General features: G+C 39.3%; 3 protein-coding genes across 15 annotated transcripts; 2 read left to right on the top strand and 1 right to left on the bottom strand.

The window, feature by feature from the left end:
- The first annotated feature begins 13009 nt into the window (after window positions 1-13009).
- On the top strand, window positions 13010-58099 carry tead1b (TEA domain family member 1b). Of its 11 annotated transcripts, none has more exons than XR_007112439.1 (15): window positions 13010-13248; window positions 13697-13826; window positions 25971-26223; window positions 41945-42009; window positions 43794-44009; window positions 46020-46031; window positions 46914-47045; window positions 47334-47380; window positions 47494-47555; window positions 47757-47881; window positions 49142-49315; window positions 50716-50856; window positions 50956-51108; window positions 51941-52158; window positions 57539-58099. XR_007112439.1 is itself a non-coding variant. In XM_047580501.1 (15 exons), the coding sequence occupies exons 3-15, from the start codon at window positions 26067-26069 to the stop codon at window positions 52052-52054; spliced, it is 1308 nt and encodes a 435-aa protein (XP_047436457.1). In that variant the 5' UTR covers window positions 13012-13248; window positions 13697-13826; window positions 25971-26066; the 3' UTR covers window positions 52055-56228. The 11 variants fall into 11 exon arrangements, 10 of the variants coding, with proteins under 10 accessions (XP_047436455.1, XP_047436457.1, XP_047436458.1 ...); XM_047580501.1 differs by lacking the exon at window positions 57539-58099 and having other exon boundaries at window positions 13012-13248; window positions 43794-43856; window positions 43947-44009; window positions 51941-56228; XM_047580499.1 differs by lacking the exon at window positions 57539-58099 and having other exon boundaries at window positions 51941-56228.
- Window positions 58100-58244: 145 nt separating this feature from the next.
- rassf10b (Ras association domain family member 10b) lies at window positions 58245-60254 on the top strand. Its single transcript, XM_047580510.1, has one exon. It carries the CDS (start codon window positions 58486-58488, stop codon window positions 59830-59832), a length of 1347 nt encoding a protein of 448 aa, XP_047436466.1. The 5' UTR covers window positions 58245-58485; the 3' UTR covers window positions 59833-60254.
- Window positions 60255-81180: 20926 nt separating this feature from the next.
- Window positions 81181-88652, bottom strand: btbd10b (BTB (POZ) domain containing 10b). Of its 3 annotated transcripts, none has more exons than XM_047581076.1 (9): window positions 88539-88652; window positions 87996-88143; window positions 86513-86706; window positions 85829-86144; window positions 85635-85737; window positions 84579-84699; window positions 83140-83337; window positions 82939-83049; window positions 81181-82261 (listed from the first exon to the last, which is right to left on the bottom strand). In XM_047581076.1, the coding sequence occupies exons 2-9, from the start codon at window positions 88094-88096 to the stop codon at window positions 81930-81932; spliced, it is 1476 nt and encodes a 491-aa protein (XP_047437032.1). In that variant the 5' UTR covers window positions 88097-88143; window positions 88539-88652; the 3' UTR covers window positions 81181-81929. The 3 variants fall into 3 exon arrangements, with proteins under 3 accessions (XP_047437032.1, XP_047437031.1, XP_047437033.1); XM_047581075.1 differs by having other exon boundaries at window positions 86513-86709; XM_047581077.1 differs by lacking the exon at window positions 87996-88143 and having other exon boundaries at window positions 88539-88626.
- Between the last annotated feature and the right edge of the window lie 32879 nt (window positions 88653-121531).

Consider the following 121531-nt stretch of genomic DNA (forward strand, 5'->3'; position numbering starts at 1 on the left):
TATACTCTCTGTAATGCTTCATACAATATTACAGTATTCCACTTGCATTTTACAATATACAGTAAGTATACTTTGTATGTGACATCTTATCATACTGAGTTTTGCGTCTGCATTACTATATTTTTTCCACATATGACTGCCATATGCACATGTGTGATGACATCACAGCAGATGTCTGCAGAGGCTGGATAAGACTCTAAAAGATCCTTTCCATGCTGTGGGACCTCTACGCTGATGTGGATGTGGATTTGTGGCCCAACAGACAGGAACGTCAGGTGGTGTAGGAAGACTGGCCACCACTTCCTACAGCACAGTTATCCCTAAGGAGATTGTTCACATTTCTACTTTTTTTTGTTTTGTTTTTTTGTTGTTGTTTATTTTTTGTCTTTGTGCTATGCAGTGCTGTCTTTTCCTTTCTGTATCATAATGTCTTGGTGTCTGTCAACAGATTACAGTACAAACAGTGAAAGTGTGAATGTGAATCTCGACCAGTCTCACACATACACTAAGGTGTAACTTCCAATTTACAGTAACTGCCATCAAACCTTTAGTTTACATCAGAACATCCCTCCAGAGTACACTGTTATACTGACAACACGTCAGAGCCATTTGACTGTCTTATCCATACACAGTGACACAAGGACTTGTAATTTTGACGACAGATCATTGACACAGATATTTACTTTTGAGAGATGAACTAAGGATTTTGAGCAAGAGACAGGTTTGTGCTGGTAAGCCGTTGTGTTTTGCTATTTGCACAAATTGTTTAGAGAAATGCACTTACTGTTTTGCAAATGGCGCGGATGATTCAAGACACGTACGAAAGCGACTGAGAAATACTGGAATTGAATTTTGCAATTTCAAAATTCTAACTGTTGATACATTTGTGTACACATGATTGGAAGTTAACAGACAGAAGCCCATAACCAAACAGCGTTCACTAATTAAGGTCATCAATTGACCCTTACAAACTCTCTTTTATTTGCTGCTCTGTCATCCCTCGGGTTAAATAAAGTATCTATCTATTTACCATTCTTTTTCATTGGCAGGCAGTATTTAAAAATTTCATCCCTCTTGATTTTGCAAATATTCCACAAAGTATTCAGTAATCTCCTCTTAAATCGGGACCGTACATTTTATTAACCGAACATATTAACTGAAGAAAAAAAAGCCGTTGAAGATCCTTGAACAATTCGTATGCCGCCCCATTCTGAGCCTTTACAGGTGCTCGGAGCGTAACACAAACATTTGTAATTGCATTTTTTTAAAAAACCAAATCAGGAAGTACAAACATGACAGCCTTCAGCACGACCAAAAACCTTCACATTTTTCGCTTTTATCTGAACCAAAAAATCCTATCAACCTGCTCGAATCGAACCTCTGCAGTTCATTCCTCTATGTGAAACATGCTGCTGAGTTGGATGTGAGGTCGGGGGATTTTGGGATTGCCTCCGTTTGCCTGTTGCAGATTTTAAATAACCTTTGGAACAATTAGTTTTCTGCTAGATAGACACAGACAGACGGACAGACAGACGGACAAATAGATAGATAGATAGATAGATAGATAGATAGATAGATAGATAGATAGATAGATAGATAGATAGATAGATAGATAGATAGATAGATAGATAGATAGATAGATAGATAGATAGATAGATAGATAGATAGATATGACCTGGGAATGGAATAACAGAAATCCATTTAGATAAAAAATGTCTCTTTTTTTTCTTTAATAGCATTCCACATACATGCACTACATGAGTTTAGAAAGGGAAGTACATTTCTTTTCTTCACATAAGACTTCAAATATCTGTACTGTATTTAGTATACAGCATTCTGGAGATGCTTTCATCAACTAATTGGAACATGCTTTAGATGTTCTCCAGTCCCTTTCCTACAGTGAGTGTGCGTGCGTGTGTGGTGAATTTATAACATTATGAATTTGGAGTGTAGTGTGCAGTGAATAACTAATATAATCTGTGCGCACAATAGATTGCAACGTAGGATTTCATCAAAACGACTATAAAGTAATTTGTTTACCCATGTACACTTTCCATTAGGATAATTTTTTAAATTGTTGTTGGTATTGTTGGACTTGAGAGGCTGCAGCTGCACAAGCATGACTGTCCCTCTGCCGGGGAAGGAGCAGGCAAGCACATGGTCAGCCTTGAAATAAATCTACCTCTCCAAACCTCTAAGTTTATGCCCTGCCTCTCCAGTTAGTCAATGAAAATGTTTTGTTGTTTTTTTTCCTAAATCTCTCTACATGTGTATTACGTTTGCCTGAAAAACTAGAAAGTATCACCCATAATAAATGTTTCAGGACAGATGCAATAGTTGGGGAAAAAATTCCATTTTTAACTGAACAATAATAATTCCTGTGGGTGAACAGAGTGCATGTAGAGAATAGACGTTTTCTTTTATTGTGTTTACACATGAACTTCATTGTTCATTGATGAGTTTTGAACAAATGAAGAGTTCTGTGTGAACACAGCTGATGATCAGAAGAATACTGATAGGGGTTATATTACAAATCTGGGAATGGCTGTTTTAATCCAGTTTTAGCAAGAGAGACAGTTAGTTAGCAGGTTGTTAGGTGTACGTAATGCTAAAATGTTACCACCAGGGAAACTATTGGGTGAGGTGAGCCCCGCCTGTTTTGCATTTTCCTGATTACTCCCCAGTTACCTCTCATGGCTCAGTAGTTTATAAGCTTTGTTTGGCAAGTTCCCTTGTCGTCAAGCGAATCTCCCCCCTGATTTCCCGCCTGTTAATCCTCTTACCTGCCTGTTAGTGATGTGCCAGCATCCTGCCGCAGGACACCGGTTTGCTGCGGACGCTCATCAGCCTCCTGTCGCTCTTCTCCTGTGGCCTCACACTGGCCACGTCCACCAGTCTTCAGCCCTGCTCATCAGGTACCGGGTTCCCTCAGTCTTCCCCAGCATTCAGCTTTCCTGCCCAGCATTCTTTGTTTTCCACTGCTGCAGCTTGATTTTACCTGACCAAATGTATCCAGAGTGTTCATATCGACTGCAAACCAACCTCCTCCTAGTTGCATCATTCCTACGAAATCTTTACTGCAAGAGAATTCCAGAAAGCTTCTTATTTTATTCAAAAATCCTCCGATGCCGTGTGAGTAACAGCCAGGTTAGAGCCAATCACACCAAATCACATCCGGAATGGGATCAGTCCCGATACATGACTGACATTTCTCAGTCTTATTGTAAAAAATACTCTTTTATATACAGTTTATGGATCAAATGTCTGCAAACTACGAAAATTAATACATCGTACGATGAACTCATACTTTCCTGTCAGAGCAGAGACTGTAAATTATAGACTCACAACATAGCAGATTCCTGAGTTACCAACATCTAAAATGTGAATCTGTTGTAACACTGCCTTCTTGAATTTTCTAAGATACTTTTGCTTTGTGTGTTTTAATAGTCTCACCGTGATGAGTTATACAAAAGAAAGGACAGGCATTCATCCCGTCTACCATTCTGTAATTAATTAGATTTTTCTTACCCCGGTGAGTGTTAGAATATCTTCTATCCTGTAATATCTTTGTTGTCCTGCAACAGCTTTATAAACTCTCTCAGTTTCAAGCCTGTACTTATGCACTTTGCTTTCAACTCCTGACCTTTAAGAAACATTACAATGTGATGATTCTCCGCACGTCTACCATTTACATTTTGCAGAAAGGCGGCGTCCTCCTGTTGTTTCCTGCTACACTGATCCTAGGCTGCAGCTTGGCTCAATTTTCAGTGTGTTTTGCCTCAAATTGAAAAAACACTGAGGTAAATCAAATCACAGCTCTCTCTGGAGCCACAGAAGGCTTTATAAAGCTATTTTCTGCGTGTACAGTATCGCAATATACCCCAACACGTGTATAGTGATGCAGCGACAGTACAGTGCAACGACAGTACCGATAGTGTTGCAGCGACTATCTTGTCGTGTCTGCTGTCAGCCGTGGTGAAATATGACTTCCCTGAAGTATTATAAACATGAAGTACTTCATACCAATTTTCTACTTTGACTCCACTATAATTTACTGGAAAATGTTCTTGTATTCCACCAAATTTAACAACTCTAGTTTCTAGTTGTGTAGTTTCTATAGTAACTACTTGAAGCATGAACACCCTGACAGTGTGGGCATCTCTCTCCCTCTTCCTCCTGTGTTCTCCTCACATGTGCTTGCTCTTAACTCTGTCTACTCTGTGCTGCAGGTCCTGGGACCTCTATGTTTGTCCCTTGATCGCTGATGTCTCAGTCTCTTTCTCCCACCGTTCGTTTGTTTCATTTCTAATGTATGTCTCAACGGTGTTTTGCCTTTTCCAGGTTTGAGTGGTCTGTCCTTTTTCTAGGTTCAAACACATTGAACAGTTTCCTGCTGGAAGGAACATGGTGTGTGCCATCCAGACTCTATGCCCCGTATGTGTCAAATTTGTGATTTGCGGCAGTGTATTAGTGTAAGCTTCCATGAACATATTGTCTCAGACTTATGTAGTCTACTATATCTTGTGAAAACCGTTCATTATGGCGTCACTGTGAAGCTGACCTTTGACCTTTGAACTACCATAATGTACAATACAACAATATTACAAGGGCAGTTTTCTGCACTTTTAGCACATAGTACATTTTGGCTGGAAGTACTTGCTCAGTTTACTTAAATACAATTTTTAATGTGCTGACTTGGTAACTTTAACTTTAGTATCATTACATTATGGCGTTGCTCCTTTTCCCCGAGTAAATAATCTGAGTACATCTTCCTTCACCGATCTCAGACAGGATATACTCTCTATTTTCCTTAATTTACTGCTCCCAGGTTATACATCTTCACTCTCTTTCCTAGCCTCCTAGCCTCACCACCTGCAACGTGAGCGGAGGAGAGGAGGAAGCCATGTCAATAACATGCTGCACAGCTGCATCATCTGTCCACTGTTTTTTCAAGGCCCAGCGCTGTTGTTTATGATCTCCATCCTATAAGTATAACCGTGTTCATGACATCATATGTATATAAATTCACTTTTAAACATTAACAGTGCTGAAAACATTGTCCTCTCTTCAAGATGTATCAGAATCAGAATGACTTTATTTTCCTTGCACACAATACATTGAGAGTTTATGCAACAAAATATAAATGACAGAAGTCTTTTCTTTCTTTTTCAGTGTAACATCATTTTTTGTCATTTTCAGGAAAATTTCATGTTTGACAGTTCCATTTTAAAACATCATAATTAGGACTTTAGTGACCATAAAGTGATTCTTGCATGTGAAATGCACCTTGTTCTTACAGTGCATGTGTATTTTGTGTTTGACTGATTAATAAACTGCTGCTCAAGGTTTATTCCAGTTCATAGCATCATATCAACTGCTCTTAGTTTTGGTTGAGGGTGCTGCTATAAACTGAGCCGTGGATTTCTAGCCAGACTTATCCGCTGACATTTGAGCTGGGATAGTGACAATGCATTTCAATGGCCCATTGTTCTGAACCACTATCGTCAGTAAATCCCAAGACCTGGATGTGGTGCCTTTTCACCAAAAAGCAGAAAATGATCACCCATAATCAGACATCATACGCCAAGATGTCTTGAACAGGAGCATTTCCAGCCATTAGATGTAATTACACTCCTGCCTTTATATACCACTGTATTCATACCAAATAAGCCTCTCTGGACATACTAAGACCATAGTCCTCCCTGTCTTTATGTAGAACAACAGCAGTTAAAAAAAAGCACGTTCAGAAAGGTACGCTTGGCAAGATTGTTACTGGGGATGAGTAGTTTATGTCTATTGGAGATTTTGGAACTTGTTGTTTATTGATCTGTGCTAAGACCACAGAACAGGAGAATCTATCAAATATGACCTGTTCTCCCCTATCAACACCACTCTTTCCGCATTTCAACATGCACATTTGTTGCTAGTGATGTTTTTTTTTTTTTTTTTAAGTCCATTTCACTATCGAGGTTGTGCACCAGCAATGGTATCATAAAATCTTTGAAAGCCACAATATGCTTTTAACTACGAGCACCTTCATAAGTAGCAGCTACAGGAATCAGTTATATCATACTTTAGGTCCAACTACTGCATTTTTACCAGATGGCAAAAATTCAATGATGCACTGATTCCTTTTAAGAGGCAGGACATAAAGCCCTGCTCTAAAAACATGCATCCATGTGATATCACAAAATCCTCTGCCTCAGATACAATCTGAGTGCACATCTGGTCATAATCACATTTTAAACATTGGTTATGCAACAATCCGTCTTTAATGTGTGTGTCCTACTGGCAGAACCTTTGAAATGAGCTGCCATAGCGATAAAGAGATTTGTAGGCAACGAGCAGGTATGCAAACTGTTTAACAGCGATAAAAAACTCCCCCAAACAGCTGCAGCAGCATATCAGAGTGGAATTGGCATTAGTGAGGATTTTGTGAGAACTTAATTACATCGAATGACACATTTTTCTCCCTTGCAATCTGTTGTGCCTGCACATACTACATACATTCATATGGTGTGTAATCTGTGTTTTTGTGGAAGCATTTGTGTTGTTGCATACACTTTATACACTACACTACATACTGTATATATATACTGTATGTATATATGCAAGTGAGTGTAATAACGTATATGTCCTGTATGCACTCATGTGCCAGTTCATTAGGTACACTAATACATTCTAATATAACAGTTCTGCTCTAAATCCACCTTCATCACGTTCAGCTTATGTTGAAACATAAACAAAATATGATTGAGTACAAAATATTCTAATTTGATAATTTTTTAAGGTGCTGTTAAACTATACTAAATTAAGCTCAAACATGTTTGAGTGTTATTTAGCTGACTGACTAAAATGGGATTATGTGTCTGTACAACACAATGCAATTCAATAACACTACAATCCGCACCCTCCAAATTGAAAACATAGTAGTAGTTCAAGACTGTTACATTAGACTGCAGTTGTTTTCATTCATATATCCCCTGAACTGATGAGTGGTTGAATTTATTTCATTACAGTTTCTAATGCTTGTTGCAATAAGTTAAAAAGATCAAGCAAAGTTGTGACAGCTTAAATAGACCATCTTACACTAGCTGCCAGGTATATTCTGTATCTTGTTACAGAGTTATGTGAGTGTGAGGCAGAAACAAGAGCGGCTCACACTTGACTTTACAACTATTTTCCCAATAGGGATGTTGTTTATCATGCAATGTTCAGTTTTATATCAAATACTAAAACTAGAATTTATCAAATTGCATGTAATATCAAACAATGTTGTTAAGGTAAGTATGTGCTTATGTAGTTTTTCACTGTACATCGAGAAAGAAAATGGATGCCATTATTGCCATTAGCAGTAATAATAAAAAAAAAAAGGCTGCAAGGACTTACATTTCTGCACAACAGTAATTTTCTCTTATCAGAATGATTTGATGGTCAACTGTAGACCAACACACCAGCTGTGTAATAGAGTCATGTTTAATGACTGGGAGGACAACTGGTTGTGCGTCAGACATGTTTCGTTAAAAAGATAATCCTTTATTCATCCCTCAGTCAGGAAATTAGCAGTGTAGCAGCAGCATGCATTTGTAAGGATGGTGCACATAGGAGATGAAAAAGTAAACATTAAATAAATACAAAAAGTAGGAAATTAAACATACAGCAGTAATGTGGTCTACTGGGAGCAGGCTTGGTTGTACAGTAACAGTTTAGTTGCGGCCATTTGACCTTTGATTTGTAGCCAGGGATTTTTCCCATGTTCGACTGTCGGGGACTGGAATGGCCAGCTGACATGTGTGAAGGTGGAGCATTTTGTTTTGATCCCATCCCTTTAATCCCAGCAGGATAAATGATTGGTTACCATGGTGACCAAAGTGAAGCGACATTATGCCAGAAAACGTCTGTGCTTTCTACGATCTCTAAAGAAGTTCAATTAATGACATTTCATAGGCTCAGCAACCTAAACTGCTTGACAACTGAAGTCTTTGAATTTAAAAAAATTACTAAACTTTGGATTGATGCAAACAACAGAGGTCCATATGATAGGTTTAAATTCAGACTTTAACACTCTTCAAATACACTGCAAGTTGGGTGATGTTGTAATGTTATTGCTTTATCAAAGTAAGTTTCAAGAGTACTACTGCTCTTAAGGGCACATTCAGGGATTTACAATGACCCAAAAAAGACCCTAACATGAAAAAATACAGACAAGAAACGAGATGTTTTGTGACCATGGAAACCCTTTGTCCCATTTATTGTAAATGCATATCGTGATAACTCTTTGCATATTGGTTAGGTCTTATGAAAAATAAATTTAAAACCATGGACAAATATTCACAGCAAATTCTAAAATAAATTAATGTGGTATCTGCGTCATTGTCAAGCTCGGGTCCTCTACCAGAGGCCTGGGAGTTTGAGGGTTCTGTGCAGTATCTTAGCTGTTCATACGACTGCGCTCTTCTGGACTGAGGCTTCAAGTGTCGTTCCCGGGTTCTGTTGGAGCCACTCTAGCCTTAACCTCCCACATGTTTTCCAGCTGCTCTTTTAACCCTTGGTACTTCTTAACCTTTATCCGTTCCTTCTTTCTGATGTTGGTGTTGGCTGCTATCGCCACATCTGTCACCACCACCCTCTTCTGCTCTTGGTCCACCACCACTACATCTGGTTGGTTAGCCAAGACTTCAGTCTGGAAGCTGGTGTCCCACAGAACCTTGGCCCAGTAGTTCTCAACCACCTTCTGTGGTGTGGCCCATTGGGGTTGGGGTACTTCTATACATATATATATATATATAATATATATATATATATAATATATATATATATATATATATATATATATGTATATATATATATATATATATATATATATATATGACTTGACTATGTAATATTTGATCGTGTGAAAACCATGTGGCAATAAGTTCTTCAGATGATTTACATTATAACATCTATGAAATAATTAGATGCTATGTTGGTAGAGATGTGGGCTCCTCCACTCCTATTCATTTAACCAGTAAGTGCCCCTCACTAGTCCTTCTCTTATCTCTGAATGAAGTGAATCATGTATGGCTGGCTGAGCAGTCAAAGCTGAGAGCCAGGAAAGCACCTGGCCTTCCACTGCTATCTGATTAGAGGGGGTTGCAGGCCAAGCTGAACCAGACCAGGCCAGGCAGTAACAGAGGGCGCACAGATCTGGACTGAAATGAACTAAACCAGGTTAATTCTATTGCACCATGGCCTCGCTAAGAGGGAGCAGGTTCAAATCAAAGCAATGCCATAGCACAGACAAACCTTATCAAGCCAGGAGACATGAATGAGGGTGGCAGTGAAGAAACTATAGCTTCACTGGTTTAGAACAGCTGATTGGTGTTCTTTGAACCATGCATTTAATGATTAAGCTGTTATTATCTACCATGTCCCCAAGCTCCCAAATTGGCTTACCAATAAGGGTACTCTGACAAATTTTATCTCAGCTGAAAACAGCATGAATGCAGAGACTTATACAGCAGAGTGGAGGCATTAGTGAGGCAGTTTAGCAGACACATAAATAAAGATTATTTTGCTTTTATCAGATTTTTTTTTTAGAAAGATTTGTGTAGCAATGGCAAAATCCATACAGTATTTGGTACATAAAACGTAGAGGTCTTTTATTCCTCTATGACAAATGTATGAAATGATTTAAAAAGTTTTTGTTGGTAAGACCAATGAAATTGGTCAAGAATTTGATTTAAAATCAGAGCAGTCAACCCACAGCATGCAGCTTTCTTACATCAATATTTGTTGAATACACATGGCTCACAATGCATGAGCATCTCCTCTTTCCGTAGGTCCATATATTTGTATTCAAAAAAACCATCAGCTGAACAGAAATGATATGTTTTCATTTTAGAGAATGTAACCTAGTTCACCAGTTCAGCTATGAATAGAAAAAACATAAGGAGACATATACCACAGACAGAAAGAAAACACCCTATTAAGTCATGATCTGGTGTTGGGCTCATCACACTTCTTAGTTATTAATAGTGAGGCACTCTGTGCCTTTACTGGCAAACAAATCAGTGCAAAAAGACCTAAAAACAGAAGCCTGCTGTGCAGACTGAATGTATTTGTTATTACAGTGTAATTCCTGAAGGGTTGTGAGGCTGTTTCATGACATGTTCAGTCCCATTTTAAATTTAAATTTAACATTTGTAGGCTAAGTAGGTATGTGTAAGTGTTGACTGCGTTACTTGGTTTAACTTAATAGCAGAAAGTACATTATGATTGTAAATGGAAGACCTGACACAGCTGTCTGAAACATACAGGGGCTGGGCCCCCACTCTGCGTGGACAGGCCCCCTTAAAGGTAGCGTCCTCCTTTCAGTGTGTATATGGGTGTGAGTATGTGTATGTGTGTGTGTGTGTGTGTGTGTGTGTGTGTGTGTGTGTGTGTGTGTGTGTGTTTCAACACACTTTGAGTGTTTTGTTTTTATTTGTGAAGCACTTTGTGCATTTTCTTTTTTGCGTGAAAAGTGCTATATAAATAAAGTGTGATTTGATACATTGAATATGTGACTCTTCCACATAATTCATTCATTCATTCATTCATTCACTCATTCATTCATTCTTTCCCTGATGACATATTTATCTGTCCTGTCTCATCTGCCACCTGTACAGTGTGCTCATGTGGCCACACCCTGTTACACAACAGCCGGGTGGTGTTACAAGAGCAGCTTTGGTGCATTCTGGGCTTGTGGACTGGCTGTATGTTTTTAATTTGTATATCCACAATTTAGTTCTGGCTCAGTCACCTACAAAATGCCATCCTTGCTAGGCACACTGTGAGTCTGAAGAGTTCCTGCATGAGAGCCTTTTCTGAATTCTGACACACGTAAAGAGGAGCTTTTAGGATACAGCTAGATTAAAATTAAAAAGTACCTGTCAGCTGATGAATTACCAGTGTTCTACCTGAGCTCCTGGAGGTACACACTCTTCTGTTTATCTTTGGAAAAAGGGAAGGATGTCCTATGAAAGACATCCAGCTGCCTGCTTGTGATTAATAATTTGCCTGAGGTCCTTAGTTTAGGTGATAACAGCTGCTTGACAGCGAGGACTCATTCCAATTGTGATGTGAGAAGTGCAACAGATTATGAAATAAAAAAGACGATGCTGTATCAAGTCCTTTTTAAATCATACATCTTCATGTGTGTCTCCCTCTCTGCTAACCGTGCACAGACAGATGTAAAAAGGTGTTGATGGATGTCCTGAGAGGAGCAGTCGTTCATCCTCATAGATCCCTTTCTTTTGAAGGACTGGTATCAAAACATTGGTTCCTAATGGATGGCTTGTTCAAACAGGACCATGGTTGTGTCTTTGGCTGCATTCTCTATCTATAACCATCTGGTCAACTTAATGATAATACAAATGTGATAAATGTGTCTATATTTTGAGCATCCAGAAGGTTTGTAAATAGAAATAAGGCCATGGCCTGTTGCAAACACATTGCATATACAGTATGGTTGGTTATTATGATGTGGAGTGTGTAAAGGTAAAAACCTTTGTTTAAAAAATATAGATTTAAAAAACTTCAAGCCGACATATAAGCTCAGACTGTTCCATTAACTCATGCTGATGTGTCAGACTCAGCCAGTATATTTGTCATGTATCATGTCATGTTTTTCTTTTTAGTCTACTTTTTATATACCTCTGTCCTCACCGTGCACAGAGGGTTTCACCCCAAGAGTCTGAGACTATACACTAAGCGGAAAGAGGCAGGCCGAGGACTAGTGAGCATCAAGGCCACAGTCCAGGATGAAACTTCAAAAATCCAAATCCACATCAAGACAATGGCCCCAAATGAACTGCTATGAGAATGTCTCAGACAACAGAAATCCGATGAGAGTGCAGAAGAAAAGGAGTAGACAACCTGGAGGGACAAGCCCCTACGTGGCAGGTACCACCGTCAAATTGAAGAAGTAGTTGATATCAAGAAAACCCACCAATGGCTGGAGAAAGCTGTACTGACACACGCACAGAGGCACTAATCATGGCAGCACAAGAACAGGCCCTCAGGACAAAAGCCATAAAGGCCAAGATCTACCAGAGTAGATCAGACCCAAGGTGTAGGCAGTGTAAAGATGCCCCTGAGACAGTCTAGCACATAGTAGCAGGGTGTAAGATGCTAGCCTGGTCAGCATACATGAAGAGGCACAAACAAATGGCCAGCACAGTGTACAGGAACACCTGTAACCAGTATGGAATAGAATTATCCAAGTCCCAGAAGGTGGATGAGAACAACAGGGCGAAGGTTCTGTGGGTCTTCATCTTCCAGACTGACAAACAAGTCCTGGCTTAACCAAAGAGCAGTGGTGGACAAAGAGCAGAAGAGGGTGATGGTGATAGATGTGGCGATGGCAGGTGACGGCAAGATCAGAAAGAAGGTACAAATTTGTGCATTGTGGGTGAACAGCAATACCACATGGATGAAAGTGAAATCTGAAGTCGCAACAATTGAAGTATGTAAAATCTGAGTGGTGAGTGACTTTATCTGTCAGAATTGATCTGATGTTATTTTTAGTTTAAATTTCACACACACACACACACACACACACACACACACACACACACACACACACACACACACACACATATATATTGAAATTTGCAATTAAATAATAGGTATGGGAAGAGGCGACTACGTGTCTGTTTAAGTGTATGATTTACATGCACTTTAGTTTGGGCAATTTACAGGAAATTTCAAAGATTTTATGTTAATGAGATGGCATTTGGTAAAATATCGGATAAAAAGTCGGGACAGGCGGTTTATATCATTAAAATAAGAAAGGAAACTGGTAGTAGTAGGGTTGTGCTTGGATTCTTTTCATTGACGAGAGGGGTTCGAAGCTGCAAAGTCGGAGTTTCGTCGTGTCCCTGAAGGCGTCAGCTCCCGGGATGTTTAGTGCCCTCCTCCTCCTCCTCCTCCTCGCCGTCCCCGTCCCCGCTGCTGCCTGCTGCCCAGGCTGCCTGCTGGCTGCTGGGCTCGGGATGACGCCACCTCTCGCTCCGCCCCGGCGCAAACTCGCTCCCTGCGTTCATTTCATTCCTCTTCTCATTCCGAGCATTCTTCGCATCTCTGTCAGTTCGCGAAGCGATTCACCTACACCTTCCTGGCTGGCCCAGAAACACCAGAATAACTTGACATAGTATTCAAAATACCCAGTAACATCACATTACCTAAAGAAAGGGGCATTTTATATGAGATATCAATAACGAGGTAAGTTTCAATGGTAGTTGCAGGCATTCAAACTGGTTGTAGACTTCTGCTCACGGGGGTTTAGTTTACGTCTTTTTGGAAATACTGCACATTGTATTAAAATGTAGTGTTATTTGGGGTTGTTTAGTGTTTATTTGTGGCAACGTTAGGTCGTTTGTTTCCTTCGCGGAGATAGATGGCCGCTGTTGCAACAGGGTGCTCACTTTGAACACTCTGTTGTAGCCTATGGCTTTGACACAGCGGCGAAAATCTTTGACATTTTTCACATTTTTTTGAAAAGAAGCCTGCTCGTACGCCCCTATAAAAGCCTCGGGAGCCGTTTGCCACCCACTGTCAGACTCCTAGAAAGTCGCAGTGGGATCCGGGATGAAGTAAAAACAACACGGCACGAATTACAGTTTTTTGGACAAGATGACGGTTGAAAACGTTGCTGTTTTCCTCTCCGTAGTTGGCTCAGCCGGGAGTTGTTGGAGATTTCACCGCAGCGTTTTCGGACCACCTCGAAGAAAACACAGCCGGGAGACTTGTTGCTTCGGCACGTTTGACGGCGCCTTTTTAAATCGCCATCTAAGTTTTGTGTAAGTATTTTTTATTTTTTTATTTTGTGTGTGTAATGTGTGCGTGTGTGTGACTTGTCTCCCCTTGTCCTTGTGCTCCTCTCCATGTTGTTACTGTAACTAACGAGTGAACCGAAGAGAAAGGTTAGTAACTCCTTTATTGTTTCATGCTGGGAAACAAATTAAAACTCCTCTCTGCCGCTCCCACCTCAACTCATATCCACGATCTGCCAGTGTGACACAAAACCTGTAGTAAAATGCAGTTCCTGAGTGGCTTGTGTGGAGCATTAAAGGGGCCTAACGTGATCTTGTTTGCCTTGTGGATGAGAAAAAATTAGCTTAAAATGAGCTTAAACTAATGCATTATATTAGCATACAGTGGTATCTCATTATGAATGCATGTAGTGCAAACAGCACGAGGGTAGTATGTTGCTTTATATAAAATTAGAGCTGCTTAGTGGAGTTTGTGGAGCTTTTAGTTGGAGCTTCCCTCATTGTTGTCCTTTTCCTTCCTTTGGGAAATGCCTGCTCAGCTAAAACTGAACTCCCCCCAACTGCAGGCCAGCTGTGTGTCACAAAGTTTTACTCCTTACAGTGATTTCATCCGCATTACTTTTTGTGGACTCTGGTGGGGGGTGTGTGTATGTGTGGGGGGGGGCTGGTTATTATGTAAAGGGAGGGATGAGAAAAGGCCAATGCTTTCATTAGCTGGAGTAAAGTTAGTCTAAAAAGAAAAGTGGGTGTTAAATCCACGCACTTTGGCTTCTCTTTGCGTCTGCTCTTTAACTGAACAGTTGCAGCTCTAAATAGTCGCCTTTGCTTCGCACAAACTGGAGATGAGGCCACAGCTCTGAGGTGATCCAGTCAAGGTGTCTTTGTGCCTCGTTAATTTAGCTGCGAATGATAAAATAAATGTTGCTCCTGCCAGCGCTCCCGCTCCGTATCTCGGCCAGCCGTCCAGTCACACTGATCCTGACGGTTTCGGTAGGTTTAAGTCTCCCAGAGTGGCCTTTTTGTATGAAAAGTAGGCTTGGCAGATTGGGTGACACAGCTATACAAATGTAAAGTGAATTTCTTTTAAAAATAGGTGCTTCAACAGAATCCCCTCCGACAGTACGACTGCACTACTCCCTTCGCTTTTTGTGTTTTTATCGTGAAAGCAGCTGCTTATGGCAAGTGCAAAAGTTATGTGCTTTGATCATGTGAAAGGTGTTCGCACAGTTAACTACGGTTGAACATTTAATGCAACTTTATAGAAAACAAAGAGACAGAAAGACGCAGTGTTTTTTTTTTTTTTTTGTTTTTAATGGTTCAATGCTCTCATTTCCTGGAAACAGTTTGAATGCAGTTAGGCATAAACCCAGACATGTCACAGTGTAAATCTTTAGGCTCTGAAGAAGAAAAAAAAACGGGGTAGAAGTAGGTGCTTTGTTTTCAGCTTATGCAACCAGTGGACCTGTTGGACGGAAGCCTGCATTACATTTGTGCAAGAATAGGATGTTGTCTTTGTTTGACCAAATGAGAGTTCACCTTTGAAACTAGAAGTTTTCAAACTCTCTCTCCGTTACTACTTGTGAAGATTGTGAAAAACACTACACCAAAGCTGTGACAGTGAGTTTTTCTGCTGCATTACATTCAGTCTCCGTTTTCAGATGATTTTGAATTAGTCATGTGCAAAAGAAAAACTGGTTTAACGTGTTATTGTTAGAACTAATGTGTAGCTCAGATGGCATTATGCGCCACACTTCTGAGAATTAAGCAGATGCAGATCAACCTCAGAGAGAGAAAGGGCTGATCTGTACATTGCCTCATTGTTCAGGTTTTTGTTCCTTTACACTGCCTTGCTGAGGTCAGAGGGGAGGACTACAGAGAGTGTAGTCTATCTGTTGTGGAGTGTGGACAGAATAATGTGCTTTTGTGAAGCACACAGTGGATTGCATTACTTCTTGGAGGAGAGTGAAGCTCCTCTTTTCTCCTGTTAATCTTCAGAGAGCTGCATTTTGGCCAGTCATTTGTCAAATGTCTTGTGTTCATTTTGTAATTGACAACACAACATGACAAATATAGATTCTCACTGTTATTTTTTTTTTACTATGCAAAAAAAGCTGTTTCTCCTGTCAGTGACGGGGTCTTCACAGTCTAGTGTATACAAATGTCTGTCTCTTTTGAGAAAACTTTGCGTATATAATATGATCATATATACTTAATACACTTAAAATTTTATTTCAGATATAGCAATAGTTGCCTGTAATGACAAGGCAAAGGCAAAAAGACTCTTCATTAAATCCTCCTTGTTATCATCACAAGTACAATTTTTAGAATATCCTCAACTGGTTTCCTGGTTTCAGGCTGTTTTTAATAGTAACTTCTTAAGGGATACAGTCAGTCCTAACAATCTGCCAGTGATACGTTTCTGTGAATATTACTATGAAATAGATAATTTTTGAGTCTTTCCGGAGTTGTAACAGAAGAAGATCAAATTTGAACGTAGTGTTTATGCAATCATGTCAAAACTGAAATAGTGACAAATGCATTTGGGGTAAGAGCTATGGTCGAGTGCTCTGATCAAGGGTCATGTTCTCCATATTCAAAAGGGTTTTTGACTTGTTGTTAACATGATTTTAATTGTCAGATGTTATGTCTTGCTCAGATTTACAGTGTGTGTTAGTCAACAGGTAAAACCTTTGGTGGCCGGCTTCCACATTGTTTTTTGACAGTAATCTGCGCCATATGTATGAGCAGGAAATGAATGTGCAAATGTAGGTGCATCTTTTCTATTTGTTGGGAGGGCGGGTGTAATTACTCATGGGAATGTGAACACATTGTGTGTGCCACGTTTTTAATTGAAATGATAATACACAATATTATTTTTTGTTATGAAAATTCTGGGCTTGAAAAAAGATCTGTGATCTGTAATTGAATCTAGACGGAGAGTCATTAATTGTGTAATTAGTTGTGATGTGTGGCAGGGGTGGAATCACATGAAAACATCAGTGTTCTCTGTGGTCAAAGCGCGCTTTAAAAAGAGGACACTCCTGCAGGCTTCCAGACTGTGTGTGCCCTGAGGTAAACCCTGGTCTAGAAAGGGAATTTTAGAGTATGCGCTGCTGCTCAGCAGTTTGAGCAGGGCCCACTGAGGCCAGCCGAGAGTGCCACCAAAAAGGAAAAGCTGGCTCAAAGCCACTGACGTCATCTAAGTAAATCTGCTTCAGTACTGCAGCCATAAAATGACTGCCAGCTACCGAACGCACTTTGGCCCTGTCAACCACCTTAGTTAGTGCGACACAATTTTTTTTTTCCCTCTTTGTGCATACTTATGGAAGTCTGTGTTGAAGTCTATTTCATTTTGCTTAAGTAGTAGCAGACGTTGCATTTTCATTCAATAAAACAAATCATGTTTGAGGCTTTCTAGTTTTTAATAGAGCACCAAATGATTGAGCTTCTATGACCCTTTGAAGCCATACCAATTTAATATTACAGCCTTATAATGTTTACCACATGCTACTCCCCATCTTTTGTTCTGGAAAAAAGTAATTTAGACAGCGTAATGTCTCAACCTCTCATTATTAATGTGTAGTGCCTCAGAAGTTATTTAGATGCTGGCACATGTACTTTTCCCTCTAGTCCTGTTCGGTGGGGGGGGAATAAATGACTCGCCTCATGATTGCACACAGACAAAAACAATATATACTCCATGAATCAGTTGATGAGTCAGTTTCTGAAACCACTATAAACATTTTCAGCTCTTAACCACAATGAAAGCAGGAAATCTCGCCTTCAACAACTTCCTTTCTAACTGCTGACCACAGTAGTAGTGGTTCTGGTGTTCAGCTTCTCACTCGTGAAAGGAGAAAGCCATAGAGCAGAGGTGCACAATCACTTCATTTACTGAAACCATGTATAATTTGTGGCTTGTATTCAAATGCGGGCTATTTAGTCTCTCGGGCACCGTATTCCCCAGTCACTGCTTGTAATAAATTCCCACAAGACCTTTCACCAATGGTCACCGTATTGTTACTGTGACAGACACAGATCAGGCCGGCTCTCTCTGCCCCGAAGGTGCCCTGGATTCAGCCGAGGCACAGATAGAATAGAGGGTGAGCTCCCAACATTAATATGCAGTCTGTGCCTGGTAAATTAGTTTGGAATCCGAGCCAGGGCTCTGCAGTGGAGAGCTGTGTTGTCCAAACTTTTCCCCCCTTGTTTAGTCTGTTGAATAGGCCCAAATAGTGTGCGTTTTCAACAAGGAGTTGTTGGTTTTTAATTACATCACCAACACGGGTTGTTTTTTTTTGTTAACCAACAATACATCTTTCATCGCACCACGAGAGCATACGCAGCCTTAAAGGGATGAGGGTATCACTGTTATTAATTGCACATCTCACCTAATGCAGCGATGTAGCGGTCAGCACAGGCAAGTTTTTGCTGTTCCACGAAGTCCGTTTATGTAAACAAATTAGATGTCGACACCCACTGTGAGTTTTTGAATATGTTGGTCTTGAAAGAGTTTTCCGAAAGGTCTCTTTTCACTGAACTAAAACTGCATTTCTTTGTGGACTAAAGGGAAAAATGCATAAAATCACCCCCCATGTTCACATGAACAAAAGCATGGTCTAACATCTAACCTAACAGTTGTAGCTGCAGAAAGCGTTACAAGATAACTTTGCTTTCGACTTGGCTGTGATCAAGACTGAATGATAAAAATAGCAGAAGGAGCAGTGATTTAGCCTTAATAATAATAATAATAATAATGATAATGACAAGGAGAAATGTGGAAAAATGTTTTTTTTTTTTTACCACAGTAAACAAAATACTCACTCTCTTGTAGAAAAGTGTATGCCGTGACATTTTAATCAAAATGTTTGGGGAAATTTGAGGTATAAATACACAAACAAAAGCTTCCTAGGGCTAAACCCGGTCTCAGTATCACACTAAATAAAAAATACCTGTTTGTCTTTATGACTATGATGGTAACGGCAACATATTTTTTGTGTAAATACTGGTTACTCTCAAGGCACATATACAGGCCACACACAGTGTAGTAATGTAGTTGTGTCATACTTGAGTAGACACATTTGATTTTGATAACGTCACCTGGCGGCTAAATCGGATGTTGTGTTTTAGAGATAAGTCCAGTGTAGTGGAGTGAAGGAGTTAACAAGAGGAAGAAGAAATGCGAGAGAAAGATGACAGCAGAGGAACCAGAAACAAAGAAGTATACAGGACATAAACGATGGCTAGAGAGCAGAAGAAAAGAGATGAAAGTCACTGTGAATTGGCAGCGCCAAATGCAAATTGTGGCCTTCATGCTCATCACTGTGATTTGTTTTTTCATGCCCGTCCGCACGCGTCCAGGATGAGCCAGCAGCCAGCCCTCGGCCTGCTCTGCTCTCATAACTGTCAGGAGATCCTTTATCTGACGGACCTTTATTTACAGCTTTAATTTCCTGAGCTTTATGTGTTCCGCTCGCACTCCACACCACTGTGACATGGGCGTATGCCGTCTGGAATGCACTGCAAATTTTTGATAGGCAAACGTCCCCTGAGCTTTCATTACATTTCATGTTTGAATGGTAAATTGTGTTTTTTTTTTTATTTGTTTTGGTATTACTGACAGGACAGGGATTTATCCTCAGAAGAACAGATTTAGTCTCTTTCAGTCAATTTTGTGTCTGTTGACTATGCTTCTTTTCTGGCCAGACGACACCTCTGATGTTGTCCAGATCATATTGTTGCTACCTGTTTCTCAGTCTGAGGCAGGTATAGAGGGGCTGTCTTGACAGAACCTGTAAATCAATCTCAAACAAAGATTGATCCCACAGTGGCCTGATGGTTGCTGGGTAGTGGGATGTAGGCTTCACATTTGAGAGAGATGATATCAGACAGATTCACGGCACTTAAGCCTGCCAGTTCAAAGAGGCATGAAATAAACACCAGGCCATTGCCAATAACAGAGGCAGCATAAGTAAGCTTTCTAGACTCTCCAGGACCGTTGGAAATTGGCATTGCAAGACTTACTTATTTGTTTGTACTTTAAGCCTGTGGATTTATTCATGGATCTAAAGGAAAATTCAATACTCAAACAGTGGTTTGCCCTTAAATTCTTGTATCATTTAGTGACAGAATATAACAGTAATGTGAAATTCCTGCCATCCATTCCATTTTCTTTTTTTTCAACATTTCAGAAATTGCAATAGTTTATGTTTGCTTAAAAGACGTTTTTAATGTTTGGACTATTTGGTGTTAATTGCTTTACCTGCTCGTTTTAATTTTAATTTTAATTTTTTTAGTGGTGGCTGCATATCTCAACTTCAGTTTGAGTGTTAAAGTTTTCTAAAAGCGTTCCATAAATTTTTGGTTAATTTTACTTTGGTGTGTTGTGCATCTCAAGGTCCTCAGAGACCTGCTGTCAAAGTCTCAGTGCCATACAATATACACGCCTTCCTCAAGGTAATTAATTAGTTTTTAATGAGATAAAGTGGAATTTTAGTCATGTCTGTCATTGTAAATGTTCATAGTTTGTTTCTTCTTACGGCAAATAGAGTAATTCTGACATTGATGTTATAATTATGCAAAGGCCAGGATCTTTCCTAACAACACGCTAAAAATGTAGAGTTTTGAAATCACATGGTAATTATAGTTTTACACACTGTGGCCTTAGCTTCTGTGGGCCATTATGAGGCGCACAAAAGTCATTCACAGAATCATTATTGCACCCTCTGAGATAACAGCACAAAAGAACTCCACATGGAAAATTACATTTGAGACCTCTCATCTGCTATTTCATTACCTTGCTCTGTCTGATGGGTGAAATGGGTTCTCTTAATTTAAGGAGCTGGATTCCAGCTTGGTGAGTGGTTTATGTAATCTCACGGTGAGTGTAATTTCCCATAATTCCATGTCACACCTACTACCTTGCGTAGCTACCACATTCACTTACTGCAACGCGGCCCATCTTTACCCCGCATCTCACAAACAAGACCATTTCTATGGAGTACACCCTGCAAAGACAGAAGTATGCAATTATCCGTAAGCCACAAGTGTTTCTATGGGTGACATTCATACCTTGTTTTGACAGACGTAATTAGTCTGCACATTCTAAGGCACTAAGAGACCGTCGTCACTGATGGCTGCTAGGTTATTCACATGTTTCGCACATCAGAAGCATCCAGTTGGTGTAGTATTTTTTTTTTTTTTCACCCCGTGACCTTTACCCTTTATAATTTCAGTGTTCACAGTACAAATCAACAAACCCCTCCTTGTAGATAACAGGATCATCGAGTTAAGTGATCAATATGTATGTCGGTTTTCTGTTCACTCATTTTGGGATTTAATGCTGTGCACTACACAAGAATAATCCTACCCCACTTCCTTTTCCTCCTTCAGTGCATGCACTTATTTTCTCCTTCATTATTCTGCCACATCCCCTATTATGCTGTGTGTCAACAAGAGCTGACTGAGTCAAACGAAGGAACAGTTGAGTTTTCTCATAAATTCAATTTTAAAAGTGTAATAAAAATCATTAATTGCAATATATATCTTCAATGTTATTATGTATTATATTGAGGTAATATATGCTTACAGTCCAGGCTTCATTAGTTTATGGTAAATTCCTTTGTCGCCACTGATGTTAATAATATTATCTTGAATTATGTATTGTTAAATCTTCTGACGTAATAATAGTTTGAATATATGTTCAGCATATATGGTCCAGCTTAACATGAAATTTCCGTCATGTTGCTAATAATTTATCATTATATTCTTTGTTGGTTGTTACCAAGTCATGTCTGAACCCTTTAGTACATTATTTATGGGCCCTAAATTGTGACATTAGCCTGCACCCATGTTTTATTCATGTTCATATAAATTATTTGTTGGCACACTCTCAAATCAACCAGTCATTTGCAGTCGGCGAGCTAAATTTGAAGGAATCTATATTTCAGTTCAAAAAGCGGCTGGCATTGTTAACAAATAGTTATTTTCTCACAGTTTAAGAAAGGACCGGGATAAAGGTGCACTGCAGTTTGAATTGAATTGACAATTTCAATTCCAAATGTGACAAGACTGCGGGGATCAAAATCAAGCATGTCAAGGACAAAAAGCGAAAAAAATATTTGGATTTGGGCTCCTTGGATTTAAAGATAAGGACCCGATTTCATTATAGTTTTTTTAAAACATTTTAAAATTGCAGGAAATTTCTCTATTTGAAAATGTGCACAAAGCCCATGAAAGAACATCTCGGTGACCTCAAGGAATGTGTTTTGGCAGAACTGAATAGTTCTTATGCCAATACAACAGAAGTCATGTCAGAACCTCTGCGTGGCCTGCAGGTACAGCTTTTATTGCTTCGCTCGTGAGAGATTGGAACGGAAGTTGAACGGCAGTTAATCCATTGTTGCCAGGTCTGTTGTGTTATTGGTGTTGGTTCACTTGTTTCATTTTCCTCAGATAATGATCAACAGTTAGAAGACGCATTTGAACTGGTATTAGAGAAACACCCTCTCGAAAGAAAAAAAAAAACATGATTGATGGATACAATTCAGTAAAGTTTTAATGTTGGAGTGAAACGTGCTTCGCCGTTTTAGCATGATTCAAGATATCTGTTTCTAATTCATTTAAAAGTTATCTACAAGTATCTACAAGTAGGCATGGAGCAAATAATCGATATAGCTTTGCACAACATTCCATAAGGAAAGAAGTGGAGTTGTACAAGCAGAAAGGACTGCGCAATGGAAATATTCCAATTATTAAAAATATTGTTATTTATGGTTGTGATTAGTGTTGCATTATTAGATTAAACTCTTTTAGTAATTAAATTTATAGAATGTCTTGCTGATGCAGACTCTGATGACGACATAAAATGGAATGTTACAAAGACCCTGCAGCTTTTGTAAATGCATTCACAGGTCGTCTATAGTCATAGTCTACAGTAATTATTTTAACTTGTTCTTTGCAAGTGTATAAGTCCAGTGTAGTGTATGAGCAAAGGAAGAACACACCAGTGTGTGAGCGTAAATCTGAATCTACAATACCACAAAGTTACTAAAAACTGAGTTAAATTTCAATTTCTGAACCTTAACGTACTTAAACAGAGAACCAGTGTTTCTACATACTTGTTGATGAATGACATTGGATTAGCTTGGTGGTAACATCTTGTAATATTTTATTACTTGGACTAATTTGACGTTGGTGTGTGAATGAGTATGTGTGTAAATAAAAATGTAAAGATGTTCTTCTTAGACTACATTGTAAGGACAGGAATAAGAACTTTTTCAGTATGATATTTTTTTGCTATGAAAATGGAAGCTGGATGTGATTATGTGCACAGTTCATCATGGGTCAGGATAAGAGGAGCACATCTAGAAAGAGTCCCAGCCTTTTAGTGGTTGAAATGGGAATGTTTCCCCTCCCTCATCAGTTTGTGAGTAAGTTCTGCAGTGTCAGCAGTCAGCACACAAAAACGGAATTCAGTAAAAGCTCCCTCTCTGCTCCCTGGGAGCTTTTTTTCCCCCCGAACAGCTTGCTCCCATCCCCCCTTTCCCCCTCATGAACTGACATGCTGGAAGAAACATATGCTACTATTCCCACTTCCTGACAGCTTGTGCTGCTTGAATAGGATCTTGCACAGGGAGGAAGCTGTTGTCTGGATTGAGTGGAAAGATTAAGTATAGAAACTCAGTGAATTGTTAGTAAATGAAGTAAAACACCAAAGGGTTTTTAAATGTGAATTAAGGGTAAAGTTGACACAAACTCCGAGGTGTCTGTATATTAAAAGTCCATTCTCTCTAACATATGGTACTGAGTTCTAAAGTGACTTTGACTGCATGTAAACAAAATTGTTACTTAATACATCAAACATTGACCTCCATCAGTGTGGATAGTGTCTGTTAAGTTTCTCAGTTATCCAGGTCACGGTATATTTCAAAACAAAGGCAACTGGATTTCACCACTCCTCCAAGTGGCTTTTTTAGTGCTGAAGAAGTTCTGGAAAACCGAAGAAGTTGCATGGTCATCTTCAAGTTACTCTTGTATTGTCTGTGTTTGTAGATCAGTGTGGATGCTGGATTTGTTCAACTGCAGCACTGCAGCAATTTTTAGGGAGAAAAAATAGACATAATAGAACATTTCACTGTGTACGATGTGTCCAAAGTGGAAGCACTTGAATTCTAGAAGAAAAAAAAAAACAGCTGAAAGAAATCTGGTTTTTATAGCCTGTCAGAGTCAGATTAGAGCCATACCAACGCAGGGATCCTTTAGCAACTTGTTAACTCGAGTCATCTCTCCAGAATATTCAGTTTCCCTTCCAGACCATCATGTTCTTCTGTTCATTCGTGTTCAGGTGCTGTGTCTTGACAGTAAAAGTATTTGATGTTTAGTTCCATGCAAATACCCATTATATTAACCAGTTTTGTAATGCTTTCCATTAACCTGTTTGCTTGAGCTGTGTTCAGCTTATTTTAGTGTTAGTATTTAAATTGTTTAAGGCTACAGTGTAAAGATTTTGTCCTTTTTGTCTGATGGTGGATATGTGTGTATGACGTCAGCCTGCGTCTACAGTCCTTCTGTCCCTTTCTTCTTTCAGCTCTCTCTCGTGTTAGGAAAAACCATGCTAATGGTAATCTAGATATGTCCTTCCTCTTTTAGTTCAATTCTTCCTCCGAACTCAAAGTTTCTTTCTTTTAATCTGGGACATTGGATAAGGAGGAGTCCAACTACCACATGTATTGACCATTGTTATGTGATGTCTGTCACTACTTGTTATGCAACTGACAGCAATTGCACAGGTGCTAAATGAGGGTAGATAGTGGATTACACATACAGACGATAAAAACAGGCTAAATAAAGAGCTGACATAAACATAGAGCAGATCTCCTGGTTTTGATTAGATTCATCTTAATTGTCATTGTGTGGAGTCAATAAACAGTAGGTGACACTGCACACATTCCCGTGCAATAGCTTTAATACGTCTTGTGGCCAATAAGGTCCAAAAATAAGTGCATGCGTGTTTCCTGGTTTCGTCTGTTTTTTTATTTTCCACCTTTTAAGCCACTCAGTACATGATATATTTCTTCAACTTCTACAAGATAAAAAAAGTGATACTTTACTGAGTAGACTGAAATCAAGTTCAGCTCTGTCTGCTACACAGTTTATATCGAATGCAACACTTTTGAACAGCGTTTTAAAACATATGGTCCACTGTTGTTATGATTACTCACATCTTTACATTTATGATCTTGTTGTGTAGTAATAGTCATTTCCCATAATATGCGGGATAGTGTGGATTAGGGGTTTTATGTTACTTGATGCTGTCTGGGCATAATGATACAGTCCTGGCTTTATTAGCCCCATATTCCCCAGGAGCTTGATAGTCTTGTCAGTAGCCACTGGTGAAATGAGACTTTCTCCAGCTGTGTAAGCAGCTTGGCTCTGGCTTCTGCTTCGCTTGAGTGTCTAATTTTTCTATGCCATCATAGTGTGCGGTGGCTAACTGGTGACGTGGATGCTCCAGATTAGTTGCCTCAATCCTCTTTTTTTTCCAGTTATGAAGCACAGTCTTGCTGCACATGTGTTTTTAAAGAAATGCCTTCTTTCACACGACTTAACATGTTCGAATCCATCAAGCTTCCAGGTGTAAACTTCCATTTGGCCTCTAAAGACATTAGGGCTGAAGCCATGGTAACGAGGGAAGCCTTTTCTCAGCAGGAATCAAACTAGCTTTACCGAGGACTGTTAATGTGGTAGTTGGCACTTCTTATAACACAACTGAAAGCAATTGCAAGTGCTGAGTAAGGGTGGAAAATAAGGTTCACAACACAAATCTTAAAAGTAGGATAAATAGACATTTCACATGCAATTACAGTGGACCACCTGGTAATGGTGGTAACACTGTTTCCAGTGTGGAGTATCTGATTTTTAGTTTTAAACATATTATATTACATATTTACAATGTGTCACATCTTAACATGAAGTAAATCCATGAGAAAAAATGAATTGTTTTCACATCCATTTTAAAACAAGGTTGGCGATGTCCTGTGTTGTTTGGCTGCTTTCGCTCCGTATAGTGCTCTCTACTAACATTGTGTACCGTGTAGAATTCTTGGAAGCAGATCTCCGCTGTTCTGCTGTGGTAGTGATGGTTGGGCTGTGTTTGTTTGGGAATTCCAGGTCTCTCCCTAGTCTGCTCCAGGCTTCAGCTTGGAGAGCCCAACCGCCACGATTGATCCCAGCAGCTGGAGCGGCAGCGAGAGCCCTGCCGAGGACATGGAGAGGATGAGCGACTCGGCTGACAAGCCTGTAGACAATGATGCAGAGGGAGTGTGGAGCCCTGACATTGAACAGAGCTTTCAGGAGGCCCTGGCCATCTATCCTCCCTGCGGTCGAAGGAAGATCATCCTCTCCGATGAAGGAAAGATGTATGGTGAGTACACGTGTGTGCATATCTGTGAATCATCTTTGGAGTTGCTTGTGTTTGTAATAAGCGAAATGAGCTGAATGAGCTAAAGTGGACAGTTCAACATTTTGGGAAATATTCTATGCTTTCTTGAAAGCGAGTTGAGAGGATCAACACTGCTCCTGTGTGTCCTTAATTGCAAAGCCAGCAGCTGATTAGCTTAGCATGAAGACTGGAGGTTTGAGGAAACAACAATCCTTTCTCCTGAGGTAACAAAATCAATCCACCAGAACATCTGGAGCTTACTGGTGCATATGTTATTTCCCATTTGATATAAATGAGCTATTAGAAATCCAGCACGTAACCTTTCTTAAGACCACATTGTGGCAGGTGTTGATATGGATTCACTGTTGTCTAGAGTTGCCTGTTTACCTGCGAAACTAAGCTTGTGGTGGGCATGCATCGTTATATGTCTGTGCTGATTAATGTAATATCATAAGACTATGATGGTAACCATACAGCCTCCACTTCAGTTCACAGAAGTGCAAGTTTATAAGTAAAGCAGCATGAACTATTAGTCAGTAGCAGATGGTACTGCGGCTGCCACCAGCTGTGCCCCCTCTCCTCCCTCCATTTCCCTCCATCCCTGGCTGGGTGATGTCATGGAAGGAGGGAATATTTTCTCTCTGTGGTGTTGGACCGTCTCACAGCCTGTCAGTGTCAAGTGAAAGTAGAAAGCCCCTCAGAGCATTTGCTTGCAGCTGTCATGTGACCCCTCCGGCCAAACAAAATGTAAATTCTGGGAGTTGCAGTGGAACCCCTCACTACAAAGATGTGGGCTCAGACAACAGGACACTCCCCACTGTCCTCCAATTCCCCCGTCCCCATACAGCGCGAGTCAGCCAGAGAAGCTGCCCTTCTGCTGTGGATTAAAGCATGAAAATTAGTTTTTCTAGAATTAAAAATGAGCAGTGGTAAGTGCATGCCTCCCTCCCACTCAGCAACGTCCTCAGTATGAGACAAATGTTCATCTTTCTGGAAGCCCGGGGCTTTAAAAAATGTGGTTTTATTGAATTCTTTAAGAGCCAAATTAAATGTGACACAGTCGATGCCTCAAATACCAAACTGCAAGACAATATATGTTTTGAAAAGATGAACAGAACAAAAATGTGTGGAATAAACCGAGTAAAAGTCAACACACTGAAAGCTACCTCAGGACAATGGCTTTTTGGGTTTTTCCATAAAATCCTCTGGAAAGCCAAATGTAGAGTTCGGGCACAGGGGTTGAACATTCCAGATGTGCTCTGTGTCTGGTTACAGATGTCTCACCAAAAGCAGAATAGCACCAGTAGCTCAGTCCTACTCTTCTTCCTTGTGAGAATAAACTGAAAAGAAAATGTAATGCAGAGTTTGGTGGGGCTACGTTGAGTCTTATTTATAGGTGCTTTTTCTAGGGACAGTGATTGTTGTTTAACTGCTGCTGCATTTCAGTGCTTAAACCAGGAATGTGCTATAGGTTTTTATTTAGCACAAAAGGGAACCATGTTGAGTGAATTTTAGATCATATACACAGCCCTGTATTTACAGATTTTGTACTGTTGATTCTGGTGATTTTGTTGGTGTGTTATGTTGATGTCTATGTATGTTAGTGGATGAGCTACTTGAAACTCGAATTTCCTTCAGGGGATGAATTAAGTATTTTTCTATTCTATTCTATTCTATTCTATTCTATTCTATTCTATTCTATTCTATTCTATTCTATTCTACATGACAGTATTCTGTCATGTAGAGGCATTAGAACAATCTAACAGGACAGTGTTGTTGCTGATATCTGCATTCGCTCTGAAGTTAGAAATATTTTGTGGTCATACTTCATGATTCATAGCCAGTAAGACTGTACCTGTAGGGAGTGCCCAGTTTAATTATCTCCATGTTAACAATAACAAGCAACTCAGGGAATATTATGAGCTTGGAATTGTCTGTTGTCTGTTTTTGAGTTATATCTCTGACATATTTGTGAGCAAATATTGCAATGTTCTGAGCTCTACATGCCTGCTATCTGCACAATATTACCCTAAATGTTTTTTTCTCTCTTCCATACATTCTGTGTCCAAGCCCCAACATGTGCTGGCCATTTCAAGCATATTGAAATGCATGTGGCACATTTTTCATGCATCACAGTGAAGGCCAAAGTAACAACATATGCCACTATTGTGTGTGTGAATAAAGCAAATGCTTTAACTTAACTGCAGGCGAATTAAAGCTGATAGACCCAACAAAAACCCTGACCTGGAAACAAAAGCCTTTAAGTCATAATGCAACAAAATTATTACAAGAGGCTGAAAAATGTGTAATTGAAACTGCTGCCTCAGCACAACCAGAGTCAAAGTCAGAAGGAAACAGGGCTCAGGGATAATATGCAAACAAACTGAGATGACTGTCTGACTGATGCATAATTGAATCTGGTGAGCCCCAGAGCTGGCAGTCGGTCAGTTTGGTGTGCCTTGGCATAAGGACTGTGGTTCGTGCATGTAGTCATGTCAGCAGTGGCTTAATTGTACAAGTTTGTGTGTGTTTATAGTTGTGAACAGTTGCAGCAGCTGTAGTGTACACAGTGTTGGACGTGATTAAATGGCTTTTTCCTGTAGTATTTTTCACTCTAGTTATTTTTCTTTGAATGTGTTAAAATGTTGTAATTGTAAATGCATGCTTCAGTATTTAATTCCAAAAGAAATGTTGTTTCAGCAGTCATTTATTTACTCTTATTTATTTTAAGCTTTGTGTGAGCCACCACGCGCAAGTGTGGTTTTCTGTGTGGTAGGGACATGTTTTTGGACGAGCATTTTGTAGAACGTGTGTGTGTGTGTGTGTGTGTGTGTGTGTGTGTGTGTGTGTGTGTGTGTGTGTGTGTGTGCGCGTGTGTGTGTGTGTGTGTGTGTGTGTGTGTGTTTCAACACACTTTGAAAATGTTGATTTCTTTGGCTTTGTGTTTGTTTATACATTGTCCAAAATGCCATATATCATACATATTCACATATTACTAGAAAGAAAATCTGTGTGTGATGTGCTTTGAATGTGCTGTCCGCTCTGAATCATCTTTAGTCTTCGCCCAAGGTTTTGTAACTTAGTTATCTTTCAGGGCAAAAAAGTCAAACATTTTCTCTATTACATGGTCTTTTGACATTGGTAAAGAACATTGGTCGGCGCTGTCCACCAGCAGCTTGGCATGTCCATAGCCAGATTTTCACCTATGGGTGAACAAATACAAATGTCACACTTGTTCACCAAGCTGTACTTGGAGAAAATATTGAATATGACCCAACCTCCATAGATGTCATGTAAATGCGATTTGTGCGTAAAACGACTCAGATTTTCATTTTGCGGGGCGGCTTGATAAGTGCATGTCTTTGGAATTCTATCGTTAATGATAAGTGACCAATGAAGTGGTCAGAGATGGATTTGTCTCAAACATCCAGTGATTTGTCTTTTTAAGGAGGGAAGTGTTGAGCTAAATATGGTGCGACTGATGTGGAGCTGCTGCCCGAGTCCATAGGGTCTATAGCAGACACAGACAGACACCACACAAAACCTCTCATGGCATCTGAGATGAAAGCTGGCTACAAGGAGACAGGTATTTTGTAGTTGAGAGACCCTGGGGATGGCATAGTGTTCCATACACAGAGCTCATCACAAGAGGAGCCGCCCTGAGTGCCCTTAAGCCCTTTGTTATCCTGGGGTAGAGTGCAGTTAATTAGCAACAGTCTCTATAGCAACTGTGTTGCGGTACAAAACAATTTCTAATTTCTGCTTCTTAGCTTATTGTGGTGTTTACCTGAAGTGTTTCGGATGCGCTGAGACCTGTGTTGGCTGGCGCTGTGCCCGTTTCTCTGAGGCTAATTGTGGCTGCAATGGAAGACACAACATCTGCATAGACTGCATCACTGGCACTTGCCATCGCCCCAGAGTTTACTTAAGAGAATATTTTAAAAAGTAAAGGGAAATGGGGGGCACTGGCCCGAGCCAAAGGCCTAAGACTCTGCGCTTGCATAATTCACCTGCTGTGCTAGGCTGCATTCATTTATCCCAGAAATAGAGTTGATAAATGAAACAACACGCTTCACTCAAATTGTATGTTTATTCATTGAGTTATGTATTTGCACCACCCAGCGAGATAAATGGCATTGGTAAATTTTTCTCAGTTACTGTTTCAAAAAAAAAAAAAAAAAATGTAAGAACTGAATTTTATTCCATCCTCTTACTAAAAATATGCAAATGCACAATCTACATGTAAGCTTTAACACCCGTATGAGTTTGCTGCTGAGGAAGGATGCCACCAGTTGTGTATATGATACTTGAACTTGCATATGGTTTTGATGGAGACAAATTTTTTGTGTCTGTGCTGTTGCATCAAAGTAGCTCGGTTAAAGAATTGCAGTACTCATACCATTCATTTCAAATATTTGTTCTTAAATGATCAAATGACCAAGATCCATATACCTTATGTTGTAATATCACCATTGTAGGTAGACTGCTGGACACTGTCTCCATCTGCACGTGTCTTTTGATGTAAAGCTTTTCCCATTACCATTCTGCTGTTTGCTCTGCCATCTCGTCAGTGATCCAACCCAGACCCCTCCTGTGGGAACTAAGTGGCACTTGGTTTGCAGAGATGCCAAGGATGAGTTAGATATAATGAGCAGACCTGGCTTGCCCCCGATGGCCCAGCACTGTGCTCCTCTGGGGCTCGTCTCATCGGGCCGAGCATGCTCTGAGACAGAGCGAGCGGACCTGATCCTCCCTGCTGGGCGGATAATGAGGAATTCTGGGATCAGCTCAGGCTCCCTGAGTCACCTGCATTCACTCAGAATAGAGTGTGAGGAACTTCATCGTAGGAGAGGCATCACACACCTCCAGAATAATCCTTCATTTGTTACCCTGCCATTGTCAGCGTAAGACTACGGTGTTTTTACACACACGGTAGTGAAAGAAGTCCAATTATTTTATGTGTTCCTCAAAAGGAGTAACTTTTGAAAGTGTAAATAGTACAGATGCAGGTGCAATGAGGAAAGTAAGACGTCATTTTGAGTTTCAAGAAGCTTCAGGATTTGAAGGTTAGGTTGTGACAAACTGGTTATTTATTCACTGTGTGTCCCTATAGATTTGTATACTTTTTTTTGACCTGACACAGTAACAGGAAGCAAACATAGATCTACAGTACCTCTGACGCAAATGCTTCAACAAGCATGAATCTGCCTCATTTCTGAAGAGAAAACAATTGCTGGAACTGCCTTCCTTGCTATTGCTATTGATATTGTATTTGATATTGTGACACAATTTAAGACACAGGCCAGAGACGGGAGTTCGTATGATCGGTCTGTGTGGCTTCAAAATATTTCCAGAAGAGAACATTACACACACATGAAAGGTCCGTCACACTGACATCCTGTATCTCCAACAGTGTGAAATGCTCTTTAATTTGGACTTATGCATTATTCAGTGCTCGGGTGCATGCGACAGTTGACTTGTGTAATTCAGGTCTGTTTTTATCTGGTCTTATTGTGTCTCTTTCAACAAGCCATCTGCACATGTTGTTTTCAGAGTGGTACCTACATGGGTCTACTATGCCCAGTAGACACTACTGCAACTGTGTGGACCGCAGCCAACAGGAACACGGAGACAACAGATGAGTTTTAGATCCAGTATTTGTCGCTGTAGGCGTTTTTTGTTTTCCTACATATCTTTATCTTATCATCTGTGTGTGTTTTCCGTGGTTCTGAGAATGTACAATTAATGAGACTCCGTCCCAAAATGGAAATACATTTAGAGCTGCCCTGTTGCTGAGCAGCAGAATTGATTTTGAAGTGTATATTATTTTTGTGGCGGTCTGTTCCGGGTGCAGGTTTCAGCTCCGACTCGTGTCCATGTTGTGGTGACCAAGCATAACATGTTGTGACTCGTGTGAGATTCCAGTCCCCTGCCCACAGCCTCGTGTTGTCGAGGTTTCATGCCTCACAGGGCTGCTCACCACAGACGGCACAGATAGAGGAAATCGAGGTGTAAGGAACGCTGATGATGACCAGACTGTGAGGTGATGTTACTGGTGGGGAGTCTGACAGTTGAAAGATGGATGCTTTTTTCTTTTGGATGTATGTATGTTATGTGAAGAAATGCTTTATTTTTGAAAAAGCTATGCAAAGTGACTATTTAATAAACTGATGATAAAGAACCTTATAACAATACAGAGTATCTCTTAAAGTGCTGCTGAATTAATTTTGAATTATGATTCAGTGGTGTAGAAATTCTTAGCTTTACTTTCATTTCCATATCAGCACTTGAGAGAGAGGCTAAACAAACTGATCTATAAGACTGTGTGTTTTAGATTGTCTGCGTGGAAGTGTTTATACTATACGAATAGATAGCAGGCTGTGGCTCTGTGCCTGCATGAATCAGGAGTACATGGGGTGTGTCCCTGCTCTGAGGTCTGTGTGAGGCCCTCTGGTTTCAGGTTGCATGTTCCCAATTGGCTGCTTTTGTTTGACTAAAACACAGCGAGACTGCAGGCTTCTTAAAGATGCAGTGTCACTTTTTGTGCCCTCTCTAACAAAAATCATCTGTTTTGTGCTGATTACATCATATCCCGTTGATGAAACACTTTTATTCTGATAAGATCATCTCATACTGATGGGGACCATTTTGTGTAATCAACATTTGAATGGAATCTGAATGCCACTGTTATCCTCTCATCCAGAGCAGGACAACCACACTCCAGTGCTAACACAGACTGCCATCTCTTTCTTTCCAGAGAGGGGTCTGTCAGGACTGACAGCATCCTTGGAAACAAAGGAAGACTGTAGCTTTAGCCATACAATTACTTACTGCTGTTATGATCTGAGCCTAATAATATATAACCTACTTTTACATGTGACTGTACTTGCATGTTTATTATGTTGTGGATATCTGGTCTATTTTTGGACTGTTTGGTACCTGCTTTTCTCCAAGCCTTCAACTATAACTTTCAGCCAAGACTCACCCAGTTTGTGCTCATGATTACAAAAGAACAGATAAGAGCCCATCATGACCGCAAAGTTTGACTTTTCATTTATACATATTGGTCACGACCAACATGTCTTCCTTTGTGCTCAGATGCGGAATTGATCGTGAGAGATTGAAAATATTGATTTGACTCAGTGTCTTACTTTGTTGTGGAGAAGGGGGCCAGTGCACCTTCCTGACTGTTAGCGGCATGTTCACACATTGGACTTGCCACACAGCCAGTTCCTCAGGAGACTCATAATTGCAGCCGTCCTTTCAGATTAGTCCAGCAGTCTGTCCAACTGTGGCTTCGCTCCCTGGTCATTTATTTCATCCCTTTCCCTCTCCTGAGAGACAGACCTCAGCACATTGACCAAGCCGGCCTCTACAATAATGTATATGATGATAAACACAGTGGCTCCTAATTGATAGAGTGATTCAGACAAGGGCTGGCTGTGCAAATTGGTCCCCTGTGAGTATATTGCACAGAGTTGGGACTTGCAGGTTTCAGCTCTGGCCTTGTTTGAGAGGTGCAGAGCGAGGAGAGGGGAAATAGAATGGGTTGGACCCGCTGAGTGATAAAGAGCCTGTCTTTACGTCTGAATACAGCCACAGTTCAGCAGAGGTTGGCTGCTGTAATCCCCTCAGTGTCTCCAGGAAGGCTCAGGTTAGTGACCTGCTGCTTTGTGATGTCTTGTAAGATTTTGAGAGAACACCTCACCTTTAATCCCCCACTGCTCAGCTAACACATTAGCTCAACTGCTCCTGACCCAGCCCTTGCAATAAAGCCTTTTATCTAGCTCAATAAGGTCATTTGAAGTTAAGTATTGATTTCTTTTGGTGTGCAGAGAAAAATGGATTTTTAAAGAGCTGTTAATTACAGTTGCACACTGTATTACATAGAGAACTTCATTTTCGTGACTGGATTTTTAAATCCTGGGCAATATTTAGAATCAGTCTAAACATCTGTGGTGCCTGTTGGTGGAGCTTGAGTTTCTGCAGAAAACAACTGAATACCAATGCTGGGACGTTTTTGCACCACAGTTATGATATAGATGAACACTTAAGTGTTCACTGAAGCAACAAAAAATACTGCACGCGGTGATGATGGCGGTAACCATCTTGAAACAGATACATGGCACATTTGACACATCATTTATATCATTCCACCTGTTCTTCTGTGGTGGATGAACGGCACATTTGGGAGAATCTGCGCCAGTAGTTTAATTGCACAGTAACATGGGTAGAAACCATGTATTTTTTGTTTTTTTTTTCTTTACAGATTTTTGTGAACCTTTTGCTCTAAATTTGGAAGGGAATTTGCAGTGAAATAGGAGGACTCTGTAAATTAGATTTGAGCAATTGCATCTGATCCGAGTCAAGCTTTGCTGACTTGTTATGCATTTGAGATTCAAGCTAAACGACAAACCCTCTCTGTGCTTCCTCCATCTGTCTTCAGTTCAAAAACTCTCAGGCTTTGAAGTAAATACACTGGTCCTAATTGTAGGCTTTCTTGTTTTTACGTCTCAGCTTTTTTTTCTTTCTTTCTTTTTTTTTTTTTTGTCTAAATGAGGACTGAACAGAGTTGTTTCCTGTGGATATGGGAGGAACACCCAAGTACATGTGAGGCCAGAACTCAAAAAAAACAAGCCTGAGAGAGTTTTATGGGACATAAAACAACTACTATGTGTAAATTAGATTATGTTAAAAAAAGATTGCCATAATAATCACCTTCCACACAATTAAGAAAGCGTAAAATGACATCACACATAGTAAAACAATAAAAAGATAGATTTATTTGTGAACTATTTACTTCCTGGTTATTATGTTTACACAGTTATCAACTGAATCCAACGTGCAGAGCCAGTTTATAAGAAGATTTCCGTTCTAGCCCACAGGCATTGGGTTGGTTTGTCTGTGTGTCAGAGCGTATGAGTTTGTTGGAGGAGGGATTGCTATTGTGTATCTGAGAATAGGAGTAGTGTTTGTGATCATTGTGGCGTCACACATACAACGTCTGGCCTTGAAGTCTTTCTTATGGACCCACACTTCCAGTGCAAGGAAGCAACAATACAGTGAGTTAAAGCGCTTGCAACAAGCCATTATCTTTTGACTTCCACAACACATCGTTGAAGGAACTTCAATACTCTGGAAGTATAACCTGGATTGTTACCAAACGGACTGAAAAGTCTGGTAAATGTTGCAGCTACACTTTCTTCAGGAAACACCTGCAGGGTCATTTCATGTTTAGTTGTGATTGTTTACGCTTACACAACTGACATATTGTGTTCTCTCCATATCGGCGTGCTTTATTCTCACAAGATTATTGCTCACACAGGTCGCCATCAGAGCATTTGACCTCTTAGCCAGGGCTAACATAATGCTAAACTGATAGCATGCTGTTTCCCTCCAAAAAGGACACTGTCAATTTTTTCTTTGAAGCCGCAAGTCACAGGTTCCCCTTCACTTGGCAGGCAGTGGTTTCCCATTGATATTTCTAGTAAAAGGCTGCCCTGCCCCTGCCTCCTTTTCCCAAAACCTGGGACGGATGCCTTCATATTGTTGGTTTAGTCTATTGTGATGCTAATGTCTGCCTGAGACCCTTGAGTCATCTATCACGGATGACAGGAAAGCTGGGGCCATTGTGCTGGCCCGCCGCACACATGCACACACACACACAGAGAAACAAAAACCACTGGGTTGTGGTCTACATAACTAACTGACAAAAAAACAGAGTGAATCAAATGTTTGTTTAAATAAAAGAATATTACAAAGCCGACTATCAGTCAAAAGCCCCAAAATAGTCACTTTAGACCAGTGTTTTAATGTAAAAGTGGCAGTTTCTCCCTACCTGAAAAGATGGAGCCATCAAATCTATTAAAAAAAAATCGACATTTTAAGTTTATTTTGTGGAATGGCTTTGTAAAGTGAAACATGTTTTATTAATATTTTACAGTATTGACTGACTGTATTTAGTAATATTGTAATACTTGTTGATTAAAAAATGAAGAATTGAACATAATGACTTAAATTCGTAATGTGCTGAAGGGCAACAACTCTGTTCTCTGAAGCTGCCCCGTCAGGCTCCGCACAGAGAAACTCAAATGGTAGAAGCCACACACATGTAGGCAATCTGCCGACTGGTTCCCAGCCAGGCCCGGCGCTCACTCATGGCAGAGTGCTGGACCAGATGTGACTGTGGTTGTGCTGCATTAGAGGGAAAAAAAACGCTGTTCCAGGAAATGGATGCTTTTATAAAGAGGAAAGAGGAAAAAAAAAATCTGAAGCAGAGCAATGAACTATTGTTCTTGCTGCTGTAAGGATGCAACCAGCCAGTTAAACAGTTTAATATGCCATTGCTTAAATTAGCTCCAGTATTTATGCTACACAGGTTCATAAAGACCTTGGTAGTGAATTCACTGACAGGCCTTTGTGTTTCCGTGACAGTGGAGATTTAACATTGCTGTGCAATGGTTACCATTGTACATTTATCATGAAAATTCAGGTGAAATATGAAAAAGAAAGCAGTATAAGCAGTATGGAAATGACTGGTAATTATTTTTATCCTGTACTTATTTTATTAATCCCGTTTTCATGACCAAAGTGAAAAGTTAAACATTCACCCTCTTTGAAATGAAAGCTGAAGATCACAGGATTAAAGCTTGATTATGTTAATTATACTGGTACATGCATGTGGTAAATGTGAGATCATTGTAATAGAGATTATTCTTTAAGATGTCTCAATAGCCAAGATGTTTGAAACAAATACATATATACTTTAATGTCAGTAAAAGCATGAGCACTGCAATCACTATACTCCAAATGTGATTTTAAAGAGCTTTGCAAATGACTTTAATAGAAATGAAATGACATAATAACGTAGCATTAATTGGCTGTTTTTCCCCTTATATGATGGTAACTTGCATGAATCTATATGTCTACGAAGAAAACAAGACATGAAAATATTTTAACGAATTATAGAATTGATTAATTGATTGTTAAAACTGTTTGTTAGTGCTCAGTTGTTGGTATTTTAAGTATTTTATAACCTGACATACTTTTACACCACATGTTGTTAAAGCCTTGAAAAATCTGTCTTAAAATCTCAAGTATTTCTCTTTAACATCATGTTGCTTATTGGGTGTACAAAAGTATGTGACATACTGTTTTTATCAACTGCTGCCAGCCCTCATCCAATTGTTGAGATGAGCTGAGACAAAAAAAATATGTAAGAATGAAAGAATGTGTTCATCTGGGGCCTATAGTAAGAGTCTGGTGAAGTAAACAGGGTGCAAGGGCCTTAAAATATTTCCAGTCCAGCTACAATAGTTTGATAACAGAGCATTCTCAGCCATCTAATTCATCATCCGTAAAGGTCAGGTTTTGGTGTCCGTCCGTCTAACCGAAGACCGAAGGCTTCTGTCTAAACTCAACATTTTTAAACTGATATTCAACACTCACACAGCTTGTCATCCACCGTAGGAATGCCAGGGGGTACCAATTCCTTCATGGAGAGAAACCTCAATTAAATAGAAATGCACTGTAAACCTAAAACGTGTTTATAAACTTGTTGTTTCTTTACTGGGACATCTCAGCATATTTCTGTTCTATTATGAGGCTCTTAACATTAACAGAGTGATGGAGGGAATTGCGGTAAAAACGATGAAATAATGTAACAATGTAACGAGAAGCCCTGTAGTGGTTCCAATAGCTCTCACAGCTGAAGTGACTAATGCTCCAACACGGCTGTTCCACAGTTGGAGTGTATAAATGCATTTTATACATAACTACACTAAGGCACACATTTATAAGATAATTGTAATATTTTTTTCTCTGGTTTTGACCAGAGTGGGTAGTGAAACAGAAATAAAGTCAATTGGACAAACCTAATTTATCATGTTTTGGATGGCTTATATTCCTCGTGGGATAATTCCATAAACCTTGATTTTGGTTGTTTTGAATAACCCAGAATTGGGAATGAAAAATCAGCCCGAGCTCTAAAAATGTAGAAAGATGGTCGTCTGTCATGTGTGATAAGCAGTCACAGTGCATAGTTGGTTGGTGTATTTCACCGTTAGAGTTTCAATCTCAAACAGGATCTTAATCTTTTGCTGTTGCCATGATTCCCTGTTTCAAAATTGTTGATCACAGGACAATCAGATAATTATCAGTCTGCTTCCAATGGACATAAAGGAGGAGACAGATTTTAAGTTTGGACAGAAATAGATGCAAAAAGTAAATCAGCACAAGTCCTTATGACGTGTTGCATGTGAAGCTCAAGTCATCAGTTATTGATTTAGAACGTGTTGGTTTTATGGGAGTTATTATAGGGTGTGGGATCTCTGAGGTTGGTCCACAGTGGACTGTGACAACACACTCATTGTTATTCACAACAGAAGAAGTCTGTGGTAGGTTTTTTGGAGAGAGGATGCTGAAGCCCAAATTGGATTTCTGAATGAATGGGAAATCAGCTACTTGGGGACGGTCTAGAGAAAGTTCAGCCACCATCTCTTTGTGTGGCTGCCGCTGGAGTGCCATTCATATGTTGCAGATCCTCCAGAGTCATTGAGATTCAGAGAGAGCGTTCGCTGTGGCCAGGTGGAGAGCTCCTCCAGCTGCTGAACAGAAGAAATCTGCTCGGGGTAACACTAGAAACAGTTAATCCTTTTCCTGCTGCTTGAGTGACAGGATCAACCCACAAAGAGTTAATTTTCTCAGCCATCCCCAGGCTCTACTACGCAAACTCTGCTTAACCCTCCAGGATGGACTTTCAGAACTAATAGTGAGAAAACGTTTTGAACAGACAAGGGGCATTTTTGAAAAAGCCCTCAAAGCAAAACGCTAGCTCTTAGCTCTGATGTTTTCCAGTGAACTACAAACATATTATCACTGATGTACTGAAAATGCACCTATTTCGAATGTACTCATGTCTTTTGTATTATTACTCTTTCCATTTGACTGTCCGTTAAAACGTTTTCATATGGTAAATAATACAGAGCGCATTGTTTATTTGACGTTAAATAAATTCATTGAGTGCACATTTAAGTGCTGCCAGGAGTGTTCATCACAAGTGAAAGCTACATTACTTAGTGTTTAGTAAAGTATCTTTCACACTCCTCATGATGAACGCTACTGGTGCCACAGAATCAAGGAGGAACGTTGTAAAAATGACATACATAACATAAAAAGACTTCAGTCAAACACTTGGTTTAATTATAAGGTTTTTTTTTTAGTCTTGAATATGAGGTCAAATCAAAGTTGGTATTTAGGGTTAGTGTTGTAAATCATAAATCCACATATTCACAACCCTCAATAAGGCCAACTTTTCAGATTTCTAATATTTCCTCTTCATTGAAAGCTTCATGAAAGCTAATTTCTTTGTAAGTTCGTGGAAATGTTTTCACCACATGAATTTCTGGTGGAAAACGCCGAGCTGTGTCTAAAACATTTTTGTCCTTCATGTGGACAGTCACATTTTTTTTTTTTTTTTTTTTTTTCAACAATTGTTGTTCAGCAGCACAAACACAGGCTAGAAAAAAAAAAAATAAAAGAATGCAGGCTAGCCAGGACCCACTGAGCTTTTTTCCAGCCTGGTGAAAAGAATGAATTATTCAACAGTAAGCAAGCTTTCAGCTGGCCATTTGTGTGCTTTGATCTAGGAATCAGGAGTTTGCATGAATGCCTGTATTGTCATGTTGTGTTTCCACAGTGTGTGAATTATTGAAAATGGTGCAGGTCCCCGCTTCATCTGTTAAAGTTTACACTGCAGGCACACCGGACAGGCTGGAAGTGTAAATCCCCAGATGTTGTTTATTTGTAGTGTGAGGTCACATGACCGGGTTCACTGAGACTGGCCTTGCGTAAATGTTCAGTGTGAAAAAGGGCTTCAGGGTTAACCAGTGTACTACATGTTAACATCAAACCTCCGCCCTCCCCTCTCTGTTACACAACAAAATGTTTAGATGTGGCACTCAGGTGTTTTAAGCATCACAGATTTCAGATTGTATACAGTATTTTTACTATGGCTCCAAGAGCTTTAACACTAAGTCTTTACTTTTTACTGCAACGGTGCGAAGCATAAAAAATCGGTTGTCAGGAGACATTTTTTTCCCCCAGTAAAATAAATACAAAGGATATTTTTGAAAGTATTACCAGTGAGCGGAAATAATTCGATTCATTCATCAGTCTCCAAATATAACAGTGAAGATGGTCATATCAATTTGATAGTCACTCTTTGCTGTTACATTTTTAGGCATAGTTTTTTTTTCTGTGTAAAAAGAAAATAACTAAGACACATAATGTAAGATTTTCTGAGATCTCATGGAGCCAAAGGTTAATTGAGAAAATTATTTTTAGATTGACCATTAGTTGCAGCCCCTCTATATGGGTATCATGGATCTCGGGGGGTTTTAATTCAAGCTCCTAAACCCAGCTACTACTTTATGTTTATGTTGGACAAACAACGCACAAATAGAGGAGCATCCTTAACTAGACACTGGGCGCTGTGTTCTCCACATTTATGCATCTGAGGTTCACTCTCGCAGTGTCTCACATTCCGTGATGCCTGGTGTGTTGTCACTGATTGAAAATGCCTTTCCTCCCGATCCCCTAAGTTACGGCTTATTAGCACATGTGCGCTATTGTGCAGTTCCGTTGGGCCATTGCAAGAGTAGGGCATTTAATTAATAATGAAGTAAAGGTAGAAAAATGTTTCATTATATTGAGGGTTTGGTGAATTTCATAGAGGAGCAGAGCAGATCCATGGCATTGGTTGGCTACAGCTGGACACATAATTAGAGTGCCTCCTTACCTATAATTTGTGTAATAGTTTTGGTTGGCGGCATGTTATTACCATATGAAAGGGCTAAGCAGGGGTCATGTGCATTGCTACAGCAATTAGAGCAGAGCTGAGGGCAGAAGAATGTTTGGGGCTGTTGTTAATTGGAAATCTCTACAAAGCTATGCTTTAATTATAATTTAGTCAGAGCTGCACTGTTTTAAACTCAATATATTCAGTTGCCATTATTTTTTGTAATAGCTTGTACAGCCAGGTCCGTTTCCTTTCAAAGCATCAGGCTTTGAAGAGAATAAAATTGAATTAGATTCATTTTGAAAGGTTGTTCTGTTGTCATATGGAGAACTGGATCTGGTTTGTTTAGATGTTCATATCTTCTTATTTGCATGCAGTCAGTATCAAATTATGTCCCAGACAATTTGTAATTATCAGCTTTGAACAAAGCTATATATTTACATTTTTACTTTTCACAGTATATATGGTTATGTAAAAAAACAAAAGTAGAAAACAGTATAACATCACTAAATTTGACCCTATTGTATAAAGAATGCACAAGCATCCCCGTGGGCACGTTTTAAAATAAAAACACAGATTGCACTTGCAAACTCTAATGTCATGTTTTGTTTGTTTGTGGTGGATGTTGCAGGGTCTGGTTTGTTGTAAAACCTTAATTCAAATGCACTTCTTGTGTTTGTTGATTTTATAAATATATATATATATATAAAACAATAACTCCAGAAACAATAAGTCTGCAGAATACAGTGATCACACTGAAGATTCAGAGAGTGAAACTGCTGAACACTGAGCTTTCTGTGTTCTTCAAACACTTGACATTTTCTTACTTTGCCTCAAGACTATTTTTCATTGTTTTGTTTTTTGTTTTTTTTCATTGTTTTCTCTCCATTTTCATGTTTCATCCAGGTCGAAATGAGCTGATAGCCAGATACATCAAGCTTCGGACGGGGAAGACGAGGACCCGGAAGCAGGTGAGACAGGAGAGAAGACGTCCCCGTTGCATAAGTGTCGGAGGAGTGTCAAATCTGAATGTGTTGCCTTTGTACCTGCAAGAGGCACACAAAGCAAGACAGAGATAAGACAATGCTAAGCTGTCGAGGAGACTTCTGTTGGTGACAAGTCCCCTGTCACTGTTGCATGAACAGGTGTGCCTCGATTCGGATATTCCCAAATTTATCACTCCTCCTTGCACTAATAACCACATATAGAACTGTAGCTGTAGTAGGTTTGGATGGCACCAAAAAACAAGTCCTCCTTTTAAAAGCTTTGGTGCCAGCTTTGAAATTAAAATGCATTCTTCCACTGTCTACAACAAAGATGTTGTATACAGTGAATGCAAGAGTAATTACTGTGGAAAGGAACTTTTGAGAGAAACTCTAATGACTAAATGGAGGCTGGGCACTTCATCAAAGTAGAAGTCATTATTAATGTGTACAGACTTTCTAATCAAAGTGCAAAGAGTGCTGTATGCCATGTACATAAAACAGAAATCATTTAAAATGCTTCTTAGTCGTTCTCCTATATGTACAGTATCCCACAGACTGAAGTACTGAAATAAATGAAGAGACACACTTGATTGTTGTATTCAAATGACTTGATATTGAATAGCTGTGGTGTGCTTTAGTAACAGTCTGAAGGCTACTGATCTTCCTTCTAAACAGGAAATTCCCTGTATGACCATCGACTTGAATGACAGTGATAAACAAGCCAAGGTGTACAGTAACATTCGATCAGTGTGTGTGAATTGATCAGTCTGGTGGACAGAAGCAGACGGAGAGAGAGGAAGAGAGTTGTTTACCTACAGGAGTACCAGGAAACACATCTGATCCTGTTGTTACTTGTAAATGCATAACATGTCCAGTATGTATTTGATTAAATGATTAATAAATTCAGATCTGGAGATCAATCTGGAGAATTTCCATATTTAACGGAGAAATTGCAGCTTCTCAAATGTTATTTCTTCTACAACGGTGAACTGGATAGAATATCTGAGCACAAAGCAAGACCACTCAGTGCCGCAATGAAGGTTGAGATAATCCACTGGAAAATATGTTGAACTTGACTTAAATCATTGCATCGAAGAAGCTGGTGCATATTTGCTTTAAGAATTATGAAAGACGAGGTTGCTGATTCATTTTCTTGTGGTTGTTTAATTTACAAAGGTTTCAGCTCTAGTAAAAGCACAAACCCAAAGAACAAGATTTTGAATAGTGTAAATATTTAGCTCCAAAATATTCATAATAAATCACTCCATTTGTGCTAGAATACTCACCTTGGATGTGAACTGTATCTCCCCTTTTGAGAGATAAATGTACTTCTCAAATCCATAATCAACACAAACTACTTCTCTTTCCAACTGCTACTTGTACTGGTGAATGTTTCATCTGAGAATATAAAATCATTTTTTAAACTGTATGAATGTGAGAGTTGAAGTTGGCTGTAGAAATACCTTGCCTGGTTCCCTTAAGGATACTAGACCAGCCAATTTTCATTCAGCACACAGCAGAACACATCTGTGTACTCTTAATGTGTGCTAAAGGGGCCTGCATCCTCCTTAATCAGTTCACTTAAGTGACGACAACACACAGCATAACGCTTTACTGGCTGTTAGCTTGGTGTGTGGTTTGGAGATGCTTCTGTCATGCACCTTATCTCCCTGAAGTATTTTCCAACAAAGAAATAAATGTGTAATCCACTTTGTACTTTTTTGGTTTTCTTGTTTTTTTTATTTTCCCTTTTCTCTTTTTTAATGGAGGTGTCTAGTCACATACAGGTCTTAGCAAGAAAGAAAGTTCGAGAAATCCAAGCTGCCATTAAGGTACGTCTGGCTTTGCCCAGTTGCAGGGGGCTTTTCATTGCCATGGTTACAGGCTCTTCCTTTGTTTTCCTCCCCTCCCCTACCCCGCAGGTGTCTAGTCACATTCAGGTTCTTGCCAGAAGGAAATCTCGTGAGTTTCATTCCAAGCTAAAGGTATGCGCTTTTCTGCTTTTGGGCTTGTTGGTTGCTGTGCGTCTTAACTTCCTGTTTCCTGTGGTGACAGAGTGAATGCTTGGTGCTCTGGTTCCCTCTAACCCAAATCCTGCTGAATGTAGCTCGTTCATATTTTCTAACCCCCCCTCACCCTTTCAGTTATCTCTCACCCATACGCCGACATGGGTACTTCCAGTCATCTTCATATCTACATTTATTCACTTTTCCTTTGCTATGAGAGCAGCTGCACATCACATCCATGGCTATGTCTAAAAATACTATAGAAACACATTTATTTCAATTCAAACTCATAAAGAAAATACATTATTATTTATGCGGTAAGTTTTTGAATTATTCAAGAGGCTCACCAACACTGGATTTTTGAGGTTGATAAGGAGGGCCGATAAATACAAAATACACAAGGTATAAAAATATGTAGACATAACATTGTATTGATTCTAAACCACAAAAAAAAGAGAAAAGTGAAGGATTTGGAGAATTCAGAATTTTGTGGAACATGAACGTCTGCACACAAGTTCATCGTAAATCATTTCAGGATAAATGTAGAGGACAGATTCAACATTTAAAAGCACCATGTAAGGATGAGTTTGCTAATAATGTCAAAAATGTGCTATTTTGTCATTTCTTATTGGCTGACGTATAAGTAGTTAATCCAAGTTCCAATAACACACAGGACACATTACTGGCCGGGCTCTAACTTTTACAATGTGTCCATTTGTAAAGGTTTTGATAAAACCAAATGTTGTGCACATGTCAGGGGGCATGCTGGCATTGGCTGTTGGTGAGTGGCTGAGAGCTGAAGGTCTACTTACATGTCTTACTAAGCAGACTTTACAAAAAAAAAAAAAGAGGGGGCATGGCAAGGGGGGGTCTGTGTTTAAAAAAAATGAAGAGGAGATTACATCTCTACCTCCTTTGACAGTGTAACCCAACTTTTCCCTGCTGTCAAAGGCTCAGTGGTGCACATTCAGAGCAGAGAATAACCGTGAAGCTGGCTGTTTCTGAAATGCCCTCTCTGCTTTTCTTGTTCTCCCTTCAATCTGTTGATAACTCCAGGCTCTCACAATGCGCTGGCTGTCAGTCGCTTTCCTCCCAGTTCAGATGTCGTCATTTCAGAGCGTTCTTGTCAGTTATTTCAGAAAAAGTGAAATCTGTTAAAATTACCGAAGAAAGTGTCTCAGAATGGCAGATTAAAATGGGAGAAGAGCATTGTGAAAGAAGTAATCTTGAATAATACTGACCTGTAATTTGAGGTATTTTATGTAGTAATGCTTGTATATCAAAGGACACTCCACCCATGTGCCATTTTCTGCTTTTCTTGGGAGCTGACTATACATTTTGACTTTCACACTTTGCTCCACTCCTAGTATTCAACACGAATTAATGACCCCTCATTAATCTGTGTGTGTGTGTGTGTGTGTGTGTGTGTGTGTGTGTGTGTGTGTGCTGAGAGACCGTCAGACAGGCAGCTAGCCACATGAATGCCTGGTCTTTCAGGGGCACAGGCGGCTGTCTGAAGAAAAACAGACAGCTTTTGTATGAATCTCTGTCTTTTCTCATTTAAAGCAAATTAGAGTTCAGTGGCAAAGAGACATACAAGTGTGCCCTTCATTCTGAGGGGCAGCGAAACCTGCTGTTTCTGATCCTGTCTGTGGCGCTTTAGAAAAATTACGGTCATTACGTCGTGCTTGTTCTGTTGTTTTGTCTCAAATGATGACTACTGATCAAATTGTGAAAATTATAGAGAGCAAGACTTTCGTCTCGGAGACCAAGAATAATTTGTAAATACAAATTTCATAATTCTTTGTCTGTAAGTGATCATTTCTCATCTGTGCATGAAGACGAGGCGTTCTTCAATTATTTTAGATTGATTTCTAACTGATGTTTGAAGCTGTAATGCAGAGGTTTTTTTACACATAGCTCAGACTTAAATTATGTACAGTAGCTGTATTGCAAATTTACAATGAAATCCTTTGTGTTTACACTTAGGTTACAAGTATGGTAAGTATTTATTTTGTTTTAATCCTGTGTCTGCTTTTATTAGGGCCTGCTTCCTCCTCCTGCTGTTTTTTTTTGTTTTTTTTGTTTTTTTGCATTTGTGCTCCTGTCATAGTGACACGATAGCTGCTTCCCAGTGTTTTCCGTGTCTCTTTTTGTCACCGTACCATGAGCACACTGTAGCTGGACTCTGCCCCAGCAGCATCTTCTGCCAGCATGCTTACCTGTAGCTTCTGCCACCAGTGAATCTGCATGAGTTTGTTAGTGTGTATGGGTTGCACCAGGTGTGTACACGGCTACGGCATTTATGGCGTTATTTCAGAAAGGATTGCGTCTAAAATATCCTGCAATCTCCAGCGCTCAGACTTTCTCTGTAATGCTGGGAATTTAATAATAAGTGTAGATATGTAAGGATCATTTTAAAAATCTCTTGACCAAACATTAAACAAAAGCAACTGTCTGGAGTCGCAAAACACTCCCAAGTAGGATTTGTGTCCTTCAGTTGTATTTATGAAATTCTTTGTGATGTTTTTTTGTTTTTTTTTCAAATATGGACCATGACAGCCTTGATAGGTTGTCTGTGAGTTTTTAAAGTGTTTTAGTGGTAGATTAGTCAACAAGCAAACTTTCATTTGAGCGCATGCCACTGCTGGCCATGGTATGTCGGAACTCAGCTGTCATTGTTTAACACATACTTTCAAAAAAGCCTACACTTAGCGCAGCACTGCCGACGTCGCTTCTTTTAACCTGCTTGCTGTTTACTGTTGTGAGGGGTCAGTGGTGCTTTCAGTGTGCTGTTTAGAGTCTGGTCGCTGCTACCTCTGCAACATGCCCCTCCTCTCCCCTGTGTGTGAGCGCTAAGCCTTTTGTAACTGCTGTTAAAAGGACCAAGCCGTGAAGGACAAAGCCCTCCAGAGCATGGCCTCCATGTCCTCGGCTCAGATAGTCTCTGCCACGGCTATTCACAACAAGCTCGGCCTGCCAGGCATCCCTCGTCCAGCCTTCCCTGGAGCAGGGGTAAGAGCCTTGCCGGCACCCCACTATTGATCCATCTTGTCCAGCTTCACCCAGGGCAGCAGTAGGGCCAACCACACCGACACCCGGCCAAATCACATTACACACCACAGCTTTGCACAACTGCCCCTATCAGATAAGCACACAATCAAAAGGAGTGGTAGTCAAGATAACTACATTCACTGAACAATGAACTAAGAGCCATTTTGATCTTGTCGCTAACAGCTGCTCACAATTGGATGTTCTTTGTTGTCCGTTCTTTGTTGTCTATTTATATATCTAATTCTCTAGCTGTGGCAGGGGATGATATCAGCTGGTCAGCCAGGATCCTCACAAGAGTGAGTATCATACTTCACTGATTTGAGCCTATTTTGCATGAAAAACCAAACTAAAATGCTTGGTTGTCCCTTGTTTTGTTTTTCTACTGACTGCTGCTCTTTTTGTGTTTCAGCATTAAGCCTTTCACCCAGCAACCATATCCCATCCAGCCTGCAGTCACAACAGCCATATCAAGTGAGAATTTACCTAATTAAAAAAAATGGATGTTCAAAACTCAACTTTTACTCTTTTTAACACTGGGAGATTCTTCTGTAAAGGTTTTAGTGAATTTGCGTATGCAGGTCTGCCAATATGTGGACGATATAACATAAGAATTATTAGTCACAGTGTTGTTAAAGTTCAACCCATTCTTTCATTGTTGTGATTTTCCTGTAGGTTATGAGCCCACAACGGCTCCAGCGCCCACAGCACCAGCGTGGCAGGGCCGCTCCATCGGTACATCCAAACTCCGACTGGTGGAGTTCTCCGCTTTCCTAGAGCAACAGAGAGATCCAGATTCGGTGAGCAGAGCATTATACTCAAATCAAGAGATCCCACTATCGCACAGCGTTCATTCCCACCTCTTATCATGCAGTCTTTTCCTCTATGAATACACTGGGACGTTTTCCCAGGCAAAGTGTCAACTGAGAGGAGGCCAAACCAAGCTGAGAGGGGCCAATCCTGGCCTGTAGCAACACACAGCACACAAACGTGCAGAAACAACTGTGTATTAATCGTCTCCTTGAAAGGCATGCTAAATCTAAATCCATGCCACAATATGCAGAACCTCTAAACGTTCTCCGATTCCTTTTTAATGTCTCCCTTAGCAATTTAATATTTGCCTACATTTTCTTGTGCACTTTTGGGATTGATATTGAATGACAACAGCCATTAATCTTATGTGCAGCGTACGATTTGAAATTGTTGCATTTGCCCTAAAAGCTACATGCTGCTGGAGAGGCTGCTCTATGAGCTTTTAAACTGAAGTGCAGCACCACATGACAGCGTTTCATTCGGCCACAACAAGGGCAACCAATATCTAAAAATGTTTCTCTCATTGGCCGCTTCTCTTTATTTGCTTTGGACTGTGCATAATGCGTCCGATTTTCATCCACTTTAAAACTGGACCAAAAAAATCTCTTTTAAAAATGGAAGAAATAGAACAAACCTAAATTTTGTTCTCATCCTACATTTTAGTTTGATTCTAGTGGCCTTTGATGCAGTGACAGTGTTTTTTTATGTGAGTGAAGCTTGTGAGATAAATGATTATATGGTGGTTTTGCCTTATTTAAGGCTCGAGATTGATCTATTTCAGTCAGAATTTGTGGTATTTTAAGTTTATAGAATTTGGGTAGAGCATGCTTTGTTTATAACGAATTCACTTTTGGCTTTCATGGAGCAGAATGTTATTACCTAATTTGTAGATAATAAAATAGAAAAGTTACTTAAAACCATTCAGACAGACACACAAAAAGCCATGTTGCAGAGGGTTATTTCTCATCATCACTGTGTATTGTTCCCAATCTAATCCTGCCAGCCACCATAATAAGAAAGTGGTAATTTGTCAGAACTGGCTTATTTGGCTTCAGTTAAACCTTTGTGTGCTGATTACTTTCTGGATAGTGATGTGCAGAGTACTGTTACAGATTATTTTATTTCATGTTTACAATCACTGAACTCCGACAGGATAGGACTGTATTTTAATTTTCTGAAACTAAATTTGCACCCTCAAACACCTCTTTTAAAATACAATTCTTTTACTAATTTATTCTCTCTTCCAGTACAACAAGCACCTATTTGTGCATATCGGGCAGACAAACCATTCTTACAGTGATGCCCTGCTGGAGTCGGTGGACATTCGTCAGATTTATGACAAATTTCCTGAAAAGAAAGGAGGACTGAAGGAGCTGTACGGAAAAGGCCCCCAGAATTCCTTCTTCCTCATAAAATTCTGGGTGAGTAATTAATCAGTCACACTGATAAAGATTCATTATGTTTTCCATGCATCCGTTTTAATATCATCATGCCCTGGTGCATATTGTGAAATGTTTGACGGTAGAATCCTGTTCAGTAACAGTGTGTTCAGGTTTGTGCTTAGTGATTGGGTGTAATCAGTCTACATAGAGAAGATTGCTCTCTTAATGTTTGCAGAATGCACTCTGCTATATTTGGACTTGCATAGCAGGAGAGCTTTTGATCAAAGCACTCGCTAATTCAGTGTAATATCTCTAAACAATGGAGTGACCTGGTTGCACTCCTAATGGCTGTTTAAACATTGCATGTATTTCCTCACTGATGCAAAATGCTAACTAGCGGCTGCCAACAAAGTAGGGCCGTATGCACTTGGACCAAGTCCCCTCAAATTCCTTTTGAAGTGACCGACAAATCTAAATTTCAAATGAAAGACGGAATCTGCACAATAATGAATGTATAACTGCTTTGCTTAATGAAGGAGGAGAATGTTGTAGGAGGATGTCTCGTCTTTTTGTGTCCATAATGAACAGGATGTTCAGGGCACAGAGAGGCTGCCCTCCAGGAGCAGACCCGTTCAACCTTGTAAATCAGTCCTTTAACGTAACTTCATTTAATCCTATTTAGAGTCTTCTTTCCAATATGGGCACATTAACATGCTTATTCAGATATGGCTGAGATCTCCTAATTTAATGTGCAACGTACACAGATTATCTCAACAGCTCTGAGACCAGACCGATGTCTGCTGTGTTACCTTGTAAGATACTAACTCTAACAATTATTCTAATTCTTATGCTGTGCTGCTTATTTCAGTTTATAATAAAATAAAAATACTGAACAGTTTTACACTAACAGGAATGCTTGGAAAGAAACACCTTTTTAAATCCCGTTACATTTTGACAGGTCACAATTTCTATTTTTATGAGAAAAACAAATAATCTAATTAAAATCTGAAAACGATGTGAGGCTTGCGGTGATAATCCCGGAGACAGTCTTCCATGTCTGCAGCTTCCCAAGCAGACACAGTGGTTGAACACAGTGGATCGATTAGCTGCTAAGGAGAGAAATGTCTTCCTCAGTAGCTGGTAGAGACCAAAAACGGAGCTAAAATAATAAATCTTTCTTCCCGTTACTGGACAAAAACATTATTCTTCATGACTGTCAGTGTTTCTCTGTATCTGCAAATAAGATATCTGCTACCAGCGTTGCCATAACAGTTCAGAAGGTGATGATGTGTCTGTGACTGTTGACGGCTATTTTTATATTTCTTGTGGGGTTTTTTTTGCCTTTAATGCACTCTATTAACTACATGTCTGTTCAAAAGCAATAGTATTTCTTTAAATGGGACCCTAATGTTTATTTCTACGTGGTGTTTTCTCCTCAGGCTGACTTGAACTGCAACATTCAGGATGATAATGAATCTTTCTATGGAGTGGCGAGTCAGTACGAAAGTTCAGAGAACATGACCATTACATGCTCAACAAAGGTTTGCTCCTTTGGCAAGCAGGTGGTGGAGAAAGTCGAGGTACGTACTTATTTTCCCATCTTGAGGATCAGAACAGTGGCTGAAATCTGAATGACAAAAGCCATCCCTGAACATTATTCTTTTTCTCTTCTTCCTCAGACGGAATATTCGCGGTTTGAGAATGGACGCTTTGTCTACCGGATAAGCCGGTCTCCCATGTGTGAATACATGATCAACTTCATCCATAAGCTAAAACATTTGCCTGAGAAATATATGATGAACAGTGTGCTGGAGAACTTCACTATCTTATTGGTAATCACCTCACTGACCTGAGTGGGCGATGTCCCTCTCCAGGACTCTCATTCTTCTTCCCCTTCTTCTTCTTCTTCTTCTTCTTCTCTGCTGTCAGGATGTGTCGGTGGCTCCGGCTGGGAGGGTTTGACTGGGTCTTGGGATGAGTTCTTCTTGCCGGTCTCACATTCCTTTCATTCCACAGGGGATGAAACACAGTGTGAGGAGCCTCATTATCTGCAGGGGAAAGGGAGGATAAGAAAGACCAGGAACCCCTGTTATTAGCCATCACATGGGGTCTTAAAGTGTAGCTCAGCACTGCTGAGAGGGCAAAAAATAACTAAAAGGCCGACACACAGCCATTATTTGGGGTGTGCACAAAAAAAGCCACCAGGGATCGTTTTGCCAACAGAATTTTGTTTTATCTTAAGAGTCACTTCTCAAAAGTATCAATATGCTTTTAGAAATGGTAGATCATTTATTTGTGGTGGGTATGTGCACGGGCTCCTCAAGGTTTTGTTGTTTGTTTGCTCGTTTGTGAAGTAGCTTTCTAATTTTTTAAACTAAATGTGCCTGTTGATTGAAGTTTATGTTTTCATAAAAAACGACAGAAATCAGACACTAGGGCCCTTATCAGGGGAGTCAGAGCCAGATTTACTGAGCTTTTCTAGTATTTGTATAACTGTGGCTTGTACATTTGCCACATTAATAATACATTAATATGTAAAACAGTGATGCTTATCTGACACCACATGCTTTGTTTTAATCATACTCAGCCCTTTTTCCGGGTTTCATTCCTAAAGATTACACAGAGTACTTCTCTACTAGACAGTGACTGTGCTCTCCCTTGCAGGTGGTGACGAATAGGGACACCCAGGAGACGTTGCTATGTATGGCGTGTGTGTTTGAGGTTTCAAACAGTGAGCACGGCGCCCAGCATCACATCTACAGACTGGTAAAGGAATGAATGGCCCCCAAGTGCTCTCTCTTCTTTTCATAGACTTATCAACCTCAAAACAAGTGGCAGTGCCTCTACAAGAAAGTCATACCTGCAGATGCTCTTTGGTCAAGGTATTGGGTGAATTCAGTTCTGAATCTGTTTTAATATAAGTGTTTGTTATTTGACTGCAGCTGTGAATTGCGGTACAGTTGTCTTATGTTTAAATATGGGAATTCTCATTTTAAATGCGTCTCTGTTGGGTATACATGTGGCCGTTCTTACAGAGTTTAGATTTATTTGGTAAATGGAAAACTATATGTTGTCCTCTTATTTGTTATGTAGAAAAAAACGGATGCTGGTCTTTTCTATGGGCAGCCTGGTGTGGTCTGTGTAACATGTTTGAGGGTGTTCTGTATGTCTGTACTTTATCATTTGTGAACATTCATACTGTAGATATACAGACACGCACCCACAGCCAATAGATTTCCCAAAGAAACTAATAACACTATAATTATATATGTGTGTGTGTATATATACGTGTGCACATATACATATATATATTTATATATACACGTAGAGCTGGATGCAGGTAGTTGAGAATAAAGAAAAAGGACTATTTCTTTAAAAAAAAAAAAAAAAGAAATATATAGGACAACAACTCCGCTTTCAGTCATATGTGTATCCCTGTTGAAGCACTCCGAGTCTTAGCCACCAACAACAGAATGAACACACTGTGAAAATATTACTTTTTTTTTGCCTGCATCTGATTCATAAATGTAGGAAGTCTTAACTCCTGTTACACATTTCTGTGCTGCAAACGTCTTTCCTGTGCGACAGCTGATTCTACACAGGTTAAAGTACGGCTGAAACAACTCTAATCAGACTTATCTGGCCCAAAAGCACTTTGTTCCCCTTTCGGTGCTTGTCCCTGTGATGGTTACTTTTGTTCTGTTAGATCTGTGGTTTTGGAACTACAATTTAAATTATCCTGACACTACAAGTAACTTGGAGACAGCATGCCATGTTCAGTATGCTGCGGCTTTGTCCCCGGGAGGTCCCCCCCCTTACACCCACCCCCACCCCCTCTGGGATCATGGTTTAATAATTCCAAGCCAGAGTGTTGCTGCCTTCTTGGTCACACTACGTTCACATGTTTCTGTGGCCCATTGATCCTGAGCCTTAAACATCTTAAAGCTGTATGTGAGCTCCAAAAGATGCCACTAAAACTGTGATCTCTACCTGTGTTTGAATTGTGCTTAAAGAAAACACACACACACACAATACAATCTGCCAAAGCGTAAGTGTACAGTGCCTTAGAATATACTGTAACATTATCATTTGCTTTGTTTTACAATCAGTTTTGTGGATGAAACTGGCAGAAATAACTAACCAATGTATTACATGGTACATTTTCACATCTGAGAAATTATGTTTCCTAAAATTGGTACACTCCTAGGAACACCGTTTTTGTTGATGTTTTTAAGAGGCAGTACACTTATATTAAATTAAGTTTGCAAATTTAAGCTCAGAAACATGTTATTTTTCTCAAACACTGTAATGTGTTTCAGAAATATCAGCCTTTTTCTAAGAGTGTAATATAAACACAGACTGACTGCCTTTCCTGTCGCAGAAGACCAAAAATACAGAGATACAGTCGATCTTTTTGTCATATCGTGCGCGGTAGCAAGGAAGTGCCTTTGGTTCAAAGTTTCCAGCTTCAAAAAACATCAAACAGAAATTAAAATTTAAATGTTGCTAGACCAAAAACAGAAGATACATACGTGAAACCAATCACCACATTGCCTTTTAAAGGACTGTCACAACAGCAGGGGAAAGGTGGTTAGCGGTGAATAAAGCAGGGATGCACCGATACTGTGACCATGTACCCATGTTTGTGAAACAGCTCAGATACGACCGACACATGGTGCCACTCTACAGCAATGTAACGTAAACTGTTAAATTGGACGAGCGGTAATGTCAGCAGTATGGTATCGTTTTAGGAAAGGCAATGACAAGAGTAAAACAGACTGTAAACTATTCTCTGCTAAACCGTCAAGAGCAGGAACAAAATAGTTCCTTTAAGGCAAGTCACTTGTTAAAACCTCTTAAGGATAAACAGCTTTGAGGACAGGATGTCAGTTGCTGCATGAATGTGGGGATTATTTCCTGCAGCATTCCGCCGCACGAAATTTGTCCCCTTCATCTCCACTGATGTTTCTACAAATACTGTCATTGGATTAACCGTTTAATAAAGATTTGACTGAGCAGTTTTAGGGTTTGAACACTAGCTTAGCAATAGCAGGTGCATTCGCTGATTTGCTTCAGATGAGGCACATGCTGAAAAGTTGTGCTCACGCCGTGGCAACACCAAAAACACGATCAAGGCCACAGGTTGATTCCCTAGCTCGCCATGTGTCGCTCATACCCTCCAGCCGGCTGTTAGTGAGTCTTCTGACTCAGAGGTCTTGCAGGTGTTATAGCAGTCAGATATTAAATAGCTGGATATTTTAAATATTCCACCTTAGCCTATTTCTGCCTGGAAGGCATTCAGGTGCAGCTTAACCAGCATATTAAATGAGAAACAGCTCCAGCAAGCCATTCTGACACACTGGAACAGTACATATTACATGCTGTTAGCATGTAGCATGATGCTACAGTCTCTTGTCGAGCTGAGACGAGCTCTGAGAATATTTTCTGTGACTTCTGACCAAAGAAACAGATGAAGAACAAGGATTCAGGGCAATGACGGCAACATTTCTTACGGCCATACATAAAAAAAAAACAAAAAACAACACTAAGTACTCGTACTTGATAAAAAAAAAAGTGGTATCCGTGCATCCCTAAAATAAAACACACGTTCATTTTTATTATTATAAATTAATTTCAGAAGCTATGAAAGAAAAACTATTTCTCTGCTTGAGGTCAAAGACTTCATCTGACACCGCACAGCTGCTGACTGCACGCAGGATGTCAACTCAAACACTGAAGCTGTCCGTTTAGTGCACACTTGCAGGTTCAAGTGTTTTTCAAAAGAGTTTTGGAATCCAGTATGGTTCCCTCTTTCCCAGGACCACACACTTCTACGTAGTGAAAACCAGACTTTCACGATGTTCCCTTTAGTGATGCAGACACAGCTGGCATGTCAACGAGGCGTCCACAGACACACAATCCTTAATGAAATACAGGAAAAGTCAAAGTTTATATAATAGTTCATTAAACATGACAAACTAAAATTAGATTTAGGACAGTGGACGGGGGCACAAGGCCACCACCTCCACTGCAAGGACCGTAATTACTCAAACATTTACTGTTTCTTTACAAAATTGTAATCATGTAGAGTATTTTAATCAGAGAAGCTCTAAATAATTGCAGACAATGTCTCTGGTGGAAGCAGATAAAGTTCAATCATTCAGTATTTTGCCACAGTCCAGTGGACACCGTGGAGGTTTAATAGGCTTTTTCTTATGTTTACCCTGTGTATGTATCCGTTCACATTTATTGATTATGTAGTGAGATGTTCCTGTTTTGTTGTTGTACTTGTATACTTGGTTTTGTGATGACATTGTCTGTATATTGCAAGCCCAATAAGATGGTAATGATGTTACTGCTGCACTGCTGGTACATTTTGACATTTTAACACTAAAAACAGCAGGACTGATGCCTTTAATGGCATGAATGTTTGGTGGACCGTTTCACTAGGAAATGGACACACACACTCACAGAAACAGCCACGTTGAGGAATCATGCTACAAACATATCAGCAGTTTAGCTCTTGTTATTTTTATTTTATTTTTCTGAAGAGTAGGTACTGGTACCTTTCTGTTTTATAACCATTTCCGATGGTGGCTTTAAAGTGATTCTTGACATAGCTCACACATAACTATCATACACAAATTTGGGTTTGTGTGCAGATGTTTTTTTGTTTTGTTTTGTTTTTTTGTAAAAAGGTGCTTTGTATAAAAGTCTATCTTAGCTTTCCTTGGTACAGATGTGTGATATCTTTTCATATCCATGACACTTAAAGTGTTGGAGCAAAGGAGAGAAAAGAAGCTCGGCTATGTTTCTGTGTTCTGCATATGGTCTTGTCTTTGCTCCGTAACATTATGATGCCTTCTTGACAATAGTTGATATTTTGTAGCTTTCTAGATACTTTGTATGTATGCAATATTGCAGTTAAATAAATCCGAAAAATATCTCCTCACTTTTTATAGTGTATGTAACATAATAGTGTATGAGTGACTGTGAGAGGTCAGACCTGAGCATTTCATCACCACACACACACAAACAAAAACGCATGAACCTCAGATGAACAGTAGATGGAGCTGGTCACTTCCTTTTTCTTTTTCTTTTTTTTTTTTTAACGTGCCTCATGTAATTTCATCCAACCGCTGTAATAACAAACCACCACTAGAGGGAGACATTGCTGAATGAAAGGCAAAAGCACTGTGGCATCTTCCTTGAAATTTACACTTCAATTTGTAGTAAACTATATCATCCTTTATGTCATTTAATTAGAGTCCAGTGACATTAAGAAAACATTCTAACTCCTGGTACTGTAATACCAGGTACTGTAATAGTGAAAATAAACAGAACCAAATGAGAAACAAACCTGAGACAATATTACGTGGTATATTATTATATGAATGTATTTTATAAAGCACCTATTTGAAAACATTAGTTTCTTTAGAGATGATCTTGGCAAACTTTATTTTTTTGACTTTTAAAGACTTGCTCTACATGGGAGAACTGGAGGGGCTCTAAACAACTGCTATTAAAGTTAGATGAGTGAAAACCTGAAGTGACAGACATCTGGTGAACACAGTTGGGTTGAGCAGAGAGAATAATGGATAGTTTTGGAGGGCAGTGCACCATCTTGTGGTCATTTCCAAACCAGTTTAAGAGTATTTGCACCCCTCAGTATTTTCCACACTGCTCGAGAAACTTAAAGGAACGCTTTTTAATCGGGGTATAGCATCAGGTCAGTTAAACGTCTTGAATTTTAATATTCACCACTGATATTTTTCCCTCCTCATCGTTCATGACTCTTTGTCACTAGTTTTAGATTTGGTCTGTGTCACTACTGGTATGACTAATGACACCATACCTGGACCCTACAGATGTTGAACAGATTCCTCCAGGATGGTACATTAATACGTGCCATCACCAGAAGGTTTGTTGTGTCACAGCCTCTGGAGGTTAATGATTTTCATTTCCATCAAACAATGTGTCATCCTCTAGTTCCTAACACATTATCCAGGCCATGTCAGTATAAATACCCACCATCAGTATTTAGATCTCATTGAGATCTGATGTGTTTTCAAAGTGCTCCTTTTATTTACTTGAGCAGTGTACATCGCATTTGTGATATTCAATGACCATGAGTGGGATTTAATTCTAATATAGCATTTAAGAATGCTTTTCCATGCCAGTGTGCTCTTTTTAATAACAAAGTGACACATTTAGACTGCGCAGATTAATAGATATATGTGTAACTGGTGCTGTGTTTTCCAGTTTACAGAATCACAACATGTGGACGTTGTTGAGTGCAGTTGCTGGTTGGAAATCCTCTCTAATCACTGAGGATGTGCCAAATCAACATCTGAGGAACATTTGATCCTTAATGAGACTGCTGCGTGGTGTGTGGCGGACGGAGACTTGCATAACTGTAGTGTCCAAACACTCATGGAAAACAAAGAGTAAAAGCTCTAATACCCAGAATTCAGCAGAATTCTGATCAGCTTTAAACATCACTGTTTAAGTGCATTTAAAGGATATGGGTGGTTACGCTGAGGTGGTCATATTCTGACTAATTTGTTTCTCCTTTGTAATATCCTTAGAAATGCTGCTACTTTCATATATTCATAAAGGCTCTGCTGTACATTTGCTGTTTATTGCCACAACAAAAACGCACAGACAGTTAATTATTACAGACGTTAATAGAACACAAGAGTTAAAAGCTGTGGTTTCAAAAATAAATCCAATTATATTAAATCTTTAACTATCCTTTTCTAATCTATAATTTTAATAAATAACAGACTTTTTTTTCTTGATGTACTGATTTGATGTGAATTCAGTAATAAATATCCAAAGATGCCTTTTAAAGTAAAGTCTGATTATCGATACTGGAATGAAATCGGCTCCAGGTAGTAAATAATGGTACAAAAATCAAATCATGGGGTGGTTCTGCTGCTGCTTCCTGGTGGTCATGTGATCACAGCAGAGGCGGTCCAGGACGTCCCTGGCCGGGCCACTGAAAGGTGCTCAGGAGGACACATGGAGCTCCCACCCTCCAGTCCCGTCCACAACTTCTCCGATGCATTTGGGACGCAGCGCGCATGCACACGCGGGATGTGAGTATGGACACTGCTGCGCTTTTCTCCGGTGGTGCGGATTTAAACATATCTCAACGTTTCTTCACTTTTTTCAAAAAAACAAATCAAGTTTAGCACAAATTCTAAATGGAGCCTGATGAGAGTAAGATATCTGTGTGGGTCTGCCGGGAGGAAAAACTTGTCCTCGGCCTGTCAAAGCGCACAACCTGCTCGGATGTCGTCAAAGTGCTCCTGGAGGACCAAAACTCCCAGCACAGTGGCCTTACTGCGGGACAGTCCTACTGCATCGTGGAGAAATGGAGGGGGTTCGAGAGGATTTTGCCGAACAAGACGAAGATTTTGCGGCTTTGGGTGGCGTGGGGAGAGGAGCAGAGGAACGTGAAGTTTGTGCTGGTGAGAAGCGAGGCGTCTTTGGCGAACCACGGAGCCCGGAGCGCAGAGGCGCGGGTGGTGCTCAGCAAACAGAGCCCCTGTGTTACCAAGGGGCCCGCGAGGACTCCCGTGACTTCGGTCTCACCGGAGAAGCAGCGTCGGATCGTGAGGAAAGCTTTCAGAAAGTTGGAGAAGATCAATAAGAAGAGGGCAAAGGCGGCGCACAGAGATGCGTCTTGCGCGGAGAGGATGGAGACTCTGGTCCATCTGGTGGTCTCTCAGGATCATACACTCCGACAGCAGATCGAGAGGATTACAGAGCTGGACGCAGAGATCGAAATGTGCGAGGCAAAGGTGCATTTTGACAGAATTAAAAGACACGGGATTAATTACGTGCAAAATACTTATTTGGTGGGCGCTGCTGCAGCTTCCAGCCAAGAGGGAGACAAAGGGTGTTCAGCTGAGACTTTGGCCAAGTTTGAGGAGTATGTGCGACAGTGTGAGGAGGTGGTCAGACTACAAGAGGAGCTGTGGGAGCAGGAAGCCCTCATAGACACCGTCTCGTCGCAGATCCAGGAGGAGCTGAACCGCCGCTGGATGCAGCGGAGAGGAGGGAACTGGATGGAGCTGCAGAGCAAAGACTCGGAGCCTGGTTGCGGCTCGTCATCCCTCCCCACATCCGAGCCAGGCGCAGCATCAGAAAACGAGCTTCTTTTGGAAGAAGAGAGGATCAGGACGCAGCTAGATGCGAGTTTATACATCGGTCTGCGCCTCAACGCAGATTTAGAGGCTATTAGGAGCGATTTAGAGCTGACCCAGCAGATTTACGGGGCGAGGGAGAAGGAGATGAGGGATTTGCTGGAGAAAGTGAACACTCTGGCTATAGAGGAAGGGACAGGGGGCGAGGGGAGGTGTAGCCACGGGACAGGCGATAAGACGGGGATGATGAGCACTTTGGAGGGGAAAAGCGGGTGGGTGGAGCAAGCCAGGGGTCTGTCAAAAAAAGCTCCCAGTGTGAACGACGACGACTCAGACACTGGCTTAAGTTCTCTACACAGCCAGGACTCAGACAGCCTCCCTGTGTGGGAGTCATTGGTTTAGGATTTTACCAGGAAAGTGGCTTATCTGCCTGAGGAAAAAAAAAAATCTACACTCTCAGGGATCAGAAATACTCTGAATAAACAAAAACGTCTCTGTAATATTTGGGGAAGATGTCGTTTTTTGTTTTGTTTTTTATCTTTGTATGGCCTCATAAACAACCCCTTATTCTGCTACTTTTATAAAACCCTTCTTGAACTGGTTCAGGAACTACACTTAATCTACCCAAGAATCTGTATTTTAGCACATTAATAACCCGGTTTGATGCTTCATTTGCTTCCCTTTTCTTAAAAAAAAAAAAAAAAAGAAAAGAAAGAAAGAAAAAAGAAAAAGAAATAAACCAATAAAACCTTGTTTTGTCTGGGGCATGTCTGGGTTAAGAGATGACATATGCCAGAATCAGGTTTCCACAACCTCTGCCATAATGAAAACCTCACATACAACAGGGCGACGTGGCCAAATCAAAGGTGTTTGGAGATTATTATGCAGATGTTGAACCACGTTATCTTCGTTTTCACTGTGACCCAGACACAGAGTGACTAAAATGCAATAGCTCTGCTGTGAATCATAAAGTTGTGATAATATCTGGAGTCAAAACAGAAGCCCAGAGCTCAAACGGGAGGTCTGCTCTACATCCTGACGACTCACTGAGCAGAAGTGACCTTTCCATCACAGACGATAAGTAGTGACATTTTGCACACTGACATGAACAACAGTATCACTGCTTTGTCTCCCACGCGTGTCTTAATCTACAGCGGCTCCTTTTGAATCTGAACAATATCGCAGCGAGACAGCAGCACGCAGCCTGCGGCTCAGTCCAGTAAATAAATGTCCTCCCTGTCTGTCAGCCCCTGAGTGCACAAACAACAACACGCTCCGCTGGTCTGGTGAGAAGCAGCTCCTCAAGGAGGACAAACTCTCAGCTTAGAGAGTTTAGAGGTTTTGGCCAAAACATTTCTTCCTCCACAACCAGAGACAACTGAGTCAACAGAGTTCACACAAATTACAGCCTCATCAAAACAATGTTATCTTTTCCTCAGTGACTCCTAGATGTGTGTGAGAATATATGTAGTGATGCAATTTGCTGTTTAATTTTATGATGCAAACCACAAGAATCTCTGCTCTCTAGTTCACTCAGTTTTACTCCTAACTCCTTTTATTTGGTGATCCTGGTATAACTTTAAATCAGCTTTCTGTGAGATTAATTACTCTGTTCAACAATCAAGGAATAACCCTCTATACATCACTGTCCAGATAAATAAACTAGACCTCAAGTTATGTGGCTTTATTTATTGACAAAATGTCCCTGAGACCAAGATAACACAAAATAAAATATACCAGTGGAATGAGTGTTTCTGTATGGAAGCCTTAAGCGGTCATGCATTCAACAACAAACAGTTCACCTTCCAGTAGGCCTGTCACACTAGACTATTATTATTCTTATTTTACTACATTATTCCTTACATTAGTTTTAAGGACATCCATCGGTCAGCATATTCATATGGTCACGTATGATAGAACTCTTTCAAATTAAATGTATCGAGATACTGAGAAGCTTGTTTTCCAGAGATAATGAGATAAATAACTCGCAATCTCGATAAAAGAGGAAATTAAGTCATTATTACGAGAAAACAGAGGAAATGATATGTATGAATCAGGGCCACTTAGGGCTCCCATACGTCTGACCTCTAACCTCATGACTGAGTGTTTGAAGTATCTTTTGATAAGGAGGACCAAACTGAGGAGTCCAAGCCAATGTTTTATAAAAATGCAATCAGCTGTTTAACCATATCCCTGAGTCTGGTTTGTGCTGTAGTACAACATCTTTATTTCTGTTAGAGCAAGTTTTCAGCTAAATCAAGGATACAGGGAGAGTGAGGTCTTGTCGTTGTGGAAGCTGATATTGATTGTTATCAGCGCTGATATCGATCTTAATGATCAGGCATCGGTTACAGTTACAGTGAGACAGACTGAATATTATTAGGTTACCAGCCACTCGTTCCACTAAAAGTGACATTCATTCAGTCACAGCAGACCGCCTGCTACAGTTCTATCTCCACAGAGATCTCATGAGACTTGTGACAGGACATGAGAGATATCAGTGTCAGGGGACAGCAGCAGCAGCAGCAGCAGCAGCAGCAGCAGGAGGAGGACAGCAGAGTCCTGTCCTCTGGATCCACTGACAAACCGCTTTCATCTGGAGTTTAGACCATACGATACTCGCTCCTGAACTTGTTTACTATCAGAAAAAAAAGTTCAGCATCAGAGAATAATAAACATGAGACCTGTATTGAGTTTCCACCCTTGATAAACCCACCCATGATCTGCTTTATACCCGAGTACACAGTGATACTTAAGACAACACAAAAGTATACATTACTTCCTGTGTCTCCAGGATTGTATGCCTACGTGATACGTGTATTGAAATACTGAAAACCGCAAAGAGAATAAAAGTGTTTTCTCAGCATATACAGTGACTATGTGAAAAGTTACGGTTTGGGATAAAGACTCTTCCCAGTGTACTTAGTTACACACAAAGTTACACATTTTCGCTCTGGTTCTCTGCAGAGATTATCATTTTAAAATATTGCCAGGAAACATCTAATTAAGCTGTGTTTTAAGTCTACCATTCTTAACAACACAAGGTAAATGTTTCAAAGCAGACTGCAGAATGAGCACATTAACACTTCTCTTTAATGCTGTGCTTAAAATTAAAACGTTAGTCCACAGCAACTGTAACCTTTCTGTCTGGAGTTTGCATGTTCTCCCTGTGTCTGCATGGGTTTTTTCCACATGCTCTGGCTTCCAAAGACATGCTCGTTAGCTTCATTGGCGATTCTAAATCACAGTGGTGCATGTGAGTGTGAATGGTTGTCTGTCTGTCTGTGTTAGCCCTGTGATAGACTAGAGCCCTGTCCAGTTTGTAAATTTAATATTATCAAAAAGAGACAGCTCAGTCTATACACCAGCAATGTTTTATATTCTGCTTAGTTCCCTGGGAAATAATCATAGTACGGAATATACAAGGGGGTTTCCAAGGCAGTCAGAGTGTGGAATGTCTACAAGTGACCAGCTGTCATCAATGAGCAACAACCTAATCACTGTACATGTGGATGGGATTTCAGTTTAAGTGTTAGACTGAGACTGAGGGTAAAATTTAGTGTTCTGTATCCACAAAAACGCTGCCTTATATGGTCAAATGGCATGGCAGTGTAATATAGGGTTATGTAAAATACCAGTGAGATGGTGAGATCCAGTCCAATTAAATTACCACCGGGGACAAAGTGGACTTTATAGGATTGTATAATAGAGCAGTTTTTAGTGTGCGGGACTGCAACATTTGAGAGACTGCCCAGGCTTCTTAAACGATACAGTCTGAAGTTGCTCAGTGGCCGTGATCTGTGAAAACATGTTTGTGCTGGGGGCACCTAGTCACAAATCAAAACCATTATTCAAAATATGTTCCACTCCTACTGCAGTAAAGTACAAAAACATAGAATTCTCACGACAAACCCGTCGAGAAACTGCCTCAGGGTTGTCTGTGGCCACTGATTTAATACGCGCAGTGGGGTGAAGACTTTTTAGATATGCCTTGTTGTAAATTAATTTTTTCCTATTAAATATTTGTATGAGTGCATGCCTGAGTTCTGGACAAAAATGTGTTTGAGAGGTCACAGTGAATCACCAAATTCTAATCACTTCATCCTTGAGTGCAAGTGAATGTCGGTGCAAAGTCTGAGGAATTTCCCCTCCTAAGACATCAGAGGGATGAGAATTAGAAACTCTTCTCTTCACATTTTTGAATCGTGGCTGGTGGACAATGAGAAACAGTGAAAGTGAACGAAATGATTTGATTTGAAGTGAAGGGCCTAAGCCTTTGAGTCCCCTTGAAAGGGACAAATTATTTAATCAGGGATCCTCTAACATCACTGATCACATTCTTAAACAGCAGTTTCATCGCATCATGTTTAAAATATATTCATTCTGAATGAAAACTACTGTAAAGCTGTGTCTTAATTCTCAAACAAACCCTTAAAGGTGCGAAAACCTGACACAGTATCATCCTAGAATTTCTGGAGTGTCGAGGTCTGAAGCTAGAATTGGTTCTCACAATGAGGGAAACACAAGAACAACCTTAAGTGTCTTTGTTCTTTGAATTTAGGGCAACATCGTTGTCAAACAAGTGGGAGTACTGTATTACATGCTGTCTGAATGGCAGCCTTCTTGCTGCTTGATACACACAACAGCAGCCCCCTCTGTGTTCACCTCTCTGCTTTGCCACTTTGTTACACTGAGGAACATAAATGAACCTGACCTGATAGAAAAACCCTTTATCTCGCCAGCTAGGGTGTAAGACTACACAGAGTAATCTCAGAGGAGAGCAGAGGGACATTCTTTGTCCTTTGTTTCAGTGATGAAGTCTGTGTAGAGAGTTTCCCACATCTCTGAAAGGAGTTGCATAAATGTCACGTTTTGATTATGTGAAGTGTCTCCAGAACTCTTGGAGACATTTGAGAGAAAATTCAGGAATGTGAAGTGTCCTCCTCGAAGGCCTTTTCTAGCTTTTCTTTATTACACGGACAAAAGACTATGAGGAATGTCAGTCATGAGTCGGAAAACTTCTCTCTCCTTTATTCAGCCAGACCTACATGCAGCCTTTTTGTTTCAAGTATGTCCAAGATTCACCGTTTTCTTTCCAGTTCCTGACATGTCCACAAACATGCTCCACTCCAAAGTCCTGCACACGCTACTACACCATCTCAGGGCCTGAGAAAGAAAATGCCACAGTCTTTGTTCTGGGGTCACCACAGAGTTCGTAGGTCGTATTATCAGAGGTTAAAGTTACTGAGGCATCGCTGCCATCTGACTCTTGCTGCTGGGGGTCATGGAGGTGAACAGTGGGAAAGCAGGAGCCGATAGAGAAAGCACACTTTAAGCAACGGGACTCAGGCTCTTCATTACAGGTCCTGCAGGGACCAGAGGTCTCAGTCTAGCTACTAAATCATTATGTCACTATAGTTATGTTTATAAAGAGCCATGACACCATCCCCATGCATCAGCTCTGTCCAAATGAAGAAATGACATCCTGAAGAATGTCCTTTTCAGAGGAGACTTTCCCTGTCAGTGGGAGGCGTGTCTGATAACTCCATTAAAGCCCCATTTCATCAGAAATCCGTCCTTCAAATGAGTGACCTAACAGGATCAAATTAAAGGAGGCACCGAAAATGAAACTCATCTTAGTTTACAGCCTATGGCATCAATAATTTTGCGCAACAGTTTGTGCAAATGCATGTTTGGTGTACTACGAAACACTTTTCACTGGTAAGTGAACAGCTCTAACATCCCTCAATATAATTAAAGTTGAAAAGCCAGTGTCTATATAATTAATAGCTAGTCTCAAGTTACTGGCCATGGGCCATGCAAAGACCCGCTCTTAGGCCACTGTTTAATAACAGAGTTCCAAGTTCTCGCTAAGTAAATACTTGTAAAGGTAAATCTCAATAAGCATAAATCACAATACACATCCAGTTCTGAACACCAGTGTTGGGCAAACTGTCAAAGTTCATTTTCAGTTGTGGCACAGTGGTGAGCACCGCCTTTAATTAGACCCTAGAACCAATTAGACCCATTGAAGGGGCGTGGTCACTCTTATCCAATCACAGATGAGGGAGAGCACAGGAACATTTACATACCTACCAACTGAGATACAAAACTGGCAGTAATGGCAGAGCCCATAACATTGTTACCTTGATATTTTTGTTAATTTTGTTTTTACATTCCATATAAAGCACAGGTTTCTGACAAGTTTTGCTAAAAAAAAAAAATAATAAATTATAGAAATTATTAAATATAAATAACTAGAAATGACTTAAGACCTCGTGGAGGTCAAACATGCTGTATAAATCCCACAGTGAACCAGTGGAAATGGAACAGTTCACCCTTTGCGAGGACCTCCCAATGATACCTGCGCTGTAGCCCCTTACCCTGATCATCAACTGGGTGTCTGACCACTACCCTAATATTAACATAACCTAAAATTGTAATCTTCATAAAATAAAAAAAAGATCACACGGTAAAAGATAACCCTATATGTTTTATATGAAGAATTTCCAGCTTTCAAAACCATCTCAGATATTTTGGGCACAGAAATATCTGTTATACAGTGAATTATGTCAACACTACTTAAAACTAAATTCAGCCGTCAAATTAATTAGATTGAAATGTATTTTGTTTTCTGTTGTCAAAGCAAATTCCATGCATTCAGGGAAAAGAAAGCTCTTAATGGCATAAACCTGCCTGTGTTCCCCTGTAATCCCTGGAATGTGTCACTTTGTGTTCCTGGGAGCCTTTGTTCGCCATCAGAGAGTGATCTGCCATGAAGTCACTAATGAAGGTACTGACTTGAGAGCCAGGACTTCAATACCAGCGCTGAGGTGTGAGCCTCTCAGAGGGCTCTTGGCCTGCTGCTAACAGACTGGAGCTGCCAGTGTGCGCTCATTAGACCTCATTGTGCTGGTGGCAGGTGTGTTAATCCTGTAAGGCTGGGTGGTGACCCCCGGGACCTCGCCTGTGGGATACTGTACAGTCTCCTTCCGAGCCACTCAAGACCTGTCACCTCTTGTAAGGGCAGACATAACCCAGATCTGTCAGCAACAAACTCATTACCCTCCAATAACATTTGAAATCATAAATAGAGGAGAGATGAAGAGGTTAAGTAGTAGAGTACAAAGTAGTGGCTACCGTCCGCGTCATAAAAATACTGTTAGGTCCTCATATCTTTGGATATTGACAAAGGTTTTGTTATATTAGCCGTTTACCACAGTTGTATGTTCAATGTGAGCTTAAAGTGCAGACTCTCAGCTGTAATTTGAAGGTATTTACAAATTGGAGGAAGGGTTTAGGAATTAAAGCTCTTTAATATGTAGCTGTCTCCTTCTCAAGGGACTGAAAGTAATTCGACAGTTGACTCAAAAGCTATTTCATGGGTTGCCTGGGATATTCCCTCATTAATCCTTTATCATTTAAGCAGGTAAAAGGTCTGGTGTTTATTCCAGATATAGCATTTACATTTAGAAGCTGTGAACCCACTACAGGTGGTCAAAGGAGATCTCAATGAAAGTACAACAGACCATCATCAGGCTGAAAAACAATCCACCAGAGAGACAGCTGAAACTGCTCACATTGGTGAGCTCAGGAACTTCAAAAGGTCTGGACGTCTATAAAAGACAACAGTGGCGGATGATCACAGGATCTTTTCCCTGGTGAAGAAAAACCCTTCACAACATCCAACCAAGTGAAGAACACTCACCAGGAAGTAGATATCAGTATCTAAGTCTACAATAAACAGACGACTTTGTGACGGTAAATACAGAGGGTTCACATCAAGGTGCAAACCATTAATCAACCTCAACAACAGACAGAGCAGACAAGACTTCAATATACATCAAAAGACACCAGCCCAGTTCTGGAACAGCGTTCTTTGGACAAATAAGATCAACCTGTATAAGAATGACAAGAAGAAGAATGTATGCAAAAGGCCTGGAACAGCTGATGATCCAAAACACGCCACATCTTATGTAAAACATGGTGGTGACAGTGATGCAGGACTTCCAATGATACTTGGTCAATGGTGTTTTACTGATGATGTGACAGAAGGAGCAGCCAAATAAATTCTGAAGTGTACAGGGATTTTTTTTAAGGCTAAGAATGCAATGTCTAGGTCAATCACCAGATCGCAACCTGCTCAAGCATGCTTAAGATAAAACTTAAGGCAGAAAGACACATAAACAAGCAACCACTGACGTAGAAAAGGCCTGGCAAAGCATCACAAAGGAGGAAACACAGAAAAAAATAATTAAATTTACATTTTATTCATGGTTATGTTGATTTGTCCAAATACTTTTGAGCCCTTGAAATGAGGAGACCGTTTAGAAATGGTTGCTATTCTGTAACGTCTCATAGAGGCCTTTCACAGTGCGTCATCAGTCTGGGAGTCGCTATGTTGGAGGCTCTCAGCAAGGCAAACAATGCATATGGATTGAAGTAGGTTGTGGAAAACTTTGAATTATTGCCATGGTAGCAGGCTGATTAATGGTTTGCACCTTGTGGTGAACCCTCTGTATTTGCTCTCACAGCCACCGGAGTGGTGGTCTGACCTGTCGACTGACTCACCAACAGTGTCATCACAAGAGTAATGCAGCAAGCCGAGATCATAAAGTAGTTCTAACAAAAAGAAGACCATCATAACAGGAGCTCAAGCTCCACAGCTCTTTGAATGGCTTCTCTTAGTGGCCCTGTACACAGTTTTTATAAAGGTGTTTCACGGTTCAGGGATAATTCACATCCTTCAAGTGTCATCTTCAGGTGTCTGTGGCAAACAGTACCACACCCACGTGTGAGGATGGGATAGCTGGACGTATTCTAGAACAGGGCCTAGTGGCAAATTTATCTCCTCCAACAACAGAGAATCTTTTATTAAGCATCACAGTCTGCGAGGTGTATCAGTTACAGAAAACCTTGAAGATGTCTGGGTGTTTCTGAATTTTCCTGAATGATCTTCCTCTCCATAAAAGTGAATGGATTCTGCTCTAGGCAAAAATCACAGTATCTCTTCTCCAGAACAATTGCAGCTGCTCCCCTCCTCCTTATCACCCAATGGAGAAGTTTGGTTTCACATACAATGGTTATGGATTGTGTTGCAGTACTTTTGTGGGTCACACAATTTTTCTCGTCGAAAAAAGCATAGGCTGTACAGTGGAGACTGAAATGGGTTCAAAACAGGATAATTATGTTGCACCTACTACAGCTAATACATATTTAAACATTACAACAACAAATGGTTAATAATAGAGAAATATAGACATTTTAACTGGATTATTCTTACGTAAAGTCTTAGTTACGTAAACAGTGCTTTTCCTGCTACTTGATGGTCCAGGACTTCTGTGTGTGTGTATAAGAGGTCTGCTTCTAAAAATCACCTCCTACTCCTCGAACTATGGCAAGCGACGTGGAAACAGAGAAGGAAAAACTTTATAAAGCTAAATGGAAATGATTCTGACAATTGTGCAAAGATATCTGAAGTCATCAAATATAACTGTGATCAGGGTATGTTATCACAAGTAACTAACTCAGTGAACCCACTTGATGCCATTTTCAAAAAAAAAAAATAATAATTATTAAATTTTAAATATATTTATGTTTATGTAATGCTTTTATTTCTCTGGACTCGTCCATAGAAATTAGATTTTCGGCAATGTTTAGAGGATGAAATACAGGAAACGGATGCTTAAAGCATACATTTTTGGTGCGGATGTTTATTGACTATGGTTTTCTTTTCTTGAGCTTCTTTGAAAGTGATGTGCACTCATCTACTTCTTTTCCACTGCTTTGCTAAGAGAGCATTTATTATTATGACTATGCTGGAATTGGTCGTGCTCCACAGATGGTTTGTCCCTGAATAACAGACGTACTGATTAGCATTTAGAAACAGCTGACAGAAGCCCTCTACAGAGTTCAGTCACACAAAAACCCCCTGTCTCTGGAGAGGACGGCTGAAAGCTTATTAACTCCAGAGGGGTCATGTTTAAAATGTATTCTGCATGTCTGGGAAGTTGGTGGCCTCTTGTCCTTTGTTACTAGGTATAATAAACGCATGTGCACTTTTTTAAGGCCTCCTCATAACAACAGAGACCAGCTGCTCTTAGATGAAGTGGATGAGAACACTGAGCTGCTAGTAGTCTATTAAAAAGATATATTCATAGACAGGTTTTTACAGAGAATTAAAAATAATGAGACACCTGCATGAAAGCTTGTGTCTGACACAGCTAACTATAATGTCTACACAGCATACCTGGCTTTGCCTACATGGTTTGTTGTTGTCCTCAGTCATTAAATGTAACTTGATCTGATAAGTGACAACAATTCAGAAAATCTGCCACAACAAGAAACACTTGGTGCAAACAAGGACAGCAAACGTACGTGCACTAATGTAGCTATATTTTAAGGCACATTATTTATTTCCTAAAATCAAACATGTGCAAGTTTTAATAATGTAGTCATGCTGGAATTCTTGAACAAACCAGTAAGTTGAAACTGAACTGGTTAAATGATGTGTTTAGTTTCTCATTTTAACTGCACAGAGAAAGGAGGAAATGAGGCTGGAGTGTGTATGTTTATATTTGACTTATCAGTGGAATGAAGCAGACCAGACACAGCTTGATGCGTGATGGTGATGTCTGATCTCGAAAGGTCGCAGTTACAATAATGCATGTGAACTCCTCAGTGTCATTTTCATTTCTTGATTACTGGCTGTCCAGCAACTCATCTATTGTGTCTAGGAAAACAACACACTAGAAAAAAGGACATACAGTTACAGTTATTCGTGGTTGAAATTTGGCCTGAACTGCAACCGTGACATCACCAAAGCTCATATTCAAAATGTTCCAGACCAGTTGTGTATTGTCTGTTTGTTGCATTGTTTGTTGCAGGCTGCTTCTGTCATTTTTGTCATCCATACACAGTGTTGACTGTGCAGGGAACAGTGTTGAAAATCAGCTAGCATGTGTATAGTGCATCAGATATTGCTTCAGCAATTACTAGCAATGTTCTTCTGTTCTTGACCTTTTTAAATAAACAAATTCAAGAAATTTATAATCAATCAGGTACCTATACACAGTCACACATCAATATACCAGACATTATTTTATCCACATAGCTAATTCTGTCTTTTGTAAATAAAAACTAAAATAAATACTAACAATAATAACCTCCAAATCTCTAGTCTGTGTTGCCAGGCAACACCTCAACAGGAAGTGTTACTCAATTTTTAAAATCTGGGACAGAGAAAATTCCCTGATGACAGTCAATGTTAAGAACAGAAAAGAGATGTGCACATATTATTACAATGGTGTGTGTCCAGTCGCTCCCTTCTCTGTAACACACAGGTGAACTCTCTCATTCCAGCTCTCCTCCTGTGACTTTTCAGCTTCTCTCATTCTTTTTTGTCAGTCTTCTTTCTGTCCCTTTTTAGCTTCCCCTCAACTCCTACCACCTACACTGTGTTTAGTCTTTCCATGCCTTCCCTCTTCCTAATAGTTGACTTACAATCCCAGATTTGCTTGAATATTAGACATCTTTTAATCTACTTTTGCTCTCACTGTGGTGCTGAAAGACTGTAAAACTAAGCATTATGCATAAAACCCACAAAGCAAAGTCATTAAAAAACAAATTCTACACTGCAAAAAAACTTAGGGTACATGTGGAAATGGAACTAAATGATCCTTGCTGTGGATTAAACTTCAAACTGCACAAAACTCACAGGAGCTACAGAACTACACTTATACAGCAGTTTATCTTTCCATTTTCCATTTCTTCTCCTTCTTCAGACAAAGTGCAGTGACAAAACAATTATTAAATCAACACAACTATATTTTTATTAGTCCAGCTCACAACAGATGCAGTTAGTTAACTCTGGCTAGCTCACTCTCTGACGATCCAGTCAGAGGCTGTGAATACAGCCGGCAGAACTGATCCCGAAGGCCTCTAGGCAGATTTCTTTGACCCTAGCAACAAATGAATGCTGAAATGTGATTGGATACGAGATTTTATGTGAAAATACATGTTTGGAAGCAGCACAACCGAGAGAAAAGCTATGAAAGGAAGTGAACAGATCTTTAGGAATTATGTAATAGGTATTCATGGAAAATATAATTAAGTCTGTTATTCAGATAGTTTTTAGGCCAGCAGAGAAGGGCTTGCAGGTCACCACATACTCCTTAAATAAAGAGTCTGAATGCACCAGCCCCTTTGCTTTTCCTGTTTATTTGTATATGGAAATAGGATGGATGTTTATATAGTAATCATAAAATGAAATCTCAATAAAACTAATAGCTTTGAGGAGAAAGAAAAGCTGAAAGACTGGTCCTATTGACATTCAAGTCCTATTGACACTCAAGTACAAACCTCACTAACACGATAAAACATAGGGCCTATTATGAGGTGTCGTCATGGGAACCAGACATGGGAACCAGTCATACCAGTCATTGGAATTAGAATGAATATATATATATATATATTCATTCTAATTCCAGGACTGCAGATTAGATCATAGGTGGTACAGAGATGTTTAATGGATGCTAGGAGGGGTGAACATTTTCATAAAACAAAGTGCGCTACAGCAGGCTAATAGTAAATGTGTTCAAATCAAATTGAAGTCTTGAAGTGCATTACATCAATGTGTTACTTCAATTCAGATCTATGATTCTGATGCATCTGATTATACAGGCCACTCCAACTTAGACCCTCATTATTTTAATAATATGATTTTGGGCTATATTTCTTAAATATTTTGACATTTTGGGTGGAAAAAACATCCAAAATTCACATTGATGTTTTCATTTATTAAATTTGCTCTATTGGAATTATAAGGAAATTATTGCCTATTTTAAACGTACATTTGTAATATTGAAATGTATGGCTTCAAGTCTAATGCAAAACAATAAAAATAAATAAAAAATAAAATAGATAGTCTTCATTTAGGGAATCAATAAGGTAAGTTTCATTGACACATTTAGTAACATTTTTAAGAGTAAAAAAGAATGTATGAAATTTTAGAATATATATCTTTAATGGAAAAATTTGTTGTTGCTCACACACTGAACCAGAATTCTCCATAGCCGTAATAAACGAACACACAACTCAAGACACAAGCCATAAAAGGTTTGTCCAATTTATCCTGCAGTAGTAATGGTGAGCAGAGCTTTCACAGAACAACTCAAAGGCTTATAATATATAGATATAATATATAATATAGAGCGACTGAAACAAATAATGCTCAGATTTGTGGTGTGGAAACGTGTGTGCACATTTAAACAGATAAAACATAAATTCCATGTTTAAATATAAAATCCTAAAGAACTTTCAACGCCAATAACAATAACTGAAATAATGAAAGTGAGAAAGCAGCTAGAGAGGTTTCATGGTGGCAGCTGTTGGATAAAATGAAGGCAAATGTAAATCAAAATGCCATGAAGTGCACCAAAGCTTTATAGAGATGCTATTTGATGAGGAGAAAAAAAAACTTTAGGATTGAACGTATGCTATTTGTCTATATCAGCTTTTCCGTTTTGAACTGTTCGGACCAAATAAGTCATTTAAAGATTCATCAAGTAACCAAAGACAAGCTGCAGCATTAGTACGCTGTGGAAATAATAATAATAATAATATAATTTGTTCATAAAAAACTGTTTAAATGGTAAAAGTGTTACCTTGGTTCACTTACAGACCACCTCTGCAATTTAATAGTGCAATGGGGTCTAAGTTTATTGACAGAGGCCCCCCTTCCACCCAGCCCACTAGTGTTGATCCCCAGTTAATGAATGGAAGCTGAACGCAGGCCGAACGTCCGTATGTTAAATTTGATAAGCACAGGTTTCATAAAATGACTCTCACGCTTGTAACTGAGTCCTTCATCACAGAAAATTAACACTGACTGCTAACTAGGCTGACTAGTTTTCAATAGAAGTACTGAAATAAATGATGTTTCTCATTAAATAAATAACCGTTTATTTGAGATCCAATAAATACTTCTCTAGGAAATATTCCTACGGAATCAGTAGAAATTGTGACAATACTAAAAGTAATTAGGCCAAAACGTTTGGTCACGTGTTTTAGTTTTGACAAGTTTCTTCTCAGATGAAGCATTTGTTTTACTCTGATGAACTGAAAATCATGCTTTGTTTTTTCTTACGATTCATCTGCTGGTTTCAGATGTTTCATCATCTGTGTCTTTTACAGGCTCGAGGGATGAGAAAAAAACACACAGTATGAAGTGAAAAGGAGCCTTTATTTATGTAACACTCTGTGCAATTACATCTTGATCCTGACATGTTCATAATTACAGAACATCGAGCCGTTGTTTTGGCCGTGTCGTGCCATGATACGGCCAAGATAAGCTGCCATTAGCACGTCATGTCTCGAATTACTTTTGTTTGACTCAGACACTTGACCTTCCGCGTCTCTGCCTCTCCTCCAGTTTCACATTGTAGCGCTTTATTGTCTTTTCGTCTTCGTCTGCGTCTTCTTCTCAGGAATACAAATTGCTTCTCACAATGTTTTAGTTACAGGCAGGGAGGCTAAATTATGTCCGATACATCTGTGCACATATTTTGACATACAGTGTTTCTGCTCAGTCATCCACAACACAGGATATCTGTTTAAGAACTACTGCAAGCGCAAGAGACAACATCTTTTGGATGATTCCAGCAGCAAAATATTCAGTAGCTAAATTTAGAAATATTTTTCATTTATATAATTTGAATGTATTGCTATAGATAGATGTGCAGATGCACCAATTTAAATTTTCCAACTTGTTTAAATTACATTGTGAGACTGCAGAACTATCACATATAATTTTGTAGTAATCTCAAAGCTATTTATAGTGTTTATATATTTCTCCAAACGAATATAAAACAAGCAATTTCTTCTTTAACCTGGATCAATCTACTGCGGGGAACACAATTATGAAAACATGGAAGCTTGGTTTGATTGTGTTACCAAGGAGACATTTATTTTAGGGTCCAGAAATGCTGCTTTCATGCCACACTTTTATCATTTAATTTCACACATGCCAATGAGCATGAACACATTATCCTGCAAAGAGAGCAGATGGTTGGAGTTCAATAAAGTATAATGTTGCATGTTCATTGCTCTCTGGATGAATTTTATTAAATTAGAAGACACTGGAGCCCGTCCTCATCCAGCTGTTAAGAAAAAGGGCTGAAAGAACAAAAAAATCTATGTTCACACTTCTGTATAATATTTTGCTCATGTCAAAGACGGTTTTCTGTTTCCTTGTCTCTATCCCCTTCTCAGAATTATAATTCATCATATCGTGTTTGTGTAACAGCGCTGGTTAAACTGTCCTACCAAACCAGATGCATCCCTGTATAACTGTGCTTATTGTGTGGCGGTGTGTGTATGTCCATGTTAAGGCTGCAGAAACAGTTGCTAAATGGAAAAGTTGTTTGCCTATGCCGTTATGCTCACATACTGATATCACCCAGGATGTGATCTTTAGGGTTTAGGGTGATGCGTTTTAAATGGAGCTGCACGAAGCATCTGCCTAATCCAATGAATGGAAGGGAATGTTACACTACAAGGCGGCTGCATCTGCTTATTTCGACCACACAACACGAGCAAAGAGCGGGAGGTGGGAATCGAGGACATCTGAGGGACAGTCTGTGGTGAAATGGACACCGCTGAGAATAGTCTCTGTCCCTTTCTCCATGAGGTGTCCAGGTGATATGTCATCATTCAAAGTCAGAAAAATCCTCATGTTTGTAGAAACAAAAATGTCTATTAGTTTGTCACTACTAGAAAAAAACTATTTTCACTGAGAATTTATGAATCTGTTAATATGGTGTGTTTTATTACTAATTTAAACTTGTTTGACAATCCCCTTCGAAGGCTTTCTTTAATGGACTGGTGGTTAAAGGGCTTTTGCATCTGTTCGTTGTGCTCTACTGCCAGCATGTGGTGAGAAGTCTCTCTGCAACAGATATCTACCTTTGTTACAGAAGTGTCTTCTTCTTTGTGTTTGGTTTTCAAGGTGTCGTTTTGTGAATATTGTAATAGCAACAGAACTACAAGCATAAAAACAGTGTTTTTATGTTTGTATGTTGTGGAACGTACACTGAAGTGTGTGAATCTGCATTAAAGTTTTCTGTGTGTGAATTTTTTACTGTCCTCAACTGTATGAAAGGAGCAATTTGAAATGTACTTTTAGTGCAGTAATACTGAGATACTGTCACCATGAATGGTTTCATAAAAGACCTTTTCAATACACTAATAGTTGCTCTTGGAATAAACTGCTAATAAACTGATATGCTATTGGACTACATGTTTATGGAACACATTTATTGAACCTTAAAATACACTCTTAACTGTCTTCACTGTGCAGAAAGTGTATTTTGAAATAACTTTAAAGCAGTGCACTTGAATTACCCCTAAAGGTACTTAAAATTGTTCCATTCCTTCCATAGCTTAAAATTGAGTTTAAGTATTTCCAAAATAACACCTCACATACTTAAAATTGTTCCAAAATAACACATTAAATATGCACTTGATATAGTACATTTATAAATGTGATAAGTGTGTCAAAAAAGCACAACTTTAGTGTATTTCTTTTTCACCTGCTGTTGCTACTTCAAGCACTAAATATAACCACATAATCAGATTACCTTATGAACCGGTAGACCAAAGTCTGGCAGCATTATGTCATCTCTGATTCTCATTAAAAAGACTGATTTTAGTCCATTTATTACACAAAGGGAGTTATTTTTTGCAGGTTTTCCTAAAGTGTAGAGATGATCCTTTGTAATGAGAGGATTTCAGAAAAAAAAAAAAAAAAAAAACATTTCAAAGAGACAGTTTCATTTCAGTATGATGTGAGGAAACCGAAGATACAATTATATAATCGAAACCAGGCTAATAACACAGGGATTACGACACACGGATTATCATGTTTAGTAATATGAGGATGTTGCGTTGGGAACTGGAAGGACAAAATGATGCTTTAATCTCCAATGGAAAACAACAAAAATATCACATTTCTGTATGTGTGTTACTACTCTCACCATCTGTTCGCATCATTCAACTTTTCACATCATTGGGGAACTTGTTATTAAAAACAGCAGCCTTTTGTGTAATTATCTCAGATGAGGTTCATTTCACAGGGCAGTTACATCAGATCCCGTTCATCAAATGCACTGGGCAAAGCAGATTTTAATCTTCGCTTAAGCCTTCAGCCAAATGTATACACGCACTCGAAAATCATCTTGAGTGAAATCATGCTGGTTATCTAACTGAAGCGGGACAAGTTGATGCTAAGCTTCGAGTGTCTCATCCTTTCTTGATCAAGGTCCAGTTCCCTCTCATGTATATCACTGCCAACTCCTTCTGCATCTTTCACCTGTATGTAGAGACTGTGAAGTGGGTGAATACGATGGTGTGGAGTGTGGAGAGCCTCTTTGAAACCTTCCTGGCCTCGCATGCTGTAAATACCAAATGTTCTTCATCATGCTGCTTTTTCATGGGGATGACTTCAATTAGTTAACACAGACAAAAAGCTCTCTGGGTCCATTAGACTACCAGTAGATACTCTTAGACATAAATGATGAGAGCAGTTTCTTAACATAATAACCAAGCATAGAAATATAAATAAATATAGAAAAATATTCATATCCATGCATTAATCTAATATTATTATGTTCTATTGTTATTATTACTATTATTGTTGTTATTATTTAGGGATTGTTTTATTTTAGTATGAGGTTCTGGATTTATATCTCATACATCATAATCATTGCTCACTAATGTTGTTGTCTTGTATAAATTAGTTTATGATTTTCATAAGTCAGACTATGTGGGAAAATTACCTCTAACAAACTGACAAAGATGAACAGCTTCTTGGATGAGTTGGCTTCATTAGTTCCCACATGCAAAACTAAGTCAGGCAAACTGGACAAACTCTCAGTCCTAAGGATGGCAGTCCAGCGCATGAAGTTTTTCTTTTCTTTCTTTTTTTTTAAAATCAGTTTTAGCTCTCTGAAAGCTCTCTCCCCACCAGCAAGAGCCACAGCCAACATACAAAATATGTGTAAAGCAATGCAGACTTCTCCAAAAATGCTTTGCAGCTGCTGCATCTTGTTTATGGCATTCAGGAGGGGACAAGTTAGGAGGACAAGTTGTCTCTCCTCTCTCTCCTTTCTCTCTTCCCTTTTTTAAAACCTGATTTTCCTTTGCTAGTGGGCAACATTGTAACTGATCTAACAACTACAGACTGTTGCCATGTGAAAACAAAAAGATGACTTATTTTTTACTTCTATATGTTTTTATTATATTTAAAAAATATTGTGTGCAATGGTTTAAGGATATCACTTTTTTCTTTTCTTTTTTTTTTACCTATTTTTTGGGGCCCCTGCCAGTCACAGCCCTCTGCGTTGTGTTTTCTCCCCTATACTGCGCCTCTGCCTTTATTCCTCTGGTAGCAGCTTTTCCCTACAGTCGTGCATGCTGTGTTTAATCTATCGTGCTCTGCTGAAGACACATTTGAATACATTATTGAGTGTTATTATTATTATTATTATTATTATTATTATTATTATTATTATTATTATTGAACACATTTGTTTATCCTTTTTCTTTTTTCTGCAGACTGTGAGGGTTTCTACACCGTACACAGTGTAGGTTACTTAAAAAGCTGTTTCTCTACTGAGGTGAATCTGGATGAAAATAACAAGCCAGACAGCGATGAAAGTACTTTAAGTTGTCTGGTGGCTGTTGGTTGCTTCCATCCAAACATTGTTTCCCAGCCAGTGCAGAATCATATCAAGATCAAAGCCCATGGAGTTTGTTTCACCTCATGCCACTCATAGAAAGTTTATCTTTGTTTATCAAAGGTAAAAACCTTTTGCCGCAGAAACTAATGTCACATTATATGCCTCTACCTTTTGTCATTTAAGCATCAGAATTTATTTCTGATAGATTTCCTTCCTTGGTTGATTAAATACCCCAATATCATTAAAAAAAAAAAAAAAAAAAAAAAAACCCAACATATTTGTTTAAATATGCTTTTCAATTTTTTTTATAGTACTGCTATTTTAGGTTATCTCCCTGTTGGACCTTTTGGGAACGTCACTTTATCTATACTTTTATGAGGATGACAGCAGAATGTCACAGGAAAGGTAGGCGATTCATCTTGATTACTGCACATTTCTTCGACACATGAGACTGTGTGTGGCAGTCTCATCTGCTCCGGTGGAATTACAGCACTTTGATGCCATTTCTGTAGCAGCAGGGAGCAGTAGGTGAAAGCAGCACTGCAGTTCATTTGGCCTGTGGACACTTCATCCATTTTCTGTCCCCGTCCCCCTCTGCTGCTGTCTGCTGAAAAGTGCTGCAGATGAGAGAGCAGATCAATACAAACTGCTACAAGTTAAAATTAAAAGATGGCTCATTCATCACACTCAGAAGCTGCTGGTTCAGTTTTATGAACCTTTGGACGAAAGAGGTGGAGTATATCATCTTCGCCACTACAGTAGTCAGGTGAGTGAAACGGTCTTTTCCACATCATCAGAGACAAAATCCTATTAAAACAGGATTTTACTTAATATGATTATTATTTGCAGAGTGACACAGTGTCTCTGTGGTTAACACTGGTGTCTCCCAGCAAGAAAGTCTAGGTTTGAGTCCGGCATGGGTCTTTCTGGGTGGAGTTTGCATGTTGTATTTTTTTTGTAATTTTATTTTTTTTTTTAATTTACATATTGTTTGAATTGTAATGGCATATGTGTAATGCATAACTGGCAATATGTGTATGTGGAGGACACAACCTCATGGAGTTGTTAACCTGTCTGTGGAGGTGAAATGTCTGTTTCACTGTGGTATATTGTGCGTGGTGACTTTGTATATTGATTGCTGTGTATTGGGTGTGAGCCATTCATACCGAGAGATTATTGTTTTGATCTTGGTTATTTGATAGTGAGATTTTGAACACTGCCGTTTGGTGGCACTATTGTTTGATATGACATCGTCAGATTGGCATTGTTTGTGTGATGGCAGTATTCAGCTGCAATTTTGTCATCACCTGTTTATTGTCAGATGCTGTGATCCCCTCCTGTTGTTTTTTTGTTTGTTTTGTTTTTGTTGTTTTTTGTAAGGATATTGATTATGATATTTCTGGATTGCATTATACAACTTCCCTGCATGGCCTCACCAGAATTTTCAAACCAAAATTGCCACTGCCCATAATATAATTTAACAGAGAAACGTGGATTTGAGTAACTGCTGAAGTTTAGTGTATAGTTCAAACTATGACATGAAACCCATTCATTATTTCACACTTTCTCTGGCACAGACCATAGCCTCTATACGAATACCAGGTGACAGTGACCCTTTCCACAGCTCTGTTTTGTAGCAGGTGGATTGAAGTCAGACTACCAAACTTCACATGGAGTTCCTGGTGTCACGCAGGCAGGAGATGGCAAGATTGGGCCAGTGATAGCGCGGGAGATCCGGAAGTATAAATAATCATTTCTAGAGATGTAAATCATCATAAGGTGTGGTGTAACATTTTAATATTTTAAAAAGAACTGGATACCATATCTGAATCAGGAAACAACTCTTTCAGTGTATGTATATGACAGTGGAGATTTCAAATATAACAATCTAGTATCTCAGAAGATCAAATAATTGAACATAATACAAAAAATATACAAAAATAGTCAGACAGATGGACCCTTCCTCTACTCTACTCTTCCTAGTAGGGTCACATCACAAATCACATGATGTGTAAATGTAATCACTCTACTCATGTTCCACGTCACCCAATTCATCTGCCTTCCTGCTAGTGGCCGGTTCACATATTGTCTCTGAAAAACCAAAGAACACAGATCTGACAATATTGACTATAAAGATAAGTGCTCATTTTATTAATGAGTTCTGGCAGTGGTGACATCAAATCACTATTCACGTGTAGATCAAACAAGGTGTTTTTACAATTAATCCTCCAAGGCATCTCGAGGTGTCTTGTTAAACTTGGGAATTAAATGAGTGTAGTAATATGTATTTTCTTATTAAACATATTACATGTTTATTAGAAGTTGACACAGAGAAGACGACTGCTACATGACATTCAGTGTATAACGTAGTCCTTCACGTAACAAAACCTTTCAATTTCACGTATCACTTGCCACTCAAATCAGTCTTCATTATTTTTCTTTTGATGGACTGAAGTATATTTTTCTGATTTATTATGATTTTTTGTTCACTTTTGGCACTTAATTCATTTGAGTTGGAGTTTGTTTGCTCAATAACTAAAACAGATACAGGAAATATAACTGTATTTAGTAAAGTCAGGTGACAACTGTTCAGATGGCGTTTTACAGTGGTAAATGCAAAGTGGCATCACATATGAGAAACCTTTGTAAGAGACGGCCACAGTATCTCTTATTCACATTACTCTGTGTTCTACCATGATGATGATGTGTAGCAGGGAAGCTTTAGGATGATGACATTTAAGTTGGAACAAATTTCTTCAGCACCAGCCTCATTCACTTGTGTGCAGTTAAATGCAGGCAGATGTTTAACAGCTGCACCAGGCTGTACTAAAGGATCTTCTAATCACAGTGCAATGAAATGGCATGAAAAGAATTTCTCTTCAAGTTTGAAGTTTGCCAAGAACTCCTGGTCTGTCTTACAAACTCATGTTCTTTCTCTTTTTCAATACTTTCAGACTTAGGACTTTAAAGCGATGCATCAAGTTTTACAATAATGTCTCAAATATACACCAAATGTTTATTTTTACCTTTATTTCAGGATTTTTTTTGTTTGTTTGTTTGTTTTATTTTTAAACAACAATTTCAAGCTTTGCACAAAAAGATTCTGACCACAACAGCTTGTGCTCTGCTTAATATCTTGGCTGTGGGAGGAGCATAACATCACATATCAGATCCAGCCAATGACTACATATCCCGGTACAAGATTCAAAGACATCTGAGAGGAGTTCAGCTGGTGGTCATGACACTAAGTGGTGATTAACTGATTTTATCCATGACCAGAACGTCGGATTTTCTTGTTAGCGAGTCTTGCATTCTTCCCATAAATGCACATTTAGTAGTTAGGCCACCCAAGAGAATCAAAATCAAAATGATCAGTGAAATAAAACCTGTGAGAAAACAGTGACACCACAAAAGTGCTCAGCCAAACCCATCAAATTAAGGTACAATAATATAGTAAATAATAATGTTAATACTATGTGTTTACTGACCCCCCCTTCCTCCCCCCCAAACAAAAATAAATTCCTTTGGTCAAGTAAAAAAACAAAATGAAAACAACAGTGAACTCTTCTGTTTACCAGTCTCATGTTCTTTGCTTTTCTTTTTTCCTACAGTCATCCAGGTTCTTGAGGCTCTAAGGCTGCAAAGGAGGTGTCAAGGCAATATGGTTATGGTGCCCCTGGCGCTCCATGCTGCAGCATGCTGGGAGTAGAACTAGAAGAATAGGAGAGGGGCAGAGGCATTGAAAGACGTCTGAGTGTGTCCTCAGACAGCAGGTGAAGGTGCATCTGGATCAGGCTCGTTGCTGTAGTTGTTGCTGTAGTGATTCCCACTGGGTGGATGATTAGGCAGGATGTCCAGTTCATCCACTTGGGGACCAGGGTGCAACACCACCAGCTGGTCTTGAGGGATGTCTGCTGCTGCCGCTGCCAGGTTGGTAATGGACTTGGACTTAACGCACTGGAAATCCACGTGGCGGCTTTTACCCTCCTCCTTTTCCCAGGACATGCGGATGAAGGGCCTCTGGACGTAGTTGTAAATGACCTCTGGGCGACCTCCTGGTCTTTTCTTGACCTTCTCTTTGTATGTCGGATAACCTGTCAACACAGAGAAGATAAAACCATAAGCTCTGTTCTGTTTAAATTATAGGCCTGATGATTCTGTACGTCTAATCTACGCAGAGCCTTATAATAATTTATACCTACGAACTAGATTGTCTGTACTAGTCAGCAGTATGATTTACATGTCATTGTGTTCACTTCCTTTTACGCTATTTCCTGTACTTCAGACAATAGTGACTGAAATACTGAGAATACTGTTGGAGCTGGAACTAATAAAATAGACAATGCAAGAGAAGTTTGTGTGTATGGCCACTGAATCTACTAGGCTTATAAAGACCAAGTACAGTATGTAAAATATGTAGATGCACAACAAAAAATATCCGTTTGTTCTAACATTTATTTACGTTGTGCATTGGATGTAAATAGTAAATGGTCTAGCTTTTATACAGCACTTTTCTATCTATTGGTACTCACAGACTGTACTGGCTACTGGCACTGAGTTACAGGAGACCTGACAAAACAACTGTGCCTGTATAAACCAACATCTCTCAGTAACTTATCGCTGTTCCGATAGCATCAGGTTAATGATACATGTTGGTTTGCTCATCATTAAGCTAAAATCAATGTGGCAAGACAAAGAAGATTCCATAAACAGGTTATTTTTGCATCACTATACTTATAATGTTCAACTCTTCTGAAACGAGAAGTCTTACCTTCAATGCCCAGTCTTATTTTCTTCAATCCTCTCTCCTTTAAAACTGATTTGGCAACATCTCGGTTCTCAATATACTTGAAAAATCTGTACAGTTTTGTGCTGTAAATGACTGCAAAAAGAACAAAAACATCATTTATCAGATAAGGTTGTTTTGCATATGTCTCTTGTGTGTGTGTGTTCTTTATTAGCGAGTACTCACTCTGTGAATACTCTTCTCCCATTTGCGGTGGATATTCTTCATCCCAGTCCACCACATCATCATCAGTAAGGACTACAATGTGACATTCCCTCTCTCCACTCTGAGCACTGGCCACCATCAGAGGCAGAACCATTTCCTCGAGGTAAAACTCAAATTGACGCCGAGCTCCATCATTGGAAAGCTCGTGCATCAGGGCACCTGTTAAAAAGGACAATCAAGGATGGGAACCCGTTCATAGCAGCTCTCCAAAGAAAGTAACCGCACACAGCAGCAGTACTCAACTCAGCAGTTAGATACTATAAACAATAATAACTATATATTTAGTTTTAGGTGCTGGTGACTTATGACACATAAACTGAATGTTACAAGCATAGAAACTATGATCTATCTATGTGTCTATCTATACAGATAATGTATCCCAGCTAGAGGTGTGAATCTTCACCAGTTCCATTATCTTGTTAACAATTCAATTCAATGTCTTGTTGCATCACGATGCGTTTCATCCTCAATTTCCTATGTTACTGCTCATGACTATGTTTTCATCAATGAATGGATTCAGTTGGACACAGACTCTCCTTCACTTTGTTCAGTCTGAATAAAGTAGAAAACAGGTACTTTTAATCAAGCTATTTAGTTTATACAGTACAGTGCACTGTACGTCTTCATAGTAAAACATTTAAATGTTAACCTGAATCTAAATATTAAATTCATTTATAAACCAAGAGTAATTTATTTACTTATTCTTGTGTTTGGCTTCCCTACACCATTTTCTAAACTAAAGGTGACAATTAACACTAGTCAGGTGAAACTTCACTGGGCTTCTACAAACTCGACAGGAAACATCCTTTGGCTTTAATGGGTAATATTATGTACACTGCATTGATGCAGCGTCGTCCATGTCCACATCGTGATGCATCATAGAAACAATTAATGTGAAAACCAAGCAATTGAACTGTTGATAGTGTTGCCTCCATTACAGCAGAATGCGTGTGTGCCCTCCTACTAAAATATTGCTGTGAAGTACTGTTTACGAACGAGTGCAATTTGAGCAGCTATTACAGATTCAGGCTCTTTTCCTCCACAGATACTGCAACAAAAACTATAAAAACATCTATCAGTCACTAAGAGAAGGGAAACAAACTATCTAGCTGGAAACCTTTTTCCCCAAATAGTCACATTTAGAAAGCAAGCTGCCAGACATGTCTTAGCTCAGGGCTCAGTCAATTTATCCCAGGAATAAGCTTTGACTCTATGTTGAAAATGTGCTGTTCAAAAGAGCTACATAAAATCCTTGCAACATAAAGAACAAAGTTAATTTCTGTACAGCTGAGCAATGACAATGAGAGCACTGGGTTTGAGTTGGTTAATTGTTATTTACTGTTCTCTTGGTCACTAAAGCTGCCACCATTATTTCCAGCACCATGGAGTGAAATACTCACTGAGGTCTCTGCATTTGATGGTACTGTAGTCAAAGGAAATGCATAGATAGTCACACGCCTCCCGCAACTCAGGGATGGAGATTCCATCAGGACAACGGATTATCCCAGATTTATAATAATCCTGTCAATTAAACAGAAACCACAAAGGAGGCAGTCATTTCAAACACTGTGTTAATCCCTTAATTAGTAACACAAAAATACATTAACAACCCAGTAATAATCATATAACTAACAATGAAATGTCTGAACGAAATGCTTTCAATATATAACCACGTCATCAGATTTTTGCCATGTAACAGATTATTCAGAGTTTCACATGATACAGAACTCATTCACTACCAAGTCTGTTAAACTGTTACAAGATTGTTCTGAGCAGGACAAAGGTAATGTGCAGTTAGCCAGTCATTGAGATGCAGCACGAAGACTGTTAATGTGTATGTGTGACAGCAAATGTCGAACAATGAAACAAACTCAGATTTTGCTTTGTCACCCCAGCCTCACATACTTCATACACTTGGTAGCATGAAATGGTGTATGTGCCAAGACTGCAGGTTGGCTTTGTAAGCATTTCAGAGGTGAATTATATTAATATACAACTTTATCTTATCGTATTGTTCCAACTAAGTCAACTCGATAAAAAAGTAAATTATATTTTCATACAAATTTCCGACTGACTTCATTTTCCAAAGTTAAGTATTTCCGCATAGCGAACATGTTTAGTCACACGATCTTGGTTCTTCTAATTCACTTTTTGGCAGCTTTAATTCCACTAAAACAAAAGAAAACTATGACATTTTGACACTTCTGGGACAGATTTTTGGTTAAGTGCCAACATTAACTCCTGATGTCGGATCTTCTGATACCAATCAGAACATTCCTAGTTTTAACAAGGTGCCTTTTTTTTTTTTATAAATGCCATGTCATAAATTCCATCTTAATGGAGGTTGCTGCTTTAAACAGCCCGTGTTGAGTTCAAACTGTGTCGTAATGTGTGTTTTCAAGTTTTAATCTCTCACCATTTATATAAATAGAGGAAATGATAAGAGAGGAACTGACCAGAATTGCTCTGAAAACCGTTGAGCTAATACCCTCGGCCACCTCATACTCCCCCTTCTCGTTGGGCCGAGTGAAATTATGTTCTCTTCCAGATCCAAACATTCTGAAAAACAGTAGAGTTACTTTATTTTCTCAATTATAGAAACGGGAAATGTAAAATAAAAAAGAACATACTGATAAAAGGTATGACGTACCTGCCCAACATGGTATTGGGTTGTGCAGTGAAGATGGAAGGATCTACTACAAAGCGTGTGTTGTCAACAATCAGAGTAACTCTCTCTGAGGTCCTGATGTTTCGGTTTGCAACTGTGGCACTTGCGCCTCCCTCTTTAGGATTCTCATAGACAAAGACCATTTCTCCCACTCCCAAGCTTTTGAAAGTTCCTTCAGTACTGGACAAGCTACTGTTGCGACTGCTCACAACTCCACTGCTGCTGGAACCACTGGGTGAGACTCTCTGAGGCCGTGGACTACTAGGCCTCGATGATGGACCACCATCTCGTTCACGTTCTAGACACAGACAGGCAGAACAATGACTCCCAAATTACTCTTTGCCTTTCAAATTAGGACTCAAAGAACGGCGTACATCACGACACGAATGAGTACACACACCAAATTGCAGCTTAAATAAGAGATTTGTATTTAACAAATAAAGTTAACAGACTCTTAAGCAGCTATGCGAGTTTTAACAACAAGACTCAGAACATATGGCTGGGTGGATAAGTATATAAGTATAAGTACATATTCAAAGCCAAAGACATCAGTGATATAAATCCTGTTTGAGTTGTAAGTTGATAAATGCAGTCAATCGTGCTAAGAGCTGCAAAACTCTTACATGACGTCCATATAAGCCCTCTGCTCTTTCCATGCATACTCACCACTGTTGTGTTGGCGGGTGGGTGAGGTGACGTTGCGAATGCAGGGAGTTAGCTGGCCTTCTCTCTCATGTGAGGAGTCCCTGGAGCGATCGCTGGAGCGGCGGCGGTCACGTGAGCGGTCACAGCCCCCACTGGCACCATGCAGGCTCATCTTCCTCTGTTCTCCCTCCACTCGAGATGCTCGGGCCTGACTGCTGCTTTTCAAGACAAAACATTTGTCATGTTCTTTTCTTTCCTGAGGCCTGAGGCTAATTTGACTGTCATACTTATAAAGTGATTATCACACACAACCAACATTTACCAGAACAAGGGATCATCTGGTTTCTACTACTCTCACTTAACATTGTTACACATTATTCACTGATCAGGCATGACATTAAAACCACTGACAGGAGAGGTAAATAACATTGTGACAATACGTTCTGCTGGGAAACCTTTGGACCTGGCGTTCATGTGGACGTTATTTGTGCTTGTAGACATGTAGCACCCACCTAGACCAGACCAGACAGCCCCACCCCATAGTAATGACACTCCCTGCAGGAAGCAGCCTGACACAGGCGCACACAAAAACGTTTTAGGAACAACTCAAAAAAAACATGAACAACAGAACAGGGTGTTGACCAAATTCACTAGATCCCAAACTGATCAAGTATCTGTGGGATGATCCACAAACATCTGTCCCCTCAACCCATAGGACACAAAGGCCCCCACCAACAACATTCTGTAGCCAGACACCACATGACACCATCACAAGGACCATGTCCATTCTCTGATGAGTCACAACTGTTTTGGAGGCATGAGGAGGTTGTAATGTTATGCCTGATCAGTGTATGATACAGAACATTTGCTACAACAAGCTTGTATGGGAGTCCTACAAATGTATGCAACAACCAGACTAACCAGATATACCACAATGTGCAATATTCAAATAACTGTATGACACGCCTGCTTAAAGCTTAAAATTGCTGACATAACCTTTGATACAATTGAGTTTTGACACACTCCTGTACACTTTTTTCCAGTGCCCTCCTGACCCCATTTCTATGTGTTTGAATGCAACAAGAAATCTTACATCAGGTAGTAAAAACTACCTTTATGGGAAATTGCCCCCTCTTTATTTGCACTAAACTGACTAGAGGAGACTGTGTGCCTTTGTCAATACAGTGCATAAAATACCTGGCCAGTAAAGTCAGCCAGTAAATTCTGGCGAGTTTCAAAATTACATTAATCTAACTTATCAAACATAACCAGGAAGTCTTTATTACAGTACAGTATCTTTGTGTACTGCTTTGAAATCAACACTTGACATTATACCAAGGTTATATGTATCACACAACACGAGTTAAGAGTCCTGTACAACATGGAAATGGTTATTTGACACACAAGCTATTACTGTATGTTTATCGTCTGATATATTTGAGCTCCGGGGGACCAGCTGGTAGCTACTCTCCCGGCAGGTCTTTCGGATCTTCTTCTGGCTCACCTCGAATGCTTGTAGAATTTGCGAGGTCGGCTCGTAGCGTTTCGCTCCCAGTTTTCGGTGTCGCTGGAGTTACTGTCATATGACTGCAGACGTGCTGCCATCACCCATATAGGGGGGAGTCCGCTCTGGATCGTTCACCGTTCATAATCTAGTCAACAATTAATGGCGACATCAACAAGTCAGTTCGGTCCCTCTGATCAACTCGTAGCAGACCAAACCACATAATATCGGTTGCCATTTAAGAAAATGATCTGACTTTACGTGTGTTGACGAGTATAACATGAAGGAATCCTAACAGACATAGTAGTCGTTGTCGTCAATGAACAATAATCTCTGAACAGAGTGCTGTCAACGTTGCTATCGGAGTCACCATACGATTACGCTTGATACTTTGCTGTGTTAGCATGCCTAGCTCGATCAGCTAGCAGTACACTACGACAGTATTAACGGACTATTCAAAGACGGCGGTAAAGCCGTCCCAACAGAACTGATATACACACTCAAATATCCAAGGCTCACATAGAAATATATAAAAAGAGTTACCTAGCCGTCTACGTCTTCCTATGTAGTATAATCCCAACCGCTCGCCAGCTACCGAGTCATCTCCTTTCAAAACACTCACCCAACTGACGTCCGACGTGACGACCGTTAAAGGCTTGACGTGATGACGCACGCAGAGATAGAAGTGACAGCTGTTGTAACTATGCGAGTTAATCTTTAAGTTTTGTCTGAAAAGGTTGCTAGTTTTGACTGTAATAACAACAATAATAATAAATTATATGATCGACTTATTTTCAACAGGCGGTACATCGATATTCACTTTTTCCTTAAAAGGAAAAAAAACAAAGATGCCCGTCTCACAAGTCTCGCGATATCTTTTTTTTGCTAACTTTATTAGCAAACGTGACTACGTACAAGAAACAACCACGCCGAAACCAAACATTATCAAGTATACCAAATAATCCACATTGCATAGTTCTATATTCCTAACCATATTGGATAACTACAGCTTGGATCACTTTAAATTTCATCTTAAAAATATGTAAATATGTAATATGTATGAGCAATTATCCATAAAATGTATTGCTTTTATATAATGTGCTCTAAAGTCCAAACAACTCGGACCATTTAATCTTCCTCTGTGAGCTTCCATTCATACTTTGCCCATCTTGGGCTTTGTGTTAAGATCACAGAGGATGAAAACAATTATTTACAGTAGATATCAATGAATTTCTTTAGAATTGCTTTAGAGACTGTGTCATAGATAAAGGAATAAAGAAATAATGCGAAGTCCGGTTCATGTAGTAAAATATCAAAATTATGCAGATGGGGATCAAAGAACTAGTAATTCCTGCAATAGTGTGCAGTAGCAGGAATATCAGTTATTCATGGTGAGTGGGTTGCAGGGTCATGGCCAGCTAGCTTGCGAATGACCCATGTCAAGACTTTAAGCCATCGTAGGAGGACAGAACAGCACAGAAAGTAAGGGGTAAACAGTGGTGAGCTTTATAAAAAAAAAAGAGGTAGGGTCCATCTGATGGTTAAAAAATAATCTTAAATAGTATATTATGTTACCCATCTTCTGGGCATAGTATACTATAATGTTTAACTATGGCACTGTGACATTGCAGGATAAAAGTCAAGCTAATTATTAAATGTGTTAATTAACTGCAATAAATGTCAAGGAACACATACACAGTGCAATAACTGTGTCACATCTCCAGTGTGCAACGGACAATTCCAACTCAGCTCTGAAACTTTAAATAATAGTTCATGAAAGACAATTTTTACTTATTGAAGAGTCTTCAGTCATGTTCGTAGGTGTTTTATACTTTATACCTTTGTACCGTTCTTAGTCTTGTCTGGCAAAAAAAAAAAAGTCCTCTCTCTATTGAAATGCTAAATGTGTGAGGCATAAAGTGGTCTGAAGATAAATTACCCTCAGGAAAAAAATACTATAACACACACAGTTTAGTCATCATTATTCAAATGAGGAGTTGAATTTACAAATTAACACAAAAATATATCAGGTGAAATACAACATGTAATCTATAAACTGAAACTTGAAATGAGGGGGGACATGCATTTATGAAATAGTTTTGTCTAAGTTAATGCATGTCAAGACCCTTTTATGTTAATTAACCATTAACAGGATTGAGAGAACAGGAAAATATTGACTGTTTTATATGTAATGAACCCATGATGCAACACAACATACATATGTACATATGAGCAAAGAGTGAGGCTAGGAAGTTCAAACTGAGATTGATATTGGGAAAGGTTTTGTGATGGACTTGACATTTGACATATTAAAAACACTCCTAGAAGTTAAAGGCAAAAAATGTGATGCAAGTCAAAGTAAAATACAAACAAATCATCTCTCTTTTTACTTGGTCCACATTTGCACAGTGATTTGCAGTAAACAACAATTGCTTTAAATAGTAATGTGTACAGTAAAATGTGTACAGTGAAGCTATAATGTGATATTAAACTCCCCTCTATGAGGTGTTGGCCTCCATAGTTGCACAGTCATTGCTAGACATTGTAAAATATTGTAAACAAAAATAATTAGCTACTTGAATAAAATGAAATGATCAGTATACCAACCACAAAAATTAACAAAAAGACAGATTTGTAACAAAATAAATAAAATAAACAAATGACAAATAAAAGCAGAAATATAAATAAATAAATTAAATAAATAAAACAAGTTAACAAATGAACACTTAAAAAATAACAGCTACAAAATGTTTTAAACTTCTCTTTGGTAGGACATACAGGACAGCAAATGGATAGTATTCAAATTTTCTAAATGTTTGGTCTATAAACATTTTTAATGCTGCCCAACTGTTCATATTGTGGTTTGGAGCTGGCAACAATAATTCCCTTTAACTTTTCCTGGAGCCAGTCCTGTCTGTCTCCCACTTGTTTGTGTTCCCGAACGTTGTGCATTAGTTGTACCTCACTGATAGTTCTCTTTCTGCACAAACAGAAAAAAAAAACTGCAGTTAACTCCTCGAGGAAAGAGTCCATCATCAATCAGTTTTTCATCCCATAGATGATACTAAAAACAGAATTTACCTCAGTGGTTTAGCCTCTGTGTGGAAACTGGCGAGGAAGATTATCAGAACTAACGTTTTCAAATATCTCAGTGACAACATGTTGAGGAACTGAAATAAAAAAATCAAAAAATACGTTTGATTAGAAAAATGATTTGATCACCTCCTAACACCTTATCACGTTTTTATTATTTTTAACATTATTATTTTTACTACATCATATGACAAAATAAGATACCTATTCACTAGCATGCCGTTCTTACCAGAGTTTCTGTCTGTATATCCAAGAAAAAGAATGTAAAATTTGGCTGAGAAAGAACCGTATCAGTCCGGGAAAGGAGTCAAACTTGTTGATCAGTCGTTCGTGCGAGGAAGGCGCTCTCCTTTATATACACGGTAGCCCTCCCCTGGTCATCAATGAGCCATTTTCACTGTTGATGTTGATGTCACTTTTCCAATGCATCAATGAGAACAGGCATCTGCATGACACCACCTCCACCACAATTCACCACTAACTCATCTTTCAACACCTCTGCAAAGGGCCCCGTTTGTCACACTGTTTTTGAGCTTGTTCCATTTTCACCCTTCCTGCTGAATAATGCCACTTTTGTTATGTCTCTTACATGCATTGTGCGATCCACTTCACGGAGAAGTCAGGATTTCTCTAATTGGGCATGTCTCATGCAGTGGGACCGCAGTGAAAACATATACTCTTTGAAATGGCAGTGACTGTCAAACTTAATTTATTAGCAATGCAATTTATTTTATGGTTCATCTCATACAAGCATCTAAAGGTCGCACAGAAGTGCAACTGGACCAGCCGAAAGGGAATGAGGCAAGAAGACTAATCCAGTGCTGGTAAATAGTGGCTCTATGCCGCGCAGGGTCTCAGAAAAGATAGAAAATAATGTTTTGTGGCAGTAAATTCATGGGGTCCAGTGACTGCACTGCTTCTTTGACTGAATGTCAAGTAGATCATGTCAGTTATTACATCTTGTAGCTAAGGAGCTGTCAATATTCATTAAAAGTAAAGAAGAGTTAATGACTCATATTTTAATAAAAAAGAACACATCAATAAAATACGGTTTTAAACCATCAAAATGCTTTTGGTAACAGAAAATCTACATTGTTAATATTAGTATTTTCTCTTCTAAAAGAAATCACCCGGCTGTATAAATGTGCAGTATGAGTATGGATTTCTACAGCGGGCCCACCTGTAGCTACCCCGATGACATAATTTATTGTAGGTCGGCCAGATATTTGAAAAACATACAGTTAACTTTCTTTTAAATGTGTGGCATTGCAGCTGTATGATGTATGTGTCGTGGATAACCTTGTCACAGTGTCACAAGGTGCATTAGGTAACCATGAAAGACGTTTTCTAAATGTGGCAAAGGAATGGCTATGCCATGGCTGAGGGAATAAGTGCCACAGAAGGACCTATATCTTTCTGTCATTTAAGTTTACAGCATAATGCTCTTCATCTGTGTCCTTTAGCCAGCGGGCACACTTTCTAGTTACGTGACGTGAGTAAGTTGGACTATGTAACACTGCCTGAAGTGGTTCCATGTTACCCCGCATATCACATATGTTATACCAGCCTTATTTAGTGTCTGAGGTACTGTCGCCCTCCTTATGGTTGTACTGGAAACAAGACAGACACCATCCATGTAAGAAAGTATAATTCCAGTGCTCCTGGCTCCAGCCTCATCCTCCTCAGGGAGAAACAGAAAGGTAGAATGCCCACGTAGACGACCTGTGCCTTCATCAGCCTTCTCCAATATGCACGTAAACAGCCCTTAACTCCACCTGTGGTTTCAACTAGGCTGGATTTTTTTGCACACGTGTAGTATACTCAACCAAGTTGTTCTCATTACCTCATGCGGCCACAATGTGAACCATCTGAGTTATGGTATGCCTCTGGTGTGCAAGAGAACTTGACAGGGATTGATGGGAAGAATCGCACGTAAATCATTAGCGTGGGTCACCCCCATGTCACAAAGAAAGTAATGCACATAAAATGACTCATCTCTTTGAACTATATTTAGGGTATTGGCTGGAAATAGGCCGCCTCAGTATATATTATTTTCAGATGCTTACTTTAAATTTGTTTAGTGTTTTTCTAACCTGATTTCTTTTCCGTGTACTTCAATTCTTTTTTTTTTTTTTTTTTTTTTGTATTTTTGAAATCAGTTTGCTCCACTGTGTGAGGCATGTTTTCGGGGTGCATGTTTGCTTTTGATGTATCCAGCAGGTGTATCTGTATTGTATGTTTAAAAGTATGGAAGCCAGGGCCATGTGATGCTTTCCCTGAAGTCTATAAATGGAGGTACTTTTTTCATGAAATGAGGTCACCTCACTTGAAAATATCATGTAATGAAACGGGATACATTTAGGTGGTTGACATCACCCCAGCTTTGCAAGTGAAACCAAACAAACACATATCTGAAATCATCCTGATTTGATAACACTTTAGGGCAGCAATAAATCTTTCAGATGTGTGCCCATCCAAATATTCTTGGACAGTTTGCCAAACCAAATGTTTTAATCCTCCATGAAACAGGTTTGCAGGGATATGCCAGTCTCGTCATGACTACTTTATGTGGATATCCACACTCACATCAATCTATCACATATTTTCTGCGATGTCCATCTGACTACCCGGCACAGGTGGTGGTGGTGTCAAGTTAGTAGTCAGTATCTCTTCACTGTCTGCACACAGAACACTATAGATTACAAAGACAGAGACCACCAGGACAGACACTGCAGCGGAGCAAACTGGTCTTGTTTATTTTGTTTGTTTGTTTTTCTTCGTTATCATCATAATCATCACTACTAATCTCATAGACATCAGGCTAATTATCAGTGTGAATCTCCTTAACATACAGCATAATTTGCCCCCATTTTCTTTAAAGGGAATTTGTTGTTGCTCCACTATTCCATCTGCCAGAACCTCATAATGAACCCCTGCTGGTTTGGCTTTGTGGGCCAAACTTCGTGACATTTACAGGGTTTGTGGGCTTTAAACTGGTAAATGCCAACCGTGTCTGTAGAGCAAATTAATAAAGTTAGTAAAATAATATTGCAGTGCTTGAAGAAAATAATTTGTCTGAAAAACAACAACAACAACAACAACAACATATAGTCTACTGTAGAATGGGTAATGACCAGAATCTAAATGCAAATCTGTACAGGAGAAGGGTAGAACATCAGCCAGTGTTTATTTCTGTTCAGTGCACATTGTTTTTGTAGCACCTATTTATCCAGGGGAAGTTAGGCGTGTAAACACGCTTTTGTCCTGCTTATGCTCTGTTGGTCTTTCACACACTTATATTTTCACAGCTGGGAGCTTCCACAGCAGGAATATTTCCCTCAGTTTTAATGTTGGTACATAAAAAAGCTTCTAGTTCACTGTGGCCATACATGTGGAATTGTTCTGTGTGGGATCATTCAACATTCAAATCAACCTACAGTAAATTACAGTCTCAATAAGTTGGAATGTTTCTGATTTGGATGTTTTTTGTTTCTTTCTTTGTTTGTTTTCTTTCAATATATAGTGATGTGACAAACTCAGTACACAAATAAATTAAACTGAAGCCTTTTTGTTATTGTTGTTTTAAAGCTCCTCAAAAGATGTCATGTTTTCACACAACTGCCTATTTAGACTTTAACCACATTTAACCACAAGAGGTCACTGTGATCCAGTGGCACAGTTAATCAGCAAGTCTGCCTTTAACAAGTTGTTATTAAAATAGGTAGCTAGAAATAGTTTGACAATCCATATGTCTAGATCAACACTGTGCTCACAGTCTGCATTGATATATTTAATAAAAAATGGAAAACAAAATGATTAAGAAAGATAAACCCGTGTCTGACACTACAATAACAGGAGAGAAGAAACACAGAATGACAACTCAAACTTGCAGATTAAGACCTGAAATCATGCTCACATTCTGGCTCAGTTTAGTGCTATTTTCTACAACTGTGTGCATTTAAATGCCGGTCTGCAGCAGTTTAATTTGTATTTTCTACAGTTTGAGAGCTTTGCATCAACAACAGAACAATTACAAATGATAACACTAACAATTTCCTTAATTATAATCTGTAATGTGAAATAGCACAGCAGGAAAAGATAAATGACAGTTAGAGAGGAGTATGTCATATGGGTTAAACATAAAAGGAAATATCAGAGCGGTAATGTCTGAAATAAGAACAGTGCAAAAACAGAAAACAGAAAACACCACCATACTGGAATCTACTTTCAGTCAGAAAGAAAAACACCTCCTGCTGGGTTTCTTCCAGGTGCTCAGTAGAAAGTTTACACTCTGGTCCCATGAGGCTTGATATGAATTTCAAAGCAAATGGAATTTTAAGTAGAAGAGATGTACCCAGATACATACATATATGAGTGATTCCATGCAGCTACAATGGATTTCAACTATCTCTGTCAAAACATTTATTTCAGAATGTATAGTGTTGCTGGTCTGTCTCACTGGGCTTTTTACATTCTGTGCCATATAGTTCCTTATGCCAGGCTCAGTCTCTTCTAGTGCTTTGTATTCCCAGCATTACACTGTGGCATGCTTTATTATTTAAAACACAGGGATGGACAAGAAATGCAATAACATCTATATGCCTACCTTAACATTTAATTTCCTATCTTAAGAGTAAACTGTAATGGGCAAAAATAAATAAATAAATAAATAAATACCAAACAGCAAACTGCAACACCTGCAACAACCACTGCTGTGAAGGCTGTGAAGGTTGTCGGAAAAAAATACATAAAGCACTTAAAAATCTCTTCATTAAGTTAGAAATGATCAATACAATATATTTTCAATGAAGCTGTAAAGCAGCTGTTTGCTGCAGAGTAGTAGTAGTAAGTAAATATTGACTTAATGCAAAGGTGGTCTGATATATATTAGTTTGGATGTATGCCACATAAATGTTTGACCTTTGCCTTGATAATGATAATGTATACAGACTCAAAATGAGTCACTCCTGTGTAAGCGAAAAGCCAGAGCTGGCTCACTAACCCACTTTTTTTGCTATGTCAGAGGGAGGCTGTGGTAAAACAGAAGAGTCTGGAGTCTCACACTCGTAGCTCCGATGTGGAAGTAAAGCTTATTTTAATGAAATACTTGCAGGCATTACAGAGGTCTTCTTCATTCTACAGAGGGAGGCTGTGGACCTTATTCACCGCTTGGAAATACTACCTGTACAGAAGACTGAGGCAGCATCAAGCTACAGAATGAGACAGTGTGTCATAATTGTCATAATTAGCCACATAAACATGCTGGTATTTTATGACTTTCATTTCTCCTTCTGTTACATGAGCACCCTCACCCTACTAATGTTTTTGTTTCATGAGCAGAAGAACGTTGCCAGAGATACTGAGGTGATCGTTGACTGGACAGTTTGAGAAGCATGCAGATACCAAGTCATGCATGTCAGACAAGCACAATCATTATTCTTCATCTGGCATTTGCCTGGATCCATTCTGGCTTTTACACATTATTACACAAAGCTTTGCTTAAGACCATAATTGCAAGAGAATCATAAGCCTTGCTAAAAACATGTGTAAAACGAAAAAGTCTATCCTTCAAAACACAAACATAAACACATTATTAGCTCGGAGTAATCAGACTCGGCTGTTATCAGAACCTAAGTGTGGTAAAATTACTTTTGAATTTTATTATGGAACGAGTTGCAAATGACACAGAGAAAGAAAAATTACACGTTTGCATGCAATTGGGTAGCCCTACAACCAGTCAGGGCCATTTCCTTGTCAGTAAGCCCGACTCAAGCTGCTCAGAATCAGAATCAGCTTTATTGGCCAAGTATGTGCGCACATACAAGGAATTTGACTCTGGTCTGTTTTCTCATTGGGACAAAACAAAGCAAAAGTGTATAAAAATAAAAGCATAAAAAATAGAACTGTACAACATAAATTAGAATTTAAAGAATTTACAAAATATAAAGGTCAGGAGCAAGTATATACAAAGGGCTTGAACAGTAAGTACATACAATTAATGTAGAGTTATTGTTCGTGAGAATGGTCACGCTCTCTGTGACTGCTCAGAGTTCATCAGAGCGACAGCCCTGCTACTGTTTTTGTGGCAGGGTGGTTTTGGCATAACACCAGCCTGAGGAGAGCCCCCTCCTTTCCTTCCACTGATGTATTCATCTACTGAGGAACATTTTAATAAATGCAAGCCATTTTCTCACTGACCCAGCACTGGCTAGCTGTCATATGTGTTTCATGTTTTGTACAGTATTTTTACATTAACCGTTTCTTTTAAATGTGGCAGACTGCAGTCTTGACGTTAATTTTTCTTTGTCTCAGTTGTCTCAGGGACACTAACATTAAACCACGCTCCTGTTATAATTGTTAGAAAGATGACAGGTATGTATGAAATGTGTTAGACATGTCAGCAAAAAATGAAATTAAAAATATTGGTTTTGTGATTCAGGCAGCAAATTTCATCAGATATTATATTAACATGCAACTGACAGACAAAGAGACGCAGCTCAGAGCAGAACAGAAAAGAACAACAATTTCAAAAGTGCATCAACAACACACTATAAGCAGTGCATATCTACGATGATTGCAATGACTGACTACAAACTTGTGATCGACCCCCTGATTGTGTGTACAGCCAGTGATGACAGCCAACAAGAAACCTGTCAGTACAGACGGAAACAAGGAAATAAAAAACCTGTGCTGCAGGGTTGTCTGTGGCATTGAAGAGTAAGAAGCCACAGCAGCACAAACCAGCAAGTGACATTTTCTGATACTTTACATGCTGTTCATTAGGGCTGCACGATAAATCCTTAAAAAATCACAATCTCGATTTACACATGCACGTGATCTAATTTCAAAACACAACAATTCTTAAGCATTTTCTTTCACAAGCGGCACCACAAACAAATGCTCGACCTATGGTAAAGCGTCTTTACAACACGTGATTCCGTCAGTGGAGGAAGCTCGTCTGCGGTTGAGTGTGTGGAAACAGTGAGGGAGAGAAGCAGAGAGAAGTCAGCGGTAAAGAGAGTTAAATGGATGGCAAAGAAACCCCAGGTGGTAGTGGCGAGAGTCACTCACAGAGTGCAAAGTTCATCAGAGCAATAAACGTATTGTTAAAAAAAAAAACGTGCCAGAGAATCTCGATCTCAATTCTAAGCAAAAAAAAAAAAAAAAGTGATTCACATTTTTTCCACATTTTTTTCGTACTGAAGCTGAGCAGCAAATTGAAATGTACTGTTTGTATTGTTAGATAATTTATAGAGTATGTTGCTGTATGACTTTACAGCAATATAAAGGCATGTTTCAAAGCGATAAATGCACAAGCACCCTCATACATCCATTCCGTTGATGTTCTGCTATGAAGTCTGTATCACCATCACAGAGGCATAGCCTGCTTATAAAATACAATAACAAAAAACTACAACTTCACTGAAGTGAACAAGTAAGTGAATTTCTGACATGAAAAGCCCTCAACATTGTGCTGGTGTTCTGCATTCCATATTGATTTTGTCTCAGATATAAAGGCCAGTGCATTGCTCTGAGGACAAAATGAAATTCATGGGGAAACACTGGCAGGTGTAATTAGTTGTGATCAGTAGGTTTATTGCAGGAAAACAATTTTATGTTATAGATTTTCTATCCTGTCTTTCCCATTTTTTTATACATATCCCCAGTACAACCGTAAGCTCCCACACAAAGTCTGACCCCTTTGCCTTGTTTATTGCATGAAACAGCATGTACATTTTATATGTTTAAATGCCAATAATTCCCTCACCATGTAAAACATTTGACTTGTAATTCCCCGTTCAGTGCAGTTGTTTGGCACTTGTTTCTGTTTACACTCAAGTAAATAGAACAAAGCTGAAAACAGATGCAGCTAGTTTGTAGTGTATCATTTGAAGCCCTGGGCTTTTGATCATGTGAACATTTTTGAATTTTAAAAGACTCTCTCAGTGCATTCACAGCTTTTCACACAAACGGCTTGTGGAGCAAGGCCTACTTGTAAATATTTGTGTCGAGAAAAAAAAATGATATAAATTTCATCTGAAGAATATTTACTCATTTGAAGTCTTGCTGGTGAGGTTACAAAATGAAAACCGGTCACATCCTGTTCAATTTGAATAGGAACGTCTTCCTCTAGCCAATGAATATTAAACACAGGGAAAGGTTGCTCTAATAAAATAGTGTGCGGGACAGTCAAAGACATGTTGGACCAAAATTGTCTTGGGGGATTTTCTGGTGCCGTGAAAGGAAAATATCAGTCACTGAATACTAAATGAAACAATAGCAAAGCATGGGGAGGAACAGGGGGGAAAAGAGAGGGAAGAGATGACATTCATTTGCATGTTCATGTGACAGGTCTTAAGTTGAACCAGGTCTGAAAACTTATGTTGTTTATCTAGAGCTCCTAACATTTGTATGTCATTTAACCGGCTATTATTGTCTTAATTTTACTCAGCTGTTGAGTAAAATGAGTGGCTTAAGCATAGCCAGGAGTAATGCATTGACTATTTTTAAAGATTGGGGTTGGGTCCAAATGAGATGAGACCCAGAAAGAAATTAAAAGAAAGAGTTAAAGGCATTTCACTGAGGTCAGATAAGAGTTCAGCTGTGATTTGGCAGCCAGACTCAAAGAATCCCTTGAGATATGACATTGTGAATGAGAATTAAAGGTCCAGTGTGAAGGTTTTAGGGGCTGTTGGCAGCAATGCAATATAGTATTCATAAATATGTTTCAATTGGTGCACAATTACCTGAAAATAAGCTTGGAATTCAATTCAATTCAATTCAGTTTTATTTATATAGCGCCAATAACAATACAAATCGTCTCAAGACGCTTCACAAAAACCAGCCTGCAACCTCCAGAGCAAGCCTGGAATGATTCCTCCATATCCACAGAGGTAGTCAGTCTTCTTGCTCACTGCGGCTGCTATGCTTCACCACCATGTTTCTAGAGGAACCCAGAACGGATAAAATTAAATACTGACAAGGCCTTTTATGTTTTTATAAGCAGGCACCTTAAGTGCACTCATATGCCTGGAAAGGGGGAATGTGGTTTCATAAGTCAGTTGCAATTTGCAACCTCACCACTAGGTGCCTCTAAATTCCACACTTGTCTTTTAAAGAGCCCTATTTTTTTCTTACCTACTGTGAAGACAACCATACCTGAAGACAACCAGTCTTAAATGTGTGTTTGTAGTTGTCAACTAGGTAACATACTTAAAACTTTATAAAGGAAACTGTACAGTAACATAACTTTACTTTCAAACGTGTTCATGGCAGATAGCAAGGTAATGTTGTGCTTATTTTGTTGCATCCGTGTCAGGACTGCTTGCCATCATTGATGGACAAATGAATTCTGAATTGTACCAGTAAATTCTTAAGAAAATGTCAGAACATCTGTCTGTGTGCTGAACTGAGTCATACAGCAAGACAACAACCCTAGGCACATGAGTCACTCTACAAAATAATGGTTAAAGAAAACAAACAAGAAAAACAGAATTAATATTTTGGAATGGCCAAGTCAGAGTCCTGACCTTAATCCAATAGAAATGTTGTGGGAAGGACCTAAAGCAAGTAGATCATGTGAGTTTATCCACCAATATCTCAGAACTGAAGCAGTTCTGCACCGAGAAATGGGTGAAAATTTCTCTGAGCCAAATAACTTGTGATAAACTTCAGGAGGGTTTACAAACAACAACATGCACCACTACTTATTTACTTAACTGCTGTGGAGAGAGCCAGAAGTGTGAAATACGTCAGCGTTCACATTTCTAATGACCTCACCTCATCCTCCAACACCACAGCAGTCATCAAGAAAATGCAGAAACACTGGCTCCACTCCTTTCGCAGACTCAGGAAAACTGGCCTCCCCACCTCACAGTACTTCATTCTCCTCTGTGTACTCAGGTACTCAGTGAAAAATGACAATAAATAATCTTGAATCTTGAATCAGCAGTTGCTAGAAACATTTATCTGCTGTAATTGTAATTCACCAGATACTAAAACCAAAGGTTTTAATGGCTGGTTACACTAAGTCTTCAGTTTTGTTACCAACCTGGCACTGATGGCATTTGAATCTTAAACAGCTAGTTCAAGGCTAATGGTAAAACATCAGTGACTATTCTGCTAAATGTCCTAAATTTAATGATGTGACACAAATGAATTTCACTTCTGAAATAAGAAAAAATAAAAAAATCATTGTTTTGATAAACTATTTAAAAGCTGTGTCAAAATTGTACTTTAAAATTAACTTAAAGTAAAGGTAAGAGGACTACACAGCAAAAGCATAAAAAATACAAAAAGGCAATTAAACCAGAAATCAAGATTTATCAATGTGTCTGAATAAAGAAACTGAGCAATAGCAGGCAAGGGAGAGGGCAATCAAGTATCAAGGATATAAGACGGAAAATACTAAATTCTGAAAGTGATAATAATAAAACTAGCATGTTTAGTCAGAGGAGAAAAGATGCAATTATCATCTCATTTATTGTTGGACTTTGCTCAGAGCTCTTCAGGTGCAGCTTAGGTCATAGCAGAGGGCGTAATTTTCTAGACAAGATGAGATGCATGGATGGAAAATATTTTCAAGGTCTGTGAAGGACAAGAGCCTATTTAGCCGAGCGTCTTTGTGGAGCGGGTCATTTTTCACCACAGTCCTTGAAACAGATTTATGAAGAAATTGGTTATAGTATAAAAGAAAATCTGAAGCTGACACTGAAATCCAAGTGTCAGAAATCTGTTACACTCCTACTCCTACTACTATTTATTATATTATTGTAATTCACCTTAACATAATATTTGAACATAAATGGCTTGATTTGCATCACATGTTATGCTGCGTGATAGCTTCCCAATCACAACACGTTATCAGATCTCAGACACCTGTACTTTAAGCGGCCGGTTGTGAGTGGCTCACTCAGAACAGGGCCAGTGACAAAAGAATAGCAGAAACTTACTGTACCTGACCATCTGTTGGTACAGAACATTCCCACAAAACCATAAATCTTATTCATTTCTAGATTAATCATCACTAGTGTTTATTAATTTGTGACAGTCAGTTTGTGTTGTTACTTTTGAACTAACCTGAGTTTGTTTAGCTCTGTGCCCAGGCCTCATGTTCATAAACATGACAATAACATCCACAATTGTGAAGCATTTACAGCTGAAAACCGGACTACCACTATGTCAGCGACAACTCAATACACTGTACAAATCTAACAATTAGAACACTAAAAGAAATGTTATGAAAAACCTAGTTGTTGTTTTGTTGAGTGGTGAGATTGGACCCAAACCCAGGGCACACACACTACTGTTCAAAGGTTTGGACACACCTTCTCATTCAATTCAGTGACAAAAGTGTATACACACACTGAATTGTTGGTAAAAATAATGAAAACCGAACACACCAGGAGAAAACAATCAAAAACGGTCAAAGGGGGAAAACCCGGGAAGTAATGCAAGACACAAAACACCAAGGAAGGAACTTTCAAAACAGAAAAAGGGAACAAAAAAAAACAACAACGGGATTACAACACAGTACAGCACAATAAATCACAGTATCATGACACTACTGTCTCCATGGATACCATAAGAGCGCTGTAACCATGGGCTTTAATTATCTGAACTGAGAGCAAGCTGGAAACACTATTTTATCCCATCATGTGTCTTGTGCTCATTAAATTAAAAGTGAAATTGCTGCATGTTTCTATATTGGAACAAAAATTACCCTTCCAAGCCCTTACTGTGCATGTCAGCCAGAGGTTTTAGTTTAGTCTGGGTTTTTTTGTTTTTCTTTTAGCAGCTGAAGCTGAAATCAAAAGTGATCAGAGGATATTTGCAGCTTACATTTAAGAGCCTTGCAGGAAAAAAAGCTGGCAGCGCTGTACTGCTCTAACACTGATTCCCAACCTGCAGGCCTGAGCAGGTGACACAGATGAGTGCTGTGGCTGAAATAAATTGCAGAGCTGTCAAACAGAATAAACCACAGAGCTTACTGGCAAAAATGTCCCCAACAGTTTGAGTTCAGATGCTGCTGTGGGGAAGAGAATTGCATCACCATGATGAAAAATGCAAAATGTCTTTCCAAGTTCTATCTGGGTTTGAAAATATTTTTCAGTAATGTTTCTTGAGTGTCTGTTTTTCCATAAATCTAAAATGAGCGCTTTGGTATGATTTAGATATCCAGCGGTTAAGCTGATGCACGAAATGATCCTCCTCTTATGTGGCGCTGGAACCTGCAAAATTGCGGCAACAGCCTTTGAAGGAGGTACAACTGGCTTTTCACATTCACCTGTAAATTAACACCAAATAGCAGTCTGCATTGAGATTTGAAAGCGTTTACTTTGTGGGAGACTGAATGAATAAAAATTCCTTGTAATGAATGGTTTAACAGATCACAGCCTGAACACTGTGTGAAAGGGGTAAACAACATCCAAAGGCTAAACACAGACCAAGAAAAGTACAGAACACTATGAGAAGGATCATAATTTTAGCAGCCCTAGTATATGTGTCTCTTAGCACCAGTCACAAATGTATATATCTGGAGCATGAACTGTTACAGCACTGCTTATTAGAATATTTTGGTGTGTAAGGTCAAGTTATCTCATATCATGAAATACTGCTCTGCAGTCACTGTAGGGCCCAGTTATCGTTGACCTTTTCACAGATGAAAGACAATTTTCACTATTAAAGTTTTGTACATTCTTGCATGAAAAATTGAAAAGTTCAACGAACGCAAAGGGTTTATAATGGTCTGAGGGCTGGACTCAGAAACAGGAAACACAGTCTGCTGCTGGTGAGGATCATTCATAATACTACCACCTGCTGCTGTGTAAATCCTGCAGACTGTATGTGCAGCTGCGCCATCTGCGGTGGTCAAGCCGTCATCTCACCTTTCTTGCCAGGATTTCTGTGAATGTGGTTCAGGACAGAAAGCAAGCCGTGTACCTGAAGCTGATCACCCTCTCCACAAATGTCCTGTTAATCCTCTGTACCTCCTGTGCTGCTTCCTACAAACTGATAGATCTAAGTGAAAGTCTCTCTTTCTCGGTGTTACTTAGACATGTAGCACCCACTTAGACCAGACCAGACACCCCCTCCCTATAGCAATGACACTCCTTGATGGCAGCAGCCATCCCCAGCAGGATGCAGCCTTACACAGACACCTACACAATACAAGGAAGGTGGTCATAATGTTATGCCTGCCTATGCCTGCCTCGGTGTACACGGGGCATTCTGTGCCTCTCATGTGGATAATATTATAGAATTATTAGATTTTGGTTTGCTTAATGTAAAAATCAACCCAAAAGCATAGCACGATCTATCATTTTATCATTTGTTTAATTTATCATCTTCATGTAGCCTGTGATGATAATGATGCATTCAGTTTTGCTTTCACCAGATCATCGAAATATCAGGTTAGAAGTTTCTGTTCTCCTGTGACCTGTGAAGAGCATAACTTTAAAACGAATACTGAAGTACAGCCGTGGCATAAGCTAAGAATCTAACATGTGAACCTCCTGGCACTTTTACAGTAATGGTCTGACCCACTGAGTTCCTTGCTGAGACTCAATTTGTCACAGCGTATGGTTTGACACCCACACACCTACACTATAAAATGCAATCTATTAAGCATGTCTTAACAATTTTTTAACCTTCAAACAGTGTAAGTGAATAATTATCCTTGAAGAGCATCCTTGCCTTTCAGATTAGCCCCCCACAAGTCCAAATGAGTTGGAAATTGAAGAAACCTGCACATGCATTATGTGACTGCAGTTACTTAAATGCATATTTGATGACACATTCAAACCTTTGCTTAGATCTGTAGCTGACTCTATCTAATGTCACCACATGAAAATCACTATTTGTATCTCAGAGCATGAAAATGCATGGCAATGACAGATATTGATCTGAGAGTACTGAGTAGTGTTGCAGTATAAAAGACTAAAAAGTGTACTCGGGCATAGCAGTTCAGCTTCACATGGCACAGTTCACATGTGAATATAAGAGACTGAAAAATATTTTCCTTCAAGAATACGAATAAATCAAATCTTCAAAAAGTGTACAGATTATATATAGTGGGTACATGTACTGTAGGTATTAAGGACCTACCTAGTAAGTAAGACATTAAATGGTAAATGTTCTTGCTCTTATATAGCGCTTTTCTACCTACTCAAAGGGCTCAAGGACACTTCGGCATATGGCACACTCAGGGTATCGAGCCGCTAACCCTTCGGTTCAGGGATAACCCGCTCTACCTACTGAGCCAAAGCCGCCCCCATTAGCAATGTTGGACCATGTGGGACAAGGGGGAACAGAAGCATGAGACTTCAAAGCTGCACAAAGGTCACAATCAAACATCCACCATCAAAGAAGGAAGCTGATGTTTTGGGCAGCTGTTGAGGTTTTGATATTATGTCTGCTCAGTTTTGGAATTGGAACTTTTGGAAGACGTGCTGATTCTGTGCACTCTGAAGTTTTTCTATCTTTGTGTTCTTTAACAACAACTTGGAATTAACTGTATGCTGTGGCAGGGCATAAAATCTATAATCTTTTATGACTACACATGGATGCTTGTGGTGTTTTATTTGTTAAAGAAACACCATCTTAAAAGGTTTGCTTTCTGCAATCCGTAACAGCACCTAACATGAGCAACACAGTCCTCCACATAAAAGACGCCTCTGAAGACCCCTTCAAATACAATGTTACACAATGCGTTGCAACAAGCATTCACAAAACAAACTGCAAAAATCAGACCCTACTGTCTAATCAGAACATAACAGGTGGGTTGCTAATAACACGTAGTATATGATTGTTTGCAGCAGCAACATCTTTAACCTTTTACAACTGCATCAACGGCAAAACTGTCCCAAGTCTTTGGACTTTATTGACCTATTGTGTAGTAAACAAAACCTAGAGGAAAAGTCCAAGTCCCAAGCTGAATCCAAGTCTTTTTAATGCAACAAATGAGACACAAATGTAGGCAGACAACAAGCAACAATATGTCATATTCTTCTCAAGTCAATAGGCAGAATAATAATAGATGAGCATACTTTATCCTGAATTTATTTCTCAAAAAAGTTTATATTCTTTTTTTTTTATCCAATACTGTCTGCTACAGTGTAGTTAGAATAGACTTGTTTGCGGTAGCAATGCAACATTATTTTGCAGCATGCTGTTTATGATTTATGACTCCTGTAGGAGGGTTGCTTAGACTTTTAGTGTAAACAGGAGTAACTTGGCTGACATTTCTGAACTGTTTTCACCTTATTCTGTGCTACTGTGCATGCTGCATCTTTAAAAGCTTCCACCTTACATTGTTGTTTTTACTTTTGTGCCAAAACATAAACCTATAGAAGAACATGCTCCCTTTCCTTTGCAGATATTTTTCATTTGTTTACCTCCCACAGTTACTGCGCAGTGACAGGTAGGGCGGCTAAGCCCACCTCCCTGTAGTTTTCAGTGGGTTAGCGACATAATGATATTCCACTAAACAGTTTGTCATAGCATGAGCAATACAGCACAATGAAGCTGTAATTCTCTTCAGCATTGCTTAAGCACAGTTAGAAGAATGATGGTGAAGGGTATAAATGCAAGACCGAGAAGGACTTAATAACTCCACACAGGATACGGCTGATCAGTCCTGCTTGCTCTATTATGTGCACTTGTTCACTGCTGACTCGGCTATGATTAACACAAGTTCCAATAATTTCCGCTGCAATATAAAAACAAAAAGGGCATCAGTCTTTTATTTTATGTTTATACAATTTTTTAATTTTTTTTTAAATGCATCAGTAACTTAGCATTGACTCTTATGAATGCGTGAAATTTTGTAACACTACCATTCATTTACTTTGAGGTAAATGGTTTTAAATTCATGAGGCACATATGAAAAACAAGGCTTTTGTGCCAGTTACCAAATCGTTTTGCTGAATCGTATCACTTTGTTCGCTTCAGAGTTTGTAGACGATGACTGCACAGTTAATTTATGTGAAGCGTTTTGTTTAAAGGCAGTTCAAAGGCACATGAATAGAGCAAATGAACACTTGAATGAACACTGAGAGGGGGAAAAAAAAGGTACCAACTTGTAATTACCAGTCAGAACTATCGGAGATCCTGACAACGACAATAATTGCAACTTAGTGAGAAGAACCACACACTGCAACGTTGCTGAAAGTTTCGCTAAATAAAAGAAATAAAAAAATAAAACAAAACGTCATTAACATTGTTAGACTATGCAGTTGGTTAATGGCATGCACCCTGCCTTTGAAAACAATGAGGCAACTGTAGGTAGTCAGCCAGGCGGTGTTTGCAGATTCCATTATGAGCAGGTAATTAAAGAGTTTAATCCGCTCCTTAGCCTTGAATTTAAACTCTTTTGCCGTTGAAAGGCTGCAGAAATACCAACCTCTAAATATCTGAGCCACAGTATGCTGTTCTCCTTGTAGTCCCATGCACTTCACACCGAAAGAAGAGAGGAGTAAACGCAGACAAAATTGAATAAATGAGGCAACATAAAGGAGACATTTTGATTACTGTGAGGCAGACAGACATGCTTGTTTAACACCATATACGATAAGCGTAAGATGGCAGGTGTATAATACTTCAAAATTACAAGCTTAAATCAGTGCAAATAAAGGTAGTGATTGGGCTCTTTTCCTTGGATTTTTCAGTAATTACTGTTTATCCAGTATGTAGTATGCAGCTGAACATCATGGCATGAAAGCATGTACTACACAACTCAGTACAACAGCTCTGGGATACAGTGAATACAACCTCTGTGGATGTTTTTGTTGAGGCTGCCAGAGCTGTTGGTTAATGTTTGAGGTTGTGCTTGTGTGCTGTTGTCGTTTCTTTCTTCTTTTTCTTTCTGTGGCCTGATGTCATGTACTTGAGTGCAAAGACAATGTGCCATCACAGCACACTTTTCATGTGATAAACAACTGCAGCTAATTGAGCTTTTTTCATCAAATACTGACCTGAATAATGACTTGAGTGTGTTCTGCCTGGACATGAAGCTGCCCACTGTGAAATACAGAAGCTGCAGGCACAAAAACACACAAGACTAAAACATTCACAAACTTTCATTTCTCCATATGCCTTGCGGACGCAACAAGTGTAGCTGTCATTTGTCCTCAGACCTCCTGTTCCAGCTAGGAAAGAAGAGTTGTGTGTTTGAAGCAAACAGAATGCGCAGGGCTGAGGTACGACTGCACAGCCAGAAGATTTCTTATGGAAATCTAAACCTCACAGAAATATACCACACTCGAGTGTGAAATAGCCGTAAGATGACAGCTTCATGACAAGCCTGTCCTCGTATTCTAGATTCAACCAGAATATCGACATAGCTCCAGTGTCTTTAATCTTTGATTCACACCTCTGATCATAATTCTCTTGTTTGCTATTGTGCAGCAAAACACGGTTTTATCACAGTTGTTTTGAAATGTAATCAGTTTATATGTGGTCATGGACATTTTTTTTCACAATGCACAAGTATGAAAATAAAATACTGCATTTCAAATTACAGTATATTTTTTGACTGAACCACGTATTTGAAAAGCAGCCCTGTCTCAAGACAGCTTGTAAAATAGTCATGGACAAGTGTACAAGGACACTAATGCATTTTTAAAAATGATTACCCCAGTCTCCCCAACCCTCATCCCCTACCTGAATCAGGGTGTGTATCCTCATCCCACCACTTCCCTCCCGGGGACAGAGGTATCTCGGACACCCAACCGACACAATTATCTTGTTGAATAGCAATAAAGAGGGCTAAACTAATCTCTCCATGGTTGAAGTTCCTGTGGTTGCGTGGTGGCAGCATGGAGGGGGGTGACTCCAGGATGCTGGAACCCACGGTTAAGCCTTCGTGAGGTGTTCTGGGCCAAACTTAATGAAATATCAGTGAAGGGAGGTGTCCACTTGAAAACCCCAATGATGTGCCCCATACCGCCTACTGCCTACTGGCCACTGGCTAGGCTAGTTAGCTGGTGTCTTCTTGTTGGTTGCTAGCTGGTAGCTCACTGCTAGCATGTGTTTTGCCTGGGCAGAAGGGATTGCAACATCTTATCTTGTGTAACAATGAATACGGGAGTCCTTTTCTGATTCCCTAAACAACCTCACCTGTACCTGGAAGGACTGTGGGTATGCTCTGAACATGCAGTGGCTCAGGTGTTAGATAGTCACAGGAGAAGAGGAAGAGCAAAACGCTGCTCCCTGCTATAGGAATTTTTAAACAGCGCTTGGACAGTGTCCTCCAATCCGTGCACAACATACAGGAAGCTTAAAGGCAGGGTATGTAATTTATTTTTGTTTTTTTTGTCCAAACTTGATAAAATCACCCATGACAGTATTTTTCCAAGGCAATTTTTCGGAACGTCACTGTTTTGTGTCCCTATTGGTTACTTGACATAAGTCGATTTCACGTTCCATTGCTAGTATAAACTGCATGAGCCTGAACTATTCCAGTAATTAATGATGGTGATTTATACCAGGTCAGTAACCTTTACACATACAATAATATGAGTCCACACACCAAATTTAAAGACCACTTTTCACTTTTTGTAAAAGTAACGCAGTCTATCATAAAAGTGATCTGAGTATATACTATATATACTATAAACATAGGTAAACATGTGTGAGTAGTCTAAACTCAAATGCGTGTTATTTAGATTATGAAACAACCTGACATCTCCTTAATAGAAGGTTAACAGAAGGTCGACCTCAGGTCCCAGCCTTCCACTCCACCTCCTGACCTTCTCCAGATCTGGGTCTGGGTTTGCAACACAGCCCTCAGCCTTCTTCTCCACAGAGCTTCACGTCCAGGGTTCAAGTCTCCCACCTTCAGCAGCTTTTCTCCAGGCTTGTTTGTCCGGGCAGGTTTGTTCCCCCGGCTTGCGTCTTCCACCACTGATGGTGTCCAGCAGGCTATGGACACACCACTGAAGATCCAGCTGGATACATTTTAAAGCACAGTGATGAGACCGCAAGCACATAGACACTGACACATTAGGTCAATTTAATTTAGTTTGGAATCACATTTAACTTTAAAATTACATTTTTGTGTCCTCAGAGATATAAAACTGGCAGACTTCACCCCTGCACTCTGCAGCATGGTAGAGTGATTAAGCAGCGCCTGTGGGAGACACTGGGTCATCCAAAGATAACCACAACAGAAAAGCCCAATAGGCTCTTGGTGATATGTGAGTCTCAGAGTAAAGACGTCTACCCCCCATTTATAGATGTGAATATCTCTAGAGAACCAAAACCTCGGGTACTATTCAGTAGGAGATCAATATGAAGAAAAAAGTTTAAAATATAATAGAAATGATTGTTGGAAATACATGATATGTACTAGTAAAGACTCCAATCAAAGTAAATACAGACCACACCTTGTACTGATTTTTAGTTTGTCGTCACTTGTTTTAATTCAAATTCTCATAGAAACTTCAAAGTCAACAACAGAAATCAACAATCAGCAGCATCCACCATAAGTCTTCACAAATCCTCTCCAGCACAGTCCTCCACTACTTCAGAAAAACACTTACAAAGCCAGTCATTGTCCACCTGCAACTTTGTTCAGACAGCTGCAGTCTGAGCCATCTCATGAATGAAACCAGCATGAGCCTTAAACTCCACCTGCAGCCGGGAGATCAACAAAAAACACCTCTTGAAGCATGAATCTTCAAACAAACAAGTCTGATGTTTCCAACCTCCTACCTCCAATCAGCAGCAGGATGGTCTTCCTCATCCATCCAAAGAGACAACCAGTCTCTGGTCCAGGATCCAGCCCTCAGACGATAAAAGACACCATGTCCAATCCTCCTGCCTCAACTCCTACCTCAAGATATCAGCATCTGCTGAAACATGCTGCTGTCTCTGACCAGCTGCAGCACCAGCCTACACCCACAGCCTCCTGCCAGCCTCTGCCATCTTTAATGTGTGTTCTCCATAAAAACAATATTCAAGACCAGTCTGCAATATCCACCTGCTATCATCAGCTTTAACAGTAGCCTACAGCCAAAGCACCAAGAGTCAAAAAGTCACTCTCAAAACTGTTCCTGAGCTTCAACAACCATCTGAAACATCTACCTCTGCCTTCAGTGGCCACCAGCTCCCGCCAGCCTCTGCCATCATCCACAGACTCCTCCGCCTGAAGCCAGTCTCCACCTACAATCTCTCTAAGTTTTAATAAACCACAGCAACCATCTAAACAACTGCCTCTGATTTTATTTGAAATTTGTCCTCTTCCTCTGATCTATAAGTCAAAGACAGAAGACACTTGACCTCAGCATTGCAATGAGAGAGCTGATCTTGCATATAACTGGGATATGTATAAAATTTGATTTGATTTATTCGATAGGTTTATTTAAAATAACACCAGCTTTGCCAAAGCAGAAGTGGAAAGAAAAAAGGAAAAAAGAAAAAGTCAGGATAACAAGGGGAGGGTCAGAACAGCAGATCTAACAAGCCAAGAATGACATATACATTAATCAAAGACAGTCATACAGTTACACTCGACAAGTTTTCTCTACATTAACAACATCAATCACTACCTTGGTGCAGTGGTGTACAATGTATGGTCCGTTTCACCATTCAATTAACCATCATACCTGATTGTAAAATTGCTATGTTGTTAGTAGTTAAGTACAAAAAGAGTGTAAAAATTGATTTGAGTTTGAAATAATAAATTAAAATTTGCCAAAAAATGCACACCTTTGCCAAATATGACAGCAAAAAAACATAACCACTAAGTTATCAAAAAAAAAAAAGGATTATGGAAAAGGACACTGTTGTGTTCAATGAACTTACAGTTCAGAAAACCTCTTTATTTGCCAATATAAAATATGTCCAGAGATGGTCTCTGAGGTGGATACCCTGAGACCATACGAAGATGATTTGAAGCAGTGCAGCATTTTGCAGGAGAATCTACATGTCATCAGAGGACGTCATCTTGGACTTTTTGAGGCCCGTGAAATGACCTTCTCTGCAACACTGCTCACAAATGTTTTTTCCTTTGCTCTTGGATCTTGTTTGTGCTCGAAGGAAAAGGTGGACACTGAATCAGTGTTGGAGGAACAGGGACGTCCAGAGGTGGGACCTCTGCAACATCGGGCGTCTGGCTCTGGTATTGCTCTGGTCTCACTTCAAAACTCTCTGGGACGTCACTTTGAAGAAGAAGAAGAAGAAGAAGAAGAAGAAGAAGAAGAAGAAGAAGAAGAAGAAGATTTTTTTTTCAAATATGAAGCCAAAACCATATCATACAAAATAAGATAAAACATTTAAGCATATGACATATAATACGTATTCAAAAAGGAGTGGGAAGAAGTGTAACTTATAAACACCCACTACTTCTCCTAGTCTAAATATGTCTAGATAAGATGCCTGACACTTATAGATAAATAGAATTTGTATACACACACATACACAAATTTTCATGTGTTTTTTTTTAAGAGAGTGTTTACTTTTATCTGCAATAAAGTTACAGTGACAAAGTAATTTCCCCCATGGATCATTGAAGTCTAACAAATATACATGTATATGCATACGCACATATACTCATAACATATGCTTGATATAAACATACACCTTCACATATATACAGTACGTACACCCGTACATCTGAAAATAGAGTCTTTGTACCTCATTTTACACTGTTCCAGGTTTAGACATTGCTTTAACTCTGTGTTGAGCCTGTTCCATGATCTCACACCACTGACTGATACACAAAAACTTTTCCTGGTTGTACGAATTAATTGAATGTTAAAGTTCATTTCTGTATATTTAATGGTAATAAGTTATTTTTAGCTCTGAACATTATTTGAGCTGTTTGATATTCCACGGTGTCTGTAAATTTAAGTCAATGTGACTGTAGGAATGATGAGTTTGTGTGCTTCTGATAGCCAACATTAAGAATGATCTGTATCTCTCTTTTTTGAACGGTGATGGTTGTAGTGGTGTTTTGTAGGTGTTACCCCAAACCTCACCACAGTATTGTAAGTATGGTAAGACTAGGGAACACAGAGTGTGGAGTGATTTCTGATCCAAAACATTCTTTGCTTTATTTATTATTGCAACCCCATCTATCTTTATTATTACCTGTGTATTCAGTTTACAATACACCACAATTACTTTTGTCGTATTTAATGATAACCTGTGAAGCACGTGGTCTTGTCGTAGGATTTCCTGTAAACAAAAAGGCCCACTGCTTGGGTTCAATAATCCCAAAGTAATAATCCACAATGTGGTGAATCACGTCCACTGTAGAGGAGGAGTCTCCTCTTCCTCTGGACTGTTTGTTTGGTCCATGGTGGTGGTTGTCTTCATTGCCATCACTCAAACTTGGATTGTGTGTTGAAAATATCTTTTCAGAACAAGGTTTACTAATCATAAACTGTCTTCTCAGTGTAATCAACATGAACTGAATGTGAAATGATTCTGTGAGCTATTTATACCGCTCCGGGATGCTCAGGTACCACAGGACTATGATGTCAGACTGTGACTGGGACTCACTAATGTGTCAACATCAGTGAGGGCTGAGGGGACTTTGCTACGTTCTATCCTGAGATTTACCTATCTACAGTGTCTATTAAATAAATAAATAAATACTTTACTTTTGGCCATCAAGTCATTGCTGCCTTGAAGCTTCCCCCCAACTTGATGCTCCCACCACTTTGCTGATTTTCAGAAATCTGAATCAGAAACACTACATGAAATACTAAAAATACTGTGTCACAGCTGTCACAGCTTAGAAAATGTGTCAGTTCTTTCATTTCAGTCCTCCCTAGGGTCAGCCTACTTGTCACTGGTGGTGCTGCGCTGCCTTAGACCAGAGAGCGAAGGTCTGTGAAAACACGGCTGATACTGATGTTGATGATGATGATGATGATGATGATGATGATAATGATGCTATCTGGAGTAAGTTTCGACTTCAAACTTCAAACTGCTCCTTGATTTGTGACTATTACTGCTACTTTATACCATCCCAGCACCACATAGGAGCGCCACAAATGAGAAGTTTTACAATCTATCACTTCTATTGAAACTATGTTTTTTTGATGAGCTGATAAATCTATTAATTGTTTTCTGAGTAGTTAATTGATCCTTTGTTTATCTTACTAATAAATTCACTCATTCATTCATTATCTGTAACTGTTTACCCCCTAGAGCAGGGGTGCCCACAAGGCTCCTAGAGTCAATTCAAGCTGTCATTAGGCTACAGGGGTACACCGTGGACAGGCACAGAAAACTAAAAAATTAATACTCATCAAGGAATCTGTCTTAAGAGTACTCCCCTACAACTTATGCAATTACATCTCAAAAACCCAAAGCACTCTCCTGCAGAGAAACCCCTGTGAAAGACCTTGGAGCAGCTACTATTCGTACTTGACCTTGTTTTAATGTAAAACGAGTTTTGAGTCTTGTCATGTTGTTTTTACCTTCTATGTATTTTATTTGTGTTGTATGAGTTGCTGTCTCTTCTTAATTGTCAAAACTTTCCTAAGCTGCTGTTTTGGCCAGGCTTCCCTTGGAAAAGAGGTCTTTGTATCTCAGTGGGATCGACCATCAAAAAGTTAACCTAACCTAACAAGCATGTCAGTTTCCAACCTTTTATTGAAGAGTTTTGACATACAAACATCTTTAAATACGATCTACTAAAACTGAACTTCAGAAAGGTGTCACTTTTATGAATAGGATCGTTTTGAACAAGATTTTATTTCACTGGCTTGTACTTGTTCTAATTGGAAAAACAGCTGTAGTATTTACCAGAAAACGTTCATCTGACTTACTTAAAAATCTACCGTATAATTGTGGCAGGAGGCATTGTGACTGACTCTCTAAGAACTAAATCAACTCCATCTGTTCATAAACACTGCAAAATGCTGTAGGAAAAGGGTCAAGGATAAAGGTGGACTGGTAACTTAACATTCAGAAGGCTGCAGAGAAGTTTGTACCGTTATCTGTAAAAAGATAAAGCTTCACCAGGATTTTAATGGAAACCCGCTGGGGAGCTGCAGTGTACATCAGCAGTAATAATCTCTGTAGCATCCTTGAAAGATTCAGTACTGTAACTGTGACAAAATTTGCAGGGGTGAAGAAAACACTCATATTTTACAAATATAAATATGTAATTCTTTATTTCTACTTAGACACTCTTTAATTTATTAAAAACTTTATTTACTGCTCCAGTGATAGTTTCTTTGTTTTTTTGTGTTGTTAAAAATCACCCAACTGATTAATTTTGCTTAGAATAAATTCAAAATAGCACAAATTTGCATTGAAAATTATTAGTGGTGTGTCCAGTCAGTATCTATGAAATACGTTTGTATGTACTGTATATTATGTTATTTTTGTAGAGAGCATTGCATGTTTTTAAGGAAATAACAATAATGAACATATATTTATTTCCCAGGGCTCTCTGCAGAAGCTCATAATTAACCAGATTGCTGGGTTGGTGCAGCCCTTTGTTTAATGCAGAGCGCCTCAGGACAAGGATTTTACAACATGAATGCAATATAGACCACCAAAACACTGGGGTGAAAACAGGAAAGAAATAATAAGAATGCCTACAAATGAACACTATTGTTGCTGTGGTGCGTGGATGATGCCACACCAGAGATCTCATCCAGGAAATAAATAAGTGATGCCTCTGGGTTGAGGTGCTGCCTGCAAAGTGGTGTTCACTGGAGAGACGAACACTACAGAATACACTGGAGCGAAATTCTCTTGGAGACTGAGAGAGGAAGTAAAGACAATGGTTGATGTTCTTATTTACTGGAGGTGAAGCCCAGGGGAACGCACCAGACCCACCATCAAAGCAGAGGCAGCGGAAAAGTAATTAGACTCTCCCCGAAGAACATTTGAATTAATTGGAATTATTCAAGGGTGTCATTGGGGGTCAAAGGGAAGGTGAAAGACAGCTAATTAAAAGAAACAGGGGGGGGGAAGTTTCATATAAACAAATTAACCCTGGAATCACAAAAAATATAAAACTTATCCATTCAAATGTAGAATACTGAATTTCAGTATTAGCATTACAGTCAATATTAAAAACAGTTGTTCAAACCTTATGTACAGTGCCAGTATCTGCTCACAGGTATTTAATTACTTTTCTGATATTGTAGCATGACTAAGTGTGTATTACTCCTGCAACATGTGGACATTATGGGTTTTCTTTCAGATGCACAGAGAGATTTTGTTTGAATTTGTGATGAAGTAAAAGACAGAACTGAAAGGCTCTAACATCAATGTTTCTCTGGCAGTGCCCTGTTTCATGCACAGTCATTTCATGACTAATCTCTGTATTGAATTTCAAATGATGGCAGTAAAGGGCCTTCGTATTTGAGGTGCTGAGCCTTGGAGCCACAACCAAGCCCCTGTGCAAATGCCACTGATTCACACACTAATAATCTCAAATAAGTTATGCATGCCCTGTGCAGGTTCAAATGGCCTCATCGCTCATTGTTAGTCCCACAACAGACCATTCTCTCTCACATCTCTTCCACAGTATGAAACCTAATCAGAGATAATCATTTATCCTGCAGAAGGAATATGACTGCTATGACTGGACTGAAAGTGCTGTGTGTGCAGGTACACCACACATTCATATATAATGGCCATCAAACTACTCATTAATATTGGGAGGCTATTTCCAGACTTCCTTACAGGCCCTTATGCAAACCTGCACAGCAGAGCACAACATGCTTTGTTTGGCAGATGGTTTTGGAATGACCCAAGGCAGCAAATACACCACATGTCACTAAGGTTTGGAAAACCCTTCACAGATTACAACAGAGGACATTAATGACAATGACGACATAGTATCTTTGTGTTGTAATATATCAGATTTCAAAAGAAGACTTTTCCATTTTCTGCTGTTCCTTCACTTGTAAACACACATTTGTTTGTTGCTGCAGAGTAAACAGATGGCAGAGAACTGCACTGAACTAATTTCTAGTTGGGTATTTAACATTTTTTGACTCAGTGCCTTAAACCTTTACTCCATTGTGGCAGTGCTTGTCTTACTAAGTTCTACTAATACTTACTAATACTACAAGTCTATGCATCTATAGAGGGGATTAATAATGTGTTTTCCTTTTCTTATTTGTATCTCCTTTGTTATTGGATTTCAACATATACACTTTTTGGATGAGCAGGCAGAAACACGACAGGCAAACACGATGAGTCCGAGGTCAGGGGAAGCAGTGCTGTTGTCAGCTAGTACAGCTGCTACCTATAGATCACACAGATCACATTCTGATCCCATTGAACTTCACATAGATTTACATACTGCATTAACATGCATTCATTCCTGAGTCAGACTGCAGACATTTTAAAGTCCTGTGTTAATGGCATGATTACACAACTTATTATAGATCAGTTGGTTTGTGCTTGAAGATATTCACCTTAAAATAATAATTTGGCACACTGACTTGTAATAGAGACAATATCACCTCAGTGATGGACTCAATACTGGAATCAAGTAGAAGTCATTAAGGCAGATGCCAAGCTTCTTGCTGATGGACTGTCAAGTGTTGACACAGATTTTTGGCTGCCAGCTAGGCAACCTACGACAGTAAAAGTGAACGCCTCCCTGAAACCGTAAGGGACATTTAGATGAAAAAGCACCAATGCTTTGATGATACTCAGTGAGCCTACAGATGCACCAGATGCATTCATACATTCACAGCCAATCTCATCAGAAAGTGTTAATTGTTTTTTTCTTCTTTTATCTTAGTTTCAGCGGGTTACCTTATAATGCAAGAGCACACTGGTGGATAAGATAAGATAAGATATAAGATAAGATAAGATAAGATAAGATAAGATAAGATAAGATAAGATAAGATAAGATAAGATAAGATAAGATAAGATAAGATAAGATAAGATAAGATAAGATAAGATAAGATAAGATAAACTGATACATGATGGGGTAGAGGATGACACTTAATCCCATCAAGTCACTGAAATGCAGCAGGTGTCTGCAAGGGAAGAAAGACAAACAGACAGCTGAACACACACAGCCACAATAAGCAGGACCCACACACTCAGAAGATCCTTATGTAAGCAACACATACTGTCAAACTGACAGCAGACAGACAGTGGTGCAGTAATGTGCAGCCACAGTCTGGGTTTGCAACAGTGGGTGGCTAGATTGATGCCGTTTGTGGAAGAAACTGGCTATATGACATAGATTGCTTTTGAGTTCAGGGTTTTAAGTTTTCCACTTCTGAAGAATAAGTTTGGGGACGATGGTTCCAGAGTCACTGAGCTCTATTTTTTTTTCTTTTTGTTACTTAAGTCAGCAATAAAAATGTGAACCTCCAAGGACACGAGTGAACGGAACGGAGGGTCAGATGAATAACTGAGTGAGCACTTGCAATGATACATAAGCAAAGCAGTTTAACAATAAATGTAGCCTCATGATGTTCTGTGACCCTAACAATATTTATATATCATGAAAAAGTCTTCATGCCGAACTGCGTATTCATCTAATGAATCAGTGGCAGGCATTGGATCATTGCTCACAGGTAACTTAACGTTCAGTAACTTCCATGAGTTAGCTCTTGATCTTGCAAAACTTTTGGACCAAACCCTGAACAGACGAGTTTTTTTCAGGCAAAGAGCGGCCATTGAATTTTGAGGCTGATTGTACGCATGATTAGCATTGTCTTGATTGATTTGATTGTTTGCTCCTGGCAAAGAGATGTATAATTCAGGGAACTCAAATGGTTATGAAACTGACAACAGCCGATTGAAAATATTAAAATATAATCGACTCTGACAGAAGCAGCATCTGTTTACATGTGACATGTCCGTCTCTGCACCATGGTGTTTACAGAGGAAACAGTGAAGACTAGTTTTAACGGTTCAATGCCTGACAGCAGGTTAAAGAATTATCTCACTGATTTAGCTTTGCATCTCCTTTATTGTAGCCACAATATTCAAAAGGTGCAGTGTAAAGGTCAAAATCTGGCATCTACTTTCCGCGCACTCTAACTAGATAGCAGCACTCTGGTCATAAATCTGGACCTGTAACATGGTGCCATGTCAGAGATGACATCTCTCTTCACACTCGGGTTTTTCATTTTGAAACTTGTCATCCTTGGCACTGACTGATGCTAAATTATATAACTTGAGGAAATTTTGGCTGCCAGGGCACCCTTCACTGCATCTCCGGTCAAGACAGGCTATTCCGTACCAGTGTGAAACTTCTGTTGACAAAACAGTAATTCACCTCCACTCAAGGGTCCTGTAGCACAGGGACCAAACAGGAACACAGAGGCTCCTTGTACAGACCTGACTGAGACAGACGATGGACTGCTGCTTACTTCAAAGTGACCTGTGTGAGCTCTGGAAACGTTTTGATGTAATGAACAAAAACATCATAAATCTGCCTTATATTCTATCAGGAATCAGCTAAAGTAAGCTAAAAAAAAAAAAAAAAAAAAAAAAATTCCTCTTTTAAGTGTGGGTCAAATCAACATTACTGTGATGTCTGAATGCGTGTTATCTCAAATACAGTAGGCCCTATATTAGAGTAAAATGGAAAGTTGTTAAATGTACAATGTGTAGTTGGTTAAAATGAATTGAATGCTTTACTGTATGCAGTCTAGTGGATCCAGGCAATGCAAGTAGTAAATGTAACAAATGAGTGGATGTAGTGTAAAAGCATTAAGAGTATGCTACCGCATATGTAAGAAGAAGCTCTATGCTGCAACATTTTCATCAGCTTTATGGAGGGACACAGGCAAACATCTCGTGAAGCAAAGCTGGGTTATTCAGCTGTGATAGGGAGCTACTACTGAAATGACAGACACACAAGAAATGTGAAAGAAATGTAACTATTTACCTATAAAAAAGAACAGAAGAATATAATAAATGAAAATATTCAAAACTGGAACAGTAAACAGTGACAGTGTCTGCTGCCTAGCTCTGAAGAAAGAGCCGGAGGAACACTATGTAAGTAAATAGGCTTATCACTGCCAGGTCATTAAAGTGCTGTGGGGCTTTGTTTGTTCATTCATACATTACGATGTCTTTACATTCAGGCGGTGGAGGTTATTCCATTCACAAAGTTTGCTTTGCTCTGTGTTCCCTAAAGGCTGAGCTGATGTGAATACGAGTGCAGTCTATCGCTTTAGTCACTCTTGAGATTCCAGTGGAGGACATCAGCAAATTTCATTCTGTAAATATACTCAATTAGCATTGCTCTCTTTTCTAGTAAGAAAAAAAAAAAAAAAAAGACATGTACCTTGTGACAATGAATCCCTGTTCCTTTCTTTGGTCTTCTGGACTCTGAGGATATTGATGCTTTATTACTCACAGCATACAAATCATTTATATTTTGTATATCTGTACAGCTTGAGCAAACTGGCTTCAAACTACGTCACTGTCATGGGACACAAAAGACAGGGCTAAGCCTAACTTTAGCTTGGTAACCCAATAATCCCTCTTTGTGAGAAAGGCCCTTGAAACTGAAATCTTAATGTCACATCTAATCCTGGAAGCCTTCATCCCCCCAAAGTTCTTTTCAGCTAATCTTCTTCATGTCTCCTCTTGCAGTGAAAAGTTAAACTTTTTAAATATCTTATAGTCTTTACCTTTTCCAATGTTCATCTATGTCACTGTTGCAAATTAATATGTAACATCTTTACAGTAAACATATAGTATTAGTATGCTTTCCAGGGAGAAAAGGTTGAATCAAGTGTAAACAGTTGAACAGGATAACACTAACAGATAGCAATAGGAGCAATGAATACCAAAGTGGATGTGAAACAGCATCTTTTAGCTAAAGTCATCTTGTGTGCCTGCATATGTGGACACACATTATCCTAAAAATGAAAATGCATTTATTGATGTGATGGATGTCGTCCATGTCTGGAACATTCTGGATCAGGTTGTTCTGCTCTAGCGATCAGTATACCTCCTCTCTCCAGCTGTCACAGTAAACAATGACTCCTGGAGGAATCAATCCACTGACCTCAAGCTCAACTTCTTCTGCAGACAAAGTCTTCTCTGTTTCTTTATCAGTTCACACAAACTCATACTCTCTCCTAATTAACATACCAAAATGCCTTAGACACGTGAGATGCACCTGCTCCACTTTAATCTCACTGAGGGCAGGTGTTGTAACATGATGCAGGTGTCTCTGGTCACGTGCCTGTACCATGCATGTTTTTATCTAACACGGGGGTACTTGTCATATTAATAGCGTTGGAATACACATAACACTGTCAGACAGATCTGTAATTTCAACAGTTATTTACCACATATCAGCCAGTATAAAACTATAAATTAGTAAATTACTGTTATTTGCACCGCATTATGGGAAGTTTTAGTTATAACATCCACAATATGCAGTACTGTACTATATTTTTAAAAAATTATGTATAATGCTGTATTTATTTTTTAACGGTTGCGTTTGGTGCCTTTTTCCAGACCTAGTTAGA

Source organism: Mugil cephalus, chromosome 3 (assembly GCF_022458985.1).
Source record: "Mugil cephalus isolate CIBA_MC_2020 chromosome 3, CIBA_Mcephalus_1.1, whole genome shotgun sequence".
Taxonomy (NCBI): Eukaryota; Metazoa; Chordata; class Actinopteri; order Mugiliformes; family Mugilidae; genus Mugil; species Mugil cephalus.

Excerpts from the sequence above, each read along its gene's own strand:
- tead1b (XM_047580499.1), top strand. The coding sequence starts at position 26,067 with ATGGAGAGGATGAGCGACTCGGCTGACAAGCCTGTAGACAATGATGCA. Across the intron at positions 47,046-47,333 it reads CAGCCTTCCCTGGAGCAGGG|CTGTGGCAGGGGATGATATC; the intron begins GTAAGAGCCTTG and ends CTAATTCTCTAG. Across the intron at positions 47,381-47,493 it reads CAGCCAGGATCCTCACAAGA|CATTAAGCCTTTCACCCAGC; the intron begins GTGAGTATCATA and ends TTTGTGTTTCAG.
- rassf10b (XM_047580510.1), top strand. The coding sequence starts at position 58,486 with ATGGAGCCTGATGAGAGTAAGATATCTGTGTGGGTCTGCCGGGAGGAA.
- btbd10b (XM_047581075.1), bottom strand. The coding sequence starts at position 88,096 with ATGGCAGCACGTCTGCAGTCATATGACAGTAACTCCAGCGACACCGAA. Across the intron at positions 83,338-84,578 it reads CATCAAATGCAGAGACCTCA|GTGCCCTGATGCACGAGCTT; the intron begins GTGAGTATTTCA and ends CCTTTTTAACAG. Across the intron at positions 82,262-82,938 it reads AATAAGACTGGGCATTGAAG|GTTATCCGACATACAAAGAG; the intron begins GTAAGACTTCTC and ends CTGTGTTGACAG.